Below are 144,179 nucleotides of genomic sequence, written 5' to 3' on the forward strand. Positions count from 1 at the left end.
TAGGAGTGTCCTCCTTCATGCGAAGGTCCATAAGCTTCTTTAACCAATACAATTGAGATGCATGACTTTACTTGTCATAAAGATCATATATCTTTTGCTATAAATCATAAGCATGACCTTTTATCTCAATAACATTAAAATGAACGTGCTTAGCCAAAGACAAGATAATGGTGAACTTCCAAAGCTCATTCAAAATAACCCATGTCTCTATATCAAACTCCTCATGGCATATTGCAAGAAAATGCTAAGACAATTGTAAAGCAAAGAGTAAATGAGTCGTTATAATAATAGTAAAACAACCCTAAAATAAACTCAAAACTAACTGAAAGAGGTAAGGCATAATGTAAGAATTGTCCAGAAAATAGATATTGTTGAGTGCATGTAACAAATGTCTACTCTCGAAGAATTGCTCAAAGTTGAAATTTTAGTATGACTGGTTATAGAACTACATTAAATGAATCTACAATTGTAGGCAAACAAGCAAGAGACAAAACTTTCACTACCATGAATATCAGGGCAGCGACTAGGATGTACAATGCAAAATAGAGCATAAACCACCAAGGTACCAAATACTTGTAATACTTTCGCCTTGAAATATTGAAGACCCGTAATCCGTGCAAAAAGCAAACTAACATAATCTCCTGCATCGGTAAATGTGGTGGTTAAGTGCTTACCTCGTGCGCATGTTAGTAAACTCTAGCCGCGTTGTGCAAAAGAGGCCAAGGCTAAAAACCCGTAGGCCGCACGGGAACACCTCTTCAAAGGAAAAGGTAAATGGATAATAGTTAAAATTGAGGCAAATTTTTTTATTATTAACCCCCTCTCCCCAGCCGATGCATGGTAGGGAGAGGGAGTATGAGTGGGGAAAAGCTAGAGTGGTGGAAGTGCATGAGGGAGGGAGGAGGCATGTGAAGCCACATGGGTGGCTATCTCCCCCCCCTTATCCTATATGACCCCCCCTAGAGCTTGTAAGGGGAGGAGAGAGAGGGAGCTGTCGAGCTGCCCCAGGCCGTCGCCATCCACCACGCCACGTCACGCTGCCACCTGCCCCATCCCATCGCCATCATCATCATTATTATCATCATCTTCATCATTATCCTCATCATCATCTCCTCCATCAAATTCTTCTCTCTCCACGATCGTTTCTGACTCAGAAGCATTAGAAGCTTCTTTGGAAGCTTCTAATCTTAAGCCTCCATAGGCCTGGTTCCCCATGCTTTCCCGGGAAATGAAAAACTAAGTCTCCAAGGACCTGGTCCTGCGCGGGAGGAGGGAGATAACAGACAGACGTCGATTCGATACACGGAGTGACTCAGAAGAGAGTTTCTAGAACAAAATTCTACGTCACATGGCCCCCAAACAAAAGACGCGAGGCACACACGCAAGGACTTCTACTCCGAGTTCACGTGTGGATAACACCCCGAACCTCAATACCCAAGTTCTTAGAAATTGATTTCGCATGGAAAGAATGCATTTAATCATGTCTTTAATTCACGTAGTCGAGTTAAATACATTTGGAAATTTTAAACGCAAATATCCATTCGTTTACGAAGTTAGTGCATGTCATGCCTTTGAAAAATGCTTGCACTTCCAAGTTGCAATCCCAAACGCATATTGCATAGGTTATAAGGTGGATTTGTCTAAATGCATCCTTGATTTCCCGCGAAAAAGAAATAGCGCATAATGCCTTTAGATAATAATCTCCTAGTTGTGATTCGTATGAGTTAATCATTGATGTCCATTAGATGTTGTCCAAGTAGTTGCATTTCATGAAAGGGATTTATGTACCTTGCAAATCACATGTGGTGAAAATTGCATTCTAGGTTGGCTAAGTGCTAATGAAGAACAAATTAAATCAATAATGGTTCCATGTCATTTATGCATGGACTTCATTTATCGAAGTTGGATTTGGGAATGGATGAAATTTCATATTAAAGCTTGAATTCAATGCATTAAGCGAAGGGTTATGAGCATAGTTCTTGTTGAAATTCAGCGTAGGGTTTATATGAGTTAGCCCTAAATTTTCAATCTTTATAGTTTAGGCAAAGAAAAGAAATGGTCATTGTAAATCTCATAGTTGCATAGAAGGAAAAAGTCCATGAACTGCATATCTGCATGGAATGTTACATTTGAAATTATTTACATCTTTTTTAGGAAAAAGTATTTGCATCTCTAAGAAGAGATCACCTCTTGCTGCAAGACCATTAGATCGATTAGGTAATTCGCTTGCAAAGGTGTAACTCAAGCGATGATCACCTCAATGCGCTAGGTAGAGTTAAGCCGCGTTAAAATTCTGCCTGGTATCTCACTCGGCAAACCGACTTAATATTTTCAATCCTAAAGATTCTACCCACATTCACGGGATGTTAAGGTTAGTGAAAAACGATCTAAGGTTTTTACCTTAAGGATCATTTGGCCAAATACTAGACTTCCGTTGAGTTTAGAAACCCCAAGGCCAAACGTTGTCCGCCTAGTAGGGTCAAGGTTGGGTTGGGTCAAGAGGACATCCCAAACCCTACTCCTTGACCAAATGTATTCCTGACCAAGAAATACCGTGCGATGGGAGAAATGATCCCGCAAGTCAGATGTGACTCCTATGCAACAAGTTGCAATGTCGCATGGTTTTGTGTTAAATCACAAAATAGAATTGCCACTCCTTAGAATGAGGTTGGCAAGTCTTAAGTTCAAGTCAAACTATCTTGAGGATGAGTAGTCATCCTGCTACATCACCTTCCCTTGAGGCCGATTTGCCAAATTAGGGAAGTTGTGTATCGTCTAGCAAGAAATTGACCAATCAAGTTAGGGCGACAAGGTTGCCCAGGATTTACTGTCTTAGTTTAAGAAACCTAAGGTATTTATTAATTTGGGTTAACAGGGTATAAGCCCTAACCCAAGGATAAAAGGGTAAACAAACAACAAACCCTTGGGGATCTTGCCAAGTCGCAATTGATACCGGATCGAATGCTGGATGCGTTCGGAGAGAAGGATTCACACCTTAGCAGTTGGCCAAACAAACGACCATTGGATTGATTGTGTTTGTACAGTTAGGAGCACTGTTTGTACTTCTTTGCTCAAGGAACTAAAGCTGGAAAAATAATTAATGCTCAAAGTTGAAGGCCTGGAGGGAGAGGCAGCATCAATTACCCCCGACTGTCTGCCTGACCCTATCCAAGGGGGTTGTTAGCCGTGCTGGGTACATGGACCGAACCCGCCGCGAGAGATCTCTCCGTGGGTGCTACTCAGAGCGAGAGGATGCTTGGGTGCCAGGGGGTCTCTGGCCGTAAATCCCTTGCCTCCGAGTCCTGCACAAGAGGCCGACGTGACTCGAGATTGGATCTCGAGGCTGGCATACTAATCTACGGGCGGAAACTTGGATTAGTAATCTTTGAGGATTGTTGGATTGCCTTCGGGCGGATTATGGAATTGCCTTCAGATTATGGATTAGCCTTCGGGCTGGATTATGGAATAGCCTTCGGGCTGGATTATTATGATGTATTCCAAAGATTGATAAATAAGAGCAATTGTTGAAAATGAACTTTTTTGACATTGTTTTTCTATGTCAGTGCTTAAGTTCGTGAAGGAACTAGTGGCTAATTGGCTAATTAAGGAAGATGTTTTTACTTGTCAAACTAAATGTGGTAGGTAATTAGACAATTAAAGCAACCTTGAGGAAAGTGCGGTGGATGTGACCATGGGTCCGTCCTACGGAAGGGTGGTCCCGGTTGGCCGAGAACTTTTCTCAAAGAAGTTTACAGCAAGGTAACGATGACCTAGAATCTAGGAAGCTAGAGTCCCGATTTGTGCTATTTTAGGGGAATGGAATGGGACAATGCCTTATGGACAGAGAGGTTGAGCTTTGTATCCCTCTCGTTTCCCATTCTCCTTGAACCAAGTGCAGCATGAATTCTGCTTCGACCCTGACGTTTCTGCGTAAAGTAGTTCGTATGGGGTTCAATGCTGGTTACTTTCTAGGAACTTGACCATTAGGAAAACCTTGATTCGGGTCGGTCCTAAGTGGGAATGGCCGGAATGCTTTCGCTTCGTGGCAGACTCTCGGGAAGGCCTAGATCGCAAACCCCATGACATTCCATGGGAGTGCCGGGCGGTGCTTTCTAGACTCTCTTCCCGATGGGCTACTAAGACGTGTCTTGCAAGTGAACAGGTAGACGCGTTACAATACTACCAAAGATCCAAAGATGTCAGTGATATAGATGCAATCCCAAACAAAAGAGTAGCATACACATAAGCCAACTATGCATACAAGATCTCCCAAAAGCAACATAGATTTGCCAATATGCAACTAACTCAATGCATATGAGCAGTGGAGCTAAAGTACATAGCTAAGAATGCATCCAAGTTGACACACTAGTTTGTTGTTGTGCTTGCCTTGGTAGGCACTTATTTTATTATCATAGAAAGAATAAAGAATAAAGTGAGTGATGGGCGGCCATCACCTATAACGTATATGTGTGTAGGCAATAAGTACAAGTAAATGTAGATGGTTAGGCACATGCGGCTTTTAACCCCTAACATGAGGGATATTCAATGGTAGAGATTCATTAAAATTGACATGGAAGGTGATCTGCCCCCTTGAGATTTTCACACAAATAGTAAACATCGGAAAATGCTAGGGATAACCCTTTGGAGGCACGTAGGGTGCTTATCGTGGTAGGTATGTGCAGGCAATGGTGCCCCATGGTCCAACAATCCTTGTGTGGCCGCTTGCACGAAACCATTTGCATGAAACCATGGATGTTGGCATCCTCCATGAGTGTGCTATAGGGCTCTTCCACCTCTAGTTCCCTCTTCTTAGGGGATGGTGCCCTCACCTCTTCCTCCTCCAAGGGCTTCAACATTGCTCGCTATCACTTAGACATCCCCACCTCCATGTTTACCATTGCCTTTGCTGCTACATGCCCAAAGCTGCATTATCCACTTACCTACTCAGTGCAACCACCTATACTTGACACACACACACACACACACACACACACACACACAGAGCACCCTAATTTAGTGGCACTTTTGCAAGTTGCACATTTAAAAGGCAATTAAAGTTATGATGATACAAATTATTATCTATTACATATAAACTCAATGTGAGTCTAAACCATTGAGCTATGTAAAATTTTCTATATTGCAGATATTGTAAAACCTCAAAGGAATGCATCATCTAGAGCAACTCTATTGACCCCTCATTGTCACTTTTTTGTGATACCCTTCATTTATGTGAGTGCCATATGGTGTATATAGTTAGACTATATTTTCTAAATTATATATATGGAAAACAAAAGAGGACATAATGGGGGACCATAATAATACCATTAAATGATGCTACATTGGCCTATTTTCCCTAGGTTAATTATTGCAATGGAAAATGGAAATATTTCATAATAAAGCTAGTTATACACAAAATGACATATGCCTGCTCAGAGTGTGGGCATGCAGTTTTTGAAGCTAGGTGCGGACATGGACACAAAGCCTTTACACACCAAAAAGACATATTTCACAAAAAAATAAAAATATAATATGTTTATTATTTTTTAATTGGTTGCAATTGCAAAAAGTGCACCCTTGTCTATCACTTTCTAGATTGGCGCGGGAGACTCCCTGTCCAAGAGTGGGTGGGGAGTTCACGTGTTTAGCAAGTAAATAATAGATATCATGTCCTCTTCTGTGTGTAAAAGACTACAGATGCCTAACACCTAAATAAGTACTTTGATTAGTTAATACTTGCAAAGTGGGTGTTTGCAATTTGGTGTGTAGCCGGTCGAAGCCACAAACAACACTTGTTGATATTCATTTAAAAGGTTTTGATAACAGTACAAAGACCGTTAACTCAAAAATTTGGATAGATTTCGAATTAGATTGCTTGTATTTGCTAAATTTTTTGGGTAAAGTTCAACATTTGTCTAAATTTTTAAAATCTGTTAAAAATATTTTGCAATCCATGTCACATTAAACCTCGCTTTAAATTTTTTTAAAAAAGAATGCGAAATACATTAGGAGGAGGAAACGGTAAGCCTCGGTTGTTCCTGAGCATTTCAAACATTCTTGTGACACGTCGAGTGCGAAAGCTGGATAAAAATATCGTGCGAAGCCTTCGTGAATCCTGACAGAGTCCGAGTTGCTCGTTTCTTGAGTTCAGAAGGTATTATATATTTGTGGATCGACATCTTCCCATTTGTGATGTGCATCCTGGCAAATACGCAGGTCAGCTTATTGTGCAGAAAATCAGACCTGCAAAACCAGAAACGTTTGCCTGCATGCATATTGTTGCTTATGAGGTCTTTTCGTCTGACATGTTGCTTGGGTATGGTGTTTCTCCTTCACCTAAAATGACAGCAACTCTCTTTGCTTTGCGGATTGTGCACCCTCTTCAACTGTTACTACCATTTCACCATGGATTGTCCAAGATTGTCAAATGAGCTTTTGTTTAAGTACCAGAAAGGCTTCCGCTCTATGTCATCTACATATGATACTCCCTTTCCTTCCAACTGTTTCTTAAAATCAATCAAGTAGCCTCATCCATCGTCGTGAGAAGGCAAAAATTCTAATTTCAAATGCCCTGAGAGGCCTTTGTATTCATATGATTTGGTTTGCATCTAGAATGAGCCCTTTGTATTCATATGTGTTGGTTTGCATTCAGCTTCAACTAGACCGTTGAGCACTTGTACTTCATTGTCTTTGAGTAATATAATTAGATACACTTCATTTTGTAGAAGAAAAAAGAGAATCCTATTTTTTCACCTTTTGACTTGCATCTTACACTTGCAAAATGAGTTGATTCTCCTTATAACATGACTATAATAAGTACAACATTACAAAACTTGGATGGATATCAAAGTAGGACATATGGCAAGATCCACACAATTAAGTGGGGTGCCACATGGTATGACTACATCAAGAATGCCGCGTGACATGGGCACATGAAGAACTCTACTTGGATCAATCTTTTTAAGACGTGGAATTACCATGCCCAAATCAAAATTCATGGATAGATTGACTCTTGACATGGGCATTCAACCAACTTGTTCTTGGAAAAATTCTTGATCTAGGAGCAGTTGATAAGTTTTTCTAAGCCCTACCTCTTAATCAAACCATACGATTTTTCTAGGATTTGCTTCTCACAATGTTGTCTCACTGTAGTAGAGAGAGAGAGAGATGGAATGATTTATCGATGTTTGCAAAAGGCCAAAATGACCTATGAGACCATGAGTTACAACCATCTATAGAGTGCTACAATAGTTTGGAAAAGATGTAGTAAGCAAGCTAAAGCTAAAATAAAATCCTAACAGGTACTATCATGGGTGATGGGAGTATTGAGATGCCAAAAGGTTGGGGTGAAAAACATAACACAGATATCCATAATACCTAAGCATGGTAGTAATATACAAAGCCAAAAAGACATAAGTTTGACCTATATATACCATTAAGATACATTTCATCCTAATAAAGTTCTCATTTGTCACAATCACATAACTTCAATTTCGTCCCATGTGGAGAAGGACCTGGGGAGACATGGGTCTAGCTCCAGCAACAATAATCTCCTATATCTTGTTATGCACATATTGGTGATGCATGGGTCAAGATCTAGGACACCTAGAATTGTTATTAGTAATGCCCATTTCATGGGTGTTAGGTTCTTTGTTAGGCTTTGTATTGGGTGCCTTCTTGGGTAATTGGGTGGCCCATTTAGGGCTAGCTCATTTGTCTTGGGTCTTGTCATGGGGCCTTTATATACTGCACTCCTCCATTCTTGTTGTATTGAATCATCGCTGTCTGGAGAGAGGATTCCATTGCTTACTTGTTCATTCTTCATTTGAGTTCTTGTTTTCTCTCTGTTGCTGCTCACTCTTCTCAGGGTCCAGCAATTGCGATTCTTTGGCTTCATTGCTGGTTCTCACAGGGTATCGGATGCCCAGTTTCACATGGTATCAAATGATCGGTATTGCTGCTTTTGGTGCTGGTTGTTATTCACTGTTTTTGGGACTGAAAGTGCTGTGTTTTGTTGTCTTGGGTCTGCTGCTTATTGGGCGACCTTTTCCTTAGCTGGATGACCTGATTTGCTGCTGGGTGCTCTGCTGAAGCTCTGTGTTTTCGCTGCTGGAACTTCTCGTACTCTGCGTTTTTCATCTTCAGCCCTTCATCTGTAACTGGTGAGCTGTCTCTATGCTGTCTGATATCCTTCTTGACACAGGTGACTTGTTTGGTTGCTAAATGGAGCTTGCACCCTTTGCTCTTTGGTGTTGCCATTGTTGTTGAAGGCTGGAACTGCTTCATTTTGCTGCTGCACCTGTTGCCATACTGTTTCACCTCTCTTGCATTTGTTGGCCGACTGCTTGAACTGTGATAAACTTTGTATTTTTGCTGATCTAATTATTTTCACACTTGTTTTTTTTTGGTTTTCAGCTTTAGATGTCTCGTGTAGGTGGTTGTGATTCTTTACTACATCACTTCATTGCTGCCCCCTTCTTTGTACTTTTCTATGGCTTTTGTGTGCGAACTATGTTATCGTAATGTCGAACCTTTTGATTGTTGGGGCTGGTTGACCACGAGTATTTCTTACTCTTTCTATTCTCCGTCATCTTCTTGTATATCATCAATTTTGATTATGATTTTTCTATCTAATTGGCTTGAGATTTCTTCGTCATAGCCTAACCTTGATTTTTTGGGGCCTTCTTTGGAGGATGCTTTGTCTTTGATTTGCAAATGTAGGTTCTTCATCTTTTGTGTTGACCTTGTGTTGACCGCTCTTTTTTTAAAAAGTAATGGGTAATTCTATTAATTACTGTGAACATGCTTTGACCATGTTCCGATGTAGAGGGAACTCACTGCTCAAGACTCATGGACTGCTTATTCCTTAAAGTGTTTCAAGTGAGCACCTATGGCTATCTCTCACCTAATTGACGCGCCTTCGATCCTACGGGGGTGTAGTGAGCTTACCTCAATGCCCGAATGAGTTGCCTCCTCCCTCAAGCACACCAATAGCTCCATGATTCGTGATACGAGCTCAAGTATCCTCTAGCCTCCACCTCCAAGCTCCATCCTCCATAGCCGCGCGTGAGACAAGAGAAGAGAAGAGACAAGAAGAAGAAGAGAGGAGAAGATTGAGAGCTTCACCTCCAAGATCCCTCATTCTCACACACTCACTTCCTCACTGTCTCACACTTCTTCTCTCAAGCATACACAAGTAAGCAAAGAGAAGAAGATGAGTTTACTTTTGCCACATACCAAAATAATGAGCTTCTCTATTCACTTTTTGGCTTTTATACATAACCCTAAATCCCTTTCGAGTGGTCAACTTTTTTTTTATATGACCGGCTATTGTGGCAAGGTTATTTTTTCCATTTCCTTCTATTTGCCTTATCTCTTTACCTATGCCCGTCTACCTTTTACAATTTACATAGGAGGGAGCCTGGTGCTCTTTTACAACAGTTTTAGGGGCACCTTGCATGTAAAAATGCGCTTTTGCCTTTGACTTGATTTATGAGGCCGCCCTTGCATTTTCGGCCGTTTCCCTTCTTGCTTCTTCCATTGTGTTTGATTTCCTTCTGGGTCACCTCTTTTAGGTCCCGACTTGCGCTTTTCTACTTTTTTCTTATGTTGAGGTTAACATTATCCCTCTCCTAGCCTAGTGCCAGTCTTATGGCATTGATGGATAGTAGTTGGAAGGTGCGATGGGTGTAGCCAGATGGCTTTTTTGAGTTTGTTTACAAGCCCTTGTGGGGGGATGGTGTTAGATGAATCCTCCTTCTAGACGATTGCAAGTTTCATGACACTTGCGGGGCTTTGCTGATGAGGGCTTGGTGCTTGGAAGGGTGGTTGCCGAGGTGATGATGGGCCTTGTGTGGGTGCGTACTAGGTGAGAAGCTTAGCAAATGATTATGTTATTGGAGGCCGAGGATATGCTGCGTGGATGGTGGGTTCTCCGATGTTGGTGGTTTGCAGTATCCGTCATTATTTGAAAGAAAAGAAGTGTACTACCTAGGGGGTGTGTCTACCTTATCGTGTGGTGCATTGTGCTCGTGTGAGTGGAACTGGGAGTTGGGTCTTATGCAAGTAAGCCTGGGTGGTGTCCCACACTTGAGGACCCAGTTCGTGCATAAGGGAGGTGCAATGGGTGCGGCTTAGGGTGATAGGTCTAACTGTAGGCGAGTGTGACCTCCGTAGGTATGTTCTGATGTGTCCGTAGCGTGTATAGTAGGGAATTAAAAAGAGCTAGGGGGTTAGGAATGGAGCCGGCCGACTGAAGCCATCAGACGCATCTAACTTGAGAATCCTTAGATGTAGTGCTTATGACCTATATGAAGTGAGGTGGTCTAACTGCTTTGCTCGTGAGGTGCTTCTCTTTCCTGTTTGTTCTCCTCTTTTTTTTTTCGCTTCTTTTTTTTATTATGACCTTTGAGGGGTGGTACAAAATAGAGGATCTATCCCTCGGGCTCTTGAGTGTGAGATGGGGAGGTAGGCGGCTTCAATGATTTACTAAGGAAGTTCCTACTTAGCATATACCCTTTTTGGCCTATCCTAACACGGAGAGGAGTGGTGGACAAAAATAGATGGCTAGAACTGGTAAAATGGCTGTTGTTCATGTCCTGAAGGAGGGCCATGCAAAATGATTGGAATAGAGCAGCACGGAGCATTGGTCGAGTCATGGCACAACTATCTATTCTTGCATTAATGTCAAAAAAGAGCGGCAGAAAATGGTACTTTGCCGGTGCGGGGGGTTGCTTGAGGAGTGTCCTTAGTAATCTAATATAGTTACATGTTGTTACAAAGGCGAGGTTTGGGCAGGAAGAGAATTCGCCTAAGAAGTGGGCCATGGAGTCCCATAAATCTTGTTCTGAGAAAGTGAGCGCTTCCTTGGGCTTTGTGTCGTTGATGTTGTAGATATTGGGGAAGTCGTATTGGCCATGAATGTCAAGATCAAAATCTACTCCTACCCTCCTAGGATACGGTAGATAGGTCAGATCATTCCGCTCGAAGGGTAGGGAGCTGCAAAACAACATCAAGGTATCTACGTTACCATTTCAGACTCTTCTCCTCCATTTAGGTTGAGATTCATAGCCTTTAACCGTGTGGGGTACCTCCTTAACCTTATTTTCCCAGTAGTTCAGAGATTCCATCTCCCATGCGGTTGGATTCTTTTCTCTTTCGGTGAGCCATCAGTCACCAAGCCTTCTTCCCATGGCGATTACTCCTTTACTAGTTCGGTGGATAGTACTCTGCTCAGGGCAGCTGGGTATTGGAAACTGAAATCAAAGGGTTGACGATGGTTTTCCCACTGCTCCCACACTGATAGCTCCATGTTCTAGTTCATGGGTAAGCAGTCTTTCTTCGGTGGGATATAGGAGGCTCTGGGATTGTAGGCGGTTGTACCTTTGCTCTTTTGTGTGCTTGTTCAAGCATTCTAGCTCTTTTCTTTTTAGCCTCTGCTTTCCTTTCTGCTGTGGTATCTTCATCTTGAGGAGGGTTCTAGTTGTGGCGAGGGAGGTGGTGGAATCCACTCCTCATCTCGTTGCACCCCGTCATGGCTTAATCCTGCTTCTACTTTCTATGGCTATTCCTCTTGGAGTCCTAACGTGTTAACCTCTTAACGGCATTAAGCCCGCTCTCAACAAATTTTCTTGTTGATCTTACCCCATCAGATTGAGTCTTGGCTGTAATCTGCATTTTCTAGTTGGAAGCACTATTGGCTTGGTGTTGATTTTGTTGATCTTACCCCATCAGATTGAGTCTTGGCTGTAATCCATGCATTTTCTAGTTGGAAGCACTATTTGCTTGGTGTTGATTTTGTAGTGCAAACGGATCATCAAACACTTAGATACTTTCTCACACAAGCTAAATTGTCAGAGAAACACATGCGTTGGGGGAAAATTTCCTATCTATGTTTCATTTTCAGATAGTGCATGTGGAAGGCAAGAAGAATATAGTTGCAGTTGCTTTATCTCGCAAACCACAGGTGTCAGCTGTTTCAATTTCTTATCACCATGAATTGGATGATATGAAAGAGCAATATGGTGATGACGAAGATTTCTCTAAAATCTATGAATAGTTGATCAATGGCCAACATCATGATCATTATGTGTTCAAAGAAGGCTTTATCATGATGCATGGAAGAACATGCGTTACAAAACTACTAAGACCAAAAGTTTTATTAGAAAGTCATGCTCCACCGTATGCAGGACATCGTGGTATAGATGCTACAGTCAAAGCGGTAGAGACTTTCTTCTATTGGCCAACCTTGAGATCTAATGTTGATGCATATTTCAGATCTTGCCTTGTATGCGAAAAGGTCAAACTTGATAGACAGAAGACACTAAGGTTATTGCAACCACTGCTTATTCCAGAAAGGCCATGGGAAAGTATTGCCATGGATTTCATTTTTGATCTTCGGAGAACTTCTTCAGGGAATGATGGAATCTGGACTATCATTTGTAGATTCAACAAACAGGTACATTTCATTCCAGTAAGGAAAAATGTTAATTCAGAACACATGGTAAAGATATTTATGCATAATATCTTCAAGTACCATGGAATGCCACAGTCAATTGTCAATGATAGAGACCTAAGAACGACTAGCTTGTTTTGGAAAGCATTGTTTGAAAACATGGGCACTATGCTGAAATTTTCATCTTCTTTCCATCCACAAACTGATGGACAGTTTGAAGAAGCAAATTCGACTGTTTTAGATCTATTGAAGTGTTATGTTTCAGATCATAAGATTTCTTGGGAACACTACTTGCCATTGGTTGAGTATGCATACAATAATACAGTGCATTCATCTACTCGCAAAGCACCTTTTGAGATTGTGGAAGATGGAAAGAAACTGCCTCCCATTTTGCAGACAAAAGATAACATTTTTGAAGCAGATTGTTATGTAAAAGATTAGGAAGAAGCATATAAAAAGGTCAAGTATGCCTTAGAAAAGTCACAAGCTAAACAGAAAAGAGTTGCTGATAGTCATCGTCGGGAACCCTTGTTCAAAAAGGACGATTGGGTCTTATTGCGTTTTGAAAAGGCATGTTTGAGAAAACAGAAGGGCAAGGAACACTTGTTTCCAAAGCTGAGTATGCGTTACTATGGCCCTTGTCAAGTCTCACAGAAGATCAATGATGTGGCATATAGGCTGAAATTGCCAGAGAATTGAAAAATTCATAATGCATTCCATGTGAGCCTATTGAGGCCTTTTATTGGTGAAGTGCCAGAAGATACGGTTCAAGAGGAACAGGCTGAAGTAGAGGACTTAGATGAGATTCTAGTTCTTGAGCAGATCCTGGTACATAAGGATAGGAAAGTGAAAGGTAGAGTTATAAAAAGATTTTTGGTGAAGTTCAAGACTATTCACCAATGGATGCCAAATGAATGGAAGAGGTTGAATTGGCTGATTCGCCTTAGTTATTGCAACTTTACCGAGAAGCTTTCTTGTTGGAACCTACAGTGACTTAGAATGCTTTTTGAAGCAATGTACATTCTCTATTGTACAGTTGAATACTGCATCTTATTGAATAATGCACAATGTATGGTTTACACTTAGTATTAACATGTGTATCATTGAATGAAATCTCAGTGCTTTGAAGTTGTATTTGTTACACTTTAGTTGAATGAATATGCATGTTGTGACACTAATAGTTTGGGGATACGTGCTATCGCCCTGTGTTGCATCCGTAAACATATATATTAGAAAGGCTCCTAGTAATCAAAGTTGGATACAGGACGTGATTCTCCACCTATGTGAGACTTAAACTTGCAATGGCACAAATGATAGTGGGGAAACTCCTACTATCGCTTCGTGTCATCTGTTAGCAAGTGATACATGCGATGGTACTAATAACATGGAGAATCTTGTTATCGTCCTGTGTCATCCATTAGCATGTGTGGCATGCAATTGAGGTCGCTTGCTTCTTTCAAGAGGGGGTATGTCAGTAGGTGGTGATACTTTTTACAGTTGCTTTCCTTATTTACTTATATAAATATTTTATTTTTCTTTTCTTTAGTTGATGTTGCTTTTTACCCCCAGAGTTCTCTTGGATTAAGCCGGGATCTTTACATGGCCAGAAGAGGCAGCCATTGGACAAATTGGACTAATGGTTTATTTGAGCCTTGGGACTAGTTTTATATTGAATGGGCACTGAAGAATAGAATGCCAATGGTTTGGGATTGTGTGCTTAGTCATTGGAGATGGTGCAGGACAATGAGCCTGGCCAAGACAAAAGATGCACATGTGAGAATGCTCACGGAATAAAAGTCATCGTAACTGAGCCACATTACACTTTTTGATGTGGTTGCAATGATAAAAGTTGCTCAGAAGAACTTGAGGAATGCAGGGGTCACCATCCCTAAAATTTAGGGAGTTACTATTTTTGGACCCCAGAATCTCTTCGTGTCATTATCTTCGTTTTTGCATAAGGATTAATTCTATGTTCTGTGCCGAGGTCAAATTTTGCACAGATCATGGAGAATCTTAGACCGGAAGGTTTAAACAGGAAAATTGTTACATGTATGCCATGTGTCATAATTTGGGCACAAATTCCCAAAAGAGAGATAGAGCATTTAAAAAAAAAAAAACGTAATAGGCAGGAGGGGCAGATCTGAGTGTAAAGTTTTTAGGGGCTGAGGGCAGATTGTTGCAAGTACATCAGTTATGGAGAGTACTTCTTCATCTTAGACTTATGTACGGAGGTAGAGCTTGCTCTCTTTGGTCAACTCTCTATTCTTAGAGGAAATGCATGTCAAAAGATGACGCACCAGCAAGACAGTAGGGTTGGCGGGGAGAAACACGGAGTGAACTCGGCAAATATGGAGAAGAGAAGAGAAGAGAAAAGAAACTCTGATGAATGGAATGATGAAGTTCTGAATCATGGAGTGAATGTGATACAAGGGAACAAGGGTGCCGTAGTACAAGGATGATGATGACAGCCATGAAGCACGAACCGCAATGTCCTCCTGAAGGGGTGTGAGGGTAGTGGAGAGGTTGGAGAGAAGAGGTGATGGACTGAATGAATCAGCTGTGAGGAATGATTGAGAGAGTGGCCTATAAATAGGCACAGTTAGTCTAGGATGGCGCTCCTTTTTGGGGCTATAAACCCTAAACGCAAAACTCAGAAATGCAAAAACACAAATTGCAGGTGAAGGGTGAAGGGTTTCTCAACAATGCCTTGCATGACGGGCTGATTCCATCGAATGTACGGTTCTATGTTTTCTTTGCACTTTTGCTGAGGCAAGAGCCTCACTATCCAGGTTCAGGAGGAGCTGATTGCTTCTCCAATGCAGGAACTAAAGAAAGTGATGACCACGCCACATGGAAACATGGTTTTCAGCTTTGATTTAGTGCTGTTTGTGGGACTGTTTTATTGTTGGAATGTTGCCAGGGTCAAAGGGTTGTAGTCTAATTGGTATGCAATAGATCTAGAATGGAATAAGGCTGAGAATAGGTCAAGAAACATATGAAAAACTATAAATACAGAGTTCTGCAGATTGCAATTCTACACTTAAATTATCGAGTTATGCTCATAGAAAGTGTTTTCCTACTTGGGATGTTGTTTTGGATATGATGTATTGTCCTTATGCAGTTGAAATTTACTTAGAAAAGATGAAAGCCAATTGTTCATAGGTTTTGTACTTTGGAACATTTCATTTGTAACCTTGCATCTTTTAATTGATAAAGAAATACCGAGAGGGGTGCCAGTCTTCGGGGCCAATGTGGTGTTGAGCAAGGGAGTGAGGTCTCTATTTGTGTTTATGTGAAAAGGCCAGGTATTAATTGAAGGGACTACCGCTTTATGTGAGTCATAGACCGGTTTCAATATGCTTTGTGTACTAGGAACTGCACCCATGCCATGAGGTTACTGGCATCAACAGCGGTTGGGGTGCCTCGTGTTGTTGCAATGGTTGGGGTGGTTGGCAGCATGGTGGGTGGGATCAGGTGGAGTGTGGCCTTGCCTTTTCCTTTTGGAATGGGTGGAGGCAAGTCTTCCGGCACTTGACCACTGGTCCCCGTCCTATCTTGCATGGGTGGACTCATTACTGCTGATTTCTCATATTTGCATTGTTGCTCAATGGACATATGCACAACTTGTGCCAAGTCCTGTTCTTCCTTCCTCCTCTAACTCTTCATCGTCTTCTTTTGCCTTTCTTCTCCTTTCCTCCTCTGCCCTTTTTGATTCTTTTGCTGTTCTTTGTAGTTCAGTCTTCTCTTTGTTTCTTCTCTCTTCTTCAGCTTTTTTGGACTTTCTTTGCGCTCTTAGTAGCTCTTACTTCTTCTTCTTTGTCATTCTCTCTTCTTGCTTCTCCAGTGTTGTCTTTTTCTTGGGCTTTTTTGGTTTTCTTTTGCTGGATTGGGCTTCTGGTTCTCCCTCCTCCTCACTAATTGTTCTCTCGCTTGACTGCTGCATAGTTGCACTAGTACCATGTACGAAAGGTTTGATACTATACCATACTTTAGGTACGGTACCTTACGTATTAGTACCATAAGGTACCAACTTAATGGATACATCTTTCCCATTTGAACTGCACTTTGGAACGAGCTAAATGCTCCTTATATTAATATGATTCTCCTGTGAGATTAGGTTATTTGAGATTCAAACAATTTCTCTTAACCTTCTCTTTCTCAAGCCCACACTTCTCTTATTTGTATGATCATGCATGTATGATGTATCCACTCCCATCTATGTAGTTATAAGTTGTAGGTAGCAGTAGCGCATGTAGCATTAGGTTTTGGCATGTTACCCTCAAGTATTCATCTTATATACTCTAATAGCATTGCTATTTAGACTTGAAATATCTATTCTATTATCTTTAATCTAAAATAATCAAGTTATTTTTTTTTCGTACTATACCTTATAAAATCTTAAGGTACCATTTAGTACCGTATTTTATCGTACCGTATCGTACCTTTTGTACCTGACAACTATGGACTACTCTCGTTCATGATGGGGAGGCGATTTTCTAGATGTTTTATCAGCTCATTCCTCTCCATCTTGCGTCTCCTTCACAGCTTCCTGGATGAGAGTAGTCAAAATTCCCCCATACCCAATGAATGAGGCTTTGGATGATAGTCTCTTTCTCTCAGCTCCCTTTGATGCCGAGGATTTTCCACCAGCCGGCTTGCTTCCCAAGGCTAGTGCCTTAGCGGATTGATCAATGGTTTTCCGCATGTAGCCGTTTCAGTTTATTTCATCCAACGAGTGAGTTGCCATGCTCTCCAGCATGGGCACACAGATTCTATGCATGAGGGAGTTGTATCTGTGGTTGGAGAAGAGGAAATGGATAACTTTTGCCTGTATTCTGATTTTTGGGTCGGGGATGTCTTGAATGCTTATGCCATTATTTGTCAAGACTTGCTCCTTCTTCATGTTTAGCATGGCATAAACATCCTGCTTCTGTCTCTTTTCACCTTGGATTCTAGATCCAACATCTTCTCCACCAAGGCCTTACTGAGTTGAATTTGTACTTGCTTAGCTTCTTTTCCCCTCCCCATAGTTATCGTTCGACATTCCTTGTCAGGGTTGTAGGTCCTAAAAAATTTCACACATTTGGTGTGGTCGGACTCTTGTCCAAATTTCTTGAGGTACTTGGCTAGGTTGCATTGCTCCACAACCCTTTTTGTAGCCTCCTCCTTAGTCACCACCTCTTCAATTTTATGGATACTTCGAAACTGTTAGAGGTAGAGTCATCCCTTGGATAGGCAGTCGAACACGTGAGTAGAGTACGGCGGTGCCACGTCAACATAATATGGCAAAGGACATGTCAGCAAGTGCCATGTCAGGAGTGCGGTTGGACAGATTTTCTGTATGCAGTTGGCGAGCCGACTTGGTGCTGTTATTTATTATTTTTTGGCTATTTATAGCCAGTGTGTGGCACACTCGGATAATCACATTCAGTTTCATTTGTTGGTTGAGACAGACTATGCTTGGGCTGACGGAGATCGAGATCATCAAGTCGGAGACACACGCAGATATTTCGTCTGCCCCCGTGTATATTTTTGCACTCTTATACAGCATACCACACTGCAGATTTTCTGCGTTACACTCTCCTTTTCTCTCTCTCTCCTCTCTGTGTTCACTCTCTCTCAGTCTTTGTCCTATGTGTCCGCATTGCTGCACTCTGACATGGTATCAGAGCGGTGAAGACGGACTGACTGAGTGCTGAACTTGAAGAGGAGATTTTAGCACGACACAAGGCTGCATTTCCAGGATTCGAGGGCGAGCGGGAGGGCTGTGCATCGGATTAAGGCTGAAGCAAGCGTGGGTGTGCCAGAAAGGAGTCCAACTCGTGAATTTGCTGCAGGTTATTGCTGTTTGAAGGGGAGGAAGGCTGCGTTTTAGGCCTTCCATTGCAGATTTTACATTTTCATCGCCTTCGAGAGGTGAAGAAGGTTTGGGCAGCGGAGGAAATAGCCCTAGAAGGCTGCGTTTACACAGTCAGAGGGGGACTGATTTTGTGTTTGTGTAGGCATTGCAGATTAACATGTCTATAGAGATTGATTTGGATTCCAGGCGATTATGGACAGGAAGGTGCCTGTCCTACCGGCTCTTCCATCGGATCAGAAGCTTGATGGTGATAATCATTGCATCTGGCGGGTGATGATGTTGACCATTTTGGAGTCTTATGATTTGGCAGAACTGGTGATGGAGGAGATTAAGAGGCCCTCGTGAGAGATGAGTCCAAACTCTCTTCCAATGCTCGTGTGGAGTTGACCAAGGCCCAGTCTCATTGGGACAAATTGAATGTAGAATTCGATATTTTCTGTTTTTGTCTTGCACTATAGCCGTGATAGCTCACATCGAGCACTTGACGGTGGCTCGAGAGATATGGCTGGAGCTCGATCAGATTTACAATCGGATGACCTTGATGAAGAGGGTCTCTTTGGAGGTGCAGATGCGGACCTTCTTCGTGAATAAGTCTTCTTCGCTTCGAGAACACATCAACAAGCTTCAGCAGCTTCAGATACAGGTTCAAAATGTGGGGAAGCCTATTTCCTCCGAAGATATGGCCGTCACTTTACTGTCCCAGTTGCCGCCATGATTCGGTATCTTTTATTTCGCTCTTATTGCATCAGGATGCGAGTCGACTCTTCGGTGGGAAGAGTTGGTTCATATGGTCTTGGACCAAGAGAAATAACTGAAGGGACAGAATGCTTCCAAATGGGAGGCATTGGTTGGCCAAGCCTCTCAGAAGAAGGGGAAGGACCAAAAGAAGAAGAAGGAGGACAACAAAACCAAGAAGGATAAGGAGAAGGAATCGACTTGCCATATTTGTGGTAATACTGGTCATTGGAAGAAGGATTGTCTCAACAAAGACAAGAAGGATACCAAGAAGAAGGACAAGAAGGATTTTGGAGCGGTGGTTGCATCCTCATTAACTGCTTTTCTATATTTAGCGGTCATTGAGGACCCTACATTGACGACTTCTGATGTTGCGATAACAGCTCCCCAAGCTTGAGAGTGGATTGTGGACAGTGGTGCTTCACGGCACACGACTCCTTTTTCCATTGGTATTGCCCATTTGTGGCCTTCGCATGGGTAGATTCTCATTGGAGACAGCTCTTTTGTGTCTATTCTTGAGTGGAGTGAGATGCAGCTTATTCCAGATGGACGTGGTGGTACCCACACTTCCGAGGTGTTGCATGTGCCAGGCTTGGGGTATCATTTGCTTTTGGTCCATAAGATTTGTGCTCTTGGCCTCTTGGTGGAGTTTGACAGTGATACTGTTCGAGTCATTGATGGTGGATCGAGGAAGGTTCTCTTTGCAAGGTATGAGGAGAATGGCGTCTACAAATTGAAGTCTTCTACAACTCTTACTTCTCTTCTTTTTACTTCTCAAACACAGTTCGAGCTATGGCATGCTCGGTTTGGCCACGTGAACTATGAGTACCTTCGGAAGGCGTCGCAAGGATTGTTTGTTTGAGGTTTGCTGGACATAGTGGTGAGCCATCAGCCATGTGTCTCTTGCATTCGTGGGAAACTGCATCGAGATGCAATTTCCAACAAAGCTTCGAGGTGGTCTACTTCACCTATGGAGCTTGTCTCTATGGATCTTTATGGCCCGATAAGGACCGAGTCCTTGAAGGGGAGCTTGTACTTCATGTTGATTGTAGATGACTATAGCAGGATGACATGGGCCTATTTCTTGACTTTGAAGTTGGAGGCTTTCTCTTACTTCAAGGATTGGCTTCTCTTTGAGGGGAATCGATATGGCCGGCGATTGAAGACCTTGCATTCAGACAAGGGAGGTGAATTTATGTCTAATGAGTTTGCTCGTTTTTGTGCAGACAGGGGCATTCACCAGGAGTTTGCTAACACTAACACTCCTCAAGAGAATGGCATTTTGGAGTGGAAGAACCGAAGTGTGATCGAGATGGCGTGCACCATGATGGAGCACCGACAGACACCTCGGTTTCTGTGGGCCGAGGCAATGGCTACCGAAGTTCACATCCTCAATCGATCTCCCACTTCGGCCGTTGACAGGATGATACCTTTTGAGGCTTATTTTGGGACTACGCTTGATGTCTCTTATTTCAGAATCTTTGGGTGTGATGCTTATGTCCATATTCCGAAGACACAGCGTGACAAGTTTGAGGTGGCCTTCCGACAATAGGTTTTTGTTGGCTACAGCTCCTAGTCCCAAGGTTATCGTTTGTTTGATATTGTCAAGCGGGATGTCTACACGAGCCGATATGTGCGGTTCGTGGAAGTTCCGGTCACAAAGGGGGGTGAGGAGCACCCCGTCCTTGGAGATCCAGGGGAGAGTTGGGTTCTCGAGACAGTTCCTTTGGAGCCATAGCCTCTTGATGGAGATTCTTCTTTTGGTTTAGAGTCTTCCCTTCCACCAGCCGCCCCCGAGGAGCTTCCGTTAGTGGATGTATCCAAGTCTTCAACAGATGGAGAGCAACAGGGAGAGGTTCATCCTCCTCCTCGTTGGGCCCATGACACACTTCGAGATTCAGGGATTAAGGGGGTCCCTGAGGAGTAGGAACTGCAGGATGGACTGCGGAGGTCACGGAGGAATCAGGCACATTCTACGGAGCTTGTTTGCTCTAACTATTGTTTGATGACCCGTGTTATGTAGGATCGTGTGCCCACTTCAGTGAAGGAGGCTTTGCAGTCTAATCATTGGCTGGAAACTCACCGCAACTGCCAAGACCCACGGATCGCTTATTCTTCAAGTGTTTCAAGTGAGCACCTATGGCTATCTCTCATCTAACCGATGTGCCTTCGATTCTATCGGGGTGTAGTGAGCTTATCTCGATGTTTGAATGAGTTGCCTCCTCCCTCAAGCACACCGGTAGCTCCATAATTCGTGATGCGAGCTCAAGCATCCTCAAGGCTCCACCTCTAACCTCTATCCTCCATAGCCACGTGCGAGACAAGAGAACGGAAGAGACAAGAAGAAGAAGAGAGGAGAAGATGGAGAGCTTCACCTCCAAGATCTCTCACCCTCACACACTCACTCCCTTACTTCCTCACACTCCCTCTCTTAAGCACACACAAGCAAGCGAAGAGGAGAGGAAGAGAAGAAGACGAGTCTACTTTTGCCACAAACCAAAAGAATGAGCTTCTCTATTCACTTTTTGACTTTTATACATAACCTTAAATTCCTTTCGGGCGGTCATCTCTTTTTTACATGACTGGCTATTGTGGCAAGGTCCTCTTTTCCATTTTCTTCTATTTGCCTTCTCTCTTTCCTTATGCCCGCCTACCTTTTACAATTTGCATAGGAGGGAGCTTGGCGCTCTTTTACAACAGTTCTAGGGGTGCCTTGCATTTAGAAATGCGCTTTTGCCTTTGACTTGATTTTTGAGGCCGCCCTTGCACTTTCGACTGTTTCCCTTCTTGCTTTTTCCGTTGTGTCCGATTTCCTTTTTGGCCACCTCTTTTAGGTCCCGACTTGCGATTTTCCACTTTTTTCGCTTTCTTATTGTGTTGAGGTTTACATCCGAGCTTTGTGGATTCACTTTGTATCTTTGGTGCTTTTAGAGTCTTCTTGGGAGGATGGTGGTTTTCGGCATTCCTTCATCCCGTTCCCTTGGTGACCACTTTGGGTGGCTTTGATAGCCTCATCTCTGTGCTATCCATAGTTTCTTCCATGGTGATCATGTGGACTGATTGATGGTGGTGATAGATGTGGAGATAGTGTGGAGAAATAGTAGGGTTTGCAAGGAGGAATTCATTATGTATGACAAACACAACGTTAGAACTCAAAAATTCAGAGAATGAAAATGATGAATCATGTACAATGGCCATACAATGGAGCCTTAAGGTTCCATGTATTGTGGATTGGTACTAAGGTGAGCAAAGAGGAGTCAACGTTGAACAAGGCTTGAAGATGACTGCTGAAAAAGATGAGAGCTGCTCTGGATGAAGACAATCATAGTCCGAATAGGTGGGCAACTATTGATGATAGTGCCAACTCTGAAAAGTAGAATGCTAATAAGGAAGATTTTGAGTAGGAAGGCGATGATGGCTGAATGTGTTGACTATTGTGGATGATTGGAAAAAGTAGTCATTGCTGATGAGGGGGAGCCTTAGTATGCAAGTGATGATGACCAAGAATGAAGCATGCTGTAGTGGAGTGATCTTGTTGCAAAATGTGGTATTGTTGAAAAAAATGGGCTTCAACTATGGGCTGCTTCACCATGATTGTTGGGTGGCGTGTTTGAGTGAGAATTGTTGGAAAATGACAGGCAGCTTTGGAGGAGAGAAAAGAGAGACAATGATAGTATGTTGAAGCAAAAGAGTAGAGTGTACTTGTTGAACTAATAGAATGAGAATGAAAGGTACAAGATAGGTCTAAGATAGACCTAGCTCTAACTTAGCTGGAGTTAATCGACTCTAACTCTTAACTCTAAGATTGGTGACACAACTTATAACTTTAGTTGTGTTCACACTAAGAAGAACTAAAGACTAAAACATTGGGCATTGCCCATAGAATTGGCAAATTCTAACACCCCCCTAAAGTGCCAATGTGGTAAAGTACATGAATGATCAATCACAAAGGGTAGCAAGTTTAAGGACTTGCGAAAAGCCTCAAACTTCTCATGAGGTTGTGCCTTGGTGAAAATGTCTGCAACATTTTTTTGTGTAGGAACATACATCAAGCTGATCTCTCTTGCATAGCATCTCTCTTTGACATAATGGTAATGCACCTTAGTATGTTTTGTGTAAGCATGAAACACAGGATTTTGTGCCACTGTAGTAGTACTCTGACTGTTAGAAAGAATGGATGCAGGATCCTGCAATGGTAAATGTAGATCAGCCAATATTCCATTGTTGCCATAAAGGCTACCTTGAGGCTTGTACTTAGCCTCACAGGAGGAGGTAACCATTGTAGGCTGTTTCTTGCTTAGCCATGAAATGCATGAACGGCTTAGAAAGAAACAGTGTCCACTAGTAGACTGCCTAGTGTGTGCATCACCAACCCAAGTTGAATCACTGTAAGCCTGTAATTGCAAGTCTCCCCCCTCGGGAAATAATTATACATGTGATTGAGTACCTTGCAAATATTTGAAGATCCGCTTAATAGCTTGCCAATGTATAGTCCATGGGCTATGCATATACTTGCTCACTTGAGATATTGCATACTGAATGTCAAGGCATGCGTTGCAAAGATAAATAAGACAGCCAACATATTTACTGTAAATTGCGACAGCAGACATCTCTTCACCATCATGCATAGACAACTTTAAGCCTGGCTCAATAGGAGTGCACATAGGTTTGCAATCTTGCATATTAAACCTATGTAACAATTTATCCACATACTATGATTGTGACATGATGATATGGAGAAAACTGCTAGGGTTTGCACTGAGGACACAGAGAGTGTGAAACCAGTCTTCCTTGGAATGGGTGGTGATAACCTGATTTAAGAGTTAATTACAGCAATAAATAAATGCACATAAAATGAAATACACAATTTACCATAACATTCTTGGACAGTAGACACCCTGTTGGCCCCAAAATTGGCGCCCCTTGCGGTATTTTTTTAACTTTCATTCAATTGGAAGGAGTACAGCTCGAGATTCTTCAATCTCCTCCTACTAATCAATTGCTCTTGCTGTCATAAATGACCAGCAAGCCTTTTGGGTCATTTGCCCCTTAATTCACCCAGGACTTCTTCTCCAATTTGACCCTTGGCTGGCCAAATGCTGCCCCAAATCAATTCAGGATGGGCTGGCTCCTGAAATCCCTTGATAATCTTCAATTATCAGCTGCTGATTTTAGTCCTTTGAGCCTTCAATCTCTGGCATGGATCCCAAGGTGGCTGCTAAACCCTAATTTTTGCTGTAAATTAGGGTTTACTGCAGAAATTATAGATCAGCCCACCAAAAATGGCTGATATCTCCTCCGAATGGCTAAGAATTGCTGAGAATGGCTGAGCATAGGCTGAAGGAGATGAGAGAATGCTGTAGAGAGAGAAAATTCTGAGATTTGTCGTGAAGAACTGATCAAAATCAGTTTTTGCTGTGCTGCTGAATCAGCCCCAAACGGATGCACCAACAACAATAGGAGCATCAGAGATTGTGATCTTTAGGAGAAAGTGCATTAGCAGCAATTGCCAGCTTCCCAAGGTCAAGAATATGCAATCTCCATCACCAAAATGGTCTTCAATGGCTGGCTGGGAAATGGCCCCAAAAGCTGGCAGTAACAGACCAACACCTCTTCCCAATAGCTCCAAAATGAAAAAACGAGATTTCCCTCTCCCTTCAGCCCTATTTAGCCTTTTCTCCACTTGCATGGGAAAGTTTTGCCAAGTGACAGCTTTCTTAATCCATTTTCAGCAATTTTCAGCCATTTAATTTATTTTCAGAATTAATTAATTGTGAAAATTAATTCAGCCCTTGATCCATGCCCAGAAAATTGATCTTGCCCATCCAAAAATTAATTGGCTAGGCCATTTGCAACCCAAAGTGGTCCCATGCATTAATTGACCCTTGGACAAGCATTAATCCATTAATTAATGCCTAGTCCCTAGTGTCACCACTGACACTTAATGGCCAATTAATGGTCCTAGGGGCAAACTGACACCAAAATTCATCTAGAGTCTAACAAGTTTAACTTGTTACAACTTTTGCCTTTGACACCCATCTTTTTCACTGGGTCCTTTGGCCTTCAACTGTGAAAAGGTAGCTTGCACCTCACATATGCATCTTTAATTGCACATTTGATTAATTCTTTAATCAAATGTCAATTAAGCATAAGCAAAGCATCAAATTTTCAAGTCCTCGTAATAGAGTATACGACCACGACAGAAACACAGAGAGATAGATACAGACATAGATACAGAGAGGGCAAAACTCAAACCCTAAACGCAAAACTCAAAAACTCAAACACAGAAACTCAAGTACAAACAGAAGAAGGGAGAGAGAGAACACAACTCTAAAGTGAATGAATGCTGTAAATGAATGTAAGAGTGTACAGTGTGCTCAAGGGCAGAGCAATGTCGGAGTGTGATGTCCACCGGAGATGGATCCCAAGTCTGTGACCAATGGTCAGAGTGTAGGAGTGCTGAATAGTGAATGACAGTAGGTTGGTCACCAAAATGGAGAAGTCTGGAGGTTGGAAACTAGTAAATGCAGCAGTGTACCGCCGATCAGAGGCTGGAAATTGTGCACAGTCTGATGTAAGCAGTAGGCTGAACAATGTTTGATGTGGCTGGCGATGACTGGATGATAAGATCACAACAGATAATGATGTCTCCAGTAGCTGACGTCAGTATGGATGAAGGCGCCAGCAGTAGGAGCAAACATGGATGGAGTGGTAGCAGTCTCAAGGGCTGGACAGCCACGTGGGAGGAGGCCGATGGTTGAAATTTGCACGTGGAGTGAGAAACCTACACAGACGAAATCGGGTTGAATGGGGGCAGCCTGTCTATTTATAGATGTGGAAGGGCGCCCCAAAAATTAGGGTTTCCTCTAAACTCTCTCGAACCGCCTCCGTTTTAGGGTTTCCAATGAACTCTCTCGAACCGCTCCTCGTTTTTAGGGTTTTACTCTAAAAGAGCATTTTTAGTGTATTTTGGGGCTGTTTAAGAGCTAATAAGTAAGTAATGCATGTTTTAGCTCAACAGATGATACCATGTTGATTTTGGGGGAGTTGAATTCCCAAATAATAGTGTAGATAGCCCATATCTAACATAGCAAATGCATGTTTTAATTCAGTCTTGTGCTTTTGAAGGTCTAGTGAGTAGCACGTCATCTACATAAAGAATGATAATTAGCAAGTCGCCCCCTTCATTCTTAAAATCCACAAGATCCCATGGAGAGTTAGTGGCAATAGAGTCTAACTCATCCTGCATGGCCTACATTCAATGTACATCTTACTGAGCTTCGTCCAAGGAAGTAGGAGCATCATCATCCTGTGAAGAAAACTGTTAGAGTTTATACTGAGGAAACACATAGTGTGCGACTAGATAGAAACACAAAGAGAGAGACACAGACACAAACATAGAAAGCAAAACTCAAACCCTAAATACAAAACTCAAAACTCAAACTCAGAAACTCAAATACAAACAGAAGAAGAGAGAAAATAGCGCAACTCTAAAGTGAATGATTATTGTAAATGAATGTAAGAGTGTACAGATACTCAAAGGGCAAAGCAAAGTGTCGGAGAGTGACGTCCACATTGGAGACGGATCTCAAGTTTGTGACCATGAGTCAGAGTGTAGGATGGAGAGGATGCAGCAAATACAAGTGTTAGGAGGACTTGGAGCACCAATAAATGCAAGTTGGGTAGGTGTAAAAGAGGACTGGTAGCTATCGCTTGTTGAGGAGGAGCTGTCCTGATGGAGGAAGCTGTTGCTTGGAGAGAAGACACCAAATGCAAGCTGTAGATGTAGTCGCCAGCTGCCACCAGGTGATGAAGAGGTCCAAACGCAGCAGTAGGAGGTCGCTTGATGAGGGAGATGGGTTGCCAGCTGTTGTCTACACACCGAAGGTGCAAAAGCAACAGAGGGAAGGTGTGGCAGTAGTCATTGGGATTGGACAACCATGTGTGTGGACTGATGATTGAATTCTGCACTCAAGGGTGAGAAACCTACACAAACCGGCTTAGGTTGAATGGGGCCAGCTTGTCTATTTATAGATGTTGAAGGGTGCCCCAAAGAATTAGGGTTTTTGGGAGACCACTAAAACTCTCTTGGATCGGTGTGTTTTGGGGTTGTTTAAGAATGCTAATTGGCTGAAAAGCGTGTTTTTGCTCAACCCCCCCTCTCAAGCCCAAAATTGAGCCGAAAGGTTAGGCATACCACTTTGATTTTTACTGACCCTAAGGCATTCCACCCGAAAGCAGCTAGGTCATTGGACAAAGGGTGCATGTCGGCTGCCTAGTAGCCTATCAAGACAACAGAGGCGATGGTCATCTTACCAAGGGAGTCCAAGTAGTCACCCTAGAGAGGACACAACATTGGACAAAGGGTCCACATTGACTGCCTAGTGGCCTACCAAGCCTTGCAAAGGTGGATGGAACCACATTGAACTTTTGTTGGTTTTTTAAAAAATAAAGTGAGAGTTAAATTTTATGGGATGCGGTTGATTGCTGATTGAGTAACAGCAATCTAGAAGACGGGAGTAGGGAGGGTACACCCAACACATTAGAAAACAATACAAGCTTATCCATCCACTCGAGAATATTGATGACGAGGAAAAAAAAGGCGATGAGGTATCCATGTGATGGGAGTATGGTGGTGTGGTGACAACAATTGCTAGTGAAAACAAGTTAGGATCCGTTCAAGTGGTACGCTGCACAATGAGATATAAAGTATGCTACATGCTGAAGAATGCTCATGTAGCAGCAGGTGCCACTTGGACAGTGTCCCTCGTGGGAAAATTGTTCATTTGCCCAAGTGCCCTTGTACAAAGATGATGAAATCATGCAATGCAAAGGGGGAAGTTACAACGGGGGGGAGAAGCTGATGTCGAAGACAAAGTGTTGAAGCTTGTAGAATACCAAGAAGGGTAGGAATCCCCTCTCAATTGGGATGTAGATGCCGAAGGAGGAAGAGGAGCCTGATAAATGGAAGAAGAAGATGATGAAAGGGATAAAGCACCTTGCTGGAAGAGCAAGGTAGAAGTCACCACCATGATAGCATCAAGAGAGATGTTGCACGATCCGTCTTGGGAGGGGAAGCCTCCATGCACAATTCGACTTGGGAGGGAAAGCCTCCATGTTGAAAGAAGAGCAAACACTCTTAGGATGATGAAACCATAAAAGGAACGGCATGCATCCCCACGTCTCCAGCCTAGGAAGGACCAAAGTAAACCTGCAAGTTAGCCCAATTGAAATACAAAACCTTGCAAAAGAGATAAGAATTTGCAAGCACAGAGATCAGTAGTGAGATGCTCCAAAGCAAAACATAACAGAAAGAAAAAGCTAACTGAAAGTACCATGCTATGAATGTGTATGCGTGTGAGTAAATGTAGTAGAAGACATAAGAATGGAAAAACTAAGGACAATGAATCCTATGGGCCCGACTCTAAGAGGACCAAAAAAATGGATGCTAGATCGATTGAGGGTATCCCAAGGGACCTAGAGACCTGCTAGTCTAAGAGTGTGGTCACCATCGCGTATGCCCAATAGCAGATCTCCGCCAATGAAATGCCTGATGAGGGGGAGAGGGAGGTGAGATGGATGCATGAAGTGCAATGGGATCGGAACCTGCAAACCAATCAAACAATCTCTCAGGGGTAGTGAAAGAGACTGTCTTTTGAGGTTGTCCGTATGCCACATATCTAGCAGCGATGACTGGTATTGAGGGAGTAGATGAAGCAAAAGCAGGAGGTGTAGCCCCACTAGACTGTGCAGTTGCAGTGGTCTGCTGAGGCTTTTTAGCTTGGAGACCTTGGGCCTTGGAGTGACACTCCTCGTCCACATGGCTAGATCTGTGGCAGTGTGTGCAAAATCGATTTTTCTTAGGGAGTTGTTGCTAAATAGGTCTTGATTCTTTGGTTCTGTCTGAGGAAGAGGTGTCACCCTTAGATTGGCTTGTCTTTGCATCTTGCGAGTTTTTGCCATTGTTGGTTTTCCCTCCTGAAGAAGAGGCAACTAATCCCCTCTGCTCTGAATAAGGCTGTGATGAAGATTTCTTGTGAACTTGATCGTGCAGCCTCGTGTAACACAAGAATTGACACTCAAACTGATAGAAGGTTGGCAGTCTAGGCAGTGAGATGATGTGTTGGATGAAATTGAAGTATTTTTTGGGCAACTTATTCAAGAGGAATGTAACATGATCATCGTTTTACTTTGGAGAACCAGTAGTGGCGAACTCAGCGAGTAACTGCCTATATTCAGCCAACTTGACTTTCAAATCATCCCCTTTCTTAATAGAGAACTCTTGAAGCTCAAAGTCCAGATTTATGTGCGGTTGAGAAGGTGACTTCAACGCTTTGAGGTGAGTAGGAAGTGTTGTAATTGAGAGTGAAACTCAGAAAGCAATCCTTGCATTAGCTCAACATTGATTGTGGCATTGCAGGCTCTCCATTGATGGATGTAGTTAGGGGGGGCTAGTTGAGGGTCTGACATAGGCTCTAGACCAACGACGAGTCCCAAAGACCGTGAGACTCAAGCACTTGTTGCATGAAATTTGACCAAGTGGTAAAATTCAACCCATTAAAACGAGTCTTATCCGTGTAGGCATTTTTGGCCGTTGTAACATGAGTGGTAGTGCTAGGTGATGGATAACGGGGGAAAGTGTAATGTGGGTAGGATGGGGGAGTGAAGTACACTTGGGAATGGACCCTAGAGTGCCCACCACACATATGGTGAGTATGCAGCGTGGATCCATAGGTAGGGATGGGCTGACTAGGCATGGGGATGGTAGCCCAATGAGTAACCTAAGGAGATGGGGGGGAACATGTGGAGCGGAAGATGGGAATCCCTACGTAGGTGTAACCCAGGGAGAGTGTAAAGATGCACCATAAGCTGAGGATGGAAACCCCTGCATTTGAGTGGTCATGTGAGATGGAAATCTAGGGGTAGTGAGGGGGATGCCCATCATAGTTGTCCTAGGTGCTATGGGTGTGCTCATTTGCGGAAACGTGAGAGGCACTGTGTTAAGGGGTGACATTTCCCCCAACGAAGTATCAAGGTGCGAAGAGGTAGAAAATGGGGTAGAGAATGAGAAAGTGCTAGGAGCGGAGATGGAAGATTCAACGCCTAGTGTGTGTGATGTGGATGTGGAGTGTAATCCAAGGTTTTGGAAAGACCATGAGAGGTTATCAAGGTGTGGTGTAGAAGAGGGTGGGATGGTAGGGAATTGAGAAGTGTGTGTTACATGCTCAAATGAAATAGAAGCTGTAGATGTACCTGGATTACATCTACTTCAAGAGCCCCCTCTGTTGAAGTTCACATATGCAAAGCCATCCGGATCCTGTACCTCAAAAGATGAAACATGTGAGGGTTTTGATTCATGCAACTCAAAAGAATTGTACAAACTTGGCTCTGGATTTGGTTGAGATGATGAAGATGGATCGCCAGGCGTTCAAAATGCCGTATATCCTCCACGATTGGAGAGGTGACCAGTCTCACCGACCGGTCCGAATGTGGTAGTAAAACTGGTAGGAGGGGTGTAAACATCATCATACTTGTTGTTACAGTACTCCTCAAAGTCCTCTATCATGTGGGTGAAATATAGAATAGGAGTAGAAAAAGAAGGTGACGGTGAAGGTGGAGTGTCATCCTCCTCACTGAGTCCACAACGCCGTCTCAAGGCCTCCAGTGATGGAGCAGCTTGATAGAACATCATAGGAATTGGAGAAGGTGTCTATGACATTGTGATTTGGTTACGAGTCGTATTGTGTGCCTTGCACAAAACCAAGCTCTCCACAATATCTGTAGGATATTCTTTACAAGAGCATCGGCTTAGATACCATGTGAAGAAAAGTGTTAGGGTTTGTACTGAGGAGACATAGTGTACAACGACGACAGAAACACCAAGAGACAGACATAGACATAGAAAGTAAAACTCAAACCCTAAACACTAAACTCAAAACTCAAACTCAGAAACTCAAATACAAACAGAAGAAGGGAGAGAAAAACATAACTTTGAAGTGAATGAATATTGTAAATGAAGGTAAGAGTGTATAGATACTCAAGGGCGGAGCAAAGTGTCTGCGAGTGACGTCCATTGGAGACGGATCCCAAGTTTGTGACCACCAGTTGAAGTGTAGAATGGAGAGGATGTAACAAACGCAGGTGTCAGGACCTGGAGCACCAACAAACGCAAGTTGGACAGGTGTGGAAGAGGGCTGGCAGCTGTTGCCTGATGGAGGAAGTTGTCGCTTGGAGAGAAGACACCAAATGCAAGCTATAAATGCAGCGCTAGTTGCTGCTAGGTGATGAAGAGGTCCAAATGCAGTAGTAGAAGGTGGCTTGATGAGGGAGATGGGTTGCCAGCTGTCGCCTACACACTGGAGGTGCAAACGTAGTAGATAGAAGGTGTGGCAACAGTCGCTCGTTGGGACTAGATAGCCATATGTGTGTGGACTGATGGCTGAAATCTGAATTCAAGGGTGAGAAACTTGCACAGGCAGGGTTAGGCTGAATGGGGGCAACTTGTCTATTTATAGATGTCGAAGGGTGCCCCAAAGAATTAGGGTTTTTGGGGGACCACTGAAACTCTCTTGGATCGCTTTCCTTTTTAGGTTTTTTCATTAATTAAGTGTGTTTTGGGACTGTTTTAGAATGCTAATCAGCTAAAAAGCATGTTTTAGCTCAACACATCCAGCAGTGAGCTCATAAATACATGCTCATCACAATCATCTGCTTTTGTAAAATCAGCCAAATGGGCTCCTCCATCATGTGCTGCATGTCTAGCAGCCCTTCTAGTGTGTTGAGCTAAAGGAGCATCCATTTTACTAGGCTGGAGAGTTTGTAATAGCCATCAGCCATCTCGAGACTATTTTCGCTGCATTTATAGTAGCTCTTTCATGTTGTACTGCATCTTCCACTGCATGTGTAGATCGCCCTCAAAGCATTCACCACTCCATCAAACTCCGGGGGGAGCTTGTAGAGTACTATTCCAATGAGATGTGCCTCTAGAAGGGCAGATTGCATGTGTCGAAGCTGGTCATGTACCCGTGTAACACGGAGCAAAAAGGGCTGAATGGTGTCCCTTGGCTCAAACTTCATTTGCTGAAGTTGTCCATAAAGGGTCACTATACGCATGGTGGAAGGTGCCTCGTACAACATTTGAAGCTTTGACCATACTTCTTTAGAAATACTCCAAAGCAATGCGGAGTAGGTATGCACATCATTTGAATCCCATGTAAGTAGAGCTTCCTCAAGGTTGGCCTCATCAAAATTGTTGGGAAGAGGAAAAGGACGTTGTGGTTGAGGAATAGCTCCAGTAACAATGTACCAAATCTGCTTCCGCACAAACTTATCACAACACTCCATGTAAAATAGTCAGGCCCATGTAATCTTATCATCTGTAGAAGTGCACGAAGGGCTGAACGGTGTCCTTTGGCTCAAACTTCATTTGTTGAAGCTGTCCATAAAGGGTCACTATATGCGTGGTGGAAGGCGGCTTGTACATTTGAAGCTTCAACCATACTTCTTTAGAAATACTCTGAAGCAATGCAGAATAGGGATGCGCATCATTCAAATCCCATGTAAGTAGAGCATCCTCAAGGTTGGCCTAATCAAAATTGTGGGGAAGAGGAAAAGGACGTTGTGGCTGAGGAATAGCTTGATTAACAATGTACCAAATTTGCTTCGGTGAAAACCAAGCTTTTATCACGGCACTTCATGTAAGATAGTCAAGTCCATGTAATCTTATCATGTGTAGAAGTGCACGGAGGAGCCATCTGGAGAGGATAAGAAGAGAAGATAGAAGGTATATAGAGAAAGAAGACATGCGAACCAATAGTAAAAACTTCACAAAATGAGAGTTCACATGTAGTGTAACAAAAAATCGGATCAGAAATGAAGGTAGATTGTTGCAAAATGAAGAAAACTCAGTCAAAGACTGCCAAAAACAGCAAAAACTGCTTGTGAAAACAGTCGCCCAGCCATGCTTAGGGGCAGAAAATCAAAACCGCAAGCTGGTTGAGAATATGATGCAGCAAACTGACGATTGCAGGCTGTAATACTGGCACAAGCTGAAAGCGCAGGGTGCAGGCTGAAAACGCAGGCAGCAGTGGACCTATTACAAGCTGAAAATGATTAGCAAATAGGTCACCTGATCAGCAAAAGGGAAGAAGGACCTGTAATCAGTAGAGAGATCACAGTAGAAACCTAGATCGTGCAATTTGATACCTTGTCAGAAGTGGTGTAGCAATGGAAGCATAGACAAGTGCTGAAATAAATTGCTGAACACGAGACAGGAGAGAGAAAATAGAACATTGCAAAGGAAGAGAACTCAGAGATGTGCTCGGGAAATGGAATCCATATACCAAACATGAGACAGTCGCATACAATGGTGAGTCACTAGTTGCATGTGCATTGGCACTACTAGATCCTCTCTCCAGCACAGGAAGTCCACCTGTTGAATAATGATGATGATAACTGAGGAGGAGGAGGAGGAGCCCAATAAATAGGCCCAAAATAGGCCATAACCAGCAGCTGGTCAGCCATCATTAAATGCTGGCCGATCGGCATAAAATGCCAAGCCAATAAAATGCCTAAAATACATACAAAGTTATCTCAACCCATTAGGCATGCATAGACTCACAAATGAGCTGACAATCCTACTAACAAATACAACAATTTGGAGTGTCTATAGCTGATGGTGATGTGAAGAAGACCTCCATAATGAAATCCATTGTTGCTTGTAAGGTGTCACGATCAACTAGACAGCACCACAAATTGAGATATCCACTAGGTAGGGGTGTGGACACTGTATAGCAGTGGTAGAGGGCTAAGGCTAAAAGTGTGATGGAGTGAATGAGTGGAGGATGAAAAGAGAATGAGGTGGAGTGAAGTTGGATGAATGCCCATGCTTTATTTATAGGTACATGAGTGACTAAACTGTTTGGAGTGGCACCTAGACACTAATTAATGATACAAATAAAGCCTTTTTTGGGGCTTAAATCGAAGCCAAAATAGGAATTGATGGAATACAATGAACTTAATGACTCTGGAATCTCAACACCTCCTCTCAGGCCGAAAAAGGTGGCCTAGGAGGAGTGACAAGAGACATTCTCCACTTGTACTCCAAGTATTCCGCTTGGAAGAACACCTGGAAGGAAAAACTATAGACAGGGTGTGCGGATGGTACCCAAATCTTGACCTTGTGAGAGAGATCACCAACTTTGTGTCTCCATGGTGGTAAGAATGCAAAGGCATAGCCACCAAGTCATGGCTAAAACATCCAAGGCCTTGACCTAGGTAGAACCTATAGATCCTAGGTATCAATAGGTGAGATGGTAGCTTGATGTCGACCACCCCATCCAAGGGAAGATAAAGAATGCAAAGGCCTTCCACCAAGGTGTGTGAATGACTGCATGATGAGTAGTGCCCCCCTCTGAAATTGGAGGAAGTAGACCCCCTCTAAAGACAGAGAAATAGGAAACTAGTTCTAAGTGGTTCCATTTGCCTTTGTAGGTCTTGGTAGGCCATTGGACAGCTGGCGAGCATCCCTTCTCTGATGCCTTGGCTTCTCTGGGGTGATCTTTTGGGCTCCCTTGTTAAGATAATCATTGCCTTTGCAATCTTGATTGGTTATTGGGCAATGATGAGCACCCTTTGCGTGATGCCTGGTTGCTTTGGGGTGGGATTCCTTGGGGTAAAAATGGGCTCGAGCTATCTTGACAATCACTCCCGGATCTAGTGTTTTGCTTGAGAAGGGGGTGTCGAGCTTACAAATTTAAAAATCCATGAGTGTTTGCGTCCCATAAGCCAAGCCCTGATTTGGGAGGATCCACACTTCTATAAATAGACAAGTTGCCCACTACTCAGCCTTAATCTTGTTTTACAGATTGTTGGTGCACTTTCTCTATTGTCCACACCTTGTTTTTGAAGGACATCTCGGCATGAGTTGCTGTTTACAGCCAGGCTCTTGCTTCTAGCCCACCATTAGTCATCTGGCATCAGCCATCAGCCCTCCAAGCCTGCATTTTCAGCTGGTGACTGCTCCTCAGCCATTAGGTGGTAGTTGCCTTCATTTGCAGCATGAGAGTGATTTGCTGCCTGCATTTTTGCTGCTGTACATTGTTTCAGCCTGCATTTGCAGCCTTTTGTCTATCACTAGCCTATTTGGACATCCTCAATTGCTGGATTTTCAGATTACAGCAGCTGCCTTGTTCATTTTGTTAGTCATCAGTTTGCTGTTGACTGTTTGAGGTTCTCTTGTCGTGTTCAGCCGGATCCAGACTCTCTAGACTTTTGCAGCTGCTGATCACTCGCAGAGGATGTTTGTTGCGTTTTGGGATCCATCAGAGTATGCCACACTCTCTAACTCATACTCACTGCCCCAGTTGTGGAGACACGGGAGTTTGGGGGCGAGTGTTCACTTTGCATAGTGTGTTTGCTACATTTAGCATTTTATCTATTCATTATTCATTCATTCATCTACAGTTCTTTTATTAGTCTTTGTGCTTTGTTGTGTGATTGTGTTTGTTTTTTTGAAGATGAGAATTTTTTGCAAAATGCCATCTTTATATCAATATTAAATGTTTCTTCGTTAGGATCTTTTTCAGCCATCCATCTTGCAATTTGAAGTTCAAAATTGAGAGGCAAATTTAGAGTCTTTTGAGTGCTAAGTATGTAAGTGGTTAAGTTTGGGATTGATTCTCTACCTGAATTTTGTTTTCTTTGATTTTGGATTCAGCTTGGGTATATAACGCTGAACTTAACATATTTTGAAAGTTCTCGTTATGGTCTTTTTGAAATAAATTTCCTTTCGTTTTTGGGACATATATTAAAAGTTGTAATCATAATGGTTTAAATATCATTTTCTTTTTGCTTTATCCAAATCTGTTTTACCACATCACAACATCTTTGGGAAGAGACATGCATATAAGTCCTCCCAAGTCTTCGATGCCATATTGCAAACATGAAGGAAATTCACATATGTATGCCGTACCTTTAGTAGTTAGTAAGACCCTTTCAAATGCACTATGGGATTAGACACCACCTATTGGAGGTCTTAATACGTTTGTGAATTTCCTTTATGACCATAATGTGGATGTATTTGGAATGGCTTATTCCCAACTGTATTTAGGAATTTCCTTTATGACTGTAGCGTGCAAGTATTTGGTATGATTTATTCCTTTACGACCATAGTATGCATGTGCTTGGAATGGCTTATTCCTATATGTATTTTAGTTTGAAAGACATAAGCCATTTGTCTTGCTTCTGCATTTAGGTTTTCTTGTAATGACCAAGCAAAGCCCTAACCTGACCGAGATTTGTGACTAAAGTAGTTATCTCTGGCTTTAGTTATTGCAAAGTGTCCACCTACTTTTTTCTCCCTGATATGTGACAATGTTAGTCTTTGCAGGTCTAAACAATTGAAGTAGGGGAGTGCTTTTTCAAACATTTTGAGAGGCTAAATAAAGGGATACATAAGTTCACCAAGAGACAGGGATGTCTTACCATCATCCTCATCCTCATCCTCATCCTCATCCCGGATGGCCTGTTGGGTGGAATGATACTTATACACAGGTTCCTTTCCTTCCTCTTTTTTTCTCTTGATGTCTATTATGAAAAGTATTGTTTATTGTGTAAAATTAGTTTTTTTTTTTTTGGGGTTTGGGGGGGGGCGGGGGATCAAATCGAGGTAACATATATGTAAAGAATCATAGGTCTTTTTGATTAAGGGTCTATATTTTGCCTCTATATTCAAAGTATATTGTGTGAAGATATGCTAGGCTTTGCACAAGAGAACACTTAGAGGGTATTTGTACAACTATAGCATTGTGAACTTGGACAAGATCACAAGTGGAAAGAATAAGAAAGCAATGAATGAATGAATGACTGAAAGATGGAGAGGTGGTAGCTTAATGAATTGGTCACAAGGCATGAAAGATGGTGTGCACATTGAGCCCCTTTATTAGAATGTGTTGGAGTGAGAAATGTCTCAAATGTCATACAAAACAGCAAAAATGCCTTTTTGGGGGCATTTAATGAGCCAAAAAATGCTAGAAAAATATGATAATTTAATTTGGGTAGTTCAACACCCCTTCTCAAACCATGGATGTGGCGGCTGAAGGTAGAGGAGGAGTATCTTGTGGTGGCAAGAACTTGAGGAATGATGAATCCTAGAGTAGCTTGATGAATAGTTGCTGGAAATGCCGTTTTGAGGGTCCAAATAAGAAGTGTCAGACGAACGGAAATGTTTCGGTCCTGAAAAAGCTGTTTGGGACAGGCAAGGTATATTCCAGTTTCGGGCCTCTTTTTCACTTCCCAGGTTGCACGCGCAGTTTCCATGTTCTCCTCAGCTCTTCACCCTCTTCTACCTGCTGCTTACTCTCTTTAGCTATTGTTTGCTTCTCTCGTTGTCTATGGCCCCTAAACCCTAAATCTTTCATCCCTCAATTCCCTTATCTTTTTCCTTGTGTTCACACTATTTGCAGCTGTTTTCCCTCAGGTTTGCACTGCTTTTCACTGCTTCTAGCAAGTTTCCAGCAAGCTATTCTCTCTCCTCTTTGTATCCTTCATTATCCACAATTGTTAGAGCAGGTTCCCCCCTATTTTGCTGCTGGTTCTCTCTATTTCCAGCAAGCTACAGCCATGGTGAAGCACACTCTCTTTTTAAAGTCTATATTACATAGTATAAGTCTATGACTCTTGACATCATCATTCATGGCATACTGCAGTCTTTTATATTGTCATCTGAATCCTGACCTTGAAACTTTTTGAAGCTCATGTATTGTGATTTTACAATCTTTGGTATTATCATATTCTAATGTTTACATATATATTGTATATTGTTGAGGAATTTAAGTATTTTCATGCAAAGGTTCACATTACAAAAACGTCCTAATATTAAAATATTCCTAGAAATACATAAACGGCATTTCCCCATTCTGCCATCTCGGCCTTGGGCCAATTGTCGAAACTCTCTTTCATGACTCCAAAACACATTTTCCATTTTCTTGTTTCTGAAGCTCCATGCAACTATGGCTTGATGTAGAGGGTAGACTTGATACTGTAAGTAGATTAGTCAGCCCATGAAAGAGTCTATGGATATGTATTTGTGGGTTGGGCACAACAGATTATTTTGGGCTTTTTTTTGGTGCTTATTATTTTGGTTTTCTCTTTTATTGCTTGGCCCATTGCATTTCTAGGCCATTATAATGCTGGCTAACTTGATGCATTATTGGCATTATTTTATGCTTATATATTTGCGGGCTCCATTCTTCTTAGTCATTTTTTACTTGTAGACTTTTAGTGCGGATTCTGTTGGAGAGAGGGAGCTGGTGCCATTGCCTACACAAATAGTGATTCATTGTTTTATGTGACCGTCTTGTCGGTATATGGATTCCATCTGCTGAGCATATCTTTGAGTTCTCCTTTTGCAGTGTTATTTTGTTCTCTCTTTTCTCTTGTGTTGTACAATTTATTACAACAGTCTTCTACGCTTCCATCATTGCAAACATCCGCTTTTGACAAGGTATCAAACGTCTGTGTTTATGTAACCAACCTTTTGTTACAAATATAGATTGACTCAACAATTCAAATTAATTTGATGCTCATATACCTTGAAAGATGGATTCTATATTATTTGAGTATTTTAAAAAATCGACTAATGGTTTATCTTTTCATACAAGGATGGCCAATGGCAAGAATGCTCTATAAGTATATTTGGGTTGTCATTGACGAGATACCTAACATGAATGAAAAAGTTTAGTCTAGTAGTTAGATTGACTAGATAGAAAGCCTAGAAGGCTAAGACTTTTTGACTTGGGCAGTCACATTAAGTAGCCACTGGCATAATGAGTAGTTTTGGAGAGTGAAGCCAAATGCTTATAATCAAAGCAAATCATGAAATGGTGAATCTATATAATTTAGCTTCCCTCAATTTAAATTTTGTGACTTCTAAAATTTAGGAGGCTATATTATTGGAAGATATTTAAATGAAAATTTTGTTCGCATCAAAGGCTCTGGAATTTCCTAAGGAACATTTTTTTTTTACAATGGTGAATATCTTAAAATTTTAATTGTTTGAGAGATTTTTGAAAAGTAGAAGTGTAGAAGCTTCTTTCTCTAGAAAAGTGACATGTTGCAGCTAGAATAGGACATGCATCATTTTGAAGTAATAAGTGTCCCTACACTTGTCGTTTTGCTCAACACTTCTTATTTTTAGCAAATTTTGTGATTAATAGTCTCTACTTTCCACTTTTAAGTGTCCGGGCCCCACATCTATATATTGGAGATCTCTTTCTTAATTTCCAAGAAGCTCTAATGTTGAAATTTCAGCCATATGCCTATCTAACACTCATTTAAGAAGCTCTTTCTACTTAGCTTGATCAAATCTAAGCACTACAGGAGAAAATGAGCTTGTTGCTTGGAGTATACAGAAACTAGGATTTCAGAACTCTTATTTTCAGAATTGCAGCAAGTTAGCCCATTGTATATGGTTTAGGCACTTGGTACTCGTAGTTGGTTTCAATAAAATCCTATAAAGGAAGAGGGGTCAGTTCCTTCTCAACTTGGTGTCGACTCTCTTTTCTCTCTCTCTCTCTTCCTCTCTGTGTGTCTTCTAATTTTCATAGTGATAATTGATTAAGTTAGTTAAGTTCAAAGTATTGCCATTTTTACGTTTTTCACCATGCTTACATTTTCCTTCCTCTTGAAATCCGTTTTGTTCTCAAGACATTGCTTGAAGTACTTCTGGTCCTATAGCTTATTCATAAGTTACAAGTATTTTTAGATAGTCTTTAAATACTCTTTTAAAATGCATTTAGAATCTAAATGAGAGGAAATTTTAAATTTCAAAAGGGACTTTTTAAAAATGTTCCTTTCTTGCTTCCTAATCATATGGAAAACTATTTGCTCTTGTTGAAGTATCTCCTTTTGTTCATCTACTTTAGGTGGATTCGCTATTATAGGTTCCGATGGTAAAGGCCCTTGATAAGGCTTTAGAATATATGAAAAGTATTGTGAATCCTCCAATGTTCTAGAAGTTGTAACCTATAACAAATATAATTAATCTTTTCAATGACTTGAAATAGTCTATAATTTTTTGTTACAAGCTTAGTCAAATTTCAGCCATACCCAATTTTCTTCTTATAAAACCAAGTGCCTTCAATGCTTATCTATTACTTTCTTTTGTTTATCTTGAGATCTTTGGATAGCTCGTTTGACTTAGGTAAAAGTTGTATTCATATCACACATGAACTCGTTGGCATGAAATTTCTCCTTCTCTATTTTGAGAATAGGTAATAAGAGTGGTTTTTCATATATGGTCTTAAAGGATGCTTTACATGTATAAGTATGAATTGTGTTGTTATAGGCATATTCTACCAAAGGCAAATAATTTTTCCATTGTTGGTTGTCTTCATGATAATAGCACTTTAGCATATCCAATATGGTGAGATTGACTGTCTCACTTTGACAATTTGTTTGAGGATAATAAGAAGAAGAAAAAGTAAGCTTTGTACCCAAGTTTTCAAAGAGAGCTCGCTAAAAGAGACTAGTGATTTATAGATCTTTATTACCCATGATGGATTGTGGTAACCCATGACACTTCAAGATTTGTTGAAGAAATATTCTAGCCATATGTATAAGACTTGATAGTTTTCTTGAGTGGAATGAAATGAGCTTGCTTGCTGAACCTGTCAATAATAATCCATATGCTAGCATTGTTGTTTGCTGATTTCTACAAGGCAAAAATAAAATCCGTAGGGATGTTTTTCCAAGGTCAGCTTGGAATTGGTTATGGTTGCAAAAGCCTTGCAAGATTTTGGTGATCAAACTTTATTTGTTGGCACACAAGAATTCTTTAACAAATTGTTCAATGTCTCGTCGAAGATTTAGCCAAAAGAAATACATTTCAGATGCCTTGGTTGTGGCAAAAATATCACAATGAGCCATATAAGTATAAAGAATTACCCTAACGTAGAGATATAAATGAAAGTGTACGACAAAGCATAAACTTAAAAGAACATAGTTAGGATTAGGGTAACTCAGACAATAAACACAATGGAAATTTGAATGAATGACTAAATATTGAATTTACAATGTTCATGTAGCGAATAAACCATATAGGAATGGAAACTATACGCCGAAATCTCGTGTCTTGAGGATCGAGGGAGAGGTATTGAGCAAGAGAGTGTATTATATGCTTAACAGATTCCAAAACACTGTCTCTAAATGTCAGACACCAGGAAACACAACAGTGTATGTTGGATCTAATGGTCGATAGGTAGTGAGGAGCGAAAATATTTGCAATTGAAGCCTCTTGAAGCAAGGCTACAGTAAAAGAGCACTAGGGTATGATAAATATAGAAATTAGTGGAGTAAAACACATTTTCAAGGAGGTTGCTTGCAGTTGACGATGGAGCCAGAGTAGCAAATGTAGGATATGAAGTTGCCAAGCTAAAGATGCAGCCTTTCGAGAGGTGGGTGACAGCTTTTAGGAGTGAATATTGTGAAGATGAGGCTGGAAACATGCGCCTGATGGATGTGGATAGTAACAGGCCGCTCCGATTGAGATATCCTCTGTGAGTAGGGTGTGGGCAACAAAGCTAGAGGGCCTGAAACCTGCAAAAACGAGATTGGGTTGAATGGAGGGCAGCATGTCTATATATGGAAAGTTTCGTGACCTTGTATTGTGCACAATTTTAGGATTTTTATTAATTAAGCATTTTTAGCGTTGTTTAAGCGGGTAATTCAGAATGTAATGTTTATGCTAGCTCAACACCTCCTCTTAGGCCCAAATATGAGCAAGAAAGGAAGAACAATCCAAAGTTTTGAGTGTTTTTACTTTGAGGCATTCTACCCCAAAGCAATTAGGGTATTGGACAAAGGGTGCATTGTGGTTGCATACGAAGACTATAGATGTGATCGTTATTTTACCAAGGGAGTCCAAGTGGTCAATGCAGAGAGGCTAGGGCATTGGACAAAGGATGTACGTTGACTGCCTAGGCCTACCAAGGCGTGCAAAGGCGGATGGAACCACGTTGAACTTTTTTTGGGGTTTTTTTTAATTTTATTGGTTTGATAATGTGTGTTTCATAAAGTAGAGGTGGTAGTTGATCAAGGAACAACAGATGGGAGACTAGTAGCCAGACTCTTAAGGCTTTCATAAAATAAACAAGCTATCCCTACTACTATTGGATGTCAATGATGAAGGAAGAGATTAGTGGTGTGTGAAACAAATATAGTGGATATGTGAAAAGTTAAAAAAGATGTGTGGAAAACAAGATAGCAAAGCTAAGTAAGCAAGGGAGACTCCCGTGGAGATTGCTATGTGTAATGCCTTGAATATCGTGGATCCAAAGCCGACCACTCAAAAAGACGGAACAGGGATAAATGCGCATAGATGCATGTTTACAGAATAGAATGCCAATGCATTGGAGTTATGCAAGAGGCAATGTAGGTGTGATCATGCTTATGCAAAATGCTATGCAACGGTACCTCTTGGACAATACTCTTGTAGGGCAATTGTTCACTTGCCCAAGCGCACTTTTATAATCATGTCATCTTGATGATGCAGATGAAGATATAAAGTACAATATACAATAATGTCTAAAAAAAAAATTGTAAACATCTTGTCACCACCAAGAGAAAAAAGCTACCATCTCTTAAACTGGAAGGAAAAGCTGTACAGAATGACCCTCTCCCCATAAATGTGAAGTAGGGGAGAGTGTACCCAAGCTTATCCTAGGTAGAATATATTGCTACACCGGTCGATTGACGGTTGTGATCAATATGTTTGCAAGTTGTCGGATAAAGACACAAACTCTAGATGGATGGTGGTTAGCTCAACCCGTTCTTTGGCGAAGTGGAAGTGGACCCTCATATGCCCCGTTTGTGGTGTAATGATCGGATCGCCTGCAAGGGCAAGGGCACTTTGGTTATCGCAGTAGACAATAGTGGGAGAGTTGCATAGAAAATGAAGTGATGCCAGTGGACTCCCTAAGTAGATAGCCTCCGTGGTGCCATAAAGAAGAGCCGATACTTAGCCTTGGTTGTGGAAGTAACTACTGTGCCTTGTTTACGGTTGGCCCAAGAAATGGGTGCCGTGCCCAAGGTAAAGAGGTAGCCGCCATGGGAATGCGAGCCTTTAGATGTCAAGATCTCTTGCCCAATTAGAGTTAGTGTATCCTTGCAAAGATAAACCAGAACCATAAGTTAGGCCATAAGAATAGGTATACCACAAATATCTCAAAACACGAAGACATGCAATCCAATGTGACATCCTAGGTGTTGTGAAATATTGACTCAACAAACTAATTGAGTAAGCTAAATTTGGCCTAGTATGAATTGACCAACAAAGCTTTCTTGTCACAGATCTATAGGTGTGCTCATTGAAGGGCTATGACATAAAAATACTACCCTTCAATCGAACTATCTCCATCCCTAAAAAATAAGACATCAAACCAAGGTGTGTAATCTCAAAAACAAAGTTGGGCCTTCATTTTTGCTATGGCAGCAGAATTTGAGTGAGTGATAAGTAAATGATCTACATACAATAGGATATAGCTAATCCCCTCTGAAGCAGTACAAACATATAAATTCGGATCATAAGGATAGAATGATATTCGTGAGTTTGAAGGAACTCATCCATCCTCTAGAACCAAGACCACGATGCTTGTTTAAGCTCATAAAGTGTTTTCACATAGGCTTGTTAGAAGTGGAGTAGGAATGGAAGCATGAATATATGCTGTAATAAATTGCTGAAACACAAGGCAAAAGAGAAAGGGAAAGAAAGAACGTTGAAGAACACAATACATATGAGAACTCAGATGTATGCTCCAGAAATGGAATCCATATATCCAACACGAGATAGTCGCATACAACAGTGAGTCATTGGCTGCATGGGCATCGGCACTGACTCCTCTCCACAACAAAAGATCGACAAAATGATGAGTGACTAACCGATTGAGGAGGAAGAGCCTGAGTAAATAGGATAAAAATATATCCTCAATATGATCAGGTTGGCTAGCATTTAATGTTGGTCGGCCAGCAATAAATGCTAAATATGACCAAAATGAAGACCATGAAAAATGTCTAAAATATCCTAAATAATTTGCCCAGTTTTTGCATGCATAGACTCACATATGAGTATATTTGCTACATTCTCTCTCAGATCATGGGTGTGTGATCTGATACAATACAATAGTACAATGAGAATGAATCATAAACCATACAACATAGAACCACCAAGTAGAACCATGGATACCCAAGGAATGTGTAATCAAGCCACCACCAAGGTGCCTCGGAGAGAACGTGATGTCGATGTTGAATGCCAACTCTTAAAAATAGAGAAGATCATAACATATCTCTGTGTTTGTTCCAATGTCTCTCAGTAGCATACATGGCCATCCTGTCAAAAATATGTCTAGAACATATGTGACCAGGGATTCTCTGCCTTTGGCTAGACCGCCAAAGTGTTCCCTCATGTGAGCTCAAGACTAGAAGCCAAGCCTGCTCTCTGTCAAATAAACAGCCCATCATGAATTTGGATGTCAATCCTACCTCCAGGATTTGAGCTTGCTAGACTTCAATCGATGCATCAGGGAAGTTCCTCTTCGGATCCTTTGCATTTGTATAGATGTATAGATGAGGTGTGGCTGCCCCATCTCACCACCCTCTCTCACACTTCTCCTCTAGCACTGGAGGGTCGTGAGGGATGCTGTCAACACCACTACTAGAAAGCAACTAAGGAAGGGGTCATCAATCCCTTTTTGCGATTTGAAGAAGTTGATCCTTTTCACGCCTTGGACATCTCCTTGGTCGGAGGACCGGAGTCTGAGTTTGAGGTAGATGATGACTCGTCAGAGTAGTCCACATCCAGCTTTGTCTTCTTCTCCTTCTTCTTGTTGGAAGCTGCTAACTCTTTGTAGTCCTTCCGTAAATGATCTTTTGTTCCATGGTGGTAACACCGGGTCTTCAACTTCTTCTTTGAACCCCTCTCTGAAGCTACAAGAGCCTCATTGGAACCTGATGAAAGCCACCCTTGTAACCGCAATGATATCTCATGCTCAAGTAGCATCGAGGGATGGTGTAAAACTAATAGGAGTCGATGATGTTTGTGCCCTCAAAGCATTTGCCACTTCATCGAACACCGGAGGGAGTTGGGAGAGGATGAGTCCAATAAGATGAGCATTTGGAAGGGCAGATTGCATTTTTGCTGAAGTTGGGCTTGGATTTGGGTCACACGAAGTAGAAAAGACTGGATAGTATCTTTGGTCTCGAACGTAATTTGTTGAAGCTGTCCATAAAGGGTAACTGCCCTCATGGTGGAAGGGGCCACGTACATCAATTGCAACTTCGTCCATACTTCAGAAGATGTCACGTAGGAGGTAACCACGGGTAGGACTTCTTTGGAAATACACCAAAGCAAGGCCGAGTAAGCACGGGCATCGTCCGAATCCCATGTAAGCACCGCTTCCTCATGGTTGTCTTCATCAAAATTAGCTGGAATAGGAGAAGGCCGCTGAGGACGTTCAATAGCTCTGCAAACCATGTACCATAATTGCTTCTGTATAAACCAAGCCTTCATCACAACACTCCATGTAAGATAATCAGGTCCATGTAACTTATCATCAATGGATGTGCATGGAGGAGCCATCTATAGAGGATCTAGAAGAGAAGTAGAGAAACGAAGGTATTTGGAGAGGGAACATTGCCAAAACACAAGCACAAACTATAGAAAATGAGAGTTTACATGCAATATTCACCAAAATTTGACCAAAATAAGAAGAAATCTGCTACGAAAAGTCAAAAAATCAGCTAGAAATTGTCTAAAACAGCAAAAAATAATGTAGTCGATCAGCTAGGAGGAGATGCAGAGATACCAAATTGCAGGTTAGAACTGACACGCAGGTAGTATGAATGCTGATGTCAGCAAAAACACAAGAAAAACAGGTCACCTGGTTGGAGCAGCAGTCGCTTGATCAATATTGGTCAAAACAGTCCTGAAACAACAAAGAAAATAGAGTAGAAGCATAGAACCTGAAAGCTGGTACCATGTCAGAAATGGAGTAGCAATGGAAGCGTGCTATAATAAATTGTTGAACACAAGACAAAAGAGAAAGGGAAAGAACGAATAGTGAAGAACACAATACAGATGAGAACTTAGATGTATGCTCGGAAAATGGAATCCATATATCCAACACGAGACAATCGCATATAATAGTGAGTCATTGGTTGCATGGGCACCGACACAGGGTCCTCTCCCCAACAGAAGTTCCACAAGTATAATGATGAGTGGCTGACTGACTGAGGAGGAAGAGCTTGAATAAATAGGACAAAAATATGTTCTCAATATGATCAAGTTGGCCAATATTTAATGTTGGTGAGTCAGCAATAAATGCTAAATATGACCAAAATGAAGACCATTAAAAATGTCTAAAATATCCTAAATAATGTACCCAGCCTTTGCATACATAGACTCACACATGAGTTGACATATCTGCCAACAAGGCTTCCTCCTCGAGATAACTGTTCAAGAAGATGCTTTGGATGTCCATTTGATAGATAGGCCCATTGTAGTGAGCGGCGAGCATAACCAATAGATGAAATGATTTCAACCGTGTAGTCGGAGCAAAGGTTTCTTCATAGTTAATACCTTACTTCTGTCGAAACCCTTGCACCACAAGGGCCTTGTCTAAAGTCCCATTAGCCTTTAGCTTAGTTCTAAAAATCCACTTCTCCCCAAGGACTTTTCTTTTCCATGGCCTCTCGCCATTGGTGATGCTAAAGAGCATGTTGGCAACTTTCTGGCTTAGAATTGCTCTATGTAATCAGCTGTAAAGTGCAACTCAAATGATGCTTGAGGTGCAAGCCGGACTGATCTTCTAGGGCTCTCTCGAGTGGAATCTGGTGGAAGGATCCCCAAATTCCACCTAGTTTGCTGGTGTCAAAAAATGACCGACAAATAGAGAGAAAGTAGGGTTTGCAAGGATAAACACAGAGTATGTATGGCAAACACAGAGAAGAGAAGAGAAACTCAAATGAACAAGCTAATGATGGAGTGAAATAATGAAGTGAATCTGATATAAGGGGTTGTGTAGATGACGCCAGGTGAGTGGAGGCTAATGTCCAAGTGGAAGAAGTTGTTAGCCAAGTTGGGGATGTTGACGTCAGACTGAGATGAGTTGTCGCCAGGGCGAAGAAGTTGATGGTAGCAGGATGGGCTTCAAATGCAAACGTGATGCTGAAGGTGACATGCACATGAAGAAGGTGATGAAAGGAGAGAGGAGAGATGAAAGTCTCAAAAGAAGTGAGATAGCGTGGTGAGTATAGGTGAAGAATAAATGGGAGGTGCCGAATATATAGACATGAACAGTCTTGCGTCTCGTCTGTTGGATTCTCTTGAATGGTGCTCTAGCACTCTTGAAAGACCCTAGAAAGCCTTTTTGGGGTTGAAAACTAAAATAAAAAGAGGGAATAAAGAAGGGAAACTGTATGCAATGATATGGTTTCTCAATACCTCTCAAGCCCAAAAAGGAGCATTAAAGAGGAGTGAGGTGAAGAGAAGAGGATCCACCTTGTAATTCTAAGAAAGCCACCTAAAAGAAGACTTGTGAAGATAGTTAAGAGATCAAATGATCAATAGAACCTGAAACACAACCTTGGGTGAGAAGCCACTAGCTTCGTGACCCATATTGGAAGGAATATAAAGGCCTAGTCACAAAGTCGTTGCTGAAAATCCAAGGGCCTCGATAGAAGATAGGTCCTCTAGATGGTGGGTTTCAATGGAGGTAAAATTGCTTGAAAGAGAGCCAAACCTCGAAAGTAAGAGATGGTGGGTGAAGAACTTCGAGACTAGTAGGATTCCCCTTTGAAATAAGAGTAGGAGTCCCCTTTGAAGCTCAAGAAAAAAGAGATGCCCCCTTTAAGGGGGAAGGAAGATGATGCCTCTCTGTATCCACCTCGATGAGAGAGAAGGACTTCAACTCATGGATCACGGACTTCGAGGTATCTGATGACAAAGGAAGTACAACCCGTGTTGTGCTGCTACGCGGACACAGTGTGGAAAACCCTAGAGTGCATCATCATGTGGCTTTTTTATTGATCTAGAGAGTCAATGCTATATTAGTAATTAGTGCTAGTGTCCATAGTAGGATGTTTCCAAAATATAGTATTTTTAGATAATTTTAGCCTATTTTTGATATTTTGGATATTATTTCTTGTAAATATCCTAAAAAGATGTATGAAACTTTAAGAATAGGGTGACATGCAAAAAAATAAGTGGTTTTTAACCCAATTTTGGGAGATCTCATGCAAAGAGAGGAGTTTCAAATTTTCGCTCGTGCGATTGCAGTTTTCAGGCAGCAAATAGCACTCCGAACAAGGAGAAGGAGCGATCTGTGAGAATTCTGAGCAGGTGTCCTACCTTGGGGTTTTACTCTCCCTTTGGAGCCAACGGAACCATCAGATTTGCCGTCTGAGCTGTAGAGAAGAAGCTAGTGTTTGGTGCATGTTTTTGGTCTACCAGGGAGCTTCAGGAGATCTAATACTTGGAGATTGCTTCTGAGTAGTCCCAGACAAGGATTTTATTTATCTTCTTCTCAAGTTCTATCAATACATAGTGCTTTGAATCATTGAGCTTTGTCTTTATCTTGTGTACCTCTTGTCTATTCTTTTTATTCTCTTCTATCTCATATTCTCTACTTCCTTCTCTCTTTGATCCCCGGTGGATACGATCTTTTGGCTAAAACCCCTCCGACACCAGTCGTGTTGAAGAAGGTATCTCAAGCTCGAAAGGAAGATATGCAAGAGAGCGCCTAGAAGTGTATTATTGAACTTGAGTAGAAGAGGATGTGATAGAAGGAGGTTCAGGGTGAGCCAAGGGTGGAAAATAGTTGTGGGCTCTCAAGGGAGTGGACCTAGGAGGAGATGTGGGCCGTGGTATCCATTGGACGTAAAAATGGATGGGAGAAACCTCAGCGCAGTGTGGTGGTCTCCTTAGCATCTCATGAGATGGTAGAGCCTTGATCTGCTCGCGAGGACTTAGTGCGTGTGTCGGATGCGTCTTATTGCCTTGATCATAGTAAGCTTAGAGCCAAGACAAAATGAATTTGTGGCGCAGAAAGGAGAGGTAGCACAAGGAGTGCCTAGTGGAAGATGCATATACTTTGGTGGGGTAGCAAGCAAAGGTCAATCTCGATAATCTTTGGGGGTGTGATGGTTCTTGTTGCAATAGGAGCACCTAGGAGATGGGCAATCTGTCTCCGTGGAGACGTCATGGCATCGGGGTGGCAATCTATAAAAGGAGGGGATGGGAGGGAGAAGAAGGATATCTTTGAGTGACGCAACTAAAGTAGAGTGATAATCAGATGTTGATGTTGAATCTGCAACCTGCCTTTGTCTTCATTGATGCAAAGAATCTTCGCGGATCACTTTTCGCTCTGGTACTATGTCAAGAAATGACTGAGTAACCAAAGAGATAGTAGGGTTTACAGAGAGAAACACAGAGTGTGTATGGCAAATAAAAAGAAGAGAAGAGAAACTCAAATTAACAAGATGATGATGGAGTGAAATAATGATGTGAATTTGATATAAGGTTGCTATAGCACGAAGGCCGCACTAGAGTAGGGAGACTGTCGAAGAAGGCTCTAAGTTTGCAAACGTAGGGATGATGATCTGTCTCTTGGAGCAGGGAGATTGCTATCAAAGAGGAGCCTTTGAATTTGCAACGCACGGATGATGAGTGGTGATGGACCCAAGTTGTCAAACATAGGGGTCCAATGGCCTTTGATATTGATGCCAACAGGAGGTGGAGGTCGCTAGATACTGCAGGAGCCACGCAAGATTTAGGCATTGGGGTTGATGTAGGCTAATGAGGGTGACCTCCTAGACAGCCAAACACAAATGCTAGATGATGCTTGAAGTAGATGCATTGTCGCCTGATGAAGGAAGGGGCATAAACTAACAAATGCAAGGTCCACCAACCTTTGGAGATGATGATGTCCATAGAGGATGTGACCCTAGGTGATCAAGACTGTCCATAGGTTGCAAATGCAAATCAAGGGACTGTGTAGATGACGCCAAGTGAGTGGAGGCTAATGTCAAAGTGGAAGAAGCTGTTGCTAAGCTGGGGATGTTGATGCCAGGCGGAGATGAGTTGTTGCCAAGGTGGAGAAGTTGACAATAGCAAAATGGGCTTCCAAACGCAAACTTGATGTTGAAGGTGACAGGCACATGAAGAAGATGATGGAAGGAGAAACAAGAGATGAAAGTCTTAGAAGAAGTGAGATAGTTTGGTGAGTATAGGTGAATAATGAATGGGAGATGCCGAATATATAGACATGAACAATCTTGAGTTTGGTTTGCTGAAGTCTCTCGAATGGCGCTCTGGGACTCTTGAAAGACCCTAGAAAGCCTTTATGGGGTTGAAAATGGAAACAAAAAAGTGGGAATAAGAAGGGAAGCTGTATTCAATGATGTGGTTTCTCAACACCTCCTCTCAGGCCCAAAAAGGAGTATTAAAGAGGAATGAGGTGAAGACAAGAGGATCCACCTTGTAATATGAGAAAGCCACTTGAAAGGAGACCTGTGAAGATAGTCAAGAGACCGAATGAGCAGTAGAACTTGAAACACAACCTTGGGTGAGAAGCCACTAGCTTCATAACACCATGTTGGAAGGAATACTAAGGCCTAGTCACAAAGTCGCTGTTGAAAATCCAAGGGCCTGGATCAAAGAAAAATCCTCTACATGGTGGGATTCAATGGAGGTAAAATTGCTCGAAAGAGAGCCAAACCTCTGAAGTAGAAGATGATGGGTGAAGAACTTCGAGACTAAAGGGTCCCCCTTTGAAATTGGCGGAGGAGGAGTCCCCTTTGAAGTTGAAGAAAAAAGAGATGCCCCCTTTCAAGGGTAAAGGAAGATAATGCCCCTTTGTATCCCTTCGGGGAGAGACAAGGACTTAAACTCATGGATCACGGACTTCAAGGCGTCTGATGACAAAGGAAGTACGGCTCAGTGGTAGAGAGTGCTACTATTTTTTGCAATCTAGAGTACCAAGAAATCGCCCCACCCGTCAAGGTAAAGATATACTGGCTAGTAGACTTGCGAGTATCCAAGTCACTTACCATGTCTGCATCACAATACCCCTGCAGGTCTAATGTACCCTTGCCATAGCAAATACATTTTCTTTGTGTGTCCTTAACATTTTACTGCTTCCCAATGTGCTTTGTCAGGATTTGACATGAACCTGCTTACAACTCCCACTGCATAAGCAATGTTATGTCTAGTGGCAACCATAGCATATATGAGAGAACCACAAGTTGAAGCATAAGGAACACCTTTCATAGTACTGGCTGCCTTATCATCTTTTGGGCAATCTGCTTTGCTAAGCTTAAGATAAGATGGAAAAGGTACACCAAGAGGCTTAGCATCAGCCATAGAAAAACGATCAAGTACTTTGTTGATGTACTTTTCTTGTGAGAGAAATAAGAGTTGTTGCTCTCTATCTTGTGTTACACGCTTGCCCAAAAGATGTTCAGCTGCACCCAAATCCTTCATCGAAAAGGCTGAATTCAGCTGCCTTTTCAATGCATTAATCTGGCTTTTATGCTTACCAACAATAAGCATATCATCCACATAAAGTACAATTATAATAAGGCTTCCATCATTAGCCTTCTTAATATATAAGCAATGATCTGCACTACTCCTTTTAAATCCATGTGAGAGCTTGAATGCATCAAACTTTTTATACCATTGTCTAGGAGTCTATTTCAGACCATACAAGCTCCTCTTAGCTTACATGCCAAATGCTCCTTTCCATGTATAACAAAGCCTTCGGGCTGTTTCATGTACAACTCTCTTCCAGATCACCATGCAGAAATGCAGTTCTAACATCCATGTGGTCAAGTTCAAGATCCATAGATGCTACAATGGCAAATAACACTCGAAGAGTGGTCATTTTGATAACAGGAGAAAACTCTTCCTAAAAATCAATGCCCTCTTTATGTGTATAGCCCTTAGCCACAAGTTTGGCTTTGTATTTGGGTTTGCTTTCCACACATTTGATTTTATAGACCCATTTGTTAGGAATGACTTTTCTATCCTTGGGCAATGTAACCAAATCCCAAGTATCATTATGATACAATGACTTCATTTCTTCCTGCATAGCTAGCTTCCACTTTTTCTTTAACTCGCATGATAAGGCCTCTTTATACGTAAGAGCCTCACCTTCATTTGTGAGCAAAATGCAGTCCAAAGAAGGATCAAATCTTTCTATAGGTCTTTTGACATGTGTAGACCTTCTTACCCAATGATGTGTCTTATTAGGTAATGGATCCACATCCAAGGGAATGTCAATGACCTGATTGTTTGGCTGTTGAACTGCATGTTTAGGTTGTTGTAATACAATTTCAGGCTGTTGTAATTCATTTTCAGCATGCTGATTTTGGTGCTTAAGCTGATGTTTAGCATCCCCTTGTTGCCCATTTTCATCTGGCTCAATAATGATATGCTGATTGTCATAATCAGCATCAAAAGGAGCTGAATTTTTAGTGGATGATGGCTGCTTAAGTAACTGATCATGCTGAAATTTAACTTTCTTTGTGTTTGAGTCATTAGATGTGACATTTTTCAGCTGCTTTGACTCATTAAACATTCCGGCTGCGTAGCACTTTTTTTATGCTTGGAACCCAAACTCGATAGCCCATTTCACCTTCATCTCCATAATTATGAAGATGTCTCTATGAGATTTCATGTTTTGGTTTTGCTGTCAACATGTACATGTACATAGCATTCGTAGCCAAAGACTCTTAAGTAGTCATATGAATCAGGTTTGCCAGACCAAAACTCTTCAGGGATGCCACTTTCGAGTGTACGATGTGGAGATCGGTTGCACCCAAAAGGATTGCGAGAGATTAGATGTGGATAGTATATACCGAATCTTCTCACATAATATGCGATTCATTCGCTCAACCACACCATTAGATGATGGGTTGTAAGGAGCTGTAAGCTCTCGTTTAATCCCATTGATATCACAAAACTTATTGAATTCTTTAGATACCACCACCAAAAGTAGTGAAGTAACCTTTGTTGTCTAGTTGCCCAACAAAAAGCAAGCTCTTCTTGATGTCAGGAATATACCTAACATCATGAAAAATCAATTTCTGACCATTTTCTAGAGCGAGGTGTATGATGCCCATTCCTTCAATATCACATGCATGATTGTTACCAAGGTAGACTTTTCTAAGATTACCTTTTGCATAAGTAGAAAAACACTCCAAAGATGGAGTTACATGAAAAGAACCACCGCTGTCAACAATCCATGATTGTGACAAACCATCACGAGCTGACAACAAAGCATCTATCACAGTCGTTTAAGTGATGTACATATCCTCCATTGTCATAGCAAGCGGATTTGAAAATGCAACCAGCAAATCAACATCTTTATCATGTTCTATTTCCTCAATAACAATACTAGATACCACATTTGCTTTTTCTATCTCTTTAGGGGTAGAGTTGCCGTTCTTGTCATTCTTTTTGCCTTTTGTGTTAGCTTGCTTCTTGCGTTCTTGTACCTTTTTAAAATACCTGCAATCAGGCTTTTTATGCCCTTTGCGACCACATTGATAACAAGTTACATCTTGCTGTTTTTCCTGGCTTTTGCTTCTTTTTTTGTTTTTATTTGTAGCATTATATATTTTTTCCGTTTTTTCTTTTACATTGTAGGTTGATCCACTGTTTTTCCTACTTGCCTTGCGTCTAATCTCTTCATTTAGAGAGCCAGCCTCTCCACTACCCTCACACCCCTTTAGGAGGACATTGCGGTTCGTGGTTCCTATTTGTCTTCATCATCTTCCTTCTGCTATGACACCCTTGTCTCCTTGTTTGAGTTTTTGCGATTCTGCGTTTTGCGTTTAGGGTTTGCGTTTAGGGTTTGAGGCCCCCAAAAGGAGCGCCATCCTAGATTAAGTGTGCCTATTTATAGGCTACTATCTCATTCATTCCTTACGTTTGATTCATTCAGTCCGTCACCTCTTCTCTCCAGCCTCTCCACTATCCTCACACTCCTTTAGAAGGACATTGCGGTTCGTGGTTCATGGCTGTCTTTATCATCTTCCTTGTGCTACGGCACCCTTGTTCCCTTGTATCACATATTCACTCCATGATTCAAAACTTCATCATTCCATTCATCAGAGTTTCTTCTCTCTTCTCTTCTCTTCTCGATGTTTGCTGAGTTCAATTTGTGTTCCTCCCCGCAAACCCTACTATCTCGCCGGTACGCCATCTTTTGACATGGTATCAGAGCTGGATCTGCCCAAACAGCGGCAAAGATCCTCCACTCCAGTGACAGCAAAGGCCGGTGGCGGGTTTGGCATTCACTTCTCTTCTTCTTCTGCTGCATTAAAATCTCGTTTTTGTAGGTTTCAGGTGTTTTCAGCTTGCTGCCCACACCCCTTTCGCCGAGGACATCGCAGTCTCAGCTATCCCTTGCTGTCATCTACAGCCTAGCGTCTGTTTGCAGCCTTCCACCCATAGTTTGCAGGTGTTTACAGTAGAGCGACTGTTGCTGATTTCAGGTATTTCAGCTTGTTGCCCACACATCGGACGCGGAGGACATCGCGGTCCAAGCTAGCCACTGCTGTCTACAATAGTTTGGCGCCTGTTTTCAGCCTACCACACATTGTTTGGAGGTGATTTTAACATGCTGACTGCTATTGCTGGTTTTTCCTGCGTTTTTAGTCTTTCTCTCTTCTCACTTGCGTTTTTAGTATTTCTCTCTCCTCACTTGTATTTTCAGTATTTCTCTCTCCTGTCCTGTCATCTGCATTAGATCCAGCCTTCCTTGGCTGTGTTTGCCCACAAAGATCCTCCTCATCAAAGAAGACAAAGACTAGTGGCGGGTTCGACATTAACATTTGATTTCTCTATCATTTCTGTTGTGCATTGGGAGATATTCTTTTTCTCCCTCTCACCCTTCCTTATTCAATTTACCACAGCGGTACCATGGCGTCTCCCGCGACAAATTGCCCTTCTACTGGGTGTTCCTATTGCGGCACAAACGGTCATCTCACTGAAGACTATCATGGACCTTTGCTCCCCATCCCTCCGGAGTATATACGTCTTCCACCAGGCACTCCTTGTGCCACTTCTCCTTTTTGGGCCATAGAGATCGTTCTGTATCAGCTGTCAAAGTAACTTGCTCAAGGCAATAAGCCGCACCAGACGCGCATTGAGTTCTTTTGAGCACACAGAGGCTCTAAGACCTTACGAGGCGATAAGCCCTCTTGGAGACTACCCCATTGTGCGGAGGTTTCCCCCACCCACTTCTGGGTACAGTGGCTTCCACGGTCCACATCTCCTTCACAATCCCCTCTCTTGAGAGCTCGCGATAGTTTCCCACCCTTGGCTCATCATGAGCCTCCTTCTTCCCTACCCTCTGGGGATTTTCTTACTTCACCCTTAGAGGGGGCTTCTAGTTCTTCTTCAGCTTCAAAGGGGGTTGCTACTTCTACTCCTTCCGATTTAGAGAGGGACCCTATGTGCCATGAAGTTCTTCACATACCACCACCTTTCACTTCGAGGAGTGGCTCTCCTTTGAGCAGTCATTTCCTCTACTCATACCCAGGATCTAGAGGATCTATCTAGATTGGTGCCCTTGGATCTTCAAGAGCGACTCGGTGACTAGGCCTTCATATTCCTTCGAACACGGAGTCACGGAGCTAGTGGCTTCTCTCGCGAGGTTGAGTTTCGAGTTCTACAGCTCATCTTGTCTCCTGAATATATTCGAAGATCTCCTTTCAGGTGGTATTCTCAGATTACATCGTGGATCTTCTTTGTCCCTTGGTCAGCATGGAGCCCTCTTCCGAGATCGAGTACGGGCATATCCTTATGGTTCTCAGTGCCACACAAAGTCCGACATTCCTTCTATGCATTTCATGTTTTCATCATCTTTGTAGTAGGGTGCTTGGGCAAGGTTGTCACGTCCGGTGGCATCCGATTAGTACAGTCCAATGCTAGTACGGTACTAATTGGACTAATAAATCTTGGACCTACATTCGATGTTACATCCGATGAAAGAAAAAATACATATAATTTTAAAGGGAGAACTTGAAAGGATGAATAAGATGGTGGGGGAGGGGAGATTTTTATAGAAAGGGAGAGTGAATGTGTTAGTTTAAAACTTTAATCTTTAATCGTTTTTCTTGAGTCTTTGTGTGAGAGAAAGAAAAGATAGAGAGAATGAAAAGAAAGATAAGAAATAAAGAAAAGAATAGAGAGAAAGAAAAGAAAAATAGAGAAGATTCAAGAAAGAAAAAAAGAAAAGAAAGGTAAGAAAGAAAAGAAAGAAAAAAAAGAAAAGAAAAAAACGGTTATGGGGCTTGAAAATGGTAAAAAAAGTGACTGCTCGTTCACCGCAAGGCCCAGGCGTATGGGACTTGCTGCCTGTGTAACGGTCGACTCTCGGGAGTTCAAGGTCGGCGGACAGGGCGCAATTGGGCGACTTCGGTGAAGAACGAACCAGACGGGTTCGGACGGGATCGGATGTGGCGGACGGGACTGGACGGGTTGGACAAGTTGACCCGTTCGTCAGATGTGGACAACCTTGTGCTTGGGTGAAAAATTTTCCCATGAGGGACATTATCCAAGTGGCACCTGTTGCATGAGCATTCTTCAGCATGTAGCATTGCATCTCCACCTTTCTCTTCTCTTGTTCCTCTTTTTGGGCTTGAGACGGGGTGCTGAGAAACCCTTCACCCTTCACCTGCAGTTTGAGTTTTTGTGTTTTTGCATTTTGCGTTTAGGGTTTGTAGCCGCAAAAAGGGGCGCCATCCTAGACTGACTGTGCCTATTTATAGGCCACTATTTCTTTCATTCCTTACGACTGCTTCATTGAGTCTGTCAGCTCTTTTCTCCAGCCTCTCCACTACCCTCACATTCCTTAAGGAGGACATTGCGGTTCGTGGTTCGTGTCTGTCTTCATCATTTTCCTTGTGCTACGGCACCCTTGTTCTCTTGTTTAAGTTTTTGCGTTTCTCCGTTTTGCGTTTAGGAGTATTCTACAGAAATCGAGAGATCAACTTGGTAAGTGAGCTTGCCTATCTTATTATCAGGGGTGTGTATGTAAGCATAACTCCCAAAGACTCTAAAGTGGGAAACTACAAGCTGAGAGCCAAAGGATACCTTATACAAAGTCCTTTGAGGGATGGTCGTAATCAAGCACCGGTTGAGAATGTACACCGAAGTGTTAACAGCCTCGATCCAAAGGTGCTTAGAGAGATTTGTTGCGAATAACATAGAGTGTGCCATGTTCATGATAGTCCGGTTTCTACACTCTACGACTCCTTTTTGTGAAGCGGAGTTGGTAGAGGTAAGCTAGTGTGAAATACCATACTTTTGTAGTAGCAACTCGGAAAGTCAAAGGATACCTTAAACAAAGTCCTTTGAGGGATGGTCATAATTAAGTACTAGTCGAGAATGTACACCAAAGTGTTAACAACCTTGACCCAAAGGCGCTTAGAGATCTTTGTTGCGAATAACATAGAGTGTGCCATGTTCATTATGGTCCGGTTTCTATACGCTATGACTCCTTTGTGTGAAGGGGAGTTGGTAGAGGTAGGTGAAATACCATACTTTTGTAGAAACTCGGAAAACTCGTGGAAGATGAATTCGCTACTATTGTCACTCCTTGTGCATCTTACACAACGACCAGTATGGTTATGTATTAGTTGCACCCAAGTAGAAAAATATGAGTTGATAAGCTTTACAAACATCCTGCGATAGCTTAAGGTGGGAAAGGTCATCAACTATTTGGTGATGCAACAACTCATAAAGAGAGTCGTATTTGAATGTCCTAAGCAAAAATGCCAAGATGTCATCAATTCTTGAAATGGGAAACCAATTTCGAATTGTAATTTTATTGAGGGCTCTATAGTCCACACACATGCACCAAGATCTGTCTTTCTTTTGCAGTAAGAGGAGTGGAGAGCAAAAAGGTGAGGAACTATGTTTTATTAGATCATTCTCCAAGAGCTCATTCACCTACTTCATAATCTCTTCTTGTTGTGTTGGACTCACAGCATAGGGTGGCCTTTTTGGAGGTGAGCTTCTAGAAATGAGGTTAATGCGATGATCTTCTAGTCTCTCTACTAGTAGCTCGTTAGGTAGAGTGTTTGCAAAACAATCTTCATATTGCTTTATGAATTTATTCATTCCTTGTTCATATGTGATATGGACTTTTCAATTATGGACTCCTTGTTAGAATCTTTGATAAAAATCAAGCGCAAGGAAATAGACTTTTTAATTGCTTTACGATTTTGTTTATAAAGGGATAGATTTTCCTTTAACTCTCACATCAAGGGATACATTTGTACCCTTGAAAGAAAATCTAAATTTCTTTTGATCCCAATCAATGGGTGGGTCTACTTTTCTATGCGAGGGTATCCCTGATAGAACATCATAATGGCCAAGATTTCTCATGACAAAGCTCTCATGATTTACATAGTCTCCTATCTGAATCCGCAGATTTCCAAAAATTGGAGTTAGTTGAGATTCCATTCCTTGAAAAGTAGCACTTGATGTTTTTGGTGCTCCAAACCTCTTCTAAAGTAGAGATAGAGGCTTCAACAATCCAAGGATAGATATAATGATATGTAGCCCCTGCATCAAAATGAATGAGAACAGGTTGATTAGCAATCTTACCCCAAGCCATAAAAAGCCTACTTTTTTCTGATGGAGTTTCATCTTGTTGTAAGGATTCCTTAGGTAAAGCATTCACTTGAGGTGCCTTTTGGGACTTGCTTTCCTTCTTTGCCTTGTTAGGGCATTGATCAACCATGTGTCTTTTTTCTTCATAAGAGAAACATCGCCCTTCTCTTGTATATTTTGCTAATTGCTGATTTGTTATCTTCATTTGGATGGTGAAGGTGTTGTATCTCCATCCTTACACTTTGGCTCTTGTTGATGTAACTTCGCTTGGTCAAACATCTTGATCTTCTTCTTTTGTGGTTCTTCTTTGGAGGACTTACCAAGCATCCATGGCATATGTAGTCCTTCAACTTCTAGGGCTGCATCTTGGGCTGCTTTCAAAGTATTAGGCTTTGCCATCTTGATAACTCGCTGTATTGTTGGATGGAAACCTATGGATAAACTTTCTTATCTCCTATTGTTGAGATTCCATTCCTTGAAAAATAGCACTTGATGTTTTTGGTGCTCCAAACCTCTTCTAAAGTAGATATAGAGGCTTCAACCATCCAAGGATAGATATAATGATATGTAGCCCCTGTATCAAAATGAATGAGAACAGGTTGATTAGCAATCTTACCCGAAGCCATAAAAAGTCTACTTTTTTCTGATGGAGTTTCATCTTGTTGTAAGGATTCCTTAGGTAAAGCATTCACTTGAGGTGCCTTTTGGGACTTGCTTTCCTTCTTTGCCTTGTTAGGGCATTGAACAACCATGTGTCTTTTTTCTTCATAAGAGAAACATCGCCCTTCTCTTGTATATTTTGCTAATTGCTGATTTGTTATCTTCATTTGGATGGTGAAGGTGGTGTATCTCCATCCTTACACTTTGGCTCTTGTTGATGTAACTTCGTTTGGTCAAACATCTTGATCTTCTTCTTTTGTGGTTCTTCTTTGGAGGACTTACCAAGCATCCATGGCATATGTAGTCCTTCAACTTCTAGGGCTGCATCTTGGGCTGCTTTCAAAGTATTAGGCTTTGCCATCTTGATAACTCGCTGTATTGTTGGATGGAAACCTATGGATAAACTTTCTTATCTCCTATTGTTGAGATTCCATTCCTTGAAAAGTAGCACTTGATGTTTTTGGTGCTCCAAACCTCTTCTAAAGTAGAGATAGAGGCTTCAACAATCCAAGGATAGATATAATGATATGTAGCCCCTGCATCAAAATGAATGAGAACAGGTTGATTAGCAATCTTACCCCAAGCCATAAAAAGCCTACTTTTTTCTGATGGAGTTTCATCTTGTTGTAAGGATTCCTTAGGTAAAGCATTCACTTGAGGTGCCTTTTGGGACTTGCTTTCCTTCTTTGCCTTGTTAGGGCATTGATCAACCATGTGTCTTTTTTCTTCATAAGAGAAACATCGCCCTTCTCTTGTATATTTTGCTAATTGCTGATTTGTTATCTTCATTTGGATGGTGAAGGTGTTGTATCTCCATCCTTACACTTTGGCTCTTGTTGATGTAACTTCGCTTGGTCAAACATCTTGATCTTCTTCTTTTGTGGTTCTTCTTTGGAGGACTTACCAAGCATCCATGGCATATGTAGTCCTTCAACTTCTAGGGCTGCATCTTGGGCTGCTTTCAAAGTATTAGGCTTTGCCATCTTGATAACTCGCTGTATTGTTGGATGGAAACCTATGGATAAACTTTCTTATCTCCATTTTGGAAGGAACTTTACTAAGAGATGTAAGTTTAAGGAAAATAGCTGCAAACTTGTTGATATATGTATCAACAGTCTCCTTGACTTTGCTTCAACTCATCCCATTCTTGTTGCACATTGGTTTCAAAGGATAAAGATAGAAACAACTTGTTGAATATTTGCTTAAACTCTTTTTAAGACTTGGGTTCCTTTTCCTCTTGAGCAACTTTGAGCCACGAATTTAAAGATGCACCCTTCACCCATGGATAAACTTTCTCATCTCCATATTGGAAAGAACTTTACCAAGAGATGTAAATTTAAGCAAAAGAGTTGCAAACCGGTTTAGGGAGGCAATGGTACCCCAATTATTTTCCCTCTCTCCATATTGAAACGTTGCAAAACCTTGGAGATATACTCCTATTGAGATAGATAGAGTAATCCTTTCGACCTATCTCTAAGTATTCGCATGCCAAGAATGAGATTGGCATCACCAACATCCTTCATGTCAAAGCTGCCATAAAGACTTTGCTTTAGTGAGTCGAAGGCATGAGTATCCTTGCCAGCAATCAGCATGTCATCAATATACAAAACCAAGATAATTAGGCTGCTATCTGCTGCCTTCTTGGTGTACAAGCAGTGATCCACTTGACTTCTATGGAAACCTTGAGACTGCATAAATGTATCGAACTTATGATACCTTTCTCTTGGTGCTTATTTCAACCTATACAGACTCCTTTTGAGTTTACATACCATCTTCTCTTTCCCTTTTTCCACAAACCCTTCAGGCTACTGCATATATATGTCTTCATGCAGATCTCCATGTAAGAATGTAGTCTTTATATCCATCTGCATGAGCTCCATATCTTCAGCTGCAATGAAGCTTAAAATGGTTCTCAATGTAGTCATCTTGACTACAGGAGAGAAGATCTCATCAAAGTCAATTCCATGTTCCTGTTTGTACCCCTTCGCAACCAATCTTGCTTTGTACTTTGGTGAGGAACCGGAACTGACCTTCATCTTATAAACCCATTTGCATGGAAGTGTTTTCTGCCCTTGAGGCAACTGCACCAAGTCCCAAGTGCCATTTGTTTTAAGAGATTCCATTTTTGACAACATGGCTTTATACCATTTCTTGCTGTCCTGTTTGTCCATTGCTTCCTTGAAGCAAGACGGTTCACCACAGTATGTCAACTTGACATAATCAGCCACATTGTTTGCACCAAGAATGAATCTATCAGGTTGTCTATTAGCTCTAGATGATCTCCTAACCCAATGATCATTGTTTACTGGCTGTTGAGCATTTTCAGCTTGTTGTCCTGGCATTTCAGCTTGCAAATCAGCATTAACAGCTTGCTGTCCTGGCTGTTCCTGCATATCCAGTGGCCCATCATTATGGGCAATAGTTGGCTGATCATTTCTAGCATTATTTGCTGCATTTGCAGGAGATATTTGCTACTGTACAACGGGTACATTTTGTTGTCCAAAAGGTATTTCTTCCTGGAATACAACCCTACGGATCTCCTTAGCCTTCTCGGGTTGTTTATGCATGTGTTCTTTCCAGAAGATAACATCATTGTTGCGTACTACTTTCCTTTTCTCGGGATCCCATAATCCATACCCCATTTCACCCTCGTCACCATATCCTAGGAAAATGCATTTACAGGACTTTGGCTCAAGTTGCTGCGTTTTTTTTCACAAATGTGCACAAATGCTTTGCAGCCAAACACTTTCAAGTGTGCATACGAAGGTGGCTTGCCCGACCATGCTTCTTGGGGAACTCTCTACCCCCCCCCAAAAGAACTTCAAGGCAACCAGTTGGCTGAAAATGGAGTTAAACTCACTCAGGTGAGTAGACATTGCCGTACCCTCTTTCATACGCAAATCCATAAGCTTTTTCAGCCAATACACTTTGCTTCCGGCACTCTTCTGTGCATAGAGTTCTTCCAGTTGAGTCCAAATAGCATTTGCAGAATCCAAACCTTGAATGTTAGAAAACAAGGCATCTGAAATCGATAGCTCAATGGTTGAGCATGCAAGCTCATTTAACTCATCCCAATCTTCCTGTTCAATGTTTACGGGCTTTGCCCCTTAGGTCTTAATCGGCTTTAGATGCGTCTTCTGCAATAGGATATTGCAGCACTGTTTGTGCCAGACAACAAAGTTATGTGCTCCTTCAAGCTTCTTAATGTGCATGAGATTACTGCTGTCATTGCTGCGAGCCATGATTTTCAGCTCAAATGTGACAAAAAAATCAGCAAATGCAGGCCCAAACTGTCACACAAGTGACCAAGGTACAAATAAGTACCAACCAGCAATAAATGACCAGGTAGAAGCAGAAATTTCAGATCTGTAAGTAAATTTTCAGAAGCACCAAACCATGTGCTACAGCATTCCACATTTGATTATAGTTGTTCCAAGGGCAAATACATCACATTACATGAGAAGTCCCAAATTTTAGCTGCAATTTCTGTTGTATATGTACCCACGAGCATAAAATTTGACTTGCATGGTCAAAACCCCCAAAATTTTGGTGCTCAAAGTATCAACCATACATTTGCATTGTCTCTATCATGCATAGAACGGGCCAATTTTACCGAAATAGAGCAATTTTAGCAAAACGCCCAAATTTTCCGGGTGCTAGGTATCCAAATTGCATTAATACATGTTCCCGAAAACATAAAATGGGCAAAGCTAGCAAAATTTCACAAGGTTTTGAAAAGCCCTAAATTTCTCGGGTCCAAATGTACACCAATGTCTGCCAATTTGACTCAGCTGAACAGAATTTCACTAATACAGTAAAAGCTCGAAATTTTATGGGTCCAATGTTGAGAAATTTCACTCAAATGAGCAAAATTTCAATAAATTTGGTAAAATCCCAATTTAAACACACACAATGTTTGCAATTTCTAACGTAAATGCCTCAATTTCGCATGAACATCACTAAATTTGGAAAGGCCTCAAATTTTTGGGCCAAAATTGCACAAATTTGACCTTTTGGCAAGGGAAGAAGAAAAAAATTTTGAGAATTTTTGAGAAAAATGACAAAAAGAGAAAAAAATGTCACGTCTGACATTGACTTGTTAGGTCAGGTCTGGTTGTGCTAGCATGAAGTTGCTCGCCGTGAAATTTGTGTCGCCCGCTCGTCCCATCGCGTGCTGTGAAGTCACCCGTAGGTCCAACGACTGACCTATTTAGCTCGTCGCCTGCTTGCTAGGCCATGAAGTCGCCGCTAGTCCCGCGACTGACTTATCCAGCTCGTTGCCTGCTTGCTAGATTGTTGCTTGCTCGACCAGCTCGTTGCACGCTCGTCGTCCCGTCAACTGCTCATTAAGGAAGTCGCTTGTTCGCCTAATCTGTCAACTGCTCGTTAGCCTGTCAACTAGTCGTTAGGCAGTTGTCTGCTCGCCCAGCCCGTCAATTGCTCGCTGACTTGTAGTCGATGCAGATCTCGTCGCCTGACTGTCTGGTCAAGGCTAACCTATTGACTATTGCCTACCTCGGAAAGTGTGTAGTTTGTAGAGCTTAGAGGGTGCGGAGATCGAGACACGTAGTGCTTGCTAGCAGCAGAGAGAGAGAGTGTGTGTGTGTGTGAGTGAGTAAGAGTGAGCATGACTTATGGGTAAAATCGAGTGTGTACCTTTTTAGGTTTTTAGATAGATATATATATGAAAGTACAATGTTCTAAGGGTGTGTTCACACCCCTATACATATAAAAGGCACGAGGACCCTTTATTCCCAACAGGTAATGCGTTAGCTTTCATGGACTTCGGTGTATCAATAACATTGATAGCTTTTATGCTAAGGTAAGCCTTCACAGCAATAATACAATTTGTCTCAAGAGCCCTCTTAGTAAGGAGATCTTCAAAGACCACCACTTCTCGTACTTTAGCCCTTCTTTTCACCAAATCTTGAATTTTTGGATGTGGTTCTAGCTCCTTGGATCTTTGTGTCTCCTTATAATCAAAGAAGCATATAGATACAGTGTCATGAGGACATGTATTTTAGAAACCTTACTTAACAGGTGAATTAATTTTTAATCACACGGTTAAGTTAATGTCACATATGTGAGTATGACTGAGGTTAGAGTAAATTTACGAGCTCGGGACCTGAGAAAATCATGGAATGTCAAAGGCAAAAGTTGCTATAAGTTATGACGCATAGGTACTTGGTGGTATTTGGTGCCAATTGTTGGCCTAGGTCATTCATTTGGCCATCAGTATCAGTTGGTAACATTAGAGAAGTGGCGTTTAATAGTACCTAACGCCAATCTAATGGTCAAAGATGGTGTAGAGACACTTGGAAATGGAAGTTGTTTAGCAAATTTAATTATTGGCTGGTCAGATTATTTTTTAGGGCATCAAAGTAAATATTATATTAATTTTTAGTATTTAAAGATTGAAAATTAATATTTAATTATGGATAATGTTGGAAAAACCATTTGGAAAGACTGCCACTTGTCAAAAATGCCCATGCAAAACTGGAAAACGTCTTTGAGGCTGGAGAGAGGTATTTTAGTGCATTCAGTCTGCAAGAGAGAGGGAGGAGATGCTGTTGGTCTGATTTGCAGCCATTGGAGGACCTTTTGAGGGAGCTAGGGGTAAGAGAAAACCAATCAACAGCAGGTGACAGCATCTATATGCTGTTGAGACAGGGGAACAAAAGTAAATGAGTGATTTTCTTCAATTCTTCGTGAAGAAAGTCTGCCCTAGCCTTTCTACAGGCTTGCTCTGAAGATTACAACATTGAGATTACCAGAGGTTGAGAAATTTCAGATTTCTTTGTTGTAAACCCTAATCTGCAATAGAAATTAGGGTTTAGCAGTAGCCTTAGGAAGTGTGCCAGAAATTGAAAGCTCCAAGACTTGGATTCAACAAGGCTGAAGCTGTTTTCAGTCAAATTCAGGTGGAGGGACTAGCAAATCAATGAATTTGGGGCATTTTCCATCTCCATGAAAGCATGTGAAGGCCAATTGACTGCCCAAATCAAGGGGCAAATCAGATTGAAGACTTGCTGGTCATTTTGGGCAGCAAGGGGAGTTGGAATACCGAAAGGGATTGGGAGAATCCCATTGTACATCTTCTTCTTCTTCAATTAAGTTAAAGAAATACCAAAAGGGGTACCGGTTTTGGGGCCAACAAGGTATCCAATGTCCAAGATTATATGGTATTGCTCTTTTGGGGCTGTTTTAAGGAGGCTTAATTAGATGTTAATGTAGGATAATTATGATAGTGCAAAGCCTTAGTGGCTTTGGCAGTGGGCTTGATTATGGCAGTGATCTAATTGCTTGTGTTTGATGTGAGGATTCAAAAGAGACACATAGTCATTATATTGGGGACTATCCAGATCCAAACTAGCCATCTTGTATGACGAGCAGATCTCGAAGGAGGACTGATGCACAGTGCAGATCACTGTCGGTTGAGTGAGAAATCTGCACCCCTGTAAGCTGGTTTCGCACACGGCGGAGGACGACCCTCAGGACGTCACACGAACAGGTTGCAGGCGTTAAAAGTCTGGGGCGACCACCATGGGGGCTGACTGGCGAGGGCAGCGTCTCTCAGGCGTCGACGGGGCCACAGCCACAGTGACGCAGAGGAAACGAGCATAGGCAGCGCAGGTGGGCGGTCGTCAGGCGAGCCGGAGCCGACAGGCACAGGCAAGCAGGGGCGGGACAGACGGGCACGCTCCAAGCGTCGACGGTGCGCAGGTCAGGCGAGGGCAGGGACAGGACGAGGCTACGTGGCGACGGGGCGTGCAGGCGACGGGGCACTCAGGTGACGGGGCGCGCAGGCGACGGGGCACTCAGACGACGGGGCACTCGGACGACGGTGCGCGACGGGGCTTGCAGGCAACGGCGCGCACAGGCGACGGGGCGCGCTCCATCGACCTCTCTTCTCTCTCTCTCTCTCTCTCAGAAAAGTCTCTTTCTCTCTCTCTCTCTCTCTCTCTCTCTCTCGATGAATATACTGAATCAAGGCTATTTAGGGCTTCTTGCTACAATATATACCCCTTGTGGTTAGACATCAGACTAGGAAGAGTTTGGCTAGGATTCAGAATTTTCTTTGATGCAAAGTAGACTGCACTAGGATCTCTTCATTAGATTCTCTTGAATTGTTCTAATTTGCATTGTTGAGATTCGGCAAAGAGCCAATTAACATCCTAATTAAGAGACTCAAGGAGGCCTCATTCTCTAATCCACTACTGGAAAATGGAATAGGCCTCTGCCCCTAATTGCATTGTTTTTGTTATGTGGTGCTGCATTGACTGGAACTTGCTCTGGTGGTTTGTGGCTGATGCTTGAGCTGTTCACAAGCAGTGTTAGCGTGTGCTGCTATAGCAATCCGAATCCTTGCTGTTCAGTGCAATTTTCAGTTGTTCAAGGTGAATTAGGACAAATTTCACTACTCTGTATATGTGCTCAGACTTGTGAAACTGGTCAGGATTTGATGGGTTTTTTTGGATGCAAAGTAGACTACAGTGGGATCTCTTCTTCAGATTCTTTTATTTGTTCTTAATTTTGTTGTTGAGATCTGGCAAACGGCTACTCAGCATCCTAACTTGGAGACTCAAGGAGGTTTCAGTTTTTCAGTTACTCTAATCCACTATTGACAAACGGAACCGGCCTCCACCCATAATTGTGTTGTTTTTGTTATGTGGTGCTGCATTGACTGGAACCTGTTCTGGTTGTTTACGGCTACTGCTTGAGCTGTTCACAAGCACTGTTATTGTGTGCTGCTATAGCAATCAGGCTCATCGCTGCTCAATCCAATTTTCAGTCCTTCAAGGTGAACTAAGGCCAAAACAAATTTCACTTTTGTTTTCTTGCTAGTCCTGGTCTCAATCTCTCAGTTCCTCAAAGCCATTTCTAGCAGGAGTGCACTCCTTCATTCTTGAAGGTTTGGCAAATGGATTTCCAACAATCAATGAAGATGAGGCAAGCAGTGACCCTCAGATTGAAAGCTACATTCGAAGCTAAGTGTGCAGGTATGGTAAGCAGTTAGCTAGAATGTTGGTATTGGAAGCCTCTTCTTTGCAATGCAGTGGTTTCAGGCCATGCAAGTGACCTTGCATGAATGTGAAGGACATTTTCTGTTTCCCAATATATTGTTGAGCCCATGTACTTCCTTGTTTGATATTGAGTAATATAATCAGCCACACCTGTATTTTACTTTCAGAAAAAGCAATATTTGATCTATGTTTTATGGAAGCCATATTCTTTCCAGAAATTTAGCGTTATTTTCCTAACCACTACTTTTTGTAGAAATTCTCAAAATACCCTGAAGTTTCAAAATTTCCCAAAGTACCCCTCAACATGATAAGAATTTGCAATTTACCCCTTCTTTTTAATAAAAATTCCTAAAACACTCCTTGAATTTTGCTTGAATTCATTATATAACACATACACATGGAGCCATCTTAGCTCAAAGAAGCAGTAGAGAGGTCAAAGCCTGAGGCTACAAGTTTTCTTTGATTGGCATGTTCTCTGGTGACCCACAGTTGCAAGGCAGATGGTCGACCCTTAGCTTTGTTTTGTTCGTGGAGATAGTAGCTCCCCCTTTGGAGGTATAATGTGGAGGTGTGAACTCCTAGAGCAGGTGGATTTGTCTTTGTTTTCATACCACACTGTCATGGGATTGTGAGAGGTTGCTAAGAGTAGGGGCTTGTAGGCATCTCCACTTGTTTGCCGGTCCAAAGTTTTGTCAAACATTGAAGGGTCCTACTGTTATTATATGTTGGGAAATAATTATCTCACAATATGTCCTTACAGTGTGTTACATCTTTTTTGTTTCTCCTTGTTTGTTTCTTTAATGGATGTTTGAAATTACACATCAAACAATTCCTCCAGATTGGGAAAACATTTTGGTGTGATATTCTTGCCTGCCCACTAGCTTGCTTTCAATTAATTTGTTCCAGGGTAGTATAAGTAGTCATAAAGCCAATCAAATCTGTGAAAATTAAGTTGATTTTCAGGACAATCTTGGCAGGCTCAGCAGTTATTTCAGAAAGATGCTCAAACAATCACACCTGAAGCTATTGAAAGTGTGAAAGCAGCTCTTGCCAGTGGAGATAATGAACACAAGGCAGAGGCCAAGAAAAAAGCCATACCTCGTAAAGCAGCAGGGCAGAGTTGGGAAGACCCCACCCTTGCTGATTGGCCTGAAAGTAAGATGAAGCCTTTTGCACTTTAGAGTAACATATTGGTGATGGCAGGGTTTTCTGGACTTGCCTTTATTATCGTTTGTATCCATTGTAAGCTTTGGAAATACATCATAATTTTTCTCCCAAAACAAGTGTTAAGATTGCATCAGTGCTCATAACTATGTATAGTTGCAAAACTAGGAATTGCAATCAAGCATATAATGAATCTGGTGTGCTGCTGAACATAGTTACAACAGAGTTGACATCTGGTATCCCCAACAGGATCAGTGCCATCCTTATTGAATTATCTGTGCTTGTTTTGCATAATAGATTGTGCATGCTTTTAGACCTCACAACATTGTTTGTACCTTTTCTTTATTGATATACCACTTTGTGTGTTTTTTATACTGAATCCATGCCATTTTTAGCAGCTTCAAACTTTTTCTCTGCTGCTGACAAGTGGGTTCTTTATTAGATGATTATCGTTTATTTTGCGGAGACTTGGGGAATGAAGTAAATGATGAAGTCTTGACAAAGGCATTCACACGGTTCACGACTTTTAATATGGCTCGGGTACAAACATGCAGCAACTTTTACTCAACTTTTCGTAAATTTTCTTTGTAGGTTTTGCATCCTTCACATGCCTTTTGAGAAAGCATTTTGCAACATGACTTGTTCACCTAACTTTTATCATTTTTTCATGTTTTGCACACCAAAAATAAGAAATAATAGGGTTTGCAGAGAGGAACACAGGAGTGTGTATGGCAAACGTAGACACAGAACTCACAAACATAAAAATTACACAGCGTAGCATATAGAATTTGAGCAAGGAATAGAGAGCACATAGCAAATAAGTGAAAATACAAAATTTCTTTAACTCCAGATAGATTGATACAAAGATAGCTCTATCCACCTATGCGCTTTCATTGTGAAGCTTAGAAGGCACTCTAGAAAGATGATAGGTAAAGAGCTTAAGATTGACTAGAAGAACTTTGATTGAGTTAAAGATAGATGGATGATGGGGCTAGATCCAACCTATGTCCAAGCTCACACATGGCTTTTGTGAAAGGTGGGGCAAGAGTGGAAACACAAGCAGAAGCAAGAGCTATGGAGGTTCAAGTAAGAGAGAGCAAGACAGTATGTAGAATCTGATAGTTACAATGTGTGACCTGCCTTTCCTTATTCTATTGTTATGTAAAGAATAAAGAATAAAGTGATAGTAACGGACAACTGCCACTTGCACTATACAATTGTGCGGGCGGTAAATTTAGTAAATGTAGGTATTTAGACATAAGTGGCCTTTAATCCCCAACAACCTCCCATTTAAAGGTGAATGTGCTTGAGTGTGGAGAAAACAAGAAAAAAGTGAATGATAGGGTGAGGAATAGACATTATCTCATCCTGCATCCATCATCTTTCTAAGAAAGGCAAAACGTTCCATTGGGAGACTTTTAGTGAGCAAATCTGGAGGATTCTTGTCAGTCGAGATTTTGATAAGCTCTATTTGCTTGTCCTCAACAATTTCTTTGATGAAGTGATAATGGACCTCAATGTATCTATTCTTTGCATGAATGACCGGATTAGGTGTGAACTAAATGGTACTCATAGAAACCGAATGCAATGTAGGAGTCATAGTCATACCACAGTTTGTTGCCAAATGGCCTAACCATTGGGCCTCCTTGTAAGCTTGAATGGATGCCTTGTACTCAGTCTTGGTAGTAGACAAGGTTGTGCATTTCAGCATCGTGGACATCTAAGAAACAACATCTCCAACAAAGGTGAAGACATAGACAAAGGTGGACTTCCTACTATCTACATATCTTGCATAATTAGAGTCTATGTAGCCCATAACTCTTGTATTCTGGCCACCATAACAAATGCACACATTTCCAGTGCCCTTAAGGTATCTCATGATACCCTTCACGGTATCCCAATGTTGCATACCAAGTGTCCTCATATAACGTGCCATAACTCCCACTGCAAATACTATGTTAGGTTGTGTGGCTATCATGGTATACATTAAGATGCCCACTGCGGATGCATACAAGATCTTGGCTATCTTGGCCTTCTCATCATCTTACTAGGGACAATTTATCTGACTGACCTCCGTATGAGAAGATAATGAAAAGCTGATAAAACTTGCATATAGAATTGCTCAAAGACTTTATGAATGTACTTCTTCTATGGACAAGTAGAGTAGCCTTTTAGAGTGATCATGCGTAGTGCGCATACCAAGTATATGAGAGACATATCCCATGTCCTTTATCTCAAAGTTCTTCTTGAGCCGAGTCTTCAAAGCATCAAACTCATTATGAGCACTCAATACTCCTAGCAATCAGCATGTCATCAATATAGAGCTTCAAAATTATAAGCCTATTATCAGGAGCCTTCTTCGTATAAAGACATGGATCCATATCACTACAGGAGCAACCCTTTGAATGCATCAAGGCGTTAAACTTATGATACCATTCCTTAAGTGTTTGCTTAAGTCCATAAAGTCTCTTTCTCAACTTGCACACTAGAGATTGCCTGCCCTTTTTCTCAAACCCCTTAGGCTGTTGCGTATAAATATCCTCGTGTAAGTCTCCATGAAGAAAACGTGTTTTCACATCTATGTGGTACAAGTCCAAATCCATCTATGCAACCAAGGCCAATAACAAGCATAGGGTAGTCATCTTGACCATAGGAGAGAATGTCTCATCAAAATCAACTCACTTCAGTTGCTTAAAGCCCTGAGTAACCAGTTTGGCCTTATATGCTAGCTTAGGGCAATGAGAGGGTACTCTTAAACTTGTACACCCACTTGCATGGCAATACATGTTTCTCATTCAGCAAAGGAACCAAATTCCATGTACGGTTTTTCTACAGTGAATCATACTTACAGTGCATGGCCCTCTCCTAAGCATGACTATTACTTTCACACTTAGTCTCCTCATAAGTAAGAGGCTTACTAGAATTTATCACCGTCATATAATGCATACAGAGCTCAAAACAATTAGGATGACGTGAGACTCTAGTATGTAGAGTAGAAGCGGAAGCACACAGAGAGAGAGAGAGAGAGAGAGAGCAGGCACATTAGTTAAGGTGCTCAATAGTACTAAATTGAACAGTGTTGAACAATGAGATGGTGTGAGAGTGAGTCGATAGATAGGTGTGTACTAGTGTGATACACACAGAATAAAATAATGTATTTATACTTAGGGTATGGTATACTTATACCTGCTAGGGTGAGTTTACGTGTGTGAAGTAATGTATACATGGGAGATGCGTAAAGGGCCTTTACACCTAATAACCTTCCACTTAAAGGTCCTAAGCGAACCTTTAACCAACCCCCACAAGTCTCATGTAATGCTCATGCTGAGCCTTTGCAAGACTTTTAGTGAGAACATCTACAGGGTTATCTTGTGATTTGATCTTAGTTAGGGGGACTAGACCATCATCTAGAACCTATACGATAAAATGATACCGAACATCAATATGTTTGGTACGTGCATGAAACATGGCATTCTTAGCTAGGCATACAGCGCATTGGCTATCACATCCAAGTACATGTGTTTTGCAAAATCCTTGACCAAACGACCAAGCCAAACCGCATCCTCAGTGGTAGAGATTGCTACTATTTTTTGCAATCTAGAGCACCAAGAAATTGCCCAACCAATCAAGGTACAGATGTACCCGCTAGTAGACTTGCGAGTATCCAAGTCACCTGCCATGTCTGCATCACAATACCCTTGTAGGTCTAACGTACCCTTGCCATAGCAAATACATTTTCTTTGTGCACCCTTAAGGTATGGTAAGATACATTTCACTGCTTCCCAATGTGCTTTGCCATGATTTGACATGAATCTGCTTACAACTCCCACTGCATAAGCAATGTCAGGTCTAGTAGCAACCATAGCATACACGAGTGAACCACAAGCTGAAGCATAAGAAACACCCTTTATAGTACTAGTTGCCTTATCACCTTTTGGGCAATCCGCTTTGCTAAGCTTAAGATAAGGTGGAAAAGGTACATCAAGAGGCTTAGCATCAGCCATAGAAAAACGATCAAGCACTTTGCTGATGTACTTTTCTTGTGAGGGAAATAAGAGCTGTTGCTCTCTATCTCCTGTTCCACACATGCCCAAAATATCTTTAGCTGCCTTTTCAATGCATTAATTTGGCTTTTATGCTTACTAACAATAAGCATATCATCCACATAAAGCACAAGTATAATAAGGTTTCCAACATCAGCCTTCTTAATATATAAGCAATGATCTGCACTACTCCTTTTAAATCCATGTGAGAGCATGAAGGCATCAAACTTTTTATACCATTGTCTAGGAGCTTGTTTCAAACCATACAAGCTTCTCTTAAGCTTACATACCAAATGCTCCTTTCCTTGTATAACAAAGCCTTCGGGCTGTTTCATGTACAACTCTTCTTCCAGATCACCATGCAGAAATGCAATTCTAATATCCATCTAATCAAGTTCAAGATCCATAGACGCTACAATGGCAAATAACACTCGAAGAGTGGCCATTTTGACAATAAGAGAAAACACTTCCTGAAAATCAATGCCCTCCTTTTGTGTATAGCCCTTAGCCACAAGTCTAGCTTTGTATTTGAGTTTGCTATCCACATATTTGATTTTATAGATCCATTTGTTAGGAATGGCTTTTCCATCCTTGGGCAATGTAACGAAATCCCAAGTATCATTATGATACAATGACTTCATTTCTTCCCGCATAGCTAGCTCCCACCTTTTCTTTAATTCACTTGATAAGGCCTCTTTATACATAAGAGGCTCACCTTCATTTGTGAGCAAAATGCTATCCAAAGAAGGATCAAATCTTTGTACTAACATGTGTAGACCTTCTCACCCAATGATGTGTGTTATCGGGTAATGGATCCATACCCAAGGGAATGTCAATGACCTCATTGTTTGGGTGCTGAACTGCATATTCAAGTTGCTATAATACAATTTCAAGCTGCTGTAATTCATTTTCAGCATTCTGATCTTGGTGCTCAAGTTGATGTTCAACATCCCCTTGCTGCCCATTTTCATTTGGCTTAATAATGATACGCTGATTGTCATAATCAGCATCAAAAGGAGCTGAATTTTTAGTGGCTGATGGCTGCTGAAGTAATTGATCATGCTGAATGTTAACTTTCTTTTTGTCTGAGTCATAAGAGGTGACATTTTTCAGCAGCTTTGACTTATTAAATACCACATCTTGGTTGCGTAGCACCTTCTTCATGCTTGGAATCCAAACTCTATAGCCCATTTCACCTTCATCTCCATAACCCATGAAGATGTCTCTATGAGATTTCATGTTAAGTTTGGTTCTGATATCAACAGGTAAATGCACATAGCATTCACCGCCAAGAACCCTTAAGTGGTCATATGAAGCAGGTTTGCTAGACCAAACCTCTTGAGGGATGCCACTTTCAAGTGCACGATGTGGAGATCGGTTGCAAATATACACCGCGGTTTTAAGTGCCTCTCCTCAAAACGATTGGGAGAGATTAGCTATGGACAACATGCACCGAATCTTCTCACATAACGTCCAATTCATTCGTTCAGCCATACCATTAGATGATGGATTGTAAGGAGCTGTAAGCTCTCGTTTAATCCCATTGACATTACAATACTTATTGAATTGTTTAGATACATACTCTCCCTTGCTATCTGTTTTTGTGCATTTTAATTTTAAGCCCTTTTGAGTACTAACCAATGCATAAAACTTTTTAAAAGCATCCAATGTTTCATTTTTCTGCTTAAGCAAGTAAACCCATAGTTTTCTAGAATGGTCATCAATAAAAAACACAAAATAACGGAAATCACTATGAGTTTTTATTGGCATGGTACATACATCAAAATGGACTAAATCCAAGATACATGCCTTCCTAGAGGCTCCATGAGAGTGGGATCTAAAAATTCAAGCATTAAATCAACATCTTTACCCTCTTCTATTTCCTCAATAACACTACTAGATAAAACATTTTCTTTTTCTGTCTCTTTAGGGGTAGAGCTGCCATCCTTGTCCTTCTTTTTTCCTTTTGCATTAGCCTACTTCTTGCATTCTTGTTCCTTTTTAAAGTACCTGCAATTAGGCTTTTTATCCCCTTAGCGACCACATTGATAACAAGTTACATCCTGTTGTTTTTCCTTGCTTTTGCTGCGTTTTTTGTTTTTATTTGGAGCATTAGATCTTTTTGCAGTTCTTTCTCTTACATTGTAGGCTGATCCACTGTTTTTCCTACTTGCCTTGCATCTAATCTCTTCATTTAGTATAGAACCACGCACACCATCAAATGTCAAGTTGGGGTTATTGCTCAATGACACAACCAATGCTTCCCATGAGTCGGGCAAGGTAATGAGCAAGAAGATAGCCCTCAATTTAGGATCAAAATTTGGCAAATTTGCATCATGTAACTTACTCAAAATACCAATGAAAGCATTCAAATGCTCTGAGGTAGGCTTAGACTCATGAAGCTTCAAGTTGACTAACTTCCACATGAGATGCACCTGATTAACAGGAGTTGTATTTTCATAAGTAGCCTTGACCCCCAAACTACATAGGTAGTATCAAGCGCCTTTATATCAACTGAGATATCATCTATGACGGCCATTTTAATGTAAGTAATGGCTTTTTTATTCATTTTAGCCCAATCTTCATCTGACAAAGCAACAGGTTTATGTTCTGCTAAAGCATCATCACAATCCTTTAGAAAGAGTATACCTTGTATACGATCTTTCCAAAGATCAAAACCATTGCCATCGAATTTACGAATCTCAAATAGGTTCTTTGTGTGAGATGTAGATGCACTGCCTGGCATCTTCAGCAATACACAACTGCAATAAGGGGCTGAATGCTTTCAGCCAATACCAAGAGAAGCTGTCCTTTTTCAACATTTGAAGCATCCAAACTCAAAAAACTCCCATTCAGGAGTGAATCTGCTGCAAATTTCACTGTTCAGTCTCAAATCGACTCAAAATATATCAATGTGAAAAGCCCCAAAATTTTTGCTATGAATCTGCTCCAATTGCATTAATACATCTTCCCGAGCATCAAGTACGGGCTAATGTTGCAGAAATTTTACGAATTCTGCAAAAGCCCCAATTTTCGAGGTCCAAGAGTACACAATTTCCAATAAATTGGCTTAAACAAGCAAAAATTTCACTTGCATCTAAAAATCCCCAAAATTTCTGAGATCCGTGCACTCAATGTCTGCAATTTATGGGTCAAGAATCACTAAAACATGTGGTTGACACCAAAACTGGAAAAAGCCCCAAATTTTAAGGAGCAAATTTGGATAGATTTGTGCTCTGTGCTTGCTTGCGTGAACACCTGCGACGAGAGAAGGAAATAAAATGAAGTGAACATTTCTGTTTTTTTAAAAAAAAAAGGGCCATTGACTTGCCTGTTTGACAGTGGAGCCACGTCGCGTGCAGATCGTGGGACTTTCAGTCCGTCGCGTTGCCTTATTGGACCCCGTTGACTATTTGTTTCCCCTGTGTGCTGGTCGTCTGCCCGTTGACTAGTCGCCTGCTATACACATTGCCTTTGTCGGTTTGCTTGACTTGTTCCCAGTAGCCCGTGCTGGTTGTTACGCTTGCAGTATTACGGTCGCCTCTGCAACAAACCTAGCGCTCGTTAGTCTATCAACTCGTCTCCAAGAGATGTTATTACAGCTACCTGTCACGACTAGCTGCTTGGACTATCCTGCTTTGATACCAATTTGTAGAGTAGAAGCGGAAGCAGAGAGAGAGGGTAGACACATCAGTCGAGGTGCTTAATAGTACTGAACTGAACAGTGTTGAACAGTGAGATGGTGTGAGAGTGAGTCGACGGATAGGTGTGTACCAATATGGTACACACAAAGAATAAAAGAATGTATTTATACTTAGGGTACAGTACACGTAACCCGCTAGGGTGAGTTCACGTGTGTGAAGTTATATATACACGGGAGATGCATAAAGGGCCTTTACACCCAACATAGTAGAGCATCTCAAGACTAGCTATGGGTTTTGTATGGCTTATTCTCTTTGTCCAACATCATGGTTTACACAATAGGCGGATCTTGGGCCACTATGGCATCAGCTACAGCACGTTGTCAAACTTGGGTTAATTGTATTGTAACAGGAAGCTCCTCCTAAAAGATCACTTGGTGTACCTCAACCATCCACTTAGGTTGCTCATGCATCTTATTCTCGTAAAACACAACATCATGATTGCGGATAACCTTCCAAGCAGGCTTTGGATCCAACTTAGTAGATTTTTCTTTGGAAATATGGTAGAAAGCCTCACATCCAAAGACACACAAGTGTACATATGAGGGAGATTTACTAGACTATACCTCCTTTGTAACTTTACCACTAAGAGTAGTGGATTGCAATAATAAGTGCCTTGGTTTAAAAGTACTATGGTAAGCCTAGTTGAGTTAGTACCACCTAATGATTGACAGGGCAAGGGACCACAAGCATCTAAATGAACAAGAGCCAACAACTCACCCACATGTGTAGAACTAGACTTTTTATGAGAGTTATGATTTTACATTCCATTTAAACAATGATCACAAGAGTCAAAACATGAGTAGTCAAGAGATAGCAAATACTAAAAACGAGTAAGTACTTTCATTTCCGTAAGAGACATGCCCAAGACAGTAATATCAGCCAAAGAGATACATGAGTAAGATTAGTCACGATGGAGACCTAATCAACAGATCCAGATAGAAGCAAAGGATAGAGATTGGCAACCTTGGCATCTCGAGCAAAAATAAGATTTCTACGAGTAATCTTCCATGCAAAATCACCAAAAGAGACATGATACTCGTCATCATCCAACTGTCTAGTGGAGATAAGGCATTTAGTCAAAGTTGAGATATGACATATATCATGAAGGACAAATGGAGCACCGATACCAAACTGCAATCTCACATCACCTATACCAATAAAATCCAATGCAGTGTCATCTCTCAGTCTAACCAAACTTGTGATAGTATGGTAGGTATAAAATCAATGATGATGCAGGGTAACATGAAATGAAGCCTCTAATTCAAGAAGCCAACATTGAGAGTAAGAAGAGGAGCATTGGTCAATTGAGTAACATCAAGTGATGAAGCAGCAAGTATGTAATCATTTGAGTTGTAGGCATTTTTCTCTTCTCTCTTGACACTGAACTTAAGAACAATGCTGCGATCATAAGAAGATTTAGCATTATCCTGTGCTTTCCTTTGCCTTTTTTGTGTCTACCATTGTGTATCTCATGGCACTATGGCCTTATGTGGCCTTGCTGCCCATAATAGTGACAAGTAAGAGAGGACTTAGGACCACAAAACTTATTGTGTAAGTGCCATGAGACTTAGACTTGCCCCTGGTTGGGGTGTGAGTCTCTATTACAATTATTATTTTCATTATCATCTTGTCTGCCTCTCAGTGTAAGTGTATGAGAAGTATGGGATGTATCAACATTCTTCTTTTTTACTTCCTTAGTAAGCAAAGCACCGTCTACATCCTTGAGCTAAAAGCCACCTTCAAGAGGGTTTGTACTCATAGTAGTGCGAAATGTATCCCAAGACTCAAGCAATGTGATAAGCAAGAAAAGAGACTTAACATTCTCATCAAACTTAAGACCCTAGGAAGTAAGCTGACTGAAAATGAAATGAAACTCATTTAAATGAGAAGATAGACGCCCCTTTCTACATTGGAGGTCTATGAGTTTCTCAAGCCAATAGTGTTGAGTTGCAAGACTCTACTTATTATAGAGATCACAAATATTTTTTCATAATGCATAAGTACTATCCTCAATCTGAATGACATTGAAGTATACCTACTTTAATAATGACAAAATGATGGTAGAATTACATAGATCATCAAGCTCTTCCCATTCCTTTGCATCATAAAGTTTTGGCTTAGTGGCCTCTAATTTCAATAATTTGACTTGCTTCTTTTTCACCAATACTTGCTAAATTTGAGTCTTCTAATATTAGAAGTTATTACCATTTGAACTTCTCTATGTTGAAGATAGCACACTGTCATTGGAGGCATTTGAAGCAACTAACATTATGTTTGCCAAAAAAGGGGAGTATGGCCAATAAATCAGCCCCAAAACCAAGCCAAAAAGAGTGTAGTAGGAGGAAGACCGAGCCAATATAGTGCCGTCCACAAGGAAAAAGTAATAGAGTGCTTAATAGATGTGTTTGCTCTCAAAAGAACTGCTCAAACTTGATTTTCAGCATGGCGATCCATAAAATTGCAGTAAATCAGCATGTAGCTGTGGGCAAACATTCAAAAGAATAAGCTTCTTGTCAAGAAAATCCGGGTAGTAACACGATTGAACAATGCAACTAGTGACGTAGCATAAACTACGGAGTACCAAAGACCGTCAAAGCATCCAAGGTGTCATGTACATATATGTATACCACAATGCATGCCAAGCATATATCCACCATTGACAACCCATTGACAATAAGCAGTACAAGCTGCCCAAATCAAAGGCAAATCAGCCCATAGTCATAAACTTCTATAGTGACTATATATGCATAAACTAATAAAACATAAGAGAGTCTCCCATTGACTCAAATGAACCAAGCTCTACGTAAAGATACCAAGTACTTATATTGGAACAAATCTAGAGTATCTATCACCAGGTGGTGATACTTTTTACAGTTGCTTTTCTTATTTACTTATATAAATATTTTATTTTTCTTTTCTTTTGTTGCTGTTGCTTCTTACCTCCACAGTTCTCTTGGAATAAGCCGGGATCTTTACATGGCAAAAAGAGGCAGCCATTGGGACAAATTGGACTAATGGTTTGTTTGAGCCTTAGGACCGGTTTCATATTGAATGGGCACTGAAGAATAGAATGCAAGTGGTTTGGGACTGTGTGCTTAGCCACTAGAGATGGTGCAAGACAATGAGCCTGGCCAAGACAGAAGATGCACGTGTGAGAATGCTCACGGAATAAAAGTCACCGTAACCGAGCCACATTACACTTTTTGATGTGGTCACAATGCTAAAAGTTGCTTAGAACAACTTGAGGAATGCAGGGGTCACCATCCCTAAAATTTAGGGAGTTACTATTTTTGGACCCCAAAATCTATTTGCGTCATTATCTTCATTTTTGCACAAGGATTAATTCTCTGGTTTGTACCGAGGCCAAATTTTGTACCGATCATGGAGAATTTTAGACTAGAAGGTTTAAACGGGAAAATTGTTACATGTATGCCAAGTGGCACAAATTCCCGAGAGAGAGAGAGAGAGAGAGAGAGAGAGAGAGAGAGAGAGAGCATTAAAAAAAAACATAATAGGCATAAGGGGCAGATGGGAGAATGAAGCTTGAGGAGCAAAGAGAGAGAGAGAGAAAGAGCATTAAAAAAAAACATAATAGGCATAAGTGTTAGAGAGATCATAGCCAGGGCTGCACCAGGGCTGCACAGTCGGACTGTGCAGTCGGACTGCCACGTGGCAGTCCGACTGCCTGCAGCCCAGTCGGCTGCATTTAATGCAGCCGACCTGTCCTATTCTTTGGGCAGATTTCGGCTATTTATACCTGAGGTCTCCAGCAGTCTTCCCGATCATTCTCTGTCGCAGATTACAGACCGGTGCCGTGCAGATCTCTGTTTCTGTTCGCAGATTTCAGACAGCAGACAGTGCAGACTGCAGCAGACTTCGAGGTGGACAGCAGGTCGCATCGTCGAGGTGGAGACACGCAGTCCAGCGCACTGCGCCCGTGTATATCTTTGTATTCAGCATTCTTTATACAGCAGATCTTCAGTGTACACTGTCTCTTTCTCTCCCTTCTCTCTCTGCGTTCTCTCTCTCTCAGTCCTACGCTTCCGCACCGCTGCACTCTGACATGGTATCAGAGCAGTGTTTGAGGGCTGACTGAGCGCAGAATCAACCTGAAGTGGAGTTTCCATTGCGACACAAATTTGCGTTTTTTGCGTTTAAGGGCAGACAGGAGGGCTGCGCCTTGGAACAAGGCTGAAACGAGTGTGGGCGCACAGGAAAGGAGTACAGGTGGTGGATTTGCTGCTGTTTACTGCTGTTTGACGCGGATAAAGTTTGAGTTTTCAACCTAAAAGTGCAGGTTTTGCTTTTTCATCGCCTCGAGCGGGTGAAGGAGCTTCGGGACGCTGAAGAGCCTTAGCAGGCTGAGTCTACTCAGTCAGAGGGGGCTGCTTTTGCGTTTGAGAAGGCATTGCAGGTGAAGATGTCTACAGAGATGGACTTGGAGTTCCAGGCGATTATGGACCAGAAGGTGCCTGTTCTACCGGCTCTTCCTACAGATCAGAAGCTCGACGGCGACAACTACCGCATTTGGCGCGTTATGATGTTGGCCATACTGGAGTCCTATGATTTGGCGGAGTTGGTACAGGAAGATATTGACCGGCCTTCGGTAAGAGATGAGTCCAAACTCTCTTCCGATGCTCGTGCGGAGTTGGCCAGGGCCCAGTCTCATTGGGACAAACTGAATGCCAGGATTCGATCCTTTCTCTTTTTATCATGCACTACAGCCGTGATCGCTCACATCGAGCACTTGACGGTGGCTCGTGAGATATGGCTGGAGCTTGATCAAATGTACAATCGGATGACCCTGATGAAGAGGGTTTCTTTGGAGGTTCAGATGCGGACCTTGTCCGTCAATAAGTCTTCTTCGCTAAGGGAACACATTAACAAGCTAAGGCAGCTACAGATGCAGGTTCAGAATGCGGGGAAGCCGATCTCCTCCGAAGACATGGCGATTACACTCCTGTCCCAGTTGCCGCCACGATTCGGTACATTTTACTCTGCCCTTATTGCTTTGGGGCGAGAGTCTACTCTTTGCTGGGAGGAGTTGGTTCCTATGGTCTTGGACCAAGAGGAACAGTTAAAGGGACAGAATGCTTCCAAGACGGAGGCGTTGACAGGTCAAGCCTCTCAGAAGAAGGGGAAGGACCAAAAGAATAAGAAGGGGGATAACAAGTCCAAGAAGGACAAGGAGAAGGACAAGGACAAAGACTCCACATGCCATATTTGTGGAAAGACTGGCCATTGGAAGAAGGATTGCCCTGATAAAGACTCGAAGGACACCAAGAAGAAGGAAACCAAGGATTCTGGAGCGGTGGCTGCACCCTCATCAGCTGCATTTCTACACTTAGTTGTCATTGAGGACGCTTCACCGAATGCTTCTGATGCTGCGATGGTGGCTTCCCAATCTCGAGAGTGGATTATTGATAGTGGTGCCTCACGGCACATGACCCCTTCATCAGATGGTGTTGCCCAGCTGCGACCTTCGCGTGGGCAGGTTCTCATTGGAGACAGCTCTTCAGTTTCTATTGCAGGTCGGGGTAAGATGCAGCTTATTCCGGATGGACGAGGTGGCACCCATACTTCAGAGGTTTTGCATGTACCAGGCTTGGGGTACCATCTCCTTTCAGTCCATAAGATTTGTTCCCTTGGTCTTTTGGTGGAGTTTGACAGTTCTACAGTGCGAGTCCTTGATCGTGAATCGAGGAAGGTTCTATCATCTGGATATGAGGAGAACGGCATTTACAAACTGAAGTCTTCCACTGCCCTCTCCACTCTTCTTCTTACCTCACAGTCACAGTCTGAATTATGGCATGCTAGGTTTGGTCACCTGAACTATGACTATCTTCGGAAGGCGTCACGGGGACAGCTTGTTCGAGGGTTGCCGGATATAGTGGTGAGCCAGCAGCCATGTGTCTCCTGCATAAGGGGGAAGCAGCATAGGAATGCCATTCCCCACACCGCTTCGCGGCGGTCTACTTCACCGATGGAGTTAGTATCTACGGATCTATGTGGCCCTATGAGGAATGAGTCCCTGCGTGGGAGCTCGTACTTCATGCTGATCGTGGATGACTATAGCAGGATGACATGGGCCTACTTTTTGGCACTAAAATCAGAAGCTTTCTCACACTTCAAGGATTGGCTTCTCTTTGAGGAGAACCGATCAGGCCGGAAGTTGAAGACCTTGCGATCTGACAAGGGAGGTGAATTTGTCTCTAATGAATTTGCTCGGTTTTGTGCAGATAGAGGAATTCACCAGGAGTTTGCCAATACGAATACTCCACAAGAAAATGGTATTCTCGAACGGAAGAACCGCAGTGTGATCGAGATGGCGCGCACCATGATGGAGCACCGACAGACCCCCTAGGTTCTGTGGGCCGAGGCTGTGGCTACTGCAGTCCACATTCTTAATCGATCTCCTACTTCGGCCGTGGAAGGGATGACTCCTTTTGAGGCGTATTTTGGGTCGAAGCCAGATGTTTCTTACTTTCGGGTCTTTGGGTGTGATGCCTATGTTCACATTCCCAAAGCTCACCGTGACAAATTCGAAGCGGCTTCCCGCAAACAGGTATTTGTTGGCTACAGCTCCCAGTCCCAAGGCTACCGACTGTATGATCCCGTCAAGCGGGATGTATATACTAGCCGTGATGTGCGGTTTGTGGAGGTTCCGGCTTCTTCAACGGGTGAGGAGCATCCCGTTCTTGGAGATCCAGGGGAGAGTTTGGCTCCTTCTACAGTTCCACTGGAGCCTGTGCCGTTTGATTATGATTCTGTTTCTGATACAGAGTCTACTGTTCCACCGGCTCCTTCTGAGGAGTTACCACCGGTGGACATTCCAGAGTCTTCTACTGATGGAGAACGACGAGGGGAGGTTCGGCCTCCTCCTCGCTGGGCCCGTGACACACTCCGTGATTCAGGGATCGAGGGGGTTCCTGAGGAGTGGGGACCGCAGGATGGTCCGCGGCGGTTACGGAGGCACCAGGCGCATTCTTCGGAGCTTGTGTGCTCCAATTATTGTTTGATATCCCGAGTTATGCAGGATCGAGAGCCCACCTCCGTGAAGGAGGCTTTACAGTCCGCCCCATGGAAGAAAGCTATGGAAGCTGAGTTGGAGGCTATTGAGAGGAATGGCACTTGGTCACTTGTGCCACGCCCCCCGAAGAAGAAGGTGATTGGAGTCAAGTGGGTCTTCAAGACCAAATATCTCAGTGATGGTACTTTGGATAAGCACAAGGCTCGCCTTGTTGCTAAGGGTTTTGCCCAGCGCCCAGGGATTGACTGTCATGACACCTTTGCCCCTACAGCTCGTATGGCAACCATTAGAGCTGTTCTTGCTTTGGCTGGCCATAGGAGATGGCCTGTTTATCAGCTGGATGTGAAGTCGGCCTTCCTGAATGGTGATTTGAAGGAGGAGATCTACGTTGAGCAACCTCCTGGCTTTGGTTCTTCGGACGGGAAAGTCTACAGGTTGAAGAAGGCCCTGTATGGTCTCAAGTAGGCCCCGCGAGCTTGGAACGAGAAGATTGATTCGTTCCTCCAGACTCAGTTGGGATATCGGCGGTCCAAGGCCGATCCGCAGCTGTATGTTCACACTTCCGGGGAAGGTTGTGTGCTGTTTGTTTTATATGTTGATGATTTGATTGTCACAGGTGATGATGCACAGCAGGTCCAGGAGACAAAGTCAGCTTTACATCGGACGTTCGAGATGACGGATTTGGGGCTACTCCATTTCTTTTTAGGACATGAGATTTTTCAGTCTCAGAGGGGGATCTTTCTCTCCCAATAGAGATATGTATAGGAGCTCTTGGTGTCTTTTGAGATGGAAGATAGTCGGGCCCTCTCTACTCCTATGGATCCGAACTGGAAGGCCACTTCCCACTCAGCTTCTCCTTTGGCGGATGCTTCCCGCTATCGACAGTTGATAGGGTCTTTGATTTGGCTTCTCAACACCAGGGTTGATCTATGTTTTGCTGTTGGGCTCTTGGCAGGGTTCATGAGTGAACCTCAGACGGTGCATTGGCAGGCTGCTCAGAGGATACTTCGGTATCTGAGGGGGACGTCTGATTTGGGGATTCATTACCCCGCAGGGACAGATGGGTCAGATCTTGTACTTGCAGGTTGGAGCGACTCGGATTGGGCCGGTGACGTGGACCACAGGCGGTCTACAACAGGTTACTGCTTTACTTTGGGTGCAGGTGTTATTTCTTGGAGTAGCAAGAAGCAGCCCACGGTAGCCCTTTCGTCTACTAAGTCGGAGTATCGGGCTGCATCTTCCACCACATGCGAGGTTGTGTGGCTTCGGAGATTGTTGGAGGAGCTTGGGTGCCCCCAGACTCGTCCTACATTGCTGCGATGTGACAATGAGAGTTGCATTGCCTTGGCAAGGAACCCTGTTTTTCATGCCCGGACGAAGCACATTGAGATCCAGTACCACTTCATCCGAGAAAAGCTTCTGGATGAGACCATCACTGTGGATTATTGCAAGACGGAGGACAATCTTGCGGATTTGTTTACGAAGGCTCTTCCTCAGGCTCTACTTCGGCAACATTCCAGATCCCTTAGGCTTCTGCCCTGCCCAGGCTCTGAGAGGGGGTGTTAGAGAGATCATAGCCAGGGCTGCACCAGGGCTGCACAGTCGGACTGTGCAGTCGGACTGCCACGTGGCAGTCCGACTGCCTGCAGCCCAGTCGGCTGCATTTAATGCAGCCGACCTGTCCTATTCTTTGGGCAGATTTTGGCTATTTATACCTGAGGTCTCCAGCAGTCTTCCCGATCATTCTCTGTCGCAGATTACAGACCGGTGCCGTGCAGATCTCTGTCTCTGTTCGCAGATTTCAGACAGCAGACAGTGCAGACTGCAGCAGACTTCGAGGTGGACAGCAGGTCGCATCGTCGAGGTGGAGACACGCAGTCCAGCGCACTGCGCCCGTGTATATCTTTGTATTCAGCATTCTTTATACAGCAGATCTTCAGTGTACACTGTCTCTTTCTCTCCCTTCTCTCTCTGCGTTCTCTCTCTCTCAGTCCTACGCTTCCGCACCGCTGCACTCTGACAATAAGGGGCAGATGGGAGAATGAAGTTTGAGGAGCTGAGGGCAGATTGTTGCAAGAAAATCAGCCATGGAGAGTACTTCTACGTCTCTGACTCAAGTACGGAGGTAGAGCTTGCTCCCTCTGATCAACTCTCTCTCTATTCTCAGAGGAAATGCTTCACATGATGGGCTGATTTCATTGAAGGTACAATTCTGTGTTTTCTTTGAAATTCTGCGCATGAATCATTGAGTATTGGTCACGGAAAATACAAGACATGCTAGACAGTAAGAACAGTGAATTCATAGATCTGCAAACTGTAATTCTGCACATGAATCATTGAGTTTTGGTCACATGCTTAACAGTAAGAACAGTGAACTCTGAACATGCTGGACAGTAAGAACAATGAATTCTGCATATGCTGGACGGTAAGAACAATGAACTTTGAACATGCTGGACAGTAAGAACAGTGAATTCAGAGATTTGCAGATTGCAATTCTGCACAAGAATCATTGAGTTTTGGTCACAAAAAATGCTTTCCTAAAAGGGATGTTGATCTGGACATGCTGTACTATTCTTATGTAGTTGGGATTTACTCAGAAGAGATGAAAACCAACTGTTCACAGGTTATGTATTTTGGAACATTATCATTTTTGTAAATTTCCATTTGTTAATTGATAAAGAAATACCAAGAGGGGCACCGGTCTTCGGGGCCAATCTGGAGTTGAGCGAGGGAGTGAGGTCTTTGCTTATGTATGTGTATAAAGATCAGGTGTTAATTGAAGGAACTACCACTTTATGTGAGTTATAGACCGGTTTCATGGTTCCATCCGTGGGATTTGAATTCTTTTCTGTAAGAATTTAAGCTCGGATAGTTTTGGGTGAAAAGGCCATACACACAGGTTTTACAGAGATTATAGGACTAGAGAGATGGTAGACATGGATAAAGGCAAAGGAAAACTCCCTCATGAAGAAGAGAGTTCTTCTTCTGCTTGTAGACACTGAAGAGAGAGTATTGGTGCAGAGATGCCAACACCTTTTAGAACCGACATTGAACCATAGGATGAGGAGCAAGAAGAGGAGGACTTGTTTATGGCACAACTCCTCAGTATGGTTGGCCCTTTCCAACAGCTTGTAAAGAATCCTCGAATGCAAAAATTTTTGAAGTCACATAATGAGGATTCTCAAGCTGAGTCATCACATCATACCATGGAGCGCTCAAAAAGGCAAACCTCTAATGTGCGTGAGCATATGGAAAAGACACCAAACATGGAGACAGGTCCAGTGCAACAAGAAGCACAAGCACAAGATTAGGGAGTGAATGGTCAAGGCAGTTATGCACAAGTGGCACAACAGACTATTCCTCAGTTTGCTATCTATCCTGGTTACTTTGGTGGTGGGTTAGTTTTTCAAGCAATGGCTGGATTATCCATGGGTTATCAAGGATACTTGCCTAGAGGGCCACCAGGAATGATGCCTATTGAGGCAGTGAACCCACTTTATGCTAATATTGGTCTACAGCCTGGTTATCAGACTTTGCAGAGTCCTTATTTGATGCTTGGAGTACAAAATGCAGCGGCTGGTTTTTTTCAGCCTAGTGGACATATGGCAACTAAGACAGGTGAAATGAATGCTGATAATGCGTGTAAGGGATTCCCCTTTTTACAGCCACCTATCTATGACAACCTGACACCAAAAAGTGCAAAGCCTAAAGACTATAAAGAGGGTGGTCAGGCAATAAAGTTTGAAACCTTCAGTGGTATACAAGATAAGCTGAAAGCTTTGACATTTATACAACAATTTGATGCAGCTTACACTAGAGAAAATTTTACTGAGACTTCTAAGGTGCGGAAGGCTGCAACTTTTTTGAAAGGTAATGCTTTGCAGTGGTGGAACATATTGTTGATGCAAGGATATGCACCTGCCACTTGGATCCATTTTATATAGTTGTTTGCAACCTCATGGTTAACTAACACGTTTGAAGTAGATGTCATGACTGCATGGTCAGGCAATAAAGTTTGAAACCTTCAGTGGTATACAAGATAAGCTGAAAGCTTTGACATTTATACAACAATTTGATGCAGCTTACACTAGAGAAAATTTTACTGAGACTTCTAAGGTGCGGAAGGCTGCAACTTTTTTGAAAGGTAATGCTTTGCAGTGGTGGAACATATTGTTGATGCAAGGATATGCACCTGCCACTTGGATCCATTTTATATAGTTGTTTGCAACCTCATGGTTAACTAACACGTTTGAAGTAGATGTCATGACTGCATGGTATAAATTGGACACGGCAAATTATAGAGATTTAGAAAAGTACAAAAAGAAATTTTGAAAAGCACTTTTACCCGTGAGTTCTTACAGGACAGTGCCCTTGTCAGAACAAATTGAAAAGTACTGTTGCGGCTTGCCCGAAGCCATCAGGGATTATTATACCAAGACTAGGGTTACAAATATGGTATAGTTAATTGAAAATGTTGGTGTGGAAAATGCATTGTTGAAAGGAAAAGTTGACAGCCTTAAAGGCATTGAAAAGAAGGATTCTCAGTTTAAGCAGGTCCTGGCAAGAAGAAGAAGCAATTTCTAGAAAAGACCAGCTTTACAAAGAAGTCTTTTTGGAAGAAAAGATTTCAGCAACAACCTCAGACTTCTTTTAAACAGGGTAAAGGACAGAAGAGGCCACTTTTTGGCAAATCATTTGAAGAAAGAAAGGCTTTAATGATGGCTGGGAAATGCTTTATATGTGAATAAAAAGGCCATATCGCTTCTAAGTGCCCATAGCAATCTTCTAAAGATGCGGAGGATAATGATGCGCCAAGTAAAAAGAAGCCCAACATTGGCTCAGTGCCTGATATGGCGGGAGATCAATCACTTGATGATGCTACAGAATTGTATAGAGCTTGGGGAAAGATCAAAGATTCCACAGTGCTTATTTTCTTTGATCCTGGAGCTCGTGCAAACTTTATCTCACTGGCATTGGCAGCTAAGCTGGGTATACATCTTGAGAAAATGGGGCTAGTTGGACAGGCTGATTTGGCATGCCCAGGATATACTGAACCTGTCACCCCCATTCTTGGCAAACTTCGTATGCATATTCAGAGCTATGTGGACACAGAGAAGTTCCATATAATGCCTTAGAGGATTGTGATGTTCTGTTGGGTATCCTATGGTGCCATAGGAAGCACACTATCTTGGATACTTACAATAGAACGATTACTCTTGTACATAGGGGCAATACTCATGTGTTAGATGTGAAGCTTAAAGGAAAGTGTGTCCCAGTTGTTTCTGCTTTTGCAATTCCTTCTGTTATGAAAAATCATATTTCTGCGTACTTGGTTTTTGCAAAGCAAGTTAATGAAGTTGACAGCAATGTGTATGTACTAGATGAAAGTAGAAGGGTTTTCTTGGATAAATTCAGTGATTGTTTCTCAGATTTGTTACCAGGAGAGTTACCCCCTGAGAGGCCTGAAGATCATACCATAGATCTTATTCCACGGACTAGTCCGCCCAATAGGCCACCGTACAGGGTTAGTGCGGCGTAGCAGAAAGAGATTATGACACATGTTAATGAGCTTTTAGAGAAGGAACTAATTCAGCCCAGTAGTTCTCCGTTTTGTTCACCTGTGTTGTTAGTTTAGAAAAAGGACAGCTCTTGGCGAATGTGTATTGACTACAGAGTTTTGAATAAGTTTACGATTAAAAATAGGTTTCCAATTCTGAGGATAGATAACATTCTTGATCCATTACAGGGAGTAGGAATGTTTAGCAGGATAGATTTGAAAAGTGGCTACCATCAAATCAGAATCAAGCCAGAGGATATCCATAAGACTACTTTTAGAACGACATTTGGTCTTTATGAATTTTTAGTCATGCCGTTTGGATGGACCAATGCTCCTACTACGTTTAACAGGATGATGGATAAAATTTTCCGCCCTTATTGAAGTTTTGTTGGCACACTCTTTAATGATATGATTATCTTTTCAAAGAATGAAGAGGAGCATAGAAAACACCTAGTTGTAGCCTTTAATGAGCTTTAAGTGTAAAAGATTGCTTATTAATGGTAAAAAGAGTGAATTCTTTTTGAAAGAGATTCACTTCCTTGGACACATAGTTTCTAAAGATGGTGTGAAGATGGATCTTGTAAAGATAGAAGTAATTGTCTCTTGGTTAGACTTGAAAACTGTTCATGATGTCCACAGTTTCTTGGCCTATGCTCTTATTACAGAAGATTTGTAAGACACTTTGCAAAGATTGCTTCTCCTTTACATGTGCTTGAAAAGAAGGATGCCAAATGGCAATGGACTGACAAAGAGAAATCAGCATTTAGATGTTTGAAGGGAAAAATGACTACAGATCTAGTACTTATTTTGCCAGATCTGTCTAAGCCATTCGTAGTGCAGTGTGATGCATGTGGAAACAACATTGATACTGTATTAATGCAAAATGGCCGAGTTATGGCATACGAGAGTAGAGTACTTTCTGTCATTGAAAGGACTTACCAAATTTATGAGAAATAATTATTGGCTGTGATCCATGCACTCTCTAGTTGGAAGCACTATTTGCTTGGTGCTGATTTTGTAGTACAAACGGATCACCAAACACTTGAGATACTTTCTCACATAAGCTAAATTGTCAGAGAAACATATGCGTTGGGCAAATTTCCTATCTATGTTTCATTTTCAGAATAGTGCATGTGGAAGGCAAGAAGAATGTAGTTGCAGATGCTTTATCTCACAAACCATAGATGTCGGCTATTTCAATTCCTTATCACCATGAATTGGATGATATGAAAGAGCAGTATGCTGATAACGAAGATTTCTATGAAATCTATGAACAGTTAATCAATGGCCAACATCATGATCATTATGTGTTCAAAGAAGACTTTATCATGATGCATGGAAGACTATGCTTCACAAAAGAGTTAAGGCCAAAAGTTTTATTGGTAAGTCATGCTCCACCGTGTGCAGGACATCGTGGTATTGATGCTAGAGTCAAAACGGTAGAGACTTTCTTCTATTGGCGAGCCTTGAGATCTTATGTTGATGCATATGTCAGATCTTGCCTTGTATGCCAAAAGGTCAAATTTGATAGATAGAAGGCACCAGGGTTATTGCAGCCACTGCCTATTCCAGAAAGGCCATGGGAAAGTAGCACCATGGATTTCATTTTTGATCTTCAAAGAACTTCTTTAGGGAATGATGGAACCTGGACTATCATTTGTAGATTCAACAAATAGGCACCTTTCATTCCTGCAAGGAAAAAGATTAAGTCAGAACACATGGTAAAGATATTAATGCAAAATATCTTTAAGTACCATGGAATGCCACAGTCAATTATGAGTGATAGAGACCCAAGAATGACTAGCTTTTTTTGTAAAGCATTGTTTGAAAACATGGGCACTATGCTGAAATTTTCATCTTCTTTCCATCCACAAACTGATGGATAGTTTGAAGAAGCAAATTCGACTGTTTTAGATCTACTGAAGTGTTATGTTTCAGATTATAAGACTTCTTGGGAACACTACTTGCCATTGGTTGAGTATGCATACAATAATACAGTGCACTCATCTGCTAGCAAAGCACCTTTTGAGATTGTGGAAGGTGGAAAGAAATTGCCTCCCATTTTGCAGACAAAAGATAAGATCTTTGAAGTAGATCGTTATGTAAAAGATTGGGAAGAAGCATATAGAAGGTCAAGTATGCCCTAGAAAAGTCATAAGCTAAACAGAAAAGAGCTGTTGATAGTCATCGTCGAGAGCTCTTGTTCAAAAAGGATGATTGGGTCTTATTGCGTTTTGAAAAGGCACGTTTGAGAAAATAGAAGGGCAAGGAACGTTGGTTTCCAAAGCTGAGTATACGTTACTATGGCCCTTTTCAAGTCTCAGAGAAGATCAATGACGTAGCATATAGGCTGAAATTGCTAGAGAATTGAAATTGCCAAAGAATTCTATGACTTAGAATGCTTTTTGAAGCAATGTACATTCTCTATTGTTCAGTTGAATACTGCATCTCATTGAATAATGCACAATGTATGGTTTACACTTAGCATTAACATGTGTATCATTGAATGAAATCTCAGTGCTTTGAAGTTGTATTTGGTACACTTCAGTTGAATGAATATGCATGTTGTGACACTAATAGTTTGGGGATACGTGCTATCGCCCTGTGTTGTATCCGGAAACATGTATATTAGAAAGGCTCCTAGTCATCATAGTTGGATACAGGACGTGATCCTCCACCTATGCGAGACTTGAACTTGCAATGGCACAAATGGTAGTGGGGAAACTCCTATCGCCCCGTGTCATCTGTTAGCAAGTGATACATGCGACGGCACTAATAACATGGAAAATCTTATTATCGCCATGTGTCATCCGTTAGCATGTATGGCATGCAATCGAGGTCGCTTGCTTCTTTCAAGAGGGGGGTATGTCACCAGGTGGTGATACTTTTTATAGTTTCTTTTTTTATTTACTTATATAAATATTTTATTTTTCTTTTCTTTTGTTACTCATGCTTCTTATCCCCACAGTTCTCTTGGAATAAGCTAGGATCTTTGCATGGCCAGAAGAGGCAGCCATTGGGACAAATTGGACTAATGGTTTGTCTGAGCCTTACGACCGGTTCCATATTGAATGGGCACTGAAGAATAGAATGCCAGTGGTTTGGGACTATTTGCTTAGCCACTTGAGATGGTGTACGGCAATGAGCCTAGCCAAGACGGAAGATGCACATGTGAGAATGTTCACGGAATAAAAGTCACCGTAATTGAGCCACTTAACACTTTTTGATGTGGTTACAATGATAAAAGTTACTCATAACAACTTGAGGAATGCAGGGGTCACCATGCCTAAAATTTAGGGAGTTACTATTTTTGGACCCCAGAATCTGTTCATGTCATTATCTTCATTTTTGCACGAGAATTAATTCTCCGGTTTGTGCCGAGGTCAAATTTTACACCGATCATGGAGAATTTTAGACCAGAAAGTTTAAACGAAAAAATTGTTACATGTATGCCATGTGGCACAAATTCCCAAAAGAGAGAGAGAGAGCATCTTAAAAAAACGTAATAGGCATAAGGGGCAGATGAAAGAATGAAGTTTTGAGAAGCTGAGGGCAGATTGCTGCAAGAAAATCAGCCATGGAGAGTACTTCTACCTCTCGAACGTACAATTCTGTGTTTTTTTTGAAATTCTGCACATGAATCATTGAGTATTGGTCACAGAAAGTGCAGAACATGCTGGATAGTAAGAACAGTGAATTCAGAGATCTGCAGAGTGTAATTCTACACATGAATCATTGAGTTTTGGTCACATGCTGAACAGTAAAAACAGTGAATTCAGGACATGTTGGACAGTAAGAACGGTGAACTTTGAACATGCTGGACAGTAAGAACAGTGCATTCAGGATATGCTGGAATTAAGAACAGTGAATTTAGAGATCTGCAGATTGCAATTCTGCACATGAATCATTAAGTTTTGGTCATAAAAAGCTTTCCTAAAAGGGATGTTGATCTGGACATGCTGTACTATTCTTATGCAACTGGGATTTACTCAGAAGAGATGAAAACCAACTGTTCATAGGTTATATATTTTTTTTGGAACGTTATCATTTTTGTAAATTTTCATCTTTTAATTGATAAAGAAATACCGAGAGGGGCGACGGTCTTCGGGGCTAATTTGGTATTGAGCGAGGGAGTGAGGTCTCTTCTTATGTGTGTGTGTGTGTAAAGACCAGGTGTTAATTGAAGGAACTGCCGCTTTATGTGAGTCATAGACCGGTTTCAGTATCCCAAGTAGCGAAAAGAAGCTCAAGCTCATAGCATTCGGATGTCCAAAGAACATCATATATAAATCCAGAAGCATAAATCACTAGAGTAAATAGCCATCGCTCAAATGCAACCAACCGAGCTCAAATCTAAGATGTAGAGCTCAACATAAGCATATCCAGGCATAAATAACAATGCCAAGCATCAATATAAGCATATAGCATATCGGAATAGCATGTAGGCATTCAATACATAGACATTAATTGTGAATTGTTGTTGTCGAATCTAGAGTTGTTTTATTTTGTTCTATGTAAAATAGAGAATTGAAAACTGCACATAATCAAATCCATGATTGCTTAGACTTGTAGTTCTCATCGTGTTCTTTGTTTTGAGCTATAGAACACCTCAATCTGGTATCATATGCAAAAATTATGGCCAAAATACAAAAGTGTTGTCAAGTTACCATAGCTATCCATGACTTCTGCAACATGCTTTTTTGTATCCACTCAAAATGGATAGAATGGCTGCTTCTCAACTTAGTAAGCACTCAACAAGGCTTAGTTAAGCCTTGGGAAGCTCCTCAACCGGCTTGAAACAAGTGTTGAAGATAGAGAAGCCAATGCATACCTCAAATGGATTAAGAATGGGGCTGCTATAAATGCTGTAAGTCAATTTTTCTTCTGGGGTTGAATGTAATGTCCATGAAGCTCCTCAAATGCCCACTTTGGTACAAGTTAAAAGGTGGAGCAAGAGTGGAAGTAAGAGCTATGGATATTCAAGCAACAAAGAGCAAGACAATATATGGGAACTTCGCCAATCACAATGTGTGAGGTGCTTTCCCTTATTTTATTGGCATGTAAAAAATAAAGAATAAAGTGACAATAATGGGCGGCCGCCACCTACAATGTACATGTGCACGGGCGGTTAGTACATGCAAAGATAGTTGCTTTGTTCTCTTGTGTTGGACCGTAGACCAATTCTACTATCCTATCCTTGATTAAATCACATATAGTAATATTGGATTTCTATATGTTTGGTGTGTGCATGGAACATTAGATTTTTTGCAATGGTGATGCAACTTTTGTCTCACATTTTAGCAATGTTAGGTCTTCATCTTGTACTTCCATATGCCATTGGATTCGTCTTAACCATATTGCTTCACATGCAGCAAAGTAATTTGCCTTCATACTTCGCTTGAGTAGAAGACAGTGCCAATATTAGTTACTCCTTATTGATTCAAGAGAAGATTTCAGATCCCAAAGAGAAAATATCCATGAATTGTCTTTGTGGAATCACACTCTCTTGCCTAGTTTTGGCCACAGTTGGCCACATATCTAACTTGATATTGTAGAAAAAATGAAACCACCAACTTTTTATACCTCTTTATGTTTGTTAGTGTTGAGTTATCCTCAACGGATAACTTGCATTGATCTCTATTGATGTAGCTATCTCCTTGCATTTTATCATGCCAAATGCTTTTAAGATCTCCCATACATACTTCTTCTTAGAGATGAAGATGTTTCTGGCTCCCGCTACAGTTCGCTCCCTAAACAAGTGTAACAAGCCCAAGTTTGTCATTTCGAACTCGGAGCTCAAAGCCTTTCGAGGCATATGGATCATATTTTCATAGTCGTCTATAATAAGAAGGTTGTCAAAATATAGGATAATCACTACAAACTTTTCACCATCCCAATAGACATACAAGTTAGCATTTGAGGCACATTTATTGAAGTTGAAGCTAAAAAAATAACTTATTTATGTATTGGTAATACACTCCAAGGATGTGTTTTAGTCCATACAATGTCTTTTTCAGCTTATAAACTTTGTTCTTGGAATGGAGAGCCTTATACACCAATGTGAAGAGTCCCCCTCGGATCCAACCTGCACATGAGATATGACACAGGTCACATTCATAAATATAAGGGACTTTAAGGTAAGCTTACATGCCCTCTTAGAGCTCTCGAGGAGTATGATGTTGGTTATCACAAAATGTAGCACTATCCTGGGCCATTTTAATACTTTTCTTTGCAATGAGCAACATCTCTTGCATATCACGCAAAAAGTCCATCATGGATTGTATTTTCACCCTCCAAAGCTCAATGGCAAAATTGGTGATTTGACTCATAACCATATACAAGTATAAACGGGTTATAAACAGTAGTTGAATGCTTAGCACTGTTATAAGAAAACTCAATCTAAGAAAGATAATACTCCCAATCGGATAATCTATGGGAGATATACGCAAGTAGTATATTCTCTATAGTTTGATTTGTATTCTTAGTCTGTCCATTGGTCTAAGAATGCTCTAAGGATGACATGGACAATCTAGTTTCCAATTTTTGGAAAACCATTTGCCAAAAATGGCCAATGAACTTAGGATCCCGTGTCAAAAGATGACGTACCAGCGAGATAATAGGGTTTGCAGGGAGGAACACGGAGTGAACTCGGCAAACATGAAGAAGAGAAGAAAAGAGAGAAGAAACTCCGAATCATGGAGTGAATTTGATACAAGGGACCAAGGGTGCCATAGCACAAGGAAGATGATGAAGACAGCCACGAACCACGAACCACGAACCGCAATGTCCTCTTGAAGGGGTGTGAGTGCAGTGGAGAGGCTAGAGAAAAGAGGTGACTGACTGAATGAATCAGCCATGAGGAATGAATGAGAGAGTGGCTTATAAATAGGCACAATCCGACGCCCCTTTTTGGGGCTGCAAACCCTAAACGCAAAAATGCAAAATGCGGGTGAAGGATGAAGGGTCTCAACACTCCCTCTCAGGCCCAAAAAGGGAAACAAGAGAAGAGTGAGGTGGAGATGCAATGCTATATACTGAAGAATGCTCATGCAGCAGGTGCCACTTGGAGAGCGTCCCTTGTGGGAAAATTGTTCACTTGCCCAAGCGTCCTAGTACAAAGATGATGAAAACATGCAATGCATAGGAGGAATGTCGGACTTTGTGTGGTGCCGAGAACCATAAGGATATGCCCCTACTCGATCGTGGGAGTTGGCTCCATACTGACCAAGTGACCAAGGCAAGAAGAGAAGAGGAGGAAGAAGATGTAGGGGATCCCGAAGATCCAAGATTTCCACCTGAAAGGAAACCTGCAGTAAAGAACAGTAGACAAAGTGAACTGGAGAATCCAAAACTTAACCTCAGGAGAGAAGCCACTAGCTCCGTGCATCCATGCTAGAAGGAATACGAAGGCCTCGTCACCAAGTCGCAGCTGAACCTATGAGGTCCCGATCTAGGTGGTACCTGAAGATCCTGGATATCAGTAGAAGAGATGACTGGTCGAAGACAGCCACCCCAAGAAAGTAGAGGATGGGTGAAGAACTTCATGTGGAGTAGGTTTCCCCTGTGAGGTGGGAGGTGGAGGGGCCCTCGCTAAAGTCGAAGAAGAAGTAGATGCCCCTTCTGAGGGCAAATAAATAACATCCCCCTCTGAGCCCCCCTCTGAAGTAGATAGGGAATCCAAAAACTCATGGATCATGGACTCCGAAATGTTTGATGACGAAGGAAGTGCTGCCGGTCGTGCTGAAGAAGGTATCTGGGGCGCCGAAGAGATCCCAGAGGTAGCCTCTCGAACTTGAGTAGTTGAGGGTGGGGCTCAAAATGAGCAAAAGGTGGGCAACAACCGCTGTCTCTCAATGGAGCCGACTAGGTAGTCGAAGAAGAGGAAGGAGTCCAACAACCACTGTGTCTCGAAGGAGCGGACTGACGAGGAGACGGTATCAAACAATCATTGTCTCTCGATGGAGTAGACTGTAGATCCGTAGGTCGTGGAAGCCATTGTACTTGAAAATAAGTGGGAGAAGACTGCCGCTGGCATTGCGACGATCTCCAGGAGGTCGTAGTGCCAATCAATCCTCCTTGTGCTCGAAAGGACTTAGTGCACATTGGATGCGTCTTATTGCCTTGAGCATAGTACTCTGATAGCTGATGCAGAACGTTTTCCGTGGCCGAGAAAGGAGAGGTGGCACAAGGAGTGTTTGGTGGAAGATGCATATACTCCGGGGGGGTGGGGAGCAAAGGTCGAAGTCGGCAAGCATTGGTGGTGTGTCTGGTGGTGCCACAATAGGAGCACCTAGTAGTGTGGTCATCTGTTGGTAAAGAAGCCATGGATACTAGTGTGCCTTGCTGAAGAAGGAAGAGGTCAGCTACCATGAACCACGAACTGCAATGTCTACCTCAAGGGGTGGGAGGGCAGTGGAAGGGCTGGAAGTGAGCTACCAGTGGGCGGAGGATGCGATCGGCAGTAAGAGGTTGCAACCAGTAGAAAAATGCCGGTGAGGAGAGAGAATGACTTAAAACGCAGGCCACAAGATTGATGACGTGGCTGGCTGTACGGTAGCAGGTATGCACAGGAATAGCAGTCGCCTGGCTAGAATCAGCTCCAAACTACGTGAAGAGGGTTGGAAATCAGGTGCCAACTGATGGAGACAGCAATGGACAACTTCGACTTAGATGTCCTCTACGAATGGGGTGTAGGCAGCAAGCTGAAACACCTGAAATCTGCAAAAACGGGATTATTTTTTGAATGGAGAGTGATCAGCAATAATCGCTCTGCTGTAAACAACTGCAAACTGGGGGTGGAAGATTGGAAACAGGTGCCAGATTGTAGATGCCAACAAGGGACAACTGAGACTGCGATGTCCTCCGCGAAAGGGGTGTGGGCAGCAAGCTGAAAACACCTGAAATTTGCAAAAACGAGATTTTGATGTAGCTGAAGAAGAAGAGAAGTGGTTGTCGAATCCGCTACCGGTCTTTGCCTTCACTCCAGTGAAGAATCTTTGCCGCTTTTTGAGGAGATCCAGCTCTGATACCATGTCAAAAGATGACATACCAGTGAGACAGTAGGGTTTGCAGGGAGGAACACGGAGTGAACTCGGCAAACATGGAGAAGAGAAGAGAAGAGAAGAGAAGAGAGAAGAAACTCTGATGAATGGAATGACAAAGTTCCGAATCATGGAGTGAATGTGATACAGGGGACCATGGGTGCCGTAGCACAAAGAAGATGATGAAGACAGTCACGAACCACGACCCACAATGTCCTCTTGAAGGGGTGTGAGGGTAGTGGAGAGGCTAGAGAAAAGAGGTGACGGAGTGAATGAATCAGCCGTGAGGAATGAATGAGAGAGTGGCCTATAAATAGGCACAGTCAGTCTAGGATGGCGCCCCTTTTTGGGGCTGCAAACCCTGAATGCAAAACACAAAAATGCAAAAATGCAAACTGCGGGTGAAGGGTTTCGCAAAATCGCGATCCCTAACTATTTCATTGGGCAGATCATACAGTCTATAATGATGTTCAACAAAGAGACTAGCCAATTCATGGCTTTTCACAGTTGTCTTTGCAAAAACGAATCGAGTCATTTTCGTCAACCACAACCTAGATTGTATCAGGATCTCAATTTGTGTGGGGTAATCCTACTACAAAATTCATAGAAGTGCTACTTCACTTTCTATCTAGAATATGTATAGGATGTAACATCTTCGCTTGTTTGTGTGTTCAGCTTTATTAAGCTGACTCTATGTACACTCACTCTCATAAGACTCAACCCTAGTCTTGATGTGCAGCCAATAAAAGTACTTGAGTGCCTAGGGCTAAAGTGTGGTGTATGCCAAGGTGTCCTATGTTGGGTACATCATGACATAAAATTTTCTTGCGGATATATTGATCATTAGACACTCGTACTTTGCCTTATTTAAAAAGTAATCCATAATGAATAGAATACTTTTCCACTATCTTTTTGTTAGTACCTAGTTTGTAAGTGTTCGGACTGCCAAAGTTCATGGGCTACTAGGTTGCTCTTGAATTGGTTGCCAAATCTCACCAAAGTGAAGATCATTTTGGCAACATCCTTTGAGAGGGAAGGAAATCAGTCAAAACTTCGAAGAAGAACAAGGCATTAACTTCAAGAATATGACTAAGGATATCAATAACCATATTAGTTGCGCCCTTTCGACAACAAATCTCGATGTCAAATTCTTGCATAAGCTCTATCCATCTTGCCTTGGGGCACCTGAAAGAATAGCACCCATAGCATAATCACTTGCATCCATACGAACCTCAAAAGGTTTACTGGGACCGATAATCTACAACATCGGTGCAACAATTACCAATCATTTCAATATTTGGAAATTTGATGGTGCTCACTTGTCCAAACAACCGGTGGATTGACGTGCTTTTTCTTGCTTCGGAACCTTGCACATAGAAACTCTCTCAGCCCTACTTGTGATATTCTCAACCCTGCCATGCCATTTTTTAAGCCTTGTCCACCTTTTTTGCAAATTTGAAAAAAAATGCAAAAACCCTAATTTTTTGAAATAGGGGCTTTTCAAAAAAAATTGCAATTTCTCATCCATTTTGCTCGTCTCATCCCGAATTTCAAAGAAATTTTCAATTTCTCATACTCTGTAACAAGAAATTTGGGGGTTTTCGACAGACTCTCTCTGTTTTTAAAATCTCTTGAAATTTCTTTGAGAAAATGTGGCATTTTTGCATGATTCGGCCTCCTATGTGTGAATTTGCACTAAAATTGCTAAGATTGGGCAATTTCTTCGATATTGATACGAGAAATTTGGGGCATTGGTGATTCTCTCATCTGACACACATCCCAAGGTGCCTTGAAGTTGTTGGTTGCTGTGGATATGCATTTTGAGGCAACACACCATTAGATTTTTGGGCTGTAAGTATAAATCTTTGAATTTTCTCAAAAAAATTTCATCGAGATTTGGGACTTTTGTATGGCACAGATCCCAAAGCATTGAATAGGTGTTGCAACAGCATTATATTGCTGTTTATGAGACATTGGGCAGAGAAATTTTGTAAATATGAAAATTATGGGCACGCATACGGAGGCTTATGTAGTTGTACAACATTGAATTGCTATAAATTGCAATTGCAAATTGGGTATTGTTTATGTAGTTTGGGCATATTTTTCAAGAACCAAGACCAATTTTCATAGTTTAGCACTTGCTTTCGATGTTCGGATTTTGGCACTCACTTGGGTATACTTTTAACACTTCAGCTTGGAAGTGTTTGGCTGCTTAGTTTGCACATAAAATGTAGCAATATCAAATCACACAACTCAAGATCAAAGCAACATTTTGGGAGTCTTCGCACAAGAGGACAAGCTAGATGGCACCAATTATCCTTTATGGAGTTTTATAGTGCACAATCTTCTCGTTGCAAAGGATCTCTTGGATTATATTTTAGGTGATTTACCGAAACCGGGTAAGCTTGCTCCTTAGACATCTCAGCATGGTGCTAGAGAACAACCAACTACTTGTGTTGTTGCTCCATTTGTTGCCCTTGCTCCTTGTACAGCAAATCAGAGGAGATGTGGAAAGATGCATAGACTTTGTCACTAATTGCCTTGTCAGTGAAGAGTATCATCGTGCCTCATATACACTTATGCAAGACCTCCAAAGCAACTTGGGATATTTTGGAGCGCATATTTGTAGCTCATAATGAAGTGTGAATCTCCCACTTACAAAGAGAATTGGCTAATGCACATATGGATGAGCTTTACAACATGACTAATCACCTCACACACTTGCAGGATATTCATGAGCAGTTGTTGAACATTGATGAGGTTATTTTGGATGCAAAAATGGGGAATGCCACTCTGAACTCACTCGTGGAGTCTTATCTTGGTTTTCACACCTCGGTGAATTTATCTTTGATGGGAGGGCGACAGCCTCTTACTTTTGTGGAGTTGGAAGACCTCTTATTACTAGAGGAACTAACTTGTAGAAATGTTGCTATGAGGTCATGTGATATTGCCATGCTCTCCAAATATAAGAGCAAGGAAAAAGTGAAGGCAAAAGGCTGATTTGTGACAACAATCAAACAAGGCTGTCCAAGAGTCAAAGAAGACCAAGAAAAAGGGAAATGCCACTACTATAAGAAACCAAGACATTACATTGATGAAGGCAGGAAAAGGTTGGCCATGGAGAAGAAAAAAGACCCCAATTTGGCTGTTCAAGAGACATGCCCCACTCGGTCTTCGGATGGGGATGTTGCAACCAACTTTGTAGATGAGGACTATACTTTCTTGGCATGCAATTATGACACCCCCATGGCTGATAGTGCATTCAATGCTGTTGAAACGTGGCATACTTCGTATTTTGACAATGGGGCATCTAAGCACATCACTTCACGGAAGTGTTTGTTCATGTCTTTGCGCCGTTGCAAAAAGCATTTTAAGTGTGCTAAGAACAATGGCTATAATGTATGTGGTATTGGTTTAGTGTTGATCACTATTGCAAATGGTTCAGATTTCATGCTTCTTGATGTTTTGTGTGTGCATGGTATCACAAAGAACTTATTGTCCATTTCAACTCGTAGTAAGCATGGATTTCAAGCCATCTTTTAGGATGACAAGTGTATTGTCAGAGATAAAAAGATGGACTATGCTCTTCGATTGTCAGGTACCTTGTATAAGGGGCTATTTTTGTTGGACACATATGAGAAGAGTTCTCATGATGCTCTGGCAGTTAGCGCTATTACGTCGGCTATGCAAAACGCAGAGCTTTGGTATGCTTGCCATGGCCACATGAGCTTTGGCAGTCTTTGGACTCTTGAGAGATGTCAGATGGTAGATTCTTTGCCTACTTTGGATACTCCACCTTCCTATGCTTGTGAGGGTTATCTTCTAGGAAAAATGCAGAGATTTGCTTTAAAGAAGGATGGTGCCATGTGTGTTGTTCGGAAATTGCAGCTCATACACTTTGATGTGTGTAGTCCTAGGAGGACTAGGCACTTAGTGGTCATTTGTATTTTGTCACATTTATCGATGACTACTCTAGGTATACTTGGGTATAGGGTTTGAAGGCAAAATCAAATATATTTACGCACGTCAAACACTTGGTGGCAAAATTGGAAGCAGAAACAGGTCTAAAAGTGCAAACTCTATGCATGAATAGAGGGGGAGAGTATATATCTCGTGTATTTGAGACATTTTTGCTTGAGCATGGCACTACGCATCAAGCCATTGTGAGGATGACACCACTATAGAATGGAGTGGCTTAAAGAAAAAATCGCACTCCCATGGAGATGACCAGATGCATGCTTAAGAGCAAAGGGCTGCCACACAAGTTTTGATAAGAGGGTCTTCAATGCGTAAATCATGTTTTGAATTGTGCACCTACAAAGGCACTAAAGACTATCACACCGTTTGAGGCTTGGCATTGCAAGAAACGAAAGGTTGATTACTTTGGAGTGTTTGGATGCATAGCTTATGCACATGTATCGAAGGAGCTTCATGGCAAGCTCAATGACAAGACCATAAAATGCATTTGTATTGGCTATAGTTCAGAAAGCAAAGGCCATTGTTCGTATGATCCACACACAGAGAAAATGTTTGTTAGTAGGGATGTAATCTTTGCTTAAAATGCAGCCTTTTCGGATGATCGGTTTGAAATGACAGCCACCTATGACTTTGTTGATGTATTTGAAGGCCTCCTACCTCTTTCTTTGGGGTCTGAGCATGCTGAAAATGGCCGGACAGATTTATTACAGCAAGATGTTACTGCCCCACATACTCCCAAACAGCAAGGTTTTCATGAAGGTTTGCTCTAGTAGTGGAATATGCAGTACAACAAGAAAAGGCTGCTGTAAATGCAGCAAAAATAGTCCCAAGATGGCTGTTAGAGGCTCTCTAGGAGAGTAAAATGGATGCTCCCTCACCTCAATGCACTAGAAGGGCTACTAGACATACAGCACATCATGTAGGCAAGACTCATTTAGTTGTTTTTTGGGAAGTAGATGCTTCTTATGATGAATATGCATTTATGAGCTCACTATTAGATGATGATGAGCCTACTTCCTTGGAAGAAGCCGAACAAGATGTACATTGGATGTAGGCCATGCAAGAAGAATTGGATTCTATTGCCACCAATCATACATGGGACCTTGTGGAGTTGCCCCATGGTAAGAAAGCCATTAGAACCAAATGGGTCTATAAGCTAAAGCGCAAGGCGGATGGCACTATAGATAGGTACAAAGCACATTTGGTAGCCAAGGGATATGCACAAAAAAAGGCATTGATTATGAGGAGACATTTGCTCCTATATCCCTTATGAGTACAATTAGGTGTGTTATTGCAATAGCTACAAATTATGGATGAAAGGTACATCAGTTGGACATCAAGACGGCATTCTTGAATGGTGACCTACATGAGGATGATTATGTCTCATAACCTCCAAGATTTGTGGTGAAAGGCAAAGAGATGTTATGCAAGAGAGATCAGTTTGATGTATGTCTCTACATAGGAGAATGTTGCAGACATTTTCACCAAAGCACTTCCTCCTGAGAAATTTGAAGCTTTTCGAAATTCCTTAAACTTGCTATCCTTTGGTGATTGATCTTCCTATATTTCTACCACATTGGCATTGTAGAGGGATGTTAGAATTTGCCAATTCTATGGATAATGCCCAATGTTTTAGTTATTTGGTTTGTAGCGAACACAACTATGTTAATCTACCTTAGACCTGGGGTTGTACTTTCACTCTATTACTTTCAGTTTAACAAGTATAATCTATTGTTTTCAGCTCTCACACTCTCTCTCTCTCTCTCTCTCTCTCTCTCTCTCTCTCTCCATTTTTCAACATATTAAGGGTTCAACAAAATGAGCAAAGTGCTTAATGAGCTTTCGAAAAAATCTAGTAAAATCCAAAGAGATAATAGTTGCCTTATGGTCTTGGGAATAGACCAGTCAAGCATTATTTGAATATTTTCGGGATTAATCAAAATTGGATTCAAGTATTTACTCAAGTTTGAAAGCACATTAGTATTATCATTTTAAAAGATTGAAATCTATTGCAAATCAGATGATTAAACTTTTTTATGAAACAAGTATAAGCTACAACATATGGATCATAAAAACATTTACTAAATTTCAAAAGTTAATATCATATGTACATTAGTAGGGTAAACAACCCTTCATCACATGATAATAACGGTTTGGTTCAAACGATAGTACATGGTCAATGTACAAAGAGGAGTATTTTTCAAAAACCATGGTATGCCAAGAATGACATCGACATAGTCAAGGCTCATTAGTCGAATGGCCAAGAGTTCATGGTACCATTGGATTGAAAGATTCAAGCTTAGCACTATCAAATCTCAATAATCCACAGTGGAGCCCTCTGTATATCAAACATAATAACCTCAGTCAACACATACCATGTAGAGCTGCAATTTTTACATCAAGTGAGAAGAAAGAAAATTGTGAGTAGAGTCATTATTGAAAAAAACTATGACTTCTTGGCCATTAATACACCTCGTGACCTTTAAAAGGTCATGTAGACCAAACATGGTTTTATTTATGGCAACCATTGCAACTACTTGTATTAACAAAAAAATCTTCTGATAAAAATTCAAAAGAAATGCCTAGAGTATCTATAGTATTTATGGAAGGACACTTTTTATCACCACAAAATTGCCCCATTTGATAGCAAGCAAAGCAACAACCCTTGGAGCGATCCTCACTATAGGTTACTTTGCACTTACCATCCTTCTTCTTGCACAACTTTGAAGGCAACTAATGAATTGCTGTTGGGATAGAAGTTTTCTTTGGCTTGAAGGTGGAGATAGCTTGATGGGAGCCACTAGTCAATTGGCTGCCTCTACTTGTAGCCAATGTATTATTAAAAAATCTGGCATACTTATACGTGTCCTCTAGCGACTGTAACAGATTGTAGAGCACCTCATTCTGGTAGCTCGGTGGCAATCTAAAAAGATAACACATGTAGAGCAATGCGCGAGGATTATCCAAAGTCTTTGTTTTGTGAATAAGATCTTTGAATTCCTGTCAATATGCATCCAAGGTCTTCTTCCCAATATTGATCTCAAACAATTTATGGAAATTTTCAATCCAATCATCACTTTATGAAACGTTTCCGAAAAACAGATTGAAAATCATATTTTCAGCTTAGGGCATAGCCCCACCCTCCAGGCATATGCCTTCATATGTAACATGATTTGCGTTAGTCCATTAGGTTGAGCATCATTGAACCAATAAAAATCAAAATAAGCTGTCCATTTGGCCAGCCATGAGTCAATGCTCACCTACTACCTAGTCACATTCCTTCTTCTCCCCTTTAAAGGGATCAGGCTGGAATTGAAGAGGAAACATCCTCATGGCTGCCGGTACAAATAGAAAATGGGGAGTGCACATCTCGGCTAATTACTGATTCATGTCTTTGATTTGAGATTGGAGAATTACTACTAGCGACAAATCTCCATCTGATTTCATGGAAGAAGATCCCTCGGGACGCTGCCCGTCCGCGTGTTCAGGTTTGGGAGAAACTGGTCAGGCATCCTCCATGTGTTGAGGTTTGGTATGAACGGAAGTATCAAAAGGAGACACTCTGTGGGAAGCTATGGTGTCGATCAAAGAAAGGAGTGTAGAGAAGGAATAAAGTTTGGAGAGAGATGTGAGAATTGAGGTTAGAGAGTGTGAGAGAGGAGAGCAGAGTTTAACAGAGGCAATCTGCATATAACAGAGACAATTTGCATTCAATGCCAAGCTGGGCCTTTTTTTGGGGGGCTAAATAAGCAAGGGGACAGCTTCTTTAATATGAAGGTGTGGGAGAAAACATTCAACCAAAGAGACGAGTCATAAAAAATATGCCATCTTATCACCTAAATGTCGCATTTAGGCGCCAGGTGAGATGTCCCTACCTTGTGCCATGCAAGGATCTTTGGAATCCTGCTGTGGCCCTCATCGTGTCAACAAGGGATGAAAACAACACTGCCCTTGCCCCACGATGAATCACCATGACAGTCATGTGGACTGGCAGCTTGTAAAAATAAAATGATGCTGCCGCCCACACACATACAAGCTGCTGGCCAACTCTCTCTCTCTCTCTCTCTCTCTCTCTCCCCCCGCCCAAACAATCCAATTCTCTGTTGATATCATATTCACTCTCTCTCCTCCACATCATTTTATTTTGTTTCTCTCCACCTGACATCATTCAGTTTCTCTCTCCTCAAATCAGATTTTCTGATGTATTCAGACTTAACATAACATTAACATTAAATCAACATTAAGACAGTGTTAGCATAAAGATTAACCATAACAGTAATATGAGCATTAAATGTTAGGAATCACAATATTATTAAATCTTAAATTAAGATCATATTTAATGATACTATTAACATCAAATGTTAAATCAATTATCAAGAGAGAAACTCTGATGCTTATACAATTCAAGGTTTCAGCTATTGATGATCTGCCATAGCCTTGGAGTAGCAGTCCCCGGGCTCCCTCATTAGTACAACTGAAAACCCCTATGCACAAGCATCACCCCAACACAAAAAAATCCGAACGTGAGTACCAGACAAGAAAGAAGGTATTCATTGTAGCATAGACAACAAATCAATGAACCACTACACTCGATCAAATGGTTAGTCCAAGTTTGAAATGAACAAACTGTTCCTCCCATTGGAAAAGACCAAGATTATCCATTATAACATAGGCTTGAGATATGTTCAAAGCATTCAGGAAGGTTTAGGAAGATTTGTGTTACCTACTGAAGCAAAGACCACCTCCAGAATTATGAAAATGACAGCAGGTAGGTTTGCTTGATCATGGCACTTCAATTGGCAAGCTGCATCATTCTGTTTATCAGCACTTTGCCTTTGATCATGTCCCAACATCAGTATATCTTCCAGAGGGGCTTGATGATCGCTTCCAAATCTCATATTTTTCATCAAACATTCGTGCCGGGAAACTGTGGAAGCCTTGAAAAAACAAGAGTTCTACTCCAAAAATTCAAGGATGGCAGTAAAATGCAGCAGTGGAAGGGCTGCTTGAATCTCAGTCTGGGGGGAAATGAAGGGCTGCTGAGAAAAAGAGTGAACACAATAAGTTTTTTAGCAGAAGTGCAAAACTCGAAGTAAGATCATTCCACATAGGACTAACTGAATTAGTTGTTGATATAAAGCAAAAACTATCTTACAGATCATTTTTCATAAATTTTCTACCTTACAGAGCCATTTAGGGTTTCAATGCCAAATGTGAGGTGCTCGCCCATCGGCGTTCCAGGTACTCTTTTAGCGGTCTATCGAGAAACAAATCTAAGCGTCGCTGCACTCCCAAGGAATGTTCCGAGTTTTGTTGCCTAGGGTTTCCCGAATCCGCCTCGCAACGGAACGTTCACGACCGAACCCACTAGGATCGACCTGAAATTCGGGTTCCTAGTTGTCAAGGTCTCCTATTAGCATTCTAGCATCGGGTTTTGGACATCCTACTTTACGCAGAGATACCCAATCCAAAGCAGACCCATGCCGCACTTGGTTCAAAGAGAAACGAGAGGGATGCGTTGCTCAACCTCTCTGCCCATAGGGCATAGTTTCATTCTGGTCCCCTAAAACGGCATGAATCGGGTTCTAACCTAACAATACCTAAAGGTCGAATGACGATAAAAACTTGTGAGAAGCCTCCCAGTTCTCTGGGACCACCCTGCTGTAGGACGGACCCGTCGGGGGTTTCGCCCACCCGCTTCCCTTAATAGCTTTAGTTTTCTAATTAGGTCCTACCACATTTATGTGTGACACTTAAAGTCAGCTTCATTAATTAAGCCTTTTAGGGAACAGGGTTCGTTCGCATAACTTATAGCACAGACACGAAAACAGAGCAAAGCAATCTATTGACAGACAAGTTCAAACAAGTTTCTTAACTTATCTTCAAGTTAATCTTTGTCTCCCGCCCATACAGGAGAAATTATGTATCGCTTCTGTCCAACAGAAGTATCCCTTCTGCCCTGCAGAAGTAACTGGTCTAATTCACATGGCACCACAAACTCAATCCTTTATCTAGAATAGGATCTCCCAACATGCCCAGATGTTGGGGGCCACGGAGGTCTTCAACTCCATTCTAGACCTAGCAAGGGGTGTCCAGAGCTCCAACTGACCCGCAAGCTGTCTAGGAGTGAAACATCATTCCCGTGGTTGGCCTTTTCACCACTCGACCTTCGGCCCATGAATCGAGCAGTGCCCTCTCAGGTTAATACGCGGTGCGACCATGGAGGTGATCCACCCGTACAATATATCCTTCCTTAATTAAATCCTTTAAGAATCAAGCACAAACAATGCATTCAGCCTAATATCATTTTTCAAGAAAACATTCCTTTATTCCCATGGCGACTTGTCATCACAGACCCTTGCCATGCATTTACCATAACTCACAAGCACTTGGAATAATCATCCAAACAACAACTAACAACTAGTTGAATATAAAGGCATTTAGGATGTTGTTCGATCAGTCAACAAAACCAATTGCATTCTTTCCAACCAATGCAAAAATACACGATATAACATTTTCATCGTATATTTGCTCTCTCCCTTGGGATCTAAGAGCAATACTATGCGAACATGTTCTTAACACTTCCTTCCTTCCTTCGGCTAGGGCATATGTTAAGGGTTCAATCACTTACCTCGATTGATAACCCAACCTTGGATTTGGATTGGCAAAGTCATCGTTATCCAACGGATCTCAAGACATCCTAGCTTTAACCCTTATGATCAATTTCTTGTACTAGCTCCTAGTCAAGTCATGAGGCAACTAGAAAATTATCCTCATATATCAAACATATCATAGGCATAACGTATAAATACTTGATAAGATAAGTGCGAGATGATCTCAAGTAATTAGACTCCTAGGCTCTTAGGCTAAGTACTTTTGAAGCATCTAAACTTTAAACTAGTACTTTCTATTCACGATTCTCAATGTCGTATTCTTTTAGTAATTATGCTATTTGTAACTCTTGACTATACTTTAATCTAGCACCTGTATGCACAATCTTTTAATGTCGTTCTTTTGGCGACTATGCCATTCATAACGCTTGACTAATTTTTCCTTGTAATTGCTCTACTAGCAAATAAGTCATATGTAACTAGGTGCAATTATCTTTCCTTGATATATGCACTTTACAAACTCCATCTTCCGAGTAGGTGAGATGAAATTTATCCTTTCCCATAACCTATACTCGTGCATCGTAGTATGGGGCCTAACATATCTCATACGAGAATCAAAGCAAGCATCTAATTTGAAAATACATTACTTACGACCGGAACCGCAGTTGGATTGACAGTGATGCCTTTGCCCGAAGCCTTGTTGCTGGTTGTTGCAGGATTGTCATCCACACGCGACATTCTTTGCTTGGAGGCCATCGTCCGCAAATAGACTCAAGAGATTAAGAAGGTAGAATAGATTCAAGATGGGAGATCGTAAGAGAAGATGGTTAAGTCGAGGATCAAGATAAAGGGAATTGAGCTAATTCTCTTCCTTGTAGCCTCTCGGGGTGACTCTTCTCTCTCTCTCTCTCTCTTAAGCTCTCTTTCAAGCTCTTCCTCACAATCTCTGGGAGGAGTATCCTCCTCTCTACCTCTCTCTCGCAGCCTCTCGGGGTCTCCTTATGCTTCTATATGCCTCTCCCATGCCTCATATTTATAGTGAATTAGAGAATAGGGCTTGTGGTTAAGAAGTGGAGCTCTTTGTGGAGGGGGATCTTGGAAAGATCAGTGATCTGATGCTCAGATCATAAATCTGATGGTTCCATTGGCTTCGAAATGGGGGTAAAACCCAAGACACTTGATTAGAAAGCTCTTAGTTCACTCCTCCTTTTCTCTGTTCAAAGTGCTGTCCACTGCCTGTGAACTGCGATCGCGGCGCGCGCGATTTCGCAAATCCTCTCTTTATTTTTTTCTTTTTATAAAATCTCCAAACTAACTAAAATATCACTTGTCTTTCCTTTTAAACGACATCCAGTTCTAAAAATCTCCATATCTTTTTTTTAAAGGATAATATCTAAAATATCTAAAATATACTAGCTTTGCCTAAAATCTAATGTTTTTGGACCATCCAACTATACACATTAACCTAGTGATTAATATAACTCATAAGTCTCATTCACGTTGTAATTTACGTAAAGGGTGGCTACGGTCCTTGCCAATCCAAGAAAAATATCGAATTTACGACTCTTGATTTTTCTAAATAAAATATTTTTAATTAAATAAAAATGATTAATAATTAATGTTAGTTAGATTTTACCTTAGTTAGTCTTTAGTTAGTAATCTTACTAACTTATTAATTGACTAACTAAATTTTAAACTAACCAACTAACTTTTATTGTGTGGAAATATTACACCAAATCACATCAGGTCATGATTAGACTCTTGAGAGAGCTTACCTTCATGAATCAACTTGGAGCCTTGTAACTCCTAGAATTATCATCATATTATATTGTGTCGGTAACAATCTTGATGTTTAACAATTCAAATACAGTGTTCTTTGTATTTTGTATTTTACCTCGGGGGGGTTTCCTCTGAGGTGCTATTAATATGATCTTCTTTTCTTTTGAAAAAGAAAGGCATATATTATAAGCTGTTATTGGGGGAAGAAAAGACCTAAAATGATCATGAGATATGGAGCTTAACAACAGATCCAAAGACAAAAGACCTAAAATGATAACGAGATATGGAGCTTAACAACAAATCCAGGGACAAAAGCTCTCAGCATCTTAGGCTTTAGCTTTTAATATGGAAAATCTTAGAATTTCCACTTGAGGCCCTTCTCTTGTCTTAGAATTTCAACTTGAGGCTCTTCTCTTGTTTGTTTTGAATGTTTACAGTTTATGTGCTGTAACAAACTCATTAAATTGAAATATGGAACTTGCATTCACTAAGAGTATTGATGTGTCGAATTGAGGTTGTGTGAGATTCACTTTAAAATGACTTCTTTATTGACTTGTGCCTGGATTCGGTCGTGACAAGCCCTAACAGGGGGGGAAGACTTTTAACTATACATACAAGCAGAGGAGCTGATTTAAGAGGATCAAGTTGACATTGCGTGAATCAACTCAAATGCAACTTCATGATTGACTTGTGCCTGGACACAAATTGGGTTTTTGTGTTTAACAGCCCTAAAGGAGAAGTCTTCCACTATACACACAAGCAGAGAACTGATTTAAGAGGATCAGGGGGTTTGAACCTGGATATTTCGTGAGAAATGGAAATCCTATAGAGTCCTGGAGCAGTAGGAAGTTTTGAGGCTCAAGTAATTCTTACCTGCAATTGGAAATTCAATATGTCAGGACATTGTGTGAGATTGACTCAAAAATGACTTCATCATTGACTTGTGCGGGGACACAAATTGTGGATTCCCTTGTGACAAGCCCCAACATGGGGAAGGCTTTCACTAAACACACAAGCAGAAGAGCTGATTTAAGAGGATGAAGCATTCTGAGGATGTGGACCAATAGGAAGTTCTAAGGCTCAAGCATTCTGAGCTTCAAGTGGACATATGGACCTATCTGCTATTGCAGAGTGAATCAGAAGAGCTGATTTAAGAGGATGAAGCATTCTGAGGATGTGGACCAATAGGAAGTTCTAAGGCTCAAGCATTCTGAGCTTCAAGTGGACATATGGACCTATCTGCTATTGCAGAGTGGACCTATTGAACCCTGTAGAGACCTGGATGAGTAGGTTCTGAGGCTCAAGCAATTCTGAGCTTCAAGTGGGCATACAGACTGATCTCTGATGCAGAGTGGACCCACTGTTTCTACAGGATCAGTTTCAAACCAGTTTTGGATCAGCAGCCAATGTATAATGTTTTGTTTGTCTCACTTGTAAAAACCCCAGTCAATTTTTTATTCAAACAATTAGCAGCTTAATGGCCAAGATTGTGCAACTGTGTCGAAATATGGAAAGAGATTACTTTTATATTACATTGTCAAAGATAGCAGTTCAATTGCCAAGATTGTTTGTTTACATTATGTTGTTGGAAAACTTCACTCAAATCTTACTTTGAACAACCAAAGCTTGAGATACAAATTCACAGCAAGGATCCACACTTAAGAAGCTCATCTGGTTTGGTGGCAAACCAGTGGGGTGTTGGGATCAGGCTCTTTGATGGCCCAGCAGCATGAAATTCAGTTTACTCTTGATGGCTTCTTCAGCAAGTGTGCATGTGCTTTTCTTTTTGTGCCAAGCAAAAAATGGATTTACTTCTTACCCAAAATGGCATTGAATCAGAAGGACAAGCTCGAAGAAATAAATTATTGACAGACAGTAACAACCACGTCCCTCCAGAATATTTCTACAAACGTGCATCCACATATTATTGCAACAACATAATTATGCTTCTGAAAATCCCATAAACAAACAATATTTCTAGGGGCATAGGTTGGCAAACAACAAAGGAAAATATTCATAATAGCTTAACCAATTCTGTTTATGGGAAACAACACAAGTATTTAAAAGACCTAAGTACTGATCAAAGTTTTCTTTCCATGGACATAGGTTGTCCGAGACAAGCGCACTGGAAAGACTAAGGGTTATGGCTTTGTTAGCTTCTCAACTCCGTCGGATTTGGCTCTAGCCTTGAAGGAGATGAATGGTGTGTGTACTTCAATCTCATCTCTAAACATATCATTTATCAGCTTAGTTTTCAGTTTGGCTTTTTGTAATCAAGCAAAGCAACTTAACATTTCTTTGTTTTATATCCCAGCTGTTCAACCCTACATAGGCAAGCCTTACAACTTCATTGTATTATTATAGAGAGGCATATATTTCATTGAATAATAGGTGTTTTTCTGCTTCTAGCGTCACTTGGGGAATAATCAATAGTCCCTTTTGATTGATTTCATCATTTTCTGTCTACAACAGGCAAGTATGTGGGAAACCGACCCATCAAGCTCCGCAAGAGTAAGTGGCAGGAGCGGACAGATACAGAGGCTTTGGAGAAACACAAGGTGCAGCATAAATTCCTATCAAGACCAACATCTGCAGATTTTCTTGTGAAATTAATCTTCAGGACACCATAATTCAGTTGTGTGCTTGCTAATACCCATACCACTTTTTGTTTAATGTTGCAGAATAAACGACAGAAGACATCCAAGAAAAGTATTTTGCACAGGTGAGGAATCAGCCGAATGAAACAAGTGTGCATGCACAATTCTTAACAACTGTGTCGTAGAAAATCTCTGAATGTCTTCACAGACTATCCTTGATTGTAATTTGTGATGTGTGTACATCATCTTTTGCATAATAACATCAAGTTGTGGTATAGGAAGGTGTGTTTCTACAGTATCGTAACATGTTTTGAGATCATACCACCCACATGAATTCTCTCGAATCAAGTTAAGGGACATCCAAATTGCACTTACATTCTTTGTTTCTTTCTAAATTACTAGCTGATTTGTGCTGGATAAGAATAAGGGAAATCACTAGAACAAAAATTTCAAGTCCAGGCATACTGTATATCTCCTTTATGTTACATTACCATCATATTGTTGAAAACTTTGTAAATTGAATGGCTATTGAATGGCTCATTGTAAGGTAATTCTGGCATCTTTTGCTGTGGGAATTTAATTGTTTTGGTGTTTCAAAAAATTTGGGCATAATCAATGGCTTTATTGTTTTGTTTTTTCCTGAGATAAGACACGCGCCCCCAAGCGCCCACAAGGGTGAGCGCCAGCCTTCCAAGTTTTAGCCAAGAGAGCAGGCAAGGGCCACACTAGTAGTGTTGCTTTGTGCAGATAGGATGGCTGATGACATTGTGTTTTTACCCTATCGTTTGTGTTTGGAGATTGGTGTTTATAAATGCAGCTTATATTGTAACTATTAATTTAGTTAATGGCTTGCCAAGAATATGCTCAAATATTTACCTTGCTCTATCTTGCTAAATATCGTGGGCGTGTGAGAGAATTCTGACACATGTTCAGCCTTTGGAGATTAGGAGAAGAAATTCCTGAAATAACAATTGTTTATTTGTTATCTTTGAATATCATAAATACAATCTCATCTCTCTGCGTTGTAACTCTGCTTAAATTGTTGTTATTCAACTATGCATTCTTATCTTAGAAGTGCTTAAATTGTTGTTATTCAACTATGCATTCTTATCTTAGATATGTAATAGAAACTGTTTTTAATATGCTAAAAATTATAATTACATGATGCAGAAATTGCCTCTAAAGGTAAACCTTATGAGAATTACAAAGTAGGTACTAAGTTCCACATGTAATATATATTGCCTCAATCTTAATAGTGGCTGTATAAGCACATACAAACGTGGCCACATCTAGTCTTGTATCCTCCAAATGCTAATTGTAGATAGGGGAGAGGTCCTTATCTTCATACCTAGCTATGAACAGGGGGTTAACTTGTATAATGTGTGTGTGTGTGTGTGTGTGTGTGTGTGTGAGAGAGAACAAAGCATGGACAATGCTTTAATGTGGACTTGTTGGATGTTGACTACTAATATATTATGTAGCAAAACAAAGAGGACACTATATGCCAACATAGGAATATGAAAATAGATTGATACTAAGTAGCAAGGTATGAAAATAGTTTCATACCTTGCTACTTACAAGTACATCAATTTGATCCCATGCAAAAGCTTTTAAGGGGACATACGATAGTATTACACACACATGCTCACACTCATGCACAAAGATACATGCATTAAAAAGACATAATATCAACAGATATATGTATAGCTTTGACAACTATTTTATTTATGTTGAAGGAACATGTAGTATCAATGGGAAAAAGACAAAATAAAATAGAAGATTTAAGGCTGAATATGGTTAATGTCTATGAAAGTCCTAGTGACTTATCATACAAAAGATAGATTTGTAACTTGAAAATTGTTCAAATACCTTGAAGAAATATCAAATGATAAAACTAATAACAAAAAAGATTGTAATGTTAGAAATGATTGTAGTGTATTGATAAGAGGCCAAATTAGGCAATTGACTAGAAGATAATTTACCATGTTCTACCATGCATGTTTGAGAAGGTTTGAAGAGTGAATGTAAATGTAAGAAAATGCTCATTGATTAGTGTCATGGACAGTTGCCTAGAAGTCTAGTTGTAAAAGGAAGTCTTGCACTTCTTGAAAATGGGATGGTTTCGAAACATTGTAATCCCAAGCACTTAAATTCATCATATTGGGAATAACACGTCAAGACATGGTCAATATTGGGAGTAATTTTTTATTTTACTTGCAAATAATTTGAGCTAGATAAAGCTTAATGTCAAGGAAATCATATATTAGTTATGGGTATACTTCCCATCACTTGCCATTAGTTGGAGGCAAAGGGGTTTCACACTCGCAAAGTTTGTTATGCACAAGCTCTCGTATTGGTATAAGCCAAGGGATCAATCACTTGTATTCAATGAGTTTAAAAGATAGATTTGGGTTTCAATCCTTATAAGATGAGACTCTAGAATTAAGAGCCTATCCTAAGCAACCCATTGCCATGGAGCTTATTCAATAGAGTTGGCAAGGTGAATAAAGCTTGGCACATCAACATCATAGTAAATAAATTCAAAGATTGTATTTTGCCTTTGGCCACCTAAAATTCCATTGAAATGTAGGTTATTAACTTGGAGAATAGCCATGGTTACACTATTTACAAGCAAATTGCTCATAGCTCGCGAAAGAGGGATCACTAATGGTCAATGCAATTGTGGGAGAAAGAGTCCTTAAGACATGCCCTTTTGGATGCTTGTGTTGCTAATTCGATATAGCATAATGTGTTAATAACACTTGGAATTCACCTTAATGTGCATGAAGCAATGTTTTTCTACATTTTGGGAATACACAATGTTGCTTCAATTTCAACCTTGCTAGATTCCAATTAACTTGAATCTTCACCTTGCAATTCATCTAGAATGCATGAGTGTAAAGAGTCTTACATGGTAGATGGGGACCAATATGCTTCTTAGTTTGACTCGTCTTCTTTGCAAGTTGGACAAAAGGAAAATTGTCAAAATTCTATGGGCTAGTTTTTCACTTTCGTGAGGTTATTTCTTGTTATAAGTATCAATATGGTACAAGATCTTTCAACGTCTAAGAAACATCTAGCTAATGATTGTTCAAAATTGACAACAAGGCAAGGTTGTTGAACAATATGGATGTATAATCTATGTTTTTTAATAGAGCTTCAAGTCGAAAGATGGACTAGAAACCCATGGATAATATGATTTATATCTTCAATGGATTTTTCAAGATGTGGAGAGAGAACAAGTTTATAAGCAAATACAATTATATTAAGCTTTTTCAAGATGCCTTGAAGAGTAAATGAGAGATGAGGGCTTCAATAGCAAAGAGGAGTAATGTCATCTAGTGCATCAAGTAGTGGTGTTGCAATATCAACAAATCAAACATTCAAGATTCATCCACCAACTTGCATTGAAGGCAAGTTAGATAGTATAAATTATGCTTTGTGGAGGTTTAAAACTACAACTATACTTAATTATTATGAGCTCCTAAAGATGGTGTTAGGAATTGTTCTAGAATCACAATCCACCCTTGTCCTATTAAATTCATGCGTTATTATTCCTCCAAATGTAGATATTCTATGGGCTTAAAAACAAAGGAATGCACGTGTTGTGTAGCTTACAAAATGTTCTAATAATGACTTTGATTTAGCATACAACCAAGGTATCAAAGTCTTGGAAACCTACTAAGAAGTCAATAGAAATGCAAAATCAAACAAGGATTTAGAACTAGGAGAATTATTAGCAATAGAGAAGCTTTGTAAGGGGAAGACAACTAAAGCATTCATCACTCAGATCAAGAATCAGCATGAACAAATGGTTGGCATTGGAATACAAAAGACTAGTGAGAAGCTAGCTTGAAGGCGTCTTTAGATTTTTCCACCGAAGTTTGATGGAGTGGTAATTTTCCTAAACACTAATGACATAAGATTTTAGTTATGATTCACTTTCAGATGCCATCATAAAAAGTTAAGAATACACCAAGGAAAATATGAAAACACAGAAAGTGCAAAGAAGTCCTAAATCAAGGAAAGAGGTGCACAAGAAAAAAGTACAAGTCAATACTTTTGTAAAAGATCGCATGACGCACCATGATTTATTTTATAAAAGAGTATTGGGCTCTCACCCGTGTAAATTGTAAAGGTAGACAAGCGGTAGGAAGGAAGCCAGGAAGATAAGAGAACAATGGAAAAGAGGGTATGCATATAAGCCAAAAAGTTAATGAAAACTCTCGTTCTTGGTGTGCAGCAAAAAGCTTCTTCTTCTTCTTCTCTTCTTCTTACCCTCTTGTGTGTGCTTGAGTGAGGAAGTAAGGAAATGAGGGAGTGTGAGAGTGTGAGGGAGTGAGTGTGTGAGAGTGAGGAATCGAGGAGAAGCTCCCCATCTCCTCTCTTCATCTTCTTCTCTCTTCTTTTCTCTTCTCCTCTCGTCTCACATGGCTATGGAGGATGGAGCTCGACGGAGAGGGATTGAGGTTGCTTGAGCTTGCCTCAAGGATCGTGGAGCTACCAATGTGCAAGAAAGAGAAGGATACTCGATCAAGCATCAAGGTAAGCTCACTACATGTTGAGACTCAAGCTCATTAGTCTTCTGTCAGTTGTTTACCTTAGTGAATAAAGTTAAGTCACACTGACTTAACCATGATTAGATCTAGGTCAGTTGATCTTTTGTATGTGTGTTGTACATACACTTGACTTTAGGTGACAGTGTGTTAATGGAATCACAGGGAGCATGTCTGCTACCCTGATGTCTGTGCCTTTGTCTCCATCCCTTTCTCTCTGAACTTCAATATGGTATCAGAGCTCATCCTCAACACCTCATAATGATTTTGAAGACAAAGCAAAAATATTAGATTGCTGTTGATCCCCTTTGTCCTTCTTGCCTCTTGATCCACCAATAGGTGGTATCCGCTCTCCGGATGAACCTAGAGCTAATGGGGGAGATGGAAGCCCATGTTTTATCGTAGGTGGAGGTATAGCTGCTTGTGATACATGAGTCATTTTTTGTTTCTTGCGAGAGGCAGTAGCAGAACAGAAGTTGACGCAAGCTCCAAGATTGAAGGAGCATACATCACACTCATGCGCTCATCTTGCATTCTTCGCTCCCTGATCTGATGAGAAATTGAGCGCTGAAAGGCTTGAAGAACAACAATATATGCATCTTGCTCACTCCTGCCATAGCTCCAACAGTCTGAGTTGGAAGAGGCACAGCTAAAGAAAATGTCGTATCTTTGCTTGCACCAATCAGATAAAATGCAAAGACGGTTGCTGGATTCCACAGTGCTCCTCCCATAATACCCCCAGACGGTTGCTGGAGGTTCATTACGATGGGAAATTCATAGTCGTACAGGTTAAAGGCAGTCGCTATTAGGGAAGTTGCAAGCCTCATGTAAGTTATACAGCACCCATAGAAAATTTTGACCAAGTTGAGCTGGCGGAAAGTCATCATCGCTGCTATTTGGGGATTGTGAGAAGTTCAATTATGCATGTGCTTTGGTTTCCCTAGCTCTCAGCCTTCCACGTGAGCAGTAGCTCTAACCAAGAAAGAAATGCGCCAGTTCTCTCTCTGGGCTATGAAAAAAATTCAGCCTACCATCACATGTGCAGAAGAAACAAACCGATCTGATGCATGATGCTGTAAAAATTAAGATCACAAGCTCAGTGGTAGGAAAATCTCAGCACGGCCAGATTCACAATATCTCAGCTTAGAGATGTTTAAAAAAATGTGGATCAGATGTTCCTGGAATGAGTCCCTTCTCAACTGAAGCTATTATAAAAATTTACTGAAATTGCCATACATCTCTGGGCTACAGTTGCTGGGATGACAAAATTGTTGCAAGACAATGGGAAACAATTGTATAAGCTTGCATGGCAGCAAAGGGATAACACAAGTATTTGTGTCTCAGAACTAGGACTATGTTAAATCATTGTGTTGTCAAGATGGTGTGCACAGCAAAGGATGCCATGGATTAAATAGACAAAGCAGTTGATTAGTGTGTTGAGAGACACCACGAAACAATTAAAACAGCAAGCAAGAAAGGAGAAGTAGCATTGGCTGCAAATGCACAAGAAACAGTAGAAAAGAACAAAGAAAATGTAAATTTACATTGCTGGAAATGTTCCAGATCCAATCAAAGATATTGATGCTATCTCTACAGAAAGGTTTTCAACTTCTCTAATGGACACAGTCTTTTGGTTGTTGCAAGACGTGAATACTTGAGGTTATTCAGATTGTAAAGGTTGTTCATCGTGAGAAGCTTGATGCATTGTAACCGCAGTTAAATGTGAACAAGAGCATGTACTGTCTGAAAAATGCAATAGTGGTTACTGCTGCAGTTTTTTTTCTCAGTAAAAAAAACTGGTTGCACTACAGCCTATGCATTGGGGCTGACTATTAACAGTTTGTGGCAAGCATATGTGGCATTGTTGCCTAAAGAGTTAGACAAGCATTGGTGCTTTGCCATATGTTTGGAAGTGTATGATATCCATGTAAACTGAAATTTACTGGTTTTGCAAAGCTGAAGACCTTGAAAATGGCAAACACAGGAGATCAGGATACTATCACTTAGATAGTTGGTGAAAAGCTGGACTACAACAATTTTGTTCTATGGAAATTCAGGATGTCTAATTTTTTAATTGGAAGAGGCTATTGGGACCTAGTTACAGGTCTTGAAGATGAGCCCAAACTATCGGACGATAGACCTCCAACACAGGATCAGTTAAAGGCACATAGGACTTGGTTGGAAAAGGCCAGCAAGGTCTTGGATTGGTTGTCATTATGTGTGTCAGACACAAAGGCTATGCAAATTGCAAATTGTACTTCCCCGAAAGCTGCTTGGGACTTATTGATGAAGAATTATTGGCATGTCACTCATGCAAGAAAGACACAACTAAAGCAAAAATTCAGCCACATATTTAGGAATGGAAGGTCTATTGAGGACTATGTTAGTGAGATCAGATCCATTGCAGAACAACTAGGCTCAATTGGAGCTGAAGTTGAGGATGATGATTTGGTGGCTGCTACCCTCCATGGACTTGGACAGGAATATAAGCAGTTTGATACTTCCATTTCAGTGCGTCAGGAGCAGCCTGACTTTGATGAACTTGTAGTACTTCTATTGCATGAAGAAGTGAAACTTGGACTCAATACAAGTTCTAGTGGGTCTAAAAACAGTAGGGACAGTGTCTTCTACTCCAATCAAAGGGGTAGAGGTGGAAGAGGAAGATCAAATTTTCAAGGAAGAGGTGCTGGAAATGCATATGCAGCCCGTGGACAACAAGCTACTGGATGGCAAAATAGGCAACCTTAAGCAAATAGAGATGTCTCAAATGCTCGTGGAAGAGAAGGTTATTCACCTAGAGGAAGAGGCACTTGGTAGCAGCCTCAAATGAGTCATGGACAGCAATCAAATGCAAATAAGAATTGCCATTATTGTGGCAAATACGAGCATGTAGCTAAGGATTGCTACAAAAAGCAAAATGATCAGAGAGCAAGAGGTTAGCAACATGGTAATTATGCTTCTTCTAGTGGTATGCAGGAGGATGACAAGTTGTTTGCAATGCAACATGTGAAGAAAGGGTTGCCTGTACACGGCAAAGCAGATGATGTATGGTATATAGACTCAGGGGCATCTAGCCACATGACTCCTCATGGAGAGTGGTTTGACACATTGGTAGAAAGTGCTCATGGATATGTTTGTACAGGGGATGATACACAACATGACATTATGCATACATGTATTGTTCCCTTGATGATGCATGGTGATAGGAAAAAGAGTCTCTATGATGTATTACATGTACCCTCCATAACCAAAAACTTGCTTTCTGTGGGACAAATGGCTGAACAGAATCTATAAGTTAGATTCAATAGAGATGGATGCTACATTGAAGAGTATGATCAAGGATGCAAACTCATTGCTAAAGCCAAAAGAAATGGTAGGATGTTTACATTCGATACGAAAATTTCAGCGTTGAATGCTGCTATGTACTCACATGAAAATACTGCAATAAGGGACATTGAGATATGGCATAAAAGGATTGGACATGCAAATGTTCAAAAGTTGAAGAATATGCAGCATAAGCAAGTTGTACTTGGACTTCCTGAGTTCAAGCATACAGAATTGGGACATGTGTGTCAGTCTTGTCAATTTGGAAAGCAATCAAGGCTTCCATTTATGAGGCATGTAAGCACTACTACTAGACCATTACAGCTTGTACATTCTGATGTATGGGGACCCTTACAGAATGCATCTCTTGGGGAATCACGTTACTATGTGTCATTCATAGATGACTATAGTAGGTACACATGGTTGTATGTACTAAAGCACAAGAGTGATGTCATGGATGCTTTTCAGGATTTTAAGAGACATGTGGAGAAAGAATTGACTTGCTACACCTTATGCTTGAGATCTGATAGTGGTGGAGAATATGTTTCTAAAGACTTTGATCACTTCTTGGCAGCTCATGGAATTAAAAGGCAATTGACATGCAGGTACACACCACAACAAAATGGTGTGGCAAAAAGGAAAAACAGGGTGATCATGGAATCAGTTAGAGCCATGTTGAATGAGAAAAGCCTACCAAATGCATATTGGGTAGAGGCTGTAATGACTGCAGTGTATGTCATGAATCGTACACCAGGTATACATGAGGTGACTCCTTATGAGAGGCTTTATGGGATAAAGCTGGACATCAGTCATCTTAAGGTTTTTGGATGCTTGGCATATGTACATATTCCAGATGAAAAGAGGAAGAAGCTTGATCCAAATGTAGAAAATGCCATCTTTATTGGGTATGCACAAGATAGAAAAGCGTACAAATGCTACAATCCTTCTACTCATGAGACATTGGTCTCAAGAGATGTGGTATTTGATGAGCTAAAATCATGGCATGAGAAGAAGATCACTTTGATGAATGATGATTATGGTTGTCAGGAGCCTTATGTACATGCAGGTACAAATGAAAGTGCAGAAATTTTTGGGCCTTCTAAAGATGCTACTACATCAGTTAGTCCTTGGACAGGTAGATTGAGGACTTAAGCATCTTTGTCCACTGACACGGGTATGTCAGTGAGGGGGAGAGATGTGGATAAAGGCAAAGGAAAACTTGATGATGTTACAGGGCCACTCACTTGTGGTTATGATTCACCTGGTGCTGACAACTTGGATAGTGAGTTTGGTATTCCATCAGTTGTGACTCTTGGTGTGAGACATAGATATATACCACCTCATGAGAGAGGAGAGTCTCATACTGCACCTTAGTTGAGGAGATCAAAAAGAGTCAGGAAGCCTATGGATACGCTTACATACAGTGGCTACACAGTAAGGCACTATGCATATATGGCAAAAGTCACTAGCTTCAAGGAACCCACAAAGTTTTCTAAAGCTATTTTGGATGATCATTGGTGTAAGGCAATGGATGAGGAATATTCAGCATTGGTTGAAAATGACACTTGGGATTTGGTTGATTTGCCTGAAGGAAAAATGGCTATTGGTTGCAAATGGGTATACAAAGTGAAATGCAAAACAGATGGCACATTGGAAAGGTACAAGGCAAGACTTGTGGCAAAAGGGTATGCACAACAATATGGTCTTGATTGTGAGGAAATATTCAGCCCTGTTGCTAAAATGGCAACCGTAAGGGCAGTGATTGCTTTGGCAGCATCTAAAGGATGGAGTATGTATCAGATGGATGTGAAGAATTCTTTTCTCAATGGTGATTTGGTTGAGGAAGTATACATGGATCAGCCCGAGGGCTATGCACATCCAGATTTTCCTACATATGTGTGTAGATTGAAGAAAGCATTATATGGGCTGAAGCAAGCACCTAGAGCTTGGAATGCTAAGATAAGTGCATGCTTACAAAAACTTGGTTTTACTATGGGCAAGGCTACTCATAGCCTATTCACAAAGAAGACAAGAGCTGGTTATGTGGTATTAGTCATCTATGTGGATGACTTGATCATTACAGGTGATGATGTCACAGGAATTGGAGAGATCAAGTAAATGTTACATGCTGAATTTCAGGTCAAAGATTTGGGAGAACTGAAGTATTTCCTTGGGATTGAGGTTGTCTCTACACCTCATGGTACTTGGTTGTTGCAAAAGCAGTATGCACAGGATATGTTAACCAAGTATGGTATGTTGGATTGCGAAGCATTGAGCACTCCATTGGAACAAAATGTTAAGCTACTTGCAAATGTTGGACATGAGATTGAGAATGTCACTATGTATAGACAAATGGTGGCTAGCCTGATTTACCTTACCATTACTAGACCAGATCTTAGCTATTCAATTGGACTGATTAGTCACTTCATGTAGAAGCCTATGAAGCCACACTTGGATGCAGTGAGGAGGATCTTGAGATATGTAAAGGCTACATCAGATTATGGTCTATTCTATGAGCATGGTAAGCCTTTGGAGCTTCCACAATATACAGATGCTGACTCAGCAGGAAGTACCTATGATAGGAGATCTACTAGTGGGTATGCATTTTCCCTTGGTAGTAGTATGGCCAATTGGAGCAGTAAGAAGCAACCTATAGTTGCACTCTCTAGTACTGAGACAGAGTATAGAGGTGCTACACTAGCTGCATGTGAGGCAACATGGCTCATGAAGCTTCTTGATGATTTGGGTATGCAAGAAGTCAAGCATGTCACACTCTATTGTGACAACATGAGTAGTGTGCTCCTAGCCAGTAATCCTGTTTATCATGCTAGAACTAAGCACATTGAGGTACACTATCACTTCATCAAGGAAAAAGTGATTGCAAGTGGCATTGATTTGGTCCATGTGAGGACAGAAGACCAAGTTGCAGATATCTTTACCAAGTCATTGGGTAAAGATAAGTTTGTGCATTTCAAAGAGTTATCTGGAGTGAAGTATCCTACTTGAGCTTGAGGGGGAGTGTTGAGACTCAAGCTCATTAGTCTTTTGTCAGTTGTTTACCTTAGTGAATAAAGTTAAGTCACACTGACTTAACCATGATTAGATCTAGGTCAGTTGATCTTTTGTATGTGTGTTGTACATACACTTGACTTTAGGTGACTGTGTGTTAATGGAATCACAGGGAGCATGTCTGCTACCCTGATGTTTGTGCCTTTGTCTCCATCACATTCTCTCTGAACTTCAATACTATACCCCATAAGTAGGGCGAGCGTGTCGACTATGTGAGAGATAGCCATGGCAGCTCGGCTTGAAATGGTTGACCAATAAGCGGTCTGTAGGTCTCAAGGGTTGAGGGAGAGAGCTCTCTTCATTTTGGTTCCGTTGTCGCAACGAATTCGAGTCTTGAGCGCAGCGCGCTTCGAATCAAGCATGGAAGTAGGGTTTCGTCCCCGAATAAGTGCTTGAGGTAGATAGGAGATTTAGGCATCTTAATCTTCAAAATAAGTAAGTATTTTTGGTTTCTGATGTGTAGATGAGTAGGTTAATTCAACTCAAGCATCGTCTTGTGATTTTTGTTTGCATTAAGGTAGAATAGGACCAAAAGATTGTGAGAAAACAGTAGGGTTTTGTTGATGTAAAGATGGCACAACCAAGAAAAGAGCTGGAAAAGATGGGCTTTCAGGCTTAATAACTAAGGAAAGTGAGTTGGGAGGTAAGGATTGAGTAAGGAAGGATCCTAAAATCCCAAGGATAGGGGGAAAGATCTCATTTTTGCACACAAAGTGAAAGAGAGAGAAAGCTTGAGAGAAAGACCTGTTGATCATAAAGGAGATCATGCGCTTTGATTCTAGTGTTTTCGGCTAATCCACGTACATAAGAATTTTCTTTATATGCCATTGATGTGATCTGGAAGGTATGACAGGGGGTTGTGATCAGTGCTAGGAGAAACCGGCCGAAAATCATCACATTGCACCATCGGGCTCGTAGTTGGGGACCACTATGTCCTAGTCCAACTCCTAGAATCAGGCAGTTGGACCATCCGACTGCGAGAGTCGGGCCATACCCTTTGGTTCGATCAGACCAACTATCTGGTCCAGTTGGACACGCACAACAATCGGACCACTCGATAGTCGCGGACCAATCATAGGTCTCAGCCATCAACCGTCCAATCGAACAACCTTCCCTAGTCAGACACCCATTTTAGCCGGATGCACACAGTCTGACCATCTTAGGAATCAAACAAACCTACCCAATCGAACCACTCTTTAGAGTCGAACCAGCCCAATCGGACCGTCCAACTCTAAGAGTTGGACCCCCTAGAATTGGACAATCTGATTTTGGGAATCGAACCAGTTGGGCAAAATACAAAAAACTAGGAATAGGACCAACTCCCCAGGTTAGGACCAATTAGGACACATTTTTGAGATCGACTTGGCCTTGAGCCAAAAATCGACCTTTATGTGGTAAACCAACCAAGAGGGAGTGTATAGAGAGCAGCATAGACCCCGAACAATCCTTAGAAGTGACCAGAGACTGCCCTTAGAGCCATACTAGTAGGCAAGCCAAGGGGGTAGCCATACTTGTATGATTGTTCCCCACTGTGATTTCTTTTACACAAGTACACCAAAAAAATGGAAAGCCTGATTTTGCACTGTGCACAACAAAGCACCCAGCACTATGTATGTAAGTTGAGGACTATTTTCAATAACAAGAAACACACTCAGACATAATAACCCAAAGGAACTCACTAGTAGGAGAAGACCCCAAAACATAGTTGGATGCCTCATAGCCCCAATGATAGGACTCTCGGAGACGGGGGCAGGACTGAAAGGACAGCAAGATTGAGAGCAAAGCGCTAACAGAGCTGCTCAGACTAATTGACAATGTCGTGGAGTGGAAAGCAGCAACAGTTAGGAGCAAACACCAAGGAAACAATCAGTCGGGCTTGGGTGAATTCCCAGTCGTGGTCCAAGACATGGTCAACGAGTACGCCATGCTAACCAGGACGATAATCCACAGTAGACCAGTAGATGAGGTAGTCGCAAGCCTAGAGGAAGATAGGGAAGTGGTTAGGAAAGCGTTGCAGGGCATAGCTACCTACAACCGCGAGCAGAGAGCTAGGAAGCTGCAATATGACATAGATGTGCACAAAGTTCAACGCATGCTAACACTAGCTGGCAAAAGCAAGACAAGACCAAATGCACAGAGAGAGAGAGAGAGAGAGTGCGCTAGAGGCAAAACTCACGCTAAGCGAGTTTGTGACCAAGCGGCTCATGGACAACACGACTACTAAACAAAGTGTAGCAGCGCTAGCGACCTCGCTACTCTCAAGTCTAGGAATTACTCAAGGAGTGAAGAGCCAATCAAAAATCCATGCAGTAGCTAAGTAGTTGGGATAAGTACCAGTCTAGTAGCAACCCATATAGCTTCATAGAGCAGTTCGAGCAAGTTTGCAAGGTCAACAGTCTCACGGACATGGTACACCAACTTAGACGTAGTTGAGCAAGCAAACTTTATATGCCTGAAGGACCTTTTTATCAAAAGATTTTCAGAGGCAAGGTACTCTGACAACGTCATAGTCTAATTGATTGAACGCTAGTCAAAGGGACAAGGAGGACATAAGAGACTACGTCACTCATGTGTGCAGTCTCTTCAAGAGAATCCCCACGAATGAGCGACACAATGAAAGAGTTGTCTCCATCATATTCATAAACGAAATCCGCAGTGAGGAATTGTACAAAGCCTTAGCAAGCAACTCCCGCTTACAGCGAGACAAACTGGCTAGGGTCTTTGATGAAGCAATTAGGGTGGATGACCAACTGAGAGAGAGAAGCTCTCGAAGTTTGAACCGCGACAACTCCAGTCAGAGGACCTCAGAGAGGACGAGAACCTCTAGCGAGAGATCAACCCCTAGTGTACAGGACAAGAGGAAGAGTGTAGATCAAGGCCAGGACCTAGCCGAGATGAGAATGGAGCTAGCACAATTGCAAGAATAGGTGAGGAAATCTGCACGACCGCACGTCCAATGTGTGCATTGTGGCAACAACCACCTCCTAGCCGAGTGCGAAGATCCTAGATCTAGGCCTTGCACGAATTGTGGTAGGTTTGGCCATGATGCCATGCACTGTAGATTGCCTAGGAGATTCCCCTATGTCCAGAAGTACAATCCACCGTACCTAGGGAATAGGCCACCAAATTTCTTTGGAAGAGGAGCCCAGCTGGCGCTCCTAGTACCAAATGACGCAAAACCAACCATCCCTAGGATGGAGATCAACCCGACAGGCATATCCAGGCCACCAAGATGTTACGTAACCCATCCACCAAGCGATATGCCAATCCATTACATGAAGGAACGAAGGCAAAGCTTATGTGAACCCTTATGTCTCGTATGACGATGAGGGCAATCCAGTCCTGATGGACTATCAACTGGTACCGGTGATGGCGTTAGGTAGAGGTAGGGGTAGAGGATTCACAGGGCCAACCCAAGATCCAATCTCGTGTTGGACTTGCGGGCACTCGGGCCATATCTCATCATGCTATCCAAAGAGAACAAGTGAATAGGGAAAAAGCCGACCTTAGATGTGTTGAGTGTGGCATCACTCATCTCTTCGTCGATTGCCCTAAAAAAAAGCCATCCTCTAGCTCGGAATCATGCCATCAGTGCCTTTGGGGCTGTTTGGAGTCAATATGTTTGATAGCAAGGACACACCCATCCCATTGCATGTCATGACCAGAGCACAGACAAAGCAGACATGTATATCATTGCCTAGGCCTAGCAACTTAGATGTAGCCTCAATAGGAAAGAAGAGCCAAAGGAGAAGGAAGAAAAAGACTGACGTAAAGGTCACGCTTAAGACTGAGGATGCAACAACGCTAGTGAGACTAGCAAGAAGGTCATGGATGTAGAGGTAGAGACCATTGCTCCAAAGATGGCAGAGAAAGAGAGTGCCAAGGTAGGGGCGCCAACTCGAGGCAATAGCCAAAGTCAAGGAGTGGATAAAGGAAGCACAGAAGCACCTCAAGGACGCTGAGCCTATCTTAGAGGACGAGATCGAGGATTTCTCTATCATGAGCACTCTAGTCTCACCTACACTACCAAGATCGAGAGATGCACCCATGCTACAGGTGGTGCCACTTAGGCCAAGTTTAGATACTACGGGCCAGCCAGTCAGTCAAGACCAATGGCCAAGAAGCATAAACCTAGGAGAGAGGCAAGTAGCCAACAACCTCCTCGCGATGTTAGTGACCACCCGAGTGACGTTGAGTTTAGGAGACATGCTCAAGTAACACCCCACGCTATGGCAGGAGTTGAAACACTAGGTGGAAGAACCGATGGAGCATGCTGTCACCGCTAACTTACAGGATCATGATGCAGTCATGCAAATACCTAGCTTGACGTTGCATTCAGTGCCAAAGTCACTATGCGTCAATGCCTTCTGGAAAGGTAGGGAGATGCACACAGTCTTGCCTATCCTAGGAGACGTAACATGGAAGGGAATCGTAAATACTGGGATAGGAGTGAGTGTATTGAGCCATGATGTGCTCCAAGCTTGGGGAAACCCACATGTGGAAACAGCTAGGTTCAATGTCACTCTAGCTAACGGAATGAAAGTAAGGCCATTCAGAGTCTTGAAGGATTGGCTAGTGAAGATTGCGGGTGTCCAATTCTTTGTGAACTTCATCATCATGAAGGGAGTGGACTATGACATTCTGCTAGGCTGACCTTGGATGAGGAACACTCCCATCATTGAAGACTAGGGCAACAGTCTAGTCTTCTTAGGAAACCGAACGGAATCCGTGAGGGTTGAGATGGACAGACACTTGGAAGATGACCCTTGTCAACCTAGATGCCATCTCTGCCATGCTCAAGGATGATGCACCAATAAGGAAGTCTTATGGACCTTTGACCAAATACATTCCTTGACCTGAGGATGAACGAGATTGGATGCATGTCCTAGCGACCATCTATCTCCCATTCTCAAACGAAGAGGAGACGTACAAACAGGCTGCAAAAACTATGAGTGTGTCAAAGAGGGAGCCCACAGTGCCACTCTGTATGATGGCCAGAAGCTCAAGTAGCCAACCAAGGCCTATCTCTTTCCATATCCCTAGTAACAAGTTAGAGCTTCATTAGATCGTAGAATACCTAACAGGCAAATTAGCCGGCAATCCTGCCACTAATCTCAAGCCCCTCAGGGACCTCCTGGACAAACCTAAGTGAAAATGGACTAAGGTGCATGACCTAAACTTAATGTAGAATTGGACCTTAGTTACCAACAAGGGAGAAGCTAGAGATGATGAGCAGTCAGAAGGTGACGATTCTGACAATGAGTACAAGGACTGCCTCTCTATTAGTGAGGAAATCAAAGAAGAGATAGACACCATAGAGTACGACACTGAAGGAAGGGCGATAGAACAGATCAAAGCAGACTCTAAGCCCCAAAGAAGGAATGCTTACAGGATTAAGAGAGGAGTCACGCGGATGGAGTGCGATCGCTCTTGGTTGGAGTGTGTGGGAGCAATAGATTACAAACACACAGGGATAGCACAACCATCGACAAGACCCTTACTTAAGGCAGACACACCCACGAAGATACAACTACCAGGGGAAACTCCTTCCTCTAGCGAGGATTGCGAGTTTAATTCTGAATCAGAGGTCAATACGAAGAGTGACCCTGAGATACCCTGACCTCCTAGGACCAAACGCACCAAGGGGGACCTCTCAGTCCACCTGAGGCACAAATGATTGAAGGAAGAAAGGAGAGGACAGATGAAGAAGTCAGAAGCAGAACAATAGAAGAAACCGCAGGATCTACTGACATGGTTTACAAAGTTTAAGAAAGGTGACAAGGTAGTGATCTTGTTGGGGTGAAAAGAATAGGATAGACTAGCGAGCCGATCGAGGGACCCTTCAAGATCAAGGAAGTCAACTTAGCAGGGGAAGGTGAGAAGCCTCGACATGTGTTTATAGCTAACAACTCGACCAAGGGGAAAGAGGTTAGTCTCATTGCGCTCTTACAAGAGTACGTGGACGTGTTTGCCTGGTCCTTAGATGAGCTCAAAGGAGTGGATCCTAGAGTGGTGACGCATAACATACTAATGGCCCTTGGTGCTATGCCCGTAAAACAATGATCAAACCCTTTGAATCCAAAACATGTCCAAGCCGTGAAGGAGGAAATCGATGAGCTAATGAGGGAAGGATTCATCTATGAAATAGAGCACACGGACTGGGTATCACTGATCGTGATAGTCGTGAAGGAGAATGGGAAGATCCAAGTGTGTGTGAACTATAAGAAGGTTAACGCTGCGACAAAAATGGATAATTATCCATTACCATACACGGAGCACACGCTTAAAAGGGGAGCAAGTAAAGAGACCTACAACTTTCTAGGGACAGCTTCTCAAGATACAACCAGGTGCAAGTGCATCCCGATGATAGGCACAAGACCGCGTTTGCCACCACCGAGTGGGATGTCTTTGCTTATATCATAATGCCCTTTGGGTTAATGAATGCATGTGCAATCTTTCAGCATCTAATGTGCACCATCTTCAAAGATATGCTTAGACAAGAGCTGGAGGTGTTTATAGACGACCAATGCGTGTACTCTAGCTGGGCAGAACACTTGGAAAAGCTACAAGCAATCTTTAAACGATGCCGGCTTTACAACTTGTCATTGAACTCCTTGAAGTGCCAGTTATGGGTCAAGCATGGATGCATTCTAGGGCACGTGGTGTCCAAGAACGACATAGCCACAAACTTTTTGAAAGTCAGGGTCATTGTCGACTTGTCGCCACCCAAGGATTATAACGGAGTTCAATGTTTCTTAGGCCACACATGGTACTATCGGCACTTCGTGTTGAATTATGCATTGATTGCGAGACCATTGTACAAGCTACTGATTGTATTCAAATGGACCAATAAGTGCCAGCAGGCATATGAGGAATTGAAAAAGGCTCTTACAACTGCACCAATCTTACGAGCCCCAAACTGGAGCATCACGTTCCATGTGCATATAGACGCATCTAAATTTGCTATTGGAGCTGTCTTGTGCCAACGTGATGAACATAACTTGGATTACCCCATGAGTTTTGCTAGTAGGCAACTCACTAACAGGAAGATGAATTGCTCCACCACAGAAAGGGAGGGGTTGGCCATGGTATTCGCTGTAAAGAAGTTTCAACACTACCTCCTGGCCATACCTTTCACCTTTTTTGCAGACCACCAAGCCTTGCTATACCTTGTAAATAAACCTTACGCCACTAGACACATCACTAAATGGTTGCTTCTTCTCTTAGAATTTGACTTCTCTATTGTGGTATGCAAGGGCAAGCAATACTACACATGGCTAATCACATGTCCTGAATACCCACAAGAGAAGCCACTAAACAAGGCATTGCTGACGATTTGCCAAACGCCCCAAATACCCAACTCTTTGACTTGTCTAGTGAAAAATATTTGTTTAAAGCTGATCTAACGTCGTACTGGTGGGCAGATGATATAGTCCAAGTGCTAGAGGACGGTCTACTTGAAAGACCTATCGAGAAGGCCAGGCTTAGGAGACTTATTTTGAGAGTCTAACCTTACCAATTGATAGCTAGTCAACTTTATCGGTTGTAAAATATGTAGGATCTAGAGCATGGAAGATGTGGAAGCTATGGAGGTTGAAAGATGAAGAAGAGACTCATGAAGACATTGACCCTAACAAAGACAAATTGTCACACAAGTGAATTAGGTTCCAAGATTGAGACTTGGACTCATAAACACACTCTTGTGTATTGACAGTGACAAGACACTTTATTGGAAAGAAAAGAGTACTATCATTGCATTAGAAAAAGAGTGCAAGTACAATGCTTTATAGGAATTGAGTGGTGGCACTTTCTCCTACTGTGCATATGGGATTCTGGTCATGAGTCCTCATTGCTCCTTACAAAGGGACTGAAGTAGGTGTGATTGCAAATATCTCAACACCCCTCCTCAATCACAACCAGAAGTACAAAGCGTATAAAGGCTTTAGTAAAAGCAAGACTTACAAAGTGCAGGCACACCATAAACATGGCAAAACACCGGAGGCTATCGCAGAAAAGGCTAAGTGTGGGTACCACAAACATGATGGTCATCGAGAGGTTGTAGCAGGGGCCTCACAAAGTGTACAGAGGCTGTAGTACAAGGCTAACTAAGGAGTTTACAAGTTTATGTATGAAACATTAGGGCTAGAAAATACAAAGCTAAAAAATGCTATCTAAATAGAAGGATTGATGAGGTTTTCTCATGGTGGTCTTCTTCTTCTTCCTTTGCTTTGTTTTCTTCTTCTTCTTTGACTGTAACTAGATATGCCTTTTGGGACATTTTTTGGCGTGACAGAACTTCTCGGTATGTCCGGTCCTTTTGCAGAAGTCGCAGAAGAGCTGATCCCTCTTGCCTTTGTACATGTTACCAACATATAAGGCATGTTCATCTTTGGAGATGCTTGGTTCTTCCTTAGTTTTTAGCTTCTTTTCCTCCTCTAATAGTGATGCCTGGATATCAACAAGTTTAGGGTTTGGCATATTGATTAGAGTTGTTGATACATGATTATATTCAGAAGGTAAACTCTTAAGTAGAACACCGATGCAAGCATCTTCTTCCATTTTAATGTTGATTCCTACAAGTTGGGTTAGAAGTCCTTCCATGTAATTCAGATGTGTGACAAGTGATGTGCTAGACTTCATTTTAAGCCTGAAAAACTCAATCAAGAGACCATACTTTGATGATTTAGATTGTGCACCAAACAAGGTGTCAAGTCTCTTCCATGTATCTTGTGAAGTCTCATAGTTATCCACATGGTGAATATAGCTGTCGTCTAGCTCCTTTTTGATAATGGCCTCAGCCTTATCTTTGCCCATTTTAGATGACTGGAGAAGTAGCAAGCAAATAACTCCAGAATTCTCAGATTTTATCAATGGAAGAGCATATTACAGTGTGTCAAGAGACACAACTAATGACAGTGTGAAAACACACTGTGTACAGACTATGTCTGGGTTTATGTCGAACTCAAATCTTCTTAGTTCAGGGTCGTTGATCTTCCTTCAATGAATCTAGGTTCTTCTCCTCCTTGATTTGATGCTAGGACAGTAGATATTGGAGTGGCAGTGGGTCGTTCCAAGTGACTGGAGAGAGAAAATGATGAGATTTTTTAGCTTGATGAAGTTTGGCTTTGGCTTCCTGGATTAGGGTTTTGACCCAACCTTGGTTTTTTGCTGATTGTGGGAGCTATACTTGATCATTTTGAAAACTTTTTATATGAGGATGAAGCTTACTTCATGAGCTATCATTGCCTTATGATCATGGGCACAGATTTTGACAGCATGACGAATCTTCAGCAATGTTGAAGCATAGAATGGCCAATGTCGCAGCGTGATGTGCCACAAAGAAGCACCTGATGTTGAGAAGATTTCTCTAGAAGACATCATGATGAATGGTGGCCTGTAGTGTGAGATTCATAAGCTCCAAGATGCCTAGGTACTGCCTGGCAGCTATGGATGCCACAGAACAAGAAAATTGACAATGCTGAGTAGTGGATAGGGAAATGTCAAGTTCTGAGATGATATAGAGAATCATCAGTAGCATGTGAACACTTCTCTAGAAGGAAGCTTGGTAAGATTTGGCCTATGGCATGAGATCCAAGAGCTCCAAGCTGATAGAGTGCAACTGGCTATGGCTGCCATGGAAGCTTAAGTGAAGGTAGAGTTAAGAGTTGAAGTCATGAACTCAAGCTGAGGTGGGAAACGATAAAGAAGGACCAAGAGAGGCTGTGCCATGCCCGACTGAGCTCTGAAACCATGTAAAATATGCGGGATCTAGAGCATGGTAGATACGGAAGCTATGGAGGTTAAAAGAGGAAGAAAAGAAGACATTAACCCTGACAAAGACAAATTGTCACACAAGTGAATTAGGTTCCAAGATTGAGACTTAGACTCATAAACACAATCTTGTGTATTAACAGTGACAATACACTTTACTGGAAAGAAAAGAGTATTATCATTGCATTAGAAAAAGAGTGCAAGTACAATGCTTTATAAGAATTGAGTGGTAGCACTTTCTCCTACTGTGCATATGGGATTCTGGTCCTGAGCCCTCACTGCTCCTTACAAAGGTACTGAAGTAGGTGTGATTGCAAAATCTCAATATAGGTTAGGGCAAGATGGATTGTTACGGCGATGTGTGTGCGAGCACGAGATGCACGACGTGTTGAGCGAAGCGCATGGTGGGATTGCTGGAGGGCACTTCAACGGGGATACGACAGCCTGCAAGGTGCTGCAATCTCAGTTGTGGTGGCCTACCCTATTCTGTGATGCTACTAAGTTTGTAAAGCATTGCAATGAGTGCCAAAGGACTAAAGTTCCTACACAAAAGGATAAGATGGAGTTCACCCCTGTCATTGCAAGACAACCCTTTGAGAAATGGAGAATCGACTTCATCATCAGACCCATCAGTCTCGCTTCAGAATACTCATATGCTAGATTCATCATCATAGCAATTGACTATCTTACAAATGGGTTGAGATGTGAGCCACCAAGATGAATGACGCTAGGACCACAACAAAGTTCTTGTGGAACCAGGTTATCTCATGATTTGGTTGCCCTATTGAATTAGTAAGTGACCAAGGTACTCACTTCATCAATGGAGGTGATTACCCACATGCTCTCAACCTTCTTAATCATCCATAGGAAATTCTCACCCTACTACCCTCAAGCTAATGGCTAGGAGAAATAGGGTTGCCAAGTAATGACTAATGATGAGCAGTGAAGTGTGATTAAAACAACCGAGTATGACCCAAGTTACATAGCACCAACCTCTTTCAGGGTCTTGGCCATCACTCAAAACAAACACCTAGATGACCACATCTTGGCCCACCCTTACATTGATCGTATCCTTACAAAAGAGGTGCTACATGTGGTCATCCACATTAACTCGGGTGATTTTCTAACCAATGTCCTAACTGATATTACCCAAGTATGTGTTAGCCCTCGTAATCTAGATCGTCATGTTCACTTAGAATACAACCCTGATTTCTACGATTGGCTTATGCCAAAGTATATAGCACCATACTGTGCTCAAATGCCCTTACCTCTCCCATGTCCAATCCTAGGAAGGATTCTCATCATTTCCCAAAGGGGGAAGGGGTAACATGAAGGTGACCAAGAAAGTATAGGAAAAAAGAAGGAAACAAAAAGCCTTAATCAAAGTTAAAAGCATGAAAGAATAAAAAGGGTTGGAAAGAAAATGTCAAAAATGTTTTGGAATGAATAGGCTGCTGCTCTAAAAATTTCATGTCTTTAATTCAACTTGTTCATTCTCTCCATGGAAGCAAAATCAATTTCTTGCTTACCAAAAAGCCATCTAAGGAATACTAATGTTGAACTATGGTAAATGACAATTACCCATAATGACAAGGTAGGATAAAGGTGGCAAACTCCCCTTCACAGAGAAAGAACAAATAAGATACGGCTTGATTGTGGAAACAAGGGGCTTCAGTCAATTCACCTTCAAGCACACATTGAACTTGGACAAAGCCATCTTCGAGGACCAGGCTATGAAGCAACTAGTGGACAAGTGTGCCCTCCGGAAGTACATGGAGAAAGTAGGGCAAGCAGTTGACTATAGCATCTGCATAGAGTTCTTGGAAAGCTTTGATGATGCAAGGAACTACGACACAATAATAGTCGGGTCAGAAGAAGAAGAACGTCAACTAGAGATACCACTAAGTGTTGCAATGATCGAGAAGGCCCTAGGCCTGTCCGTCAAGAAGGAAGACGCCCTTGGAGAGATGTATATGCCATGTTGGGAGAGAATAAGCATGATGTGCACACGGTGGATGGGATAAGTCTAGCAAACATCCCAAATCTAGAAGTAAGCGAAGATGGCCCATTCCCTCTTCTTGAGACACAGGTACAACGCATTGATGAATAGAATTGGTGTGCCGCTATTAGAGAGCATAGCCGCAGGGTCCCTTGAAGAAGAGGACTGGAACGGGTTTGTCGTGAAAACCATCAAGAAGCCATCGTCCTAGCCACAAGTGCAGCACTAATAGGAGGGGAATCCCCGGCCTCAATGGCCAAATCAACACGAAAGAAGCCTGCTTCTAAGGCATCCACGATCAGATTTGGTGGAGTCTTAATGGACATCATCCAAGAGGCCATAAAGGAGGCAGAAGGAGTTGAAGAGGAGGTAGGAGAGACACCTAAGTAGTCACCACGCCCTGATGTGGAGCAATCCAACGAGAGAACCATCAGCGATCAGGGAGAGCAGGAAGTGCAGACTACCCAAAAGGAGGCCGGGGCACAAGAGAAGAAAAAGGCCACGAAGCCCCATCAACAAAGGAGGGAGGAGATGAGGAGGCAGAGCTAAAAAGAGCCCAAAAAGAATCCAAAAGGGTGGAAGAAGAATGCAGGAGAAAAGAGGAGAAAGAAATGAAGAAAGTGAGAGAAGAATCACAAAGAGCCGAGGAGGAGAGAAGAAGAAGCGCAAAAGAAGATGCTGAGGAGCTAAGGAGAAAAGAGAATGAAGACATGGCAAAGGCCATGCAAGAGATGAACCCCCCGAGCCCACGATAGGAAGGCGAGCCCAGTGGCAGTGCGAGAGTGGCCCCTATTGTTGTAGAAAAGAGCAAGGCCCCACTACATCCCCTCCCTTTGACTTTCACGCCTCAAACCACCATCACCACTGCCACAACACACGAACCAGCGCCTGCCATGGACACCACTCACCATGATGCAATTCCTAGTCACAAAACTACAAGAGATGGTGCCAGGGGTAGGAGCCAAAAGGCTAGCTGCAACAGATACCGAGTGAAGGCAAGACCCAAAGCGGCAAAGGTTGGAAGCATCCACCACCACAGCACCACCAACAATGCCCATGGCTGCAGACTATGATGCCTATGTAGCTAAACTCCTAGCCCAACTAGAGAAGGCTAAGGAAGAGAAGAAGGCCGCGGCTGCAGAACTAGAGGCTGAAAGAGAAGTTTCTGCGGTGCTAAGGCTCTGATAACACGACAAGCCGCGGAACATCAGGAAGAAATTCGAAACTTGGAAGAGCAGCTCAGTGTCAAAGAAAAGGAGGCACAAGAGAATGAAGATCGCCTAAGGCAAAGGCCAGAGGATGAAGCCCAAGACCTAGTGACGGAGTAGCGGGGCCACAAGTTGCTCATCCAACAATATGATGAGCTCTAGCAATGAATGGCATGGGTGGAAGAGATGAATGCAGAACTACGGGAGAGCCAACGGGGAGGGGACCATGCATCAAAAGAACAACGCTAAGAATAGGAGGATGCCATGGTATTTAGGCTATGGTTAGCAATGGAGGAGCAAGGAAGGCTAGAGAGAGAGATACAAGTCGTGTCAAAGGAGAAGGAAGAGGCCATAGAAGAAGCCACCAGGAGCGTGCAGGACAACCTACAAAACGCCTAGCAAGAAGTGGAGGGACTGATGGCCATGGCCATGAATGAAAGAAGATTGCACTGAGTAGAACTACAAAGCCAAGCATAAGTCAATAAAGATCTATCAGAAAGGCTCACAGAAGCCCACTAGCAGTTCTCAATGGTGGTTGATCAAGGTAGAAGAATAGCTGGAACCGTCAGGATAAAGAGAAGACGCAAATGTTGGAAGTGTGAAATGAGCAGCAACATGTGGTAATGATGTTGTCTCGAGAGATGAAAAGGGGTAAGGAAGATCTGGAAGAGAAGGCACAGCAGAAGAGTGCAAGGATTGACAAAGCGCTTAGCAATGGCAGACTGTGAGAGGGTGCTTGTAAAATCAAGAGCTGAGGCCGCTGAAGCATACTCCGACATGCAGAGGCAAGCTTTTTTTAGCACAGTGCTTCATATCACACAAGTTGAAGGTGAGGATTCAGTGGAGTGAATGAAAAGGAAGCTGGAGTTGATGACCAGAGCCTTAAGGTATGGCATGCAAGAATGCACACTCTCGACCGACAGTGGCATAACCCAAGAGCAGCAACACAACTACTTACGACAAGCCGGCCTCTCCACTAATGAGCCCAGGGAACTTAGATTCGAAGAACAAGAGCAGCCCCATCCACCAACCCATGATAGAACAAGACACTGAGGAAGAGTCGAACTTCGAGCAAGAATTCGAAGGAGAACCGCAAACCAAAGAGCCTAGTCCGACCTTGCCTGATCTACCCCCAGAAGAGCCAAAGGGTGCCCACGTTCCTGTGCATACCTCTTAATGCAAAGGCTAGTGTAAAGGAATGCATGCAAAGCCGCACCTTTTTTACTAAGTCCCTAAGACCACCTCGTGAATCATCCAAGGAAGATCGGGGCACATCGTGAGCACACCCCTATATCAAAGTGCCAGATGATATAATCATCCAATCAAAAAAAAAAAGTAAAAGTAAAAGTAAAAAATCGGATCCCCTAACGTATCATGAGTGCCACAATCACTACACCAAGGGTTTTTATACCTAGCCCCATTCCCCACTACACATGCTTAGGGCACATCAAGGGCAGGACATTCTCCCAGACATGTCTTCCTAAGCAATGCACCGCACTTAGAACCATGAACGAACTAGGTCCTCAAGTATGGGGCAACGCCCAGGCTTTGCAAGCTTGCCTATGGTCCATTGCATGTGGTTTAACCCAACTCCCAGTCCCACTAGCATGATCACAATGCACCACATGGCACACCTCCAGGAAGTGCACCTTCTTTTCTTTTGAGGTACAAACAAAGGCTCCAAACCCGAGCTTTGGAGGCCCCATCATCCATGTAATGCGCTCCAAGTCTCCACGACCTTAAACGGGTGATCTGTTTCTTTCCAAGCCCAATTCCTCTACGACCCCATCATTATCGACTCACATGTCCACCCTTTCTCATCGAACCTTCATCAGCTCAAAACCGCAATGTCTCGGAAGTAGCACCCACCTAAGAGAGGGGCCATCTTATGCAATAATGTTCCCATGTAGGCAAGCCAAGACAAAGGCAAACTGAGGTAGCCCTAGTCAAAAAGTGAATGAAGAAGCTCATTTGGAAGAGGGCAGGAGAAGGTAGCCACGGAGGGCCAAAAGACAGATCTGTCTAACACCATCTTAAATTTCAAAGACAGATCCCCCCACTCGTCATCCTCTAAGGAGGGATCTATCTCACACCATTTTCAATTTCAAATATGGATCCGCCTACCAGTCTATTTCCATGCACGGATCTGTTCAACATGATATTCAATTTCAAAGGACAAATCCCTTCAAGGCTAGCATCAAAGAGGTACCCACCCCAACTTCAAGGGTTGGTCCAACCCCCACACGAGCTTGAATACAAACTCAAAAGAGCCATTTGGCTACACCGACCCCTCCTTCCAACCACTCCGCATCAGTGCCATGGGACTGGCACTCGTCTAGGAGGGGGGTAATGTTAACTCCCATATGAACAAGGTGGAAAATCTGGAAAATCTGGAAAATCTAAAGCAAAACACAAGGCCAACGCAAAAGTGAAACGGAAGATGAAGGTGCACCAAGGAAAATCTAGAAACACAGAAAGTGCAAAGAAGTCCTAAATCAAGGAGAGAGGTGCACAAGAAAAAAGCACAAGTCAATACTTTTGTGAAAGAGCACACAGCGCACCATGATTTATTTTGTAAAAGAGTGTCGAGCTCTCACCCGTGCAAATTGTAAAGGTAGACGGGAGGTAGGAAGGAAGCCAAGAAGATAGGAAAACAATGGAAAAAAAGGGCCTAGGCCATGGCCAGCCATGTAAAAAGGGAATGACCGCCCAAGGAAAAGAGGGCATGTATATAAGCCAAAAAGTTAATGAAAACTCTCATTCATGGTGTGTGGCAAAAAGCTTCTTCTTCTTCTTCTCTTCTTGTTACCCTCTTATGTGTGCTTGAGTGAGGGAGTGAGTGTGTGAGAGTGAGGGATCAAGGGATCGAGGAGAAGAAGCTCTCCATCTCCTCTCTTCATCTTATTCTCTCTCTTCTCTTCTCTTGTCTCACGCGGCTATGGAGGATGGAGCTCAAAAAAGAGGGATTGAGGTTGCTTGAGCTTACCTCAAGGATCGTGAAGCTACCGGTGTGCAAGAAAGAGGAGGGTACTCGATCGAGCATCAAGGTAAGCTCACTACACCCCATAGGTAGGGAGAGAGCATCGACTATGTGAGAGGTAGCCATGGCCGCTCGGCTTGAAACATGTGACCAATAAGCGGACCTCGAGGGTTGAGTGAGAGAACTCCCTTCAAGAGGTTTTATGGTTATCACAGAGACAATATGCATTGGATATGTTGAAAAAGTATGGTATGGCTACTGATTGCAAGCCTATTTCTATACCTTTGGACGTTAATGCTAAGCTTAGTGCATATAAGGGTGACTTGAAGACTATGAGAAACCTTATCTATTTGAAAATCGCTAGGCGAGACCTAAACTGCATAGTTGGTTTGGAGAGTCAATTTGTGCAGCTTTCCATGGAAGCCAAGTTGGATGCAATGTGGCATGCATTGCACTATGTTAAGTCCACATTGGACTATACCTTATTCTATAGTGTAGGTGTACCATTAGACTTGCATGGTCACACAAATGTAGATTGGGAGTAGTATTTCATATAAGAGATCTACATGTGGTTTTATGTTTTCCTTTGGCAATGATGATATTACTTACAGAAGTAAGAAACATCTGACAATTGCCTTGTCTAGTACAAAAGTATTTCAATTGTAGCATGTGAGGTAGCTTGGTTACACAAGCTACTTGGTAATTTGGGAATGCATGTAGATAAGAAGGTTATCATCTACTGTGATAACCTTAATAGCATTCAATTGGCTAAGAACCCATTATATCAAGCATGGACTAAACACATAGAGGTCCATTACCATTTCATTCAAGAGTGAGTTCTAACATGTGATATTGGCTTAGTTTATGTTAGCATAGAGGATCAAGCTGTTGATATTTTTACCAAGGCCTTAGGAGCTGAGAAGCTTCAATGCTTTAGGACTATGCTTGGCGTTCACAAGCTTATGATGAGCTCAAGGAGGAGTGTTGAGATGTCGAGCTCTACATGAGCTCGCATCCACACACCAATGATTCCACATCTCGACCACATCCATGTAGTCTATCCTTGGTTATGGTACATTCATTGTGCCACCTCTTCTTTCCTTAGCGAGTTCACACTTAGTGACCACGTGTACATACATTGTGGTACTTTGATATTAGTCTTTTATCATGTTGTAGACTTAGTTCTTTTGTGTGAAGAAGAAGAAAGAAGAAGAAGAAGAAGATTTCAACACTATCTCTATGTGTTCTAAGTCTCCATTGCTTGTGTGTGTGTGTGTGTGTGTGTGTGTGTGTGTGTGTGTGCGCGCGTGCGTGCGCGCGTGCGCGCGCAATTTTTCTCCCCTCTTATCTCTTTTCAATATTGGAATGCTTCAATATTAAAATGTCTCAATGCCTTGACAATATATTCCTTTTGAAACAAATAAAAAATATTTTTGTCTTGATGTCACATAATGTGTATACCAAGAATGTGACCAACTTTTTCCAAGTCCTTCATATGAAGTGCTTCATCTGATCTTTTCTTTAAAGCAAATACATCCATAGTGGACTTCCCAACAATCAGCATATCATCCACGTATAGAATCAAGCTCATAAGGCTACCATCCCTAGTCTTCCTCGTATATAGATTGTAATCAGTCTCACTCGTAGTGTATACCCTTGAGACTATATAAAGGCATCAAACTTATGATATCCTTTCGTGGGAGCATGTTTTAAACTATATAAGCGTTTATATAGCTTACATACCAACTACTCCTTTCCTTCCAAAACAAATTCCTCATACTACTACATGTAAATATCATCATGCAAGTCCCCATGCAAAGAAAGTAGCCTTTACATCCATCTAAACCAACTCCATATCCTCCCTAGCAACCAAATCAAGAACCATACAAAGAATAGTCCATATCCTTTGGCCATCAATCTTGCCTTGTATTTAAGCAATGCATCATATGGAGATGCCTTCAACTTGTAGATCCAGTTACATAGAGATGCAATTTTTTCCCTTTGGTGGCAAAGAAACTAACTCCCAAGTAGCATTCTTTTCCAAAGAATGCATCTATGATTGCATAACCCTCTTTCACTTTATGATTATCATCCCTAGTCATAGCATCTGTATAACAAGGAGATTCACCACAATTCAATGACCATGATATAGCCTAGAGAAAAAGTATATATATCTAGTGGTCTAAAAACTCTTATAGTCTTATATAAAACTAGCTTAGCATGAGCCTTAGGTTGTCCCATTTTTCTATCCTATAAAACATGAGCCTATTCACTGTCTTCTAGCAATGTCACCTTAGAATTTGCTTTATATCCAAGCCTCATATCATATGGAATAGGTTGTATAATCAAGTCATATGTTAGCTACCCATCTCTTGAAACATCACTCTAACAATTTCGACCATTTTAATTAACTACTCATGCATTTAATCCTCCTTAAATATAAAACCATAATTTTGTACTACTTTCTTTTATTCAAGGTCCCACAACTAATAGCCCATTTCACATGATTATCCATATCCAAGAAAAATGCATTTCTTAGATTTAGGATTAAGCTTACTTTGCTTATCCCTAGGTATATGCATAAATGCCTCACAACCAGAGACACACAAGTGATCGTAACTAGGTCTTTTGCCAAACAACACCTCCTCTAGTATCTTGCCATCCAATGGCTTACTACTTAGGAGACATGTTGATCAAAACCATGGTTATCTTTACAACTCCAATCCAAAATCCATTAGTGCGATCATTCATTAGGGGATTTTTGATGTCTCCAAAATGCCTTCTAGGTTATAGAGAGAGTGTGTGCTCTAAACCAATTAGAGCAAAGCCTCCATAATAGAAGTTATCTTTTTGAAAAAAACATAAAATGACTTTATAAATAGATATGGATACAATATTACTATGAATTTTTATTATGAATATCTATTTTCATCATCTCATAATTATGATTATGACATCCTTTACATAAATGGCATAGGGTCTCGGCCACTTTGCATTAATGGCATGTCTAGGATCGTATGATAATGACAATTGAAACTAAATTCAAATTACCAAAAAGCTTGTTGTTCATCTTTTTTTCCTCTCTTCTTTTTCTATTATGGTCTCTTTCCTTCCTTGGTGGTTGCTTATTTCTCTCTCTCCTTTCTTTTTTGCCATAGATATAGAAATTCAACCTTCAACAAGGCACCCAAGCTCTGAAATCACATCCACATTTGTATTTAATTCATTCCAAACATATGAAAGATGGATTCTTACCAAAGGTAGCTCGATTACCATGCAACAAACAAAACAAAGGAAAAGACAGAGATGTGAGATCTTCTTCATCTTTGTTTGGAAGGGTAGAATCAAATATTTCAAACTTGAAGTAAACAAGAAAAGCATAAAAGAGGTTTTAGCATAAGATATATTTATGCATAGAGAGTTGCATTTGTAACTTGGAGCTTCAAGTCTTCCATTGCATAGACCGATTTGTAAGTATTTTATTCTCGTTGTTTTTCTTTTATCAAACTTAGTATTAGGTTTTATTGTGGCAAGTTTTGTTTTTATTTGTAGATGTCTATCCTTCTAATCTTAGGGAATGGCAATCCATTGAGTCTATTATTGATGTTATTAATGTAGAAGAAATGTACAAAGACCAGATAAAAACACAACTCATAGAGAATAGAATATTTTTCAATGGCCATTCTCATATTATTTCTATGTATAATGACCAATGGGAAGCAATATCTCTACTTTCTTTGCATGATTTACATAAATGACATAGGGTCTCGACCACTTTGCATTAATAGACATAATAAAGTAATCTTACTTAGCCTTCTTCCTTTGCTTGATTTTACAAGCCACTGTTCAGAGCTATAGATGTAAAATCTTTTTTGATATATAGATAATATTGAAACCTAATATCTCAAGTAGGCTAAGTAAGATTACTTTCCAATGCTAAGATACGAAGATCAAAGGCCATGCTATCTGCCAAGAGGCTAGCATATGATCATGTCCTATAATTTGTTGATGAGAGTTTGGATACAAGGATAGAAGGCAAGATAACTTGTAAGATAGATCAAGACTTTGTTGTGCTTACAAATATGTACTTACTATAGTGGATCTTGATGTTTAGCTCAATGAGAATATTATTACAATACTAAAGGTTAGATCATCATGCACATTAGATCAAGTGAGTCTAGATTTACAAAATAAAGATATCAAATTGCCATATGTATTTGCATTCCAACTTAACAAAGGAGTAAGTTTGTACATCAAGCTATATATCATATATATGTGTGTGTGATTTCACTTCTTGAATGGTAAATATATATGCTAATTTTTTGGTAGATATCAACGAGAAGAGAGAGAAAGATACAT

The 144,179-nt window shown here is 41.6% G+C and overlaps 1 protein-coding gene across 3 annotated transcripts; it reads left to right on the forward strand.

The window, feature by feature from the left end:
• Positions 1–6,007: 6,007 nt before the first annotated feature.
• Positions 6,008–113,944, forward strand: LOC148014485 (uncharacterized). 3 transcript variants are annotated; one of them, XM_087666452.1, is made up of 8 exons: positions 6,008–6,151; positions 36,436–36,599; positions 68,387–68,564; positions 69,016–69,113; positions 112,423–112,519; positions 112,789–112,874; positions 112,998–113,038; positions 113,563–113,944. In XM_087666452.1, exons 2-8 carry the CDS (start codon positions 36,522–36,524, stop codon positions 113,612–113,614), a joined length of 630 nt encoding a protein of 209 aa, XP_087522578.1. In that variant the 5' UTR covers positions 6,008–6,151; positions 36,436–36,521; the 3' UTR covers positions 113,615–113,944. The 3 variants fall into 3 exon arrangements, with proteins under 3 accessions (XP_087522578.1, XP_087522580.1, XP_087522579.1); XM_087666454.1 differs by having other exon boundaries at positions 6,034–6,151; positions 36,427–36,599; XM_087666453.1 differs by having other exon boundaries at positions 6,063–6,213.
• Positions 113,945–144,179: the final 30,235 nt, after the last annotated feature.

Source organism: Lygodium microphyllum, chromosome 25 (assembly GCF_053477565.2).
Source record: "Lygodium microphyllum isolate KBCC chromosome 25, Lygodium_microphyllum_v1.1.10, whole genome shotgun sequence".
NCBI classification, from domain to species: domain Eukaryota; kingdom Viridiplantae; phylum Streptophyta; class Polypodiopsida; order Schizaeales; family Lygodiaceae; genus Lygodium; species Lygodium microphyllum.

Bases quoted from the DNA above. Each gene is read 5' to 3' on its own strand.
- LOC148014485 (XM_087666452.1), top strand. From the start codon at position 36,522: ATGTCTTACCATCATCCTCATCCTCATCCTCATCCTCATCCCGGATGG. The intron at 68,565-69,015 runs GTAAGATGAAGC...GTTCTTTATTAG, and splicing joins CCTTGCTGATTGGCCTGAAA to ATGATTATCGTTTATTTTGC. The intron at 112,520-112,788 runs GTGTGTGTACTT...TGTCTACAACAG, and splicing joins AGCCTTGAAGGAGATGAATG to GCAAGTATGTGGGAAACCGA.